General features: G+C 41.9%; 1 protein-coding gene across 1 annotated transcript; it reads left to right on the top strand.

Moving 5' to 3' along the window:
- The first annotated feature begins 9,811 nt into the window (after positions 1–9,811).
- On the top strand, positions 9,812–107,306 carry tspan4a (tetraspanin 4a). Its single transcript, XM_076078718.1, has 7 exons — positions 9,812–10,135; positions 60,552–60,743; positions 70,873–70,947; positions 92,659–92,760; positions 96,651–96,782; positions 105,659–105,742; positions 107,072–107,306. Exons 1-7 carry the CDS (start codon positions 9,812–9,814, stop codon positions 107,138–107,140), a joined length of 978 nt encoding a protein of 325 aa, XP_075934833.1. The 3' UTR covers positions 107,141–107,306.
- Positions 107,307–116,620: the final 9,314 nt, after the last annotated feature.

The raw sequence follows: 116,620 nt of genomic DNA, 5'->3' as shown, positions 1-116,620 counted from the left end.
TGAAGCCGATGCTGAAGTGCTTTAAACTTGCATTCTTTCTAATGGCCAGCAGGGGGCTGCACGTTTTCTTTTTGTTTCAGCTGTTTCTCTTTGTTGATGCAGTCGGTGTTTCTTTCATTTCGTCGTGACTTTCCTGACTGCTCTGCTTGACGTATTAAAATCTTGTTAAAAAGTTTTATTTCGACTGATGCAGAAGCAGTTTGGTCACAGATGATTTGGCCTCTTTGGAGCTATTTTGTGAATCAAGGTGCTGATTACCAAACCTCTCTCGTAGCAGCTCATAAATGCTGCTACTTAGTCCTAATCTTGACTTAATGATGGAGCTAAATCTGTAATAGTGATTATAGGTTAAAAAGTCAAAGCCCGGTTTACAGTGTTTGTCTGCCTCCTGCAGTCTTATTATACTGTATGAAAATCACAAATACTCCACAATGCTGCATGCATATAATGTATTGATATTTATTCAAAAATAATAATAATAATAATAAGTATTGATAATTGTTCTTCTTATTAATATCATCGGTATTATTGTAGTAGTAGTATTGCTGTTATTAAAATAAGAATAAGAATCTTTGAGTTTCTATTTCACAACAGACATGTTGTCAGGCCTTCTTGAAATATACATGGCTTTTATGCTGATGTAAGGTCTTTATTGAGGCTAGATCTGAGCATTGTTACTCCTGTTGTCTCCTTTGGGAACACAAGGAGACGCAAACTTGCGGTAACGACTTTAAGCCCAATTCGTTTTTTCTGTGGAGGCAGCCTGTGCTTTAAAAAAATGTTATAAATAATTAAAGTTAAATTTCCTCTGTTCACCATCCCGAATGATGGGTATTTTACCTTTCGGCTGTCAGCACTAAAACAAATAGAAAAAGATGCTTGTTTATCCTTTCCTACCACAGACTGGATTTAAGAAGTGGACGTAATCACCCGTTGGTTTGTGGACCGTTGGTTTGTGGACCGTTGGTTTGTGGACCGTTGGTTTGTGGACCGTTGGTTTGTGGACCGTTGGTTTGTGGACCGTTGGTTTGTGGACTGCCGTTTGGAAGCCTTGAGTTCGACATTCTGGCCTTCCGCGTGATTATGAATCCCACTCCTCTTTTTGGCCAGACCCGCCCTGCGTAGCTGGTTGAGGCACAGACGACCAGTACATCGGTGAGCGTGGACGCCTGGCCAATCCTAGTGCTTAAATGCTGCACAGGGCGGGTCATGTCAAGAGGAGCAGTGGGATTCATAATAATGAGTTAGTTCAGTTTTTGGCCGTCGCCATCTTGCTTTTTTGCAACCAGAATTGACACGAGAGGGCGGAGCTAAGTACAACCAAAGACAATGTTAGGCAACTAAAATGTTACAATTAACTTTCATTAAGTAAAAACACACTGAAAGGATTAAAGTTGTAAGACGAAAACACGGACAACACCCACCCCGAATAAAGCCATGATAGGAACTTATCAATCACCGTGTAGCCCCGCCCTAAAGCATCCCCTGCTTTATGGTCTGTTTGACTCTAAATGGACCATAATGTACTAAATGAACATCATGCTGTATTGAAGAAGACTTGAAACTAGAGATTGAGACCATAAACTCATGTTTACAATGTTTACTGAGGTAATAAATCAAGAAACACTTTTATTATACTTTCTGTTACATTAGAAAGAATGCAGGTTTAAGGCTTCAAGCCAACAGCAGAACTATTTCTTTGCCTGGATATACACTTCTTCGCGTCTTCATGTTCTTCTTTACACAATAAAGACGCGTAGGTAGAAGTAGAGCCATTCTTTTCTGCCGCCCACATCTCATCTCTTTGCATATGCAGCATATCTCTTTGGCTCTGAGCGAGAGAGTACAGCGTAATTACATTTCAACGTGTCGTTTTACACAACTGCAGACATCATTTGGCTCACACACAAACGCATGCTCGGTGAACAATAGGTCGGCTCGCATGCTTTCACGGTTACTTAATTGTTTTGTGTCCACTCATGTAAAACCCCCTTGTTGAATTGATATATTAATTAAATCTTTTAGTTAACAGCGTTAATTAATACTTAATCGTTACGTACAAAAGGTATTAAGTCACCACATTCAGTCACACTAATGATGACCCAGGTGTGACTCATTCATTTTTCACTCTCAGGATTTGTGGACGTAAGAGCACCAGAGTCTTTAGAAAACCTCTCATTTTACTGCAGCAGGGTCTGACAGTCTGCCCCTCTCAGTCCTGGTGCTGGTTCTCCCGTGCCTCCCTTCCCTCCAGCGGGTCCAGCAAAATGTCCTGGGTCTCCAGCAGCTTGGTGTCAGTGTTGGCTCCCAGAGACGAGAAGCTCTGCTCCTGGAGGAGGAGGAGGAGGAGGAGGAAGAGGAGGAGGAGGAGGAGGAGGAGGCGCTGCTGCTGCTGCCGGGAGCTGAGCTCACCTCCTCCCTCCGGAGCTCCGACTGCAGGTCCAAGGCTGCAGGTGAAGCCGGATCTGGGTCTGTCCACGGTGGACCGGTCTCTACTAGAGGAACTGGGTCTGTCCACGGTGGACCGGTCTCTGCTGGAGGATCTGGGTCTGTCCACGGTGAACCGGTCTCTGCTGGAGGATCTGGGTCTGTCCACGGTGGACCGGTCTCTACTAGAGGAACTGGGTCTGTCCACGGTGGACCGGTCTCTGCTGGAGGATCTGGGTCTGTCCACGGTGAACCGGTCTCTGTTGGAGGATCTGGGTCTGTCCACAGTGGACCGGTCTCTGCTGGAGTCTGAGCTGAAGGAGTTTCTGGTGAACCTGCATGATGTCATCTGGTTTCACCAGAATCCGACCCGGTGGCTCCGATGACGACCATCTTCTCTCTGACGGTCTCTCTACTGATGAAGATCATATAAAGGGATCGGTATTCAATTTAAACAATTAAAAATTCCACAAAGTAACTTTTAAGTAAAAGTACCAGCCCGCTCTCATCATTGGCATATTAATATCAGGACAATTTGTACGTCACTTTGCGTGCAATAAGACCCCACGTAGTGTGTTCTGACTGCAATGTAAATGCGACTGCAAGAAGATGCTACGACGACTGAGAAAAGAGAGGACACTTACGTATATTGCGAGGGAGTGGAGGTGGATGCGTCAAACTAATTCAACACTCGGAGTCCAGCCTTCATGTCCCAAAGTGCGTGCTGTGCTTGTGCGGTCAATACATTGCAATGCCAACAATTCTCAGCATTATCTTTCTGTGACACCGAATCAAAACCGCAGTTTGGATTTGTTGTGAAGAATGCGAATCCTTCAGGTAAACACAGTCGAGGTCACACAGTAGTTTTGGTCCTGAATACATCACATTCAGGTTTCAAAGTTGATTCGTTGTCATTGCACAACAGAGTTGCGCAACAAAATGTATTTTTTAAATCACATTTTGCCACACAAGAAAATACACACAAGACAAACAAAAGTATATTATACGGTGAAGGATGAATTCAGGAGTCTCACAGCCCGAGGACACATTCACTTTTCTGTTCCGTTGTCACTGTGCATCGACATTATATCTACATATTTAGAGGTTTTATAATATGTGACATACAAAAAGATTGTTACTAAAACCCTTTGCTTTATAATCCCATTGTGTTTTGAAGATACTGACAGCCTCACGACAGATATAATATGCGGTTATTCCAAAACAATTATATTTTATAATATATTTTATCATATTACCTTTTCCACTAGAATGCTTTTACATAATTAATTTAGTATTTGATCTTGTGTTTTCCTTCGTTATTAATTCTGCAGTGCTGGTTTCTGTCTTTACCAAAGACTTTGTTGGTGTCTGTATTCATCTATTTTTGATTTATTGTGCATAAATCTCACTTTTGTCAGCGAGGCGACTCTTAAATTCCTCACGAGTCAGCGCGGTTGAGTAAAACATATCTATTTCCCATCAGAGCTGTTGATATTCATCTTCATGGCTCTGATTTGTCAGTGATCGTTGGCGTCATGCTGTTGTGAAAATGTGCTTTCCGTCGGCTTATGTGCCTCACACACAGCTGTGTTTTTGGAAAGCAACATCTTGACGGCAACTCTGAATGGCAAATTATTGAACATTAGTCATGATGTGATATTCCGGTCTGCAGATTATTAATGACCAGAAAATGGCAGGAACTGTCGCGCAAAACTTACAGTAAAACAACTCTTTCAGGTGGTTTGGGTTTTAAGATGCAATTTATTATCATTTTCAGCAGGAGATAGGGAGATTGGTTGTGTATGTTTGATGGTTAATCTTGTTTTGGACGATGTGTTTGGCTATCAGCTAACAGCTAACGGAACTACCAGTGCACAAGCAGCTACGTTGCCGCTGCTAACAGCTAACGGAACTACACGCACAGCTGACTGCGACCAAAGACATCGTTATTCTGTACGTTTTTATTGGTCATCAACTTTCCGTTTACATCTTCGGAAAAAAAGACTTGAAGTTGGTTGTATAGAAGTCTATGAGAAAATGACTCTACTTCTCTCTTGATTTATTACCTCAGTAAACATTGTAAACATGAGTTTATGGTCTCAATCTCTAGTTTCAAGTCTTCTTCAATACAGCATGATGTTCATTTAGTACATTATGCTCCATTTAGACCATAAAGCAGGTGTTTACAAGGAACGATTTAACAGCACTTCAGCAATGTCAAAACTGTCAAATACTATTACTGAGCTTGTTTATATGATATTTAGTCAATTCTGATCAATAGAGGAAACCATAAAGAGCATCTTTTGATGGACGGGACAAACGACACTGAATGAAAACACTATCGACACTTCCAGTTAACGTGAATTCTTAAACAGAGCCGGCCGAAAAAGGGCAAAAACCCTCACCCAGAGCGAGTCCTTGGTGAGGGAAAAGTTAGAAGAACTGGCAGCTAGTAAATAGCAAAGTCGTCCTATTCCTTCCTTTATATTCATGTCATAAATATAGAAAAGTCAATTAGATTATCTGCGTGAGAAATAACGAAAACAAATTTGGTTATAATAATCATCCACTTAGAGATCAATCTGACCCGTAGAGTCCACCATGTGGTTTCATCCGTTACATCAATATCACCATGAGAAACATAATTTGAGACATTTCGAAAACAAAAAGATTGAAATGTGATCAAGAAAAAAGAAATTATAATCAAGATGTAACGTAGAGATAAGAAGTTTCTGCCTTCTGCATCCCTGTAAACATCATGAATGCACATAAGCGACCCTTCTTTGCACGGTGAGGCTGTAACCGTTGATTTACAGCCTCCTAATAATGTCCAAGGAGAAAATCACTGGTTGCCTTGAAACAGTAAAGTCTGAACATTTTAACTTTCCCAGAATAGCTTCATGTTAAAAGCGTGAGCTGCAATGATTGCAGTTGCATAAGCTGAAATTCTACCAGGCAAACAGCTCTAAATAATTTGCCAGTCTTGTGGAAAGCCTTTCTCGTACGCTCGCACTGCCGCTCAGTGCACACTGCCGTTGTCCTTGTAGCCTGTTTTGTCATTTAGTGGAGATATTCATAGGAGACTCATATTGCAGCTTTAAACAAGGGGAAAGCCAGCCAGACTCCTGTTTATGACTGCATGGAGACCAGAGTGCAGCGCAGCGCACTTTGTGTATCTGACTGAGCACGTCAGTCCATCTACATCCCTTCTTCTTTACAGCCCAGTGATTCATAAAGTACTTTAATATGAGCCCTATAAAACCTTTGTTCTTAACAAGAGGATTTCTTTCATCATGTTGTGTATCATGTTTCCTTGCTGCAGCAACCCCCCCCCCCCCCCTCTTTTTCTCCTTCTGTGTATTTGTAGAGGCTGAGGACATCAAAGCTGCCGCCACCCTCGGGGCGCCACTGTACGCTTACTTTGTTTGTGTGTGCGTGTGTGTGTGTGAATCGGCGGTGGAGATGTGTTGTGTGTGGCGGTGGATGTGTCAGGTTTGGGGCTTACATAAATGATTAGCAGGAAGGTGTTTTGCTTCATGTTAATGACATTTAATGAGTCTCCTGCTTCATTCATCGTCCCAGACTGTATATTTCATGAAAATGATGGCAGATTGTGCCGATTTCTGCATATAATGTACATATAAGTGGAATGAACCACATGCTGTACACATATGTTTGTATTGTGATTCAACAATATGCATTATGTATGAAGAAGCATGCTCAGTATCAAAGAAAAAATATATTTGTAGAGGAAACAGCTGTTCCTTGTAAAACCTTTATTGGTTAAACTACAGCTACAGACACTTCTCTGGAACGTGGATCAGCTGTAATGTGTCTACAGGTGCATCCACATGTGTTTTTATGCACTTTTTCAATTTGCATATGAAAACAGCTGGGTGGAAACGTGGAAAATAAAGAGAAAAGGGAAAAAAAAGCGTTAACACTCGGCTGAGGAGGAAAAGTTGATGTCTGTGGAGCGATGAAGAGACTGTAACCTTCCACAATTTAATACATGAAACAAACTTAAATATCATATTCATAACACACTTTACTAAATGGCACCTAACTGGAGAATTAGCACCACCAACTTATCAACTGAGCCTGACATCTGTATAATGCGTGTGGATGGAAACACACGTTAATTAGCATTTTCTATTGCCGATATTATAGCTGATTCGGTTGAGATCTGTGCTTCATTTGAGTGGAAACCTAGTTAACGTGAACCATGCTGTTTGCTAGTATAAAGTGGTGTCATAGGCAAAATGAAATTAACAAAATATATATATTTGCCCATTTTGCTTGTTGACCTCATGGACTGTATTGGACGTAGTCATCGTGACATCACCCATTGGTTTGTGGACTGCCGTTTTAAAGCCTTGAGTTCGGCATTTTGGCCGTCGCCATCTTGGTTTTTGGCAACTAGAAGTGACACAAGAAGGTGGAGCTACAACCGAACGCTGAATAAGTCATTTGCAGCTGACCAATATGTTATAATGAAACTTTCATGAAGTGAAAACACACTGTGAAAGGGTTAAAGTTGTAAGACGAAAACATGGTCAACTCCAAGGTCGGAAAACTCTGTGGTAGCGACCTGTCAATCACTGTAGCCCCGCCCTAAAGCATCCCCTGCTTTATGGTCTGTTTGACTCTAAATGGACCATAATGTACTAAATGAACATCATGCTGTAATGAAGACGACTTGAAACTCGAGATTGAGACCATAAACTCATGTTTACAATGTTTACTGAGGTAATAAATCAAGAGAGAAGTAGAGTAATTTTCTCATAGACTTCTATACAACCAGAGGAGTCGCCCCCTGGTGGACAGTAGAGAGAATGCAGGTTTTAAGACACTTCAGCATTGGCTTCACTTTTCAGAACTGGGAGGATGAAGCTGATTTTAAGCTCAACCATAATGTTTTTTCCTAAATGTCCCATGTGGTTTTGTCATATAAACAAACCTAAGCAGATGTTTTTCTTTGAGTTCCTGTTAATCACATTTACTACTCCGTAGTGGAGCGTCATAGTCTGACACGCTGGACTACAAAGTGTGTTAGAGAGTGACTGGACGGGGTCCTGACCAAGCGTCAGTCAGGATGTGATGTGGTCATGCATGCTCTTTCCAACCAATGTCAGTCAGTCACATTCACTCTCTTTGGCTGCCGCCTCTGCAGTCTGACAAAAACACATGCAGCCGACAGAACAGAAATCCATTAAATACTTGAACAAAGTCAGAACCTTTGCAGCCTTGAAACGTCCCTCTGGACTCATAGAGCCAGCTGACCCCATGGTGACCACCAGGTTTGCGGAGAGCGGGCAGGTATATCCGTGTGAATGTCGGCAACAGTGTGTCCCAGTATGTTTCGAAACAGCGGCACACTTTCTGGGGGTCGAGTTGTTTGTAGGGTGAATATCTGTAGGAAGTGTGGCATCGTGAATGCAGCATGACCCAAGTCCAGGTCCAGAGGGAGAGTGGAACATGACTGTAGCCAAGCAAGCGTGTGCAGAGAACAGCCTGGGGTGTGCACACAAGAACAACCTCTGCATGTGGAATCAGTTCCAGGCAGAGAGGAGGAGGAGGAGGAGGAGGAGGAGGAGGAAGCACCAGTGCAGCAGGATTCTGGTATTTTAACCACACACCAGGTTTCGTGTGGTGCATGTACATAGTGTACGTGCATGTGTGTGTGCAATCTGGTAGATGGTGGGATGCGATTGCAGTGTGCACGAGGGGGGACGGGAGCCGTGAGACACTGATTGGCTGTTCTCCCTCGTAAAGGTGTGGCCAGAATATGAATAACTGCTCCTGCCTTTTTCGCGCTGCCAGGTTTTGGGGGACAGTTACCGAGGAGGGATGGGGTGTTTGAGATTGTGCGCGCGGAGAGGAGCGCATCGGCGGTTGTGAGGAAAAGAAAAGGGGGAGGTGGGGGGAGTGTTGGGAACACAGAGAGAAAAAGAGAGAGAGAGAACAGGAGCTTGTGGAAGAGAAAGAGGGGAGGGAGCTCCAGGCAGCGACGCCGGACTACCGCTCAAACACTGCAGTCTTTCTTAGCTTCTCAGAGGGAGCTGACTCGCACGTTCTTCTCGCGCCGCGTTTGGCCATGACCCCGGTGGACACCTTGATCTCCTTGCCCACTTCAGAGAAGAGGAGGCGAAAATAGCCGTAGCGGAGGAAAGAAGAGGGGACGCCGCACACTTTTGCCTCGCTGATGAGGAGGGTCTGGAAATTAATTAACCGCCGTCAGCGCAGAGGGCGAGCGAGGAGTGAGGCGCAGGAGGAGAATAAGAGGGAGTGGGAGAGGGAGGCGAATCGCTGGATGTGTGAAGAGCAGGTTGTGGAGGGAGAGGCAGAGTAACCTCGAGACACTTTTCAGAGACAAAAAAAGGGACAAGTTGGGGCAGATGCAAAAGCAGCCAAGGGGGGGTCGGGGGGGATTTGGGCAAGGCAGGAATTAAAGAAGCCAAAGTATGGTCCGCTCGCACGCGCTATTTATCGCTTCATCTCTCTTTACGACCTTCTCCATACATTCATAACACCATCATTCCCTCTCATTTTTTCCTATTTTATTTGCACGTCAGCAAAAAGCACACATCGGCAGCGTCAACACACGTGCCCCGAAACACTCTTTTCATTCTCACTGGATGTGTCACTGAGTAGCAGAAGTTGATTGGCCCGGATCAGGGGTTACTATTACCTCCGATCCGGAGAGAGAGAGAGAGAGAGAGAGAGAGAGAGAGAGAGAGAGAGAGAGAGAGAGAGAGAGAGAGAGAGAGCACCTGCTCAGGAATCTCTCATGAGACCAGGCAGGAACGTTTTCTGGATCATCTTTGTTTCGCGCCACCGCAAAGCAGCTTGGAGGTGGGGGGTGGGGGGGGGGGGGGGGGGGAGGTCGAGTCGAGAGCCCCTCCGGTTCGTTTACCCGATTGAACCGTTGCGAGATGAAACGGCAAACCAGAGTTTTATCTCTCGGAGCGTCGACACCTGCGTTTGAGTGATTACGGAGAGGTGGTGTGCCGATGTGTGTGTGTTGGGATTGTGTCCTAAACACACGGAATTACACAAAGTGTTGCAGCAGGATTATGCAAAGCCCCCCGCTGAATATAGTGGACCTGTAGGATTAAAGAGAGGAAGTGAATGGCAGCACGTTATCTTCCAGATTAAGTCAGATCAAGTGTGATCATACCTTTGGGGGGTGGGGGGGGGGATTCAATTAGCCTTTCCAGGGGTTGATAGGGGTTGTAACTATTGTTTGAGGCAAACTGGAGAAAACAACACCAAAAACATCCATCAGCACTCAGTGGAATAACTTCTGGTCCCTCGTTGAGGACTTTGCTCGGACCCTGAAGCGCACACAGTGACTCTTTAAAAGGCTCGTCCGGCTCCCACAATGAGACGCTCGAGCACAGACGAGACTCCGTACCGGCGCAGTCCGTCTCTGGACAGCAAATCCGAGTCGCCGCCGTTCACCTCCGGGTTTCACCGCTTCAGCGGGGAGTTCGAGTACAAGCGGCCGCCATTCGCGTTCGGCTTCCACACGACGAAAGGGCCGCAGGCGTCCAAGGGGCGCTACGCCCAGCAGGGGAAGAAGTATGTGGTGTTTTACCTGGACCTCTCCTTCATATTCCTCCTAGAACTGCGGCGCTGCAGGATGGCCCAGGGTTGCATGATGGCCCTGCGATACGGAATGGTCTTCTTCAACCTCCTTTTCTGGGTGAGTCTTGAATCTTGTATTTGTTCTGAGTGTGTGCAAGCTTTTTTGGGGGGGTCGGGTGGGGGAGGGTGTTTGTTTAGCTTTCTTGACTTTTGCATGTTTGCTCATATTTAAAAAAAATCTTTTTTAGGGGGAGCTATGTATGAGCAACCAGAGTGATGTGAGAGGAGTGAGGATCGAGCAGGGAGGGAGTATAGAGAGAAAAAGACATGTCATGCATTTAGAGTGACTAAGGACTCATCTTAGTGGGTGACTAAGGACTTGTGTGACTTTTGACTCACGTGACTAGCGAGTATCTCAAGACTCACCTGAATAGCGAGTGACTAATGACTCACCTGACTAGCGATTAACTAAAGACTCACCTGACTAGCGATTAACTAAAGACTCATCTGACTAGCGATTAACTAAAGACTCACCTGACTAGCGAGTGACCAACGATTAGCTAAAGACTCACCTGACTAGCGAGTGACTAGCGAGTCACCTGACTCGCGATTAACTAAAGACTCACCTGACTAGCGAGTGACCAACGATTAACTAAAGACTCACCTGACTAGCGAGTGACTAGCGAGTCACCTGACTAGCGATTAACTAAAGACTCACCTGACTAGCGAGTGACCAACGAGTCACCTGACTAGCGATTAACTAAAGACTCACCTGACTAGCGAGTGACCAACGATTAACTAAAGACTCACCTGACTAGCGAGTGACCAACGAGTCACCTGACTAGCGATTAACTAAAGACTCACCTGACTAGCGAGTGACCAACGATTAACTAAAGACTCACATGACTAGCGAGTGACTAGCGAGTCACCTGACTAGCGATTAACTAAAGACTCACCTGACTAGCGAGTGACCAACGAGTCACCTGACTAGCGATTAACTAAAGACTCACCTGACTAGCGAGTGACCAACGATTAACTAAAGACTCACATGACTAGCGAGTGACTAGCGAGTCACCTGACTAGCGATTAACTAAAGACTCACCTGACTAGCGAGTGACCAACGAGTCACCTGACTAGCGATTAACTAAAGACTCACCGAACTAGCGAGTGACTAACGAGTTACCTGACAAGCGATTAACTAAAGACTCACCTGACTAGCGAGTGACTAACGAGTTACCTGACAAGCGATTAACTAAAGACTCCCCTGACGAGCGAGTTACTAACGACTCAAATGACTAATGACTCGCATTACTAACGAGTCACCTGACTAGCGAGTGACTAACGACTCACCTGACTTGCGAGTGAATAACGACTCACGTGACTAACGACTCACATGGCTGACGAGTCACGTAAGTAACTAAAGACTTTTGAATGTTTACTCATATTTTTTTAAAATCTTGTCGAGCTCTGGTATGTGCAACCAGAGTGATGTGAGAGGAGTGAGGATTGAGCGGGGGGGGGGGGGGGGGGGAGAAAAAGACGGGTCATGCATTTAGATCATGTGTAACAAAGCCCACTGTGTGGGTGAGTCGAGCTTTTTCTGTTCCCTATACAGTACTTCCAAGCGTGGGTGTACACTGCTTTGTTTTGTTTTCTGTCTTGAGCTTCCCATATTTGGAGCTTGCGTAGATTCGTTAATCACAACGCTGGGATTCTTCTTCACCTACCTCTGCTTCACCCCTCCTCCTCCTCCTCCTCCTCCTCCCCCCTTCCTCCCCACACGGCAGCTCTTTCTCAGCCCATCAACGCTGTCAATCCGCTCTATCTGGATGATCGTATCTGTTTGCCGAGGGGACGATTCCGCCGCGGTGTCTTGTCTTTCTCTGTCAATCTCACTCCAGTAGCTCCCACAACAGATCACTTTCATTTCCACTGTGAAGCCCTGTCATGGTCCACAGCTTCAGCTTCACATTTAAAGATCTCGATCTTGGCTTCATATGTGTGTGGTTTTTTTCTTTTCCTGTTGCCACAGACTCTCTTTTGTGCGCAATCTTGTTGCAACTTTGTCACAGAGTTTTGAGGGGATGCCGGGCCCCCCTGTGGTTTACCTTGCTGGGATTACTTTGATTTGTCATACTTCTGTTCTTATTGGTAATGGAATGAGATGAGGCCTTGAACGCTGAAATGCAATCTAGCTGCCGAGATGCAATCTCCCTCGGGGGAACGAGTGACCTCTTCAACTCTTCATCTTCTCTCAGCTATAAAACACTGTCAAAGAGGGGCCACAGTGTTTGTTATGGGCACACTCCCTGTGTGTGTGTGTGTGTGTGTGTGTGTGTGTGTGTGGTGCCTCTTGGGATATATAACGACCGCATGACCACGCCGAGCTTCTCCTGAGAAGCCAAGCGTTTTATGATGCTCCAGGTAAAAACAGAGGAGCTCTTATATAATAAAAGTCTTCGTAGCAGCTGATGGCGAATGTTAGACCTCAGCGTCGCCACCTTTTCAAGAGAAATTTACAAGCTTCTACACGTTGAGTGGTTCGTCCAGACCCAGTTTTTCGCACATCTCATTTAAAATTTAGACTTTCATAGATATTGAATGTGACCTCAATATTGCGTAGACAGTAAAGTGGTTGGGATCTCTGGTCAGACAGTCAAAGCAGATTATATGGTTTTACATTTGGGACGAGAGTTGAAAGTGCTAAAGTTACAATGAATGGCGATGAAAATGACTCGCATGTTTCGTGTATAGCACACCGTTCTTATTAAACCTTCTTGACAACATGAACACACACACGGCAAAAAATTCTCACTCCCAATTAATCAAATACCAATGCTTGGTCAGTGGTTATGCACTTTAAACTGTTACGCTAAAGGGACACTTCTAGCGTCAGCTTTGGACTAACGACTCACATCACTAGCGTGTGATTAACAATTAACAAGTGACTAGCAAATGACTAATGACTCGGGACAGACCCACGTGACTAGCGGTTGATTAACGACTCCTGATTGACCAACGACTCAGGTGATTAGCGAGTGACTAACGACTCACCTGACTAACAACTCACGATACTAGAGAGTGACTAATGACTCCCGTGTAAAGACACTACCGATTCACAAGACAAAATGTACACAATAACTTTTAGTTTCAGTCCTGTGTTGACCAACTGTCGGTATTTGGCGCCTCTCGAGTCTTTAAAACGCTTCACACTTCATGAACATTTACACGTTCACACACTGATGGCAGAGGCTGCCTTACAAGGTGCTAACAGGCACCACCTTAGAGGGTAACTAACGACTCGTGTGACTAATGACTCACGAGTCACGTGACTAGTGTGTGACTTACGAGTCTCGTGACCAGGCAGCATCAGCAGGGTCAATATCTTGCCCAAGGACAGTCATGCGGACTAGAAGAGCCGGGGATCGAATCGGCGATCTTCCGATTAGTGGACGACCCTCCTGACACGACACAAATAGGTTTCATTTTTCATCTCATCAACGCCTCTCGTCGCTAAAGATTATTTATATGAGTGGGATTTCCACCTCCGCCAGCTCAACTGACAGTAAGTTCTCACATAGATTCTCAGAAGGGATCTCATCTAACATAAAGCTACAGTCCTTAGAGACATGCCATCACATTTGTACAAAATAAACTTGTGATAATGTCACATAGACTCATGTAAATAGCAACTTTCGCACCAAGCAGCGACATAAACTGTTTTTTAAATTTTTTATTTGAAAGAGTCGGGAAGTGAGTGGCTGGAGTTCATCCCGACAGTCTTGCTGTTTGACTTTGACAGAAACAGATCTTGAGAACTTATATATTTTTTTATGTATCGTCATTGCTGATTTCCCCGCAATCAGAAAGTACAGTGGGGTCGATGCAGCTTCGTCTGTTGAAACACCATCAAAGTGAAACTAAGAGCTCAGTGAAAGGAAATAACAAGTTCCATTTTGAAGACGAGGAACATCAATAGAGGATTTTGTTGCTAAATGGACAGCGATAATTCTTCTTTATGATCCGTTGATTCCGTATTAATGTTGCAGATCATGTGACGGTGCTAGTTTTGATCCGGACTTAACACATATGACGTCCACTTCTAGGAGGGTGAAAGCACTCGACTGTTTTACATCATTGCTGGTTTAACAAATTAAAAACATTTAAAACATCATCCTGGGGAGTTGTGATTACCATTTTTGAATATTTTCTAACATTTAATAGCCTAAATGATTCATTGAAAACATAACAAACCAATTAACCAATAATGAAACAACTACTTAGTTGCAGCCCTAATGGAGAGCTGCAGGAATGAGTCCTAAAACCAGGAAATACATTTTCAGATTTGCACTTTTGGTTCCTTTGTCTGGAAGTCAAAGTGTTTTTGTAATGTGTTTTTGGTTAGATGTCTGAAATAAGGGGCTAAATGAGACAACAAAACTTTTAAATGCCGAGTAGTCCGCCTTCACAGCCTCGTTGTGTTTATATGTGACCGTGGTGTTCGTATAACGTTAGCTTTTTACTTTTAAGATTAAGTATCATAAACATTTGTTTGCCACAAAGCTTATTTTCTGCAATAATCCAAAATCCAAAGGAAAAATGCCATCTGCTTTTTACTGAGGTAACCAGTGTGATGCTAACTTCCTGTTGGCCTTGGAAAAATTCATAAAATCCCTGCAGCACTCTACAGTATTAATGTAAAATCCAAGATGGCGCATTGCTTCTTCCTTACTCATGGACCGGAGCGCTGCTCAGCACCATTGTGCTCATTGCTGCCCCAAGTGGCCAAAAGCTATATCGCAACAATAACAATGAACGTATACGTTTTGTAGGTAAAACTGCCTGAATTGTCACTCAAATTCACCATGCCTCTTCTGGGTTTGTATTGTAGAAATACATTTTACATTTATGAGCGTTAAATGCCGGAATCTATTGCAAAGTGATGTGTGCAGCACTGTGATTGTCCAGTTTTTGACACGAGACCAAGAAGTTCCAGAGGCAGTAACAAAAAAACAATTGAGAATTGGGAGGTTGTAGTGTGTGCAGCGACAGCTTGAGCTGAAATGACAAAAAATAAAGTCCAACGATAAAGACAGCACAGTAGGCCTGACAGATAACAATAAGAAATACACCAGAGCATCAAGCGCTTCACACAGAAGACATCGATCATCACCATTTTAACCACTGAGTAAGATATCAACCACAGCAGACCTGCAGCATCAACAACAAAAATAATCAGGAGCAGAATCAGTGGAGTAAATGTACATGAATTCATCATGTTGCAGAAATGACAAACTGCACACAAACACAGAAAACCTTTAAGTGCTAATATCCGTGTTGATTTATAGAAACCTCGACTGCGTCAACGCCGTTCATTTCACACTCTTTAGTTTGCAACATGACCACATGCTGCGTGAGGAGACAGTGTGCGGCATGTGACGGACAGAAGAACATCAGTTTGCACATATGTAGCACAGCTTGTCTCGAATATATAACACCGGCTGAAAACGTGGCTCTGAAAAGTTTGAGCTGAGCTCTGGCCAGCTTGAATTCACAGCACCAACAATGGGTTGCAGCGATAACCCGGGGTCAAGGCAAATAAAATGTTTTTATGTTCCTCAAACCCTCTCCTGCAGCCTGATCTACTTCTCTGCTGTCCATCCTTGTTCTCAGTACGTTACAAACAGCCGCATTTTCACCAGAATTCACAGCCTCCATTGCTTCTTTATTGCATCACAAATATATTTGCTTAAATCAGATCGCAAGCAATGTCATATTTGCCCAAAGTGGAACAAAGGATCATGTTTTCAGGTCAGGGGGGGGCGGGGTATTTTAGTGTTTAAAGCAGACCCCCTCGCTCTATAATCCTTCCAGTTTGGCATCACGCTGCTGAGCAGCAGGAGGTGGAGGAGAACCAAGCTGAGGTAGAGGAGGTGCTTTTTGTTATTGTTGCTTCTAAAATAAGACCCGAGCAGGATGTGAACCTTCTGCTGGTGAGATTTTTTAATTAAACAGCTGTTGCATTTTTTGAGTTGGTGTTGATGGTGGATCCTCGAAAGTTGTTGTTGAAAGTTATGCTAGTTTTGACACTGTTTTGTGTCCATTTGTCAGCAAGGAACAGGAAGTGTAAATACCATTTAATACCATCAAACCAGTAGGCAAAGCATAATTAACAGTATAATATTAATAAGTAGTGCTGTCCTCGACCAAAGACATTTTTAGTTGGCTAACACTCATTTAAAGGGACAGTGTGTAGGATTCAGGGTGATTTATTAGCAGAAATGGAATATAATATGAATTAAGTATGTTTTCTTTAGTGCATAACGACCTGAAACTAAGTTCAGTTTCTGTTAGCTAAGAATGAGCCGTTTGTATTTACATGTGTGTACATCTACATGGTGTCTGCAGTGTTACACCGCCATGTTTCTACAGAGGCCCAGAACCAGACAGACACTGTCTCCGTAGTTCTCCGACACCCTCGGAATGGGAGGAGTGAGCGGAGGTATTTAGTTTGATGCAATCTGCAACCTCACCACTAGATGTCACTTGATCCTACACACTTCTCATTTAATTAACAGATCCACAAAACTGAGTTTCTCCACAAAGAATGACACAAAAGCATCACTTTAAATCTTGTGTTTCTTGGATAAATACCGACGCTTTGTCACCGATGCACAAGGCTCCGTTAGCGTCTGTAGGAGACGCACCGGGCTTTACAACAGTGTAAACCCATCCACGTCATTATTACATGCTCAGAGAAAATGCTCCGGGCTTGTGATGACGAAATATAAAGACTGAAAAAACCCACCCGTGGTCGGGTCAAACAAACACAGGACATTCACCCAGGAGACCAGTGTTTGTGTCCCAAAGTGTTGTTGTGTTGTTTTGAAGTTACGTTACTGATGTTTGTGACGTGTTCTCCGTACTTATGTTTCGTTGTTTACGTTTTACTTGATTAACGTACTTATTTTAAGCCCAACCTTGATGTTTTTCCTAAACCTAACTAAGTGGTTTTGTTGCCTAAACCTAAGCAAGTGTTTTGTTTAAATTCGTGTTAACTGCGACCGCAGTGGAGCGTCGTAGTTTGAAACTTATTAATTGAAGAAACTAATAAATGGAATTAGGAAAGAAATTGAACTCAGTACAAACAAAATGGATCTTTCACAGTGCAAGTGTATGCCATTAAAAATGGCAAAAATGAATGAAGTCTACATATAGTTGTTGTCAATCAGGAGGCTCTTCTGTTCTTTTCTATTTGTTCCATGTTTGCTGATGCAGAAGGTCTTTTGTTTCCACTCAGACAGTGATTCCATGATAGAATCTCTTGCTCACTGTATACAAAGCATCAAATAACAGACTCATTTCAGCTGCAGCTGGGTGGAAGTAGTTGCTTCACTGCACAACGAAATACCATTTGGCAAATGTCTGGAAACGTCTAAATTACTTTTTTATTCCAAAAATAAACAAATGTACTGTACATTTCTGTAGCGCGAGGAGAACAACACAGTTTTGGTTAAATTAAACTGCGTAGAAAAAGTGGATGAAGTCGTCCTTTCAGCTCGTGACACCAGCAGCCAGAAGTGTCGGGATGTTCTGGGTCAAACTGGAGACTCGTGTCGGTGTCGCCGACTAATTTGCTCTCCAGAGCAACAGCAAGAGGTCGAGGAGTCAAACTGTGACGGGGAAGTGAGAACGGTCGTTATGATTGAGGTCAGAGCTTTGGGTCTGCAGCGGCTGAGGGATGATGGGAACAAGTGGCAGATGACAGCGAGAGCTTCGGGCTGGTTTCTTTGTTTTGTTTGGATCCAAATTAAATCTTTAAAACTACTTTCCTTAACTTTAAAACACTCCTCAAATTTACATGTTTTATGTTTGATTAAACAGTTAATTTTTTATTTATCGTTCATTTCTATTGTTTAATTATTTAAATGTTATTGTCTGAAACACTTTGAAGTTCATTGTTACTTTGTATTTCTCTCTTTTTTTTGTATTTTTTGTTTAAATGAGCGGATTGGTTTAAACCCAGTTCCACTGATTTTATGTCTTCGAGCATCTAAGCTTTGTTTCCTGCTGCAGACACTTATCACCTCTTTTTACAATAAATAGGCTCCTCGTGCAACGTTCACAGCTCAGACGACGCTTCTGGTGCTAATAAGGGAAGAGAAGATTGGGAGAAAACACAAATCAAGTGCTAATTATGCACCGGAGTTTGTCTAAGTAAGTAAAAAAAGAAACTGCAGTGTGTTAGTGCTGCAAAACAAATTGATCAAAATCTATTATTTCCCATTTTCTTGTTCGATTTTCGCACATTTCTAAACCATCAAAATAGCCCACAGTATATTGTACATTTATATGCAGTACATTAGTTATATCATACATGTTTTTCAGAACTTATTCGTTCCGATTACATGATTGCATGACATTAAAAGGTGCATCTAGCAGATCGTCATGGAAACAAGTCTATTTCGAGGCCCTGCGTGAAAAGAAATCACAATGTCCTTCCAAGTTTGTTGTGTGTGTGTGTGTGTGTGTGTGTGTGTGTGTGTGTGTCATTGTGTGTTTGCTCACATACTACACGTCTAATAGACTCAAAGTGGAATACAATGACTCTTCAGTCACTCTCGTGTTAATTCCCATCGCTGTAAGTGTGTGAAGCCAGCTCAGCACTCTGACCTCGTACATTAACGTCTGTGTGGCTGAGAGCAGCTCGAGTATCGCACCAGACAAAGCCTCAAAATAAAAAATAAAAAATAAAAAATAATTAAAATTAGAAAAACGAAAACAGAGCGAAATGGACTTCATGCGCTCCAGGACAAATGCTGATGATCCCCCTAAATGGAGCAGCAATGACTCCACCGTAAAATTGCAACAGTGGGCAACTAAAAAAAAAAATGCGACGATGCACAACACTAATCGTCTATGGCGGAAAAAAACACTGCAGAGCTGCAAAGAAGCGCCTCGCGGCTACAAACCAAAATAAGACTAATTTACAGCCACTTTGTAATTAATCTTGTTAGCACAAACGTGGCTTTTCCACACCGCCAGGAAGGGGAGCAGGAGGAGGAGGAGGAGGAGGAGGAGGAGGGTGAGGCAGCGGGTGAGATGTGGGACAGGAAGAGATGGGATGAGCGGGAGGAAGAGACTCGAGACGTGTCCTCTGAACTTGTGTTTACTTGTCATCGTAATGTAGGTCAGAGCCCGACGGAGAGGGATCCGTGGATTGCCAGAGCTGTGAACGGGTTGCATCTGTCTGCACCGATTTAGCCGGATCAATAGAAATCGTCTTTCTGCTGATTTGAGATCTGTCGGCCCCGCCCCTGCCCGGTCTACACACAGTCCATTGATTGGCAGCAGGACGGGGTGGGGGGGGGTATTGCTCCATGTAATGGTTCTGCAGTTTGCTTTTGCTGACTTTGTTTGTGTGACACTCCTGCCTGTGGGCTTTGTGCACACACACGTTTGATTGCGGGGGAAACATTTGGAAATGAGGAGAGGAGGAGAAGGAAAACACCGGGGATGTCTTTACATCATTACTGTGTTTAGAGATGATGACATGTTTTTGCATCTTAAACACCAGCAGCAGTTTTTTTATCAGATGCTGGGATACGTAGTTTGTGCTGATTAAATTAGAATATTCACAATTAAATATGTTCCAGGTTTATTCCCTGAAAATAAAAGGCCTTTAAAGAAAGCTCCCCAGGGTCTTTTATTGGCTCAGGAGGAAGAGGCTTTTGGTCGCGGCCTCAGTGAGGCGGCTCTGACTTTATCACCGCTGCCAGTTTAATACTCAAACCCCTTTGATTCCAGCTCTCATACACACCAGATTTCGGCATTGCCATAACACTGACCTACTTGAAGCCTTCTTTAGCTTCTTAAAATCCAATTATTCGTCATGTTTCCATGGTTATGAAAGTGAAGTCATATGAATTTGTCAGGATGAAGTCATGGCTTCATTTGTTCCCAGCAGTGATATTTATAAGTTTTATTTTCTTCAGATATGGAGGGATTAGGGCTAATGCGTTTTTAGACTGAGTCCTCCATCATGATTAATCAGACGTTTGTCCTTTGACCTCGGTAACAGCAGCAGAAAATACTTTAACTGAATTACTTTCAAGAGAAAACGTGGGCCTGACGTTGTGCCTTCCTTCTACAGCTCATTAAAATACATAAATTCACCTAAAAATCAATGAAAGATTTCAATGAAATTTCAAATAAAAGTGCTTTTCTATTCCTGTTTTAATGCAGCCAAGATACACGCGGCTAAGCATGTTTTCATTCTATGAAGTTGTTTAAAATATTGATGTCAAGGCCCCTTGATAGCAGGAAGTATGTCAGTAGCTGGAGTCCATTCAGTGAATGAACCTGATTCAAAGCTGATCTCAGGTCTGTTTTGGCAGCCCCCCCCCCAACGTTGCGACGTTACTTTGAATTGTTTGCCAACTCTTTCATTCAAGAGCCGAACAATGTTGCAGCAGTGAGGCTACTGGCAACATGACTCACGTCACAGTCCATTTCTAATTGTCCTCTTCAAAAGAGTATTTTTAAAATCTACTTATATGTGTTAATATGATTCCAGCAGCCACTCCTGCAGCTTCCATGTCTGCAATGACAGAACGGAGATATCGCTGATTGTTTAGGGCAACACTAAATAAGATAAACAAGAACTGGGCTGACTTCAACACATTTAGCCTTGAAGACGAGCAATCTGGCAACTGATTATTAAGCTAATTAGCATTTAGCACGGTGGATTAAGCAAATTAAATATGTGTTCATCAGTGAGCGGATTTCGTCGCCTTAAGATGGAGACAGGCTAACCGGGAGTGTAAACTGTACAGCACACTCGTGTTTACAACTAGTCTGTAGAACCATACTCGCATCATGTGCTCCATAACAATAAACATGTTTGTGTTTACTCACTGAGTCGCCCATCTGAGAGGACTCTTTGTCAGCTACACTGTACTCGTGAAGAAGAGCTTCTCTCCAGCACTCCCAGATTAGCTCGAGGGGGGCTGAATAAAGTACTGAGTGAGAGATGTGCTCACTATTTCCTCGGTTTTCTCACTGCAGTGAGGCTGGCCTCGTCTTCCCATGGCAACAAAGGACGTCTCTTAAAAACAGGTGAAAATATATTTTGTGATGCTGCAAGAGGAAAGAAAGCCGATGCAATGTACCCATTACTAGAGAACATATACTTGCTTGTTGTACCTCCTGAAGATCGAGTAATCACAGTTGACAGATTCTACATGACGATTGTAAAATATTCATGAAGGGCAGTTGACGGTTGGATGTGTCAAAGCGATGTGCAGCACAGTGGAAAAACCAGCATGCAGCCGCACCGCTGTGACGGCTCCTTCATCTACCAGGAGGAACTTCTTCATACCTCTAAGATCTTTGTTCTAAGAACCTCTGCGTTTTATTGTGTCTGCATCTCAAGAACTAGGCACGATTGAAGTTAGAACGCCATTTTAAGGACTTTTTAAAGTTCCTATTTCAGAGCAGGTGCTCGTTCCACCACAAGAGGAACGGTTGACGGAGCAGACAGACATTGAGCATCACACGTGACTTCTGTTGCACTTCTGTCCATCCTGGGAGAGGGATCCCTCCTCTGTTGCTCTCCTACAGGTCTCTCCCTCTTTTCTCCCCGTTAAAGGGTATTTTGGGGGAGTTCTTCCTGTTCCGATGTGAGGGTGCAGCGGAGTCCCAAGTGGAATGCATAAACAGCCAAGTGGCACTGATCAGAGCCGACCGAATCCTGCTGCGGAGACGCTAACGGGGGCCGAGCGGGAACAAAACTTCTTGTTCTGCGATGCAAACAGAAACAAAGTCATTGCTAGTTATCGATAGCTCTCAGGGCATGCTGGGACAATAACAAGGCAAAAGATACTCTCTTGTTTGAAGAACAATCAAAAAGAAAGCCCCGTTTACTGTTTGGCTGGTGTGTGATTGTTTCTAAGGAGGTGCTGAATTCTCTGTTAGATGTTTTCAGGAGGGGCACCGAGGGGTCCGGGTCGAATCTTCAGTAACGAGTCATTTATGTTTGAGAACAAGCAGCGGTGTAAAAGTAATGTCAGTCCGAGGAGAGACAGAATTTCTTTCTCTCAAATGAGCTTGTTGTCAAATACACATGAGCACACTAGGCATGTTTGGATTCACCGCTAACCGCGGCTACATAACGTACAAAAGAATCGTAGAAGCTACGATATCTACGGCGTCAGATTCCTGCGTTGTCGACCCGCGAAGAGTCGTGTTGTTTGTGCGTGTCACGCAACACGGGTTTGTTTTGTGTGTTGAGAGGAAGCGATGAGAAGTAGAGCTGCAAAAATGTCAGAGGGAAGAGACGGTGCAGCCTTTTAAAAATAAAATAAAAACTTAAATATGCGGGAGCATTTTGGATATAAGCAAAATGACCAGGGAGTTGTTGTAGAAGATGGAAAGTGACTGCTAAGGGGAGTCCGACACTTCGAATTTGTCCCAGATGATCATCCACCCTTTTAATCACCCCCCCCCCCCCCCACCCCGAGTCACAGGAATAAAAACGTAACTAGCTAATGTACTAAAGTCGGTCGGAAGTCGCCGTCGTCTCTGTCCCTGCAGCCTACATTCTCTTCTGTGTAGCTTATTCAGACACAACCATTATTAATACGCTTACACTATAAAAACTAACTGGATATAGTTGATACTTAGACATTTTCTGAATAATAAGCGTGAAACTGTGATATAAAAATCTCATATTAGGACATTCCCTAGAGCCCACATATACATGCAATTACAATTATAATACAATATGCAACCTGCATGTTGAAAATTACATTAACAAGAGAAAGAATAAATAACATCAATAATAAAGGCTGTTTGACTTGGACGAATGGCTTTTCCGCGTAGAGTGACAGTTTTTCTGTCTGTCTGTCAGTAGAGTAGTACTAGAGTAGTACTAGAGTAGTACTAGTAGTAGTAGAGTACACAATGTTAAATAGCGTGTCGGGTCTGAATGTACTAGTTTACCTAAGAGGCGGCTCATAGGCCAGGACTTTGGAAAATAGTCTTCCATCCTGGTTTGAAAGGGGAAATGGGACGAAAAGAGCCCACTTCTTCTGTTTCACTGTGGGGGGAGGACACCACCAATATAAAACATCTTTTAACTGTTGTATTCGTCATGAGTACTTTTACACACGCGGCAAAAAAGCGCCAATTGTTTTTCCAGAACGCGGTTGATTCTTCTGAGTTTTTGCACCTCGAATGAATGCATCTTCTGGAACAGACATATTCTAAACATACACGATTACAACAAGAGTCTCTGCAGTCCGAACCAAGAAGGCAAACTTTATCCAGTCCAGATCCACTCCTTCCATTCTTTCACAGTGTACATGTGTTGGGCTTTTATTGTGAAAGGTAACCGCTAACCAGAGGAACTCAAATTCACTCAGAGCATTTCCCAATCGTCTTCCTTCTAGACGCTTCAAATGAAATAACTCATCTTCTGTGAATAGAAGGAGATTCAACCTGTTTATTTGTGGTGTAAATGTGATGTGAAATATTTTGCATTTATATGGCATCAGTTTTGAGACACTAACCCACCCTGGTGAATGAGTTATGTGTTGCCGAGTAAAAAAGGGTATTCTGCACCAGTCGGGTTTGCGATCCTCCAGATGTCAGACGTATTAGTGTTATTGATGAAAGTGTTAAGGAAGGCACTGGAGCTGCTTTTATCTCTTCTACCAGAGACATCGTTTCCTTCTGATTTGTGGTTGTGATGTTCCCACGCAGTTGGAAGTCTCTCACTCTATTCTATTGTTATTCTCCTTCCTCCCCGTGCTCTCTATTACCTCTGTGGAGCAGCTGTGCTCTGCTCTCTATACTGTTATGAAATATTTCGGGTTGGAGGTTGTTGTACTGAGTGTAAGATTAGAAAAGGAAAGTCAAACTTTCATAAAGTATATTTCACGCATGAGGAAAAACACAATGTGCTTCACATAAAAACATTTAAAATGCATCAGAATTGTCAGACGTCAGGAAGAATAAAGGAGGGGAAAGACGCTGGGAGGCTTAAAAAGAATAAAATGTTTTTTTTTCCCCTTTTCAATTTCCCAGTAAGTCGCTTCAAAACCCACACGGTGCAGCGTATATATTCTGTATCCGCCTGATCCACGACTTCATTGAAGACGTATCAAACGTGCATTAAGTGAAATATTGAATGGCGGGATGTCATTGTTCTTTGTTTACAGCTGCATTATTCCATCAAATGGAAAAACATGTGAATATATTTGGCATACTTTTATTCACGTTTCCCATAAAATCCGCTTGATGTTTGATATACAGTTGGAAACGGTACAATAAGATGTTTTATTGTCCCCATAGGGAAATTTGTCTTGGACTGAAATACTGCTCACATAATGATGACACATGACATATTGTGTCATCATTATAGCTGCCTCCATAGTAGTAAATAATAATACAAAAATAGACAAACAAACGACAAACTTTCTTAGAGTTTGTCCAAAGCTCCACTGAGTAAAGTTACTCTTCTGGTGGATTGACTGATCCCAGACGGGAATTGGTTTGCAGTACTGGCATCAAATGTGACATACAGTACACAATAAACACAACCATACCACTAACAAATAGTAAGCACATGCACATTACCACACACATAATTAAACACAATAATATATAATGTTGATTGACAATGACTATGCTTCATTAGTTAAAGAATACCCCGCTGGTTTGTTTATTCAATCAAACCAGCTGGTGAAGTTTCGGGAGAGATGGTGGTCTATGTTTACTGACTGAGAAAGCTGAAAGTGACTTGAAGCATAAAAAAACAAACTGTTTGCTCAAACATTTAACCAACAATACAACCTTTCCCAACCTTAAAGGAGCAATACACGGCATTCAGAGCGTTAACATAGCAGCAAACAGCTATTATCTATGCGTCCGTGAGAGTTCCCCACTAGCTCGCTAATGGCCGCCGCTCTGCACTGCTCACATTCGGCGGCGGTTACAGCCGATAACGCCGTCCCGGCCAACAGCGCTATTGGGGAAGGGTAGTGCCACCCTCCGGTTCCCCCTTCAGGTAAACACTACCTGCATGTTTAACGTAGTTTGCACCGTGAGCTACAGGCGACGCCATGTTGGGAGCCATTGAGAGCCAATCGAAACACTCCTGAGCTCATATTACTCACCTTTATCAAAAGTAGCTTTGTTGCCTAAAACAAACACAACTCTGGATCAAGGATGCAAACTCCAGTCTCTGGTGTCCTGCACTTTCCAACAACTTCTGTCTGAGATTTGGTTGAAGCAGCAGAGGCAAAGACATGCTGAGTTATGGGCCTTGTTCAGACTGCACCAATCTGTTTTTTGGCATATTCAGATTGTTTTGAGAAAGACAGCAAAATAAACAACATGAAATCTGCAAATCAGATTTCAAAGTGTGGAAGTGTTGAGCAGAATCAGAGCGCTATGAAGGACAAACATGGAGGACAACAACAGTCCGACAACGGATGGTGAAATATATTGTCTGCTGGCACTTTGACTTCCACTTTCTGCTGCTTCCCTCCAACATCACCGGCTGGTCTCATCCAGCATTCCTAGCTATATACGAAAAAGAATGCACCGTAATTCGTAGATATCCCCACGAAAACCATGTAATCATGGAGGAGGAAGTATCGACACCCACACAGGACGGGAGGAGAGGTGGACGGGTCCAACAAACAGAGATCTTTCAGGCAGAAGACCGCTGTTTGCTCCCTGTGTGAAACGAGAAGTCAACGTCGGTTTATTTGTCTTAAATCTGTTTTAAAGATCTCAGCTTTGCCTTCAGTCTGAACGTGGCTTTTATCCTGAATGAGGTCAATGTGTTCCAACCAGTAGCATCATTTCTTCAAAACTGTCTCCAACTAGTAAATCCTTCATCACTAAAGCGCCACACCTCCACAGGCTTTCTGTCACATATCTCTAGTCTCCAAGCCCAAAAATAACCCCTCGTGACTTTCCTCAGACTTGACTAAACACCTCCAGGAGCCTCAAATGATGAAAGATATCACAGATGAGTCGAGTAAACCGACCCTTGTGAGTAAAATCCAAATTTAAATCCACATTTCCAGCATATGAGAACAATCGACAGTTCTGAATCCGAACAAATGCTGTTTTCTAACCTAAAAGTCACCTTTATCGTAGTAAATAGAGCCGGACAGCGAAGTGTCATATGTGTGCAGAGGTGTTGTGATTTCAATGAGTCAGTGTCGGTAAACTCCCTCCTCATACAGTAAGTTTGGCAGTGACACAGCACGCGCCCCCACATCTGTTTTTTATTTTTAACACGCTTCATCTAACTGCACTTTACTTCCCATCACTCACTTAATGGGGTCCTGTAATCTGGCATGTCACGGCTCACCACACCAGTTTCTCCCGTCAGGACGGCTTCATGAAGCGTGTCTCACCTCCGTCAGGATCGGGCATCGGTTTAATTAGATCACGCCGACAACGCTCACTTTTTAATTACGCCCCAACACCTGCTTGCCTCAAAATCGCAGTCAGACTGCAGAGAACTGGACATGCATTTCCATTTTCATGCTTTTTTCTTTTTCTCCTTGTCAAACTCAGGGGCACAGCGAGCTGACCGGACGTGGCCGCTTATTTTATCGTTTCAAAATAACTATAAAAAGTGCTTTTCACGGTGAGTTAACTTGTGATATTGTAACAAACTCTTGCTACCCCTGTGGGTCCTGGGAGCACAAGTACGCCATCACACGGTCAATTAGTGTTTCTCAACCACTCTTTATTTAGTTATTCAGTTTTATTCACACAGGCTGGACTGGATCGTGCGCTCTGCTGCCTTCCTCCGAGCGCACGCCGTGTGGGTTCTCCCCAGGTCTGCCGACTTCTCTGCCCACGGCCAGTCTGTGTCTCTTGCCTCGCCTTTTTTCCGCCTCCGTCACCACTAGTGTTTTCATGTCAGAGAGAGAGAGAGAGAGACACACAATTTAGATGGGTTTCAGCTGCGCCCAATTAAGCCTCTCCCGGCACCGTTCCCTGAACCACTCCCCCACTCTGTCCCCTCTGCAGCTGAGCCCGAACAAGCCCCGCCGCCGCAGATATATTTTCTTCCGATGAAGTAGCTGACACTTGAAACAATACCATGTTGTTCCCTTTTGTTTAAGCCACACACTCTTACCTTTAACACAGTACAGTGAATAGTATTATATTCTCCGCCTTTCCTTCACAAGTCACTGAGAGTGTTTGTGTGCAGTTCATGCCAGATTTATGTCAGCAAGCTATCAAACAAGTTCAGATATTGCGCTTGATGAGACTCAACGTTTTAGATGCAACATGCAGAAAGCAACTCCTCTGACTCCATCCACGCCTGCTCTCCTCCGCGACCTCCATTCACACACGTATTTGCATTCTCTCCCATGACTCCTCTGTGCAACGCACACTCACACACACACACACACACTCACACACACACATATTAACAAGAGTGAGCGGATGCAAAGAGGAGGCCCGTCTCTTTCAGCAGGCTATAAAAATAGAGGCTTTTATAAACACTAAAACAAATATTACAAGAAAATCCCATCTTCTTATCGACAGGGTAAACGGAGAAGGGCGGGAGATTTCTGCTGCAGAGCTGCTTAGAATAAGGATGCTGCTGGGCAGAGGGAGAGCGAGAGACGGAGAGAGAAAGAGAGAGAGAGAGAGAGGGGGCTATGGAGGGGAGAGGGCGGGGGGTTGGGAGAAAGACGATAGAGAGTATCTGTATTAAAGTGAAGCCAAAAAGACGCAAAATGAGTCTGGACAATGAGCAACCAGATGGAGGTTGGGGGAAGAGAAAAAAAAACAGCATTGTGAGATGGAGAGAAGTAGAAGAACAGTGACGACCACGGAGAGCTGGAGACGGAGAGAGAGACAGATGGAGAGAAGGGGGGGGGGGGGGTTGTCTTCACTGCCCTTGTTCGTGTAATCGCGGTTCGGTTGTAGCAGTGTGAGGGGGAGAAAAAAAACTGTCCGCAGTGTGGTGCAGCAGAGAGTCCAAACAGCATGGATGTACAAACCGGAGGATGCACCTTGGGACCTGTGCTGAATGCAGGTGGAGTGGTGCAGAGCCAGCAGAGCTGATGGAGCAGGAGGAGGAGGAGGTGGAGGCGATAGGGGCGGGGGGTGAGGATGAGTGAGGGATCAGGGGGAGAGATGTGGAGGTTGCAGGAACAGGTGGGGAAACAGCAGGTGGGGAAGGGGTGAGGAGAAAAAAACGAAAGAAAAACAGACTGCACCATAAAGCACCTTGGTGACGCGTCAATGAGCCAGACGTGCTTCTTCAGGGAACACGAGCTGAAAAAATACATGAAATTATAAATTATTATTAGTGATGTTTCAGTTGATTCTCTGATGACTGGATTTCTCGACCTTTATCTCAAAAGAGAGAGCTGAGTTGGTACAGTAAAGGGTTGTATGGCTTCATTTGTGTTGGGTTCTAACCCCCAAACAGGGACCCGCTCGTTTGTGCGTCTCATCCAGCATTCGTAGGTATACGTACGAAGATTTGTGCCCTGTAACTCGTAGACATCCTACAAAATGATGTTGTATGTCACCGTAAGTATAAAGACTGCAAAAGACCACACAGGACGAGTGGACGGGTCCAACGAACAGCGATCTGTCAGCCAGGAGGCCGTTGTTTGTTCCCCGTGTGAAACGAGACGTCAATGTTGATTTATTTGTCACGTAACTTTAACCCAAACGACGATCTTTTACTTAACCGTACGAAGTACGAGTTGTTTCCTGTCAGAAGACATATTTTGAAAATACCGTATGAATATAACGAGGGGAAATTGAGACGTGTTGCTGGACTTTCGTAGGAAAACGCATAAGGTCTCGTACGAACCGCTGTATGTGGACACGTTGACACGATGTTCGCGCTTATGCTAAATTTAGGATGGGGTTCAATTATTTCAGTGCTAAGCACCTTTCAAACAAATCAAATGAAATTCAAAGTGCTTTACAAATGATTAACAGGACGAAAATGCAGAGAAGATGAAGAGACTAATGCACACCATAGACGGCTTGTTCTGTTTTGTCTCCTGGAATCCACCCAAGCAGCTTTTCTGAAAACTGTGTCCCTAGTAAACACAAAACATGAGGATTGCATTGGTGTAATATTCATTTTTCAGATACCTTTTAAAACAAAACAAGGTTTTTGTCTGTATGCACAAGCGCAGGCCTCAGGCTAAATGTGACACAATCTCTGCCAGCTATTTAATTTTTAAACACACAGTACAAATCCCTTTGCTGTCTTGTGTCTTTAGATACCTTTAAAGACTGTGACATAAAAATGACTTCCCCTCCTGAGCTGTTTCCGATGGCGGTCAGCGGCGTTTTCCCCGCTGACGGAGGTCAAATCAGCGTGGTGCGTCGTTAACGTTTTTATCAGGCAATGGTGAGGACAGAACAGGATAAACGTCTATGTAAGCGCTGAAAATAATTATTTCAATTGTGGGGGAAAGCAGGACAGTTTTGCAGTGAATGCGGAAAACTTGGACATTTAAGTGTTTTACAGATATTTGTCGGGACTCGAGACGCCCAGCTTCAAACCGGGACCAAACAATGATTGCTGTAATTTTGTGGTTCCAGAAGGAGCTGTGTAAAGTCTGATAAATGTAGGACTTGATAAAATAAGGACTTGTTGTGCAAAGACATTAACTCAGAGGCTGCACTATAAAGATTCAACCAGTCGAACACCAGCTTGAATAAACGTTTCTCCTTTTAACAAAGAGACAAAAAGACATATCTCATCCCTCTGACCTCTTTCTCCCTAATCATTTAAAAGATAAACTTAAAAATGTGTCATTTCATCAAAAGCTGCTCAATATTGTAGTCACGTGTTTTTTGCCATCTGTCTCTTCACATCGTGATGGAAACAAGCCAAAGGATTCAGCTCGACCTTGTTGCACCTGACACATACTGATGCCGACTTCCTTTTCAAGTGTCCTCCGAAGGAATCTCAGTTATCGTCATCGTTCCCACGCACTCTTGACTTGGCCCGGCACAAAAAAAACAGGCAGAGGGCCGTAGAAAACATGAACACGAGATGGAGAAATAGAAAACATGAACACGAGATGGAGAAATAGAAAACATGAACACGAGATGGAGAAATAGAAAACATGAACACGAGATGGAGAAATAGAAAACATGAACACGAGATGGAGAAATAGAAAACATGAACACGAGATGGAGAAATAGAAAACATGAACACGAGATGGAGAAATAGAAAACATGAACACGAGATGGAGAAATAGAAAACTGCCCCGAACTGCTTTGTAGCGACCGCGGTGAAATCCTCAGCGGAGTCGTGCACTGATCGAGGGCCATTCCCTCCATGAAGGACATCCGTTCATATTAAAACCCTCTGTTGCCTTTTATTGAGACAAGTCTTCGGGGCAGGCGTGGCGTGGACACACACAATGGGGCGTGCAGCGATACCGCAGGGCGCAGCAGCCTTTTTAGACAGCTTTGTTAACTGTTGACAAGATAAACACGGAGCCCGAACTCAAAATGTCCTCATGAAATATGCATCTTTCCGAAGGGACGCGGGGCATGTTTATCTAAAGAGGGCTGTGTGCTGCCAGCGCTGAGACATGAGAAGCCACCAGTGGCCTTATTTTCTCATTTTCTAAAATACGAGCAGAGGCTATGATGTGCCTATGAAGCTAAATGTTGTTCGGAGCTGGTTGTGCGCTTCAGCAGTTTCATCCCGATACGTCCCGTGCTTCGTCACTTCTCTGTGCATTTCCTGCAGATGCTTTGAAGTAACGGACCACGGAGGGCGTTTTTATGACTCTTGGTTCAGAGTGAAGTCCTGACGAAACCACACGGAAACGTTTCGATTGTTTTTGAAGGAGAAATCAAAGATCTTTCACTGTTACGTTCTGTTCGGGGTCCTGAATCTGTGAGCTCATGCAGGGCTCCACGGTAAGGGTTGCCAGGTTGCCATTAGCAACTATTTGGAGGAATTGGCAAACAGTTCTTATCTTTTGTGTAGTCAGGGCTGCAGCGATTAGTCAGCGTAATAATCGATGACGTAGGCGCTGAACATATTTTCAATCAATGCAAGTTTATTTAAAAAATGTGTTGTCCTTGAAGCTGCTAAATACAATCATAAAGCCATGAGGCTGTTTGCCTGCTAGCTGTGCTAACTGCTAACTGCTAAGTGTTTGAGGGGAAAGCGACCGATTTCCATGCAGCAGTGCACGGAGCTCCCGCTACATTTTTTATTCATTTGCGTACTTCAGTAACGGCACTTCCGTAGTTATTTTTAACCAAAATTACGATCTTTTCCTAAACCTGACGGAGTAGTTTCCTGTGAGGAGGGAAGTTTATTTTGAAAAGACTGCGTGCATTAACACGTGATGGTGGACTTTCGTAGGATAACGCACAAAAAATAATAACTAGCTATTTGTCCGATATCATACAAACCGTTGTATGCAAATACATTTTATTTGGCTGCAACATACAAACCTGACTTTATTTTATCAGCTTCATTATTGAGTTTTCCTAAATTCATGATAATTTTTTAGTAACACGATGTTGAACTGATGAAATGTTCCTCAAACAAAAACAAAATGTCACATTATTTCTGTCTCAGAGAAAGATGATTAAATACGATGGATTTTCATGTGTTTGTGATTCATTTTTTACGCATCACTGCACCTCTCAAATCCAAGAAATTGTTTAAATGGATTTCTGTTAATGGAGTTGAGCCTCTCTAATCTCACTGACCTCCAACATAATGACCATCGATGTAGAATTTACGCCTGGCCCGTGTAACATATGAAATATGAAATGTTTCCTTGTTTGGTGATTTATGGTCATTTCTGTATTTTGTCTCTTTTATTAAAAAAAAAAAAAAGTGATCATCGTCTAACTAAAGCAGTTAAATACATGTAGTGGCGTAAAACGCAAAGTTTTATCCTAATTTAGTGAAGAGGAAGTATAAAGTAGCATAAATGATATATACTTAAGTAAAAACAAGTATCTCAAAATTGTGCAGTACTTGAATAAATGTAATCCAGAAAAAGTAAAACAAATCATAAATATTCTCCAAATGAAACATTGAATTGAAAACAAACACAAACCAGTGCATTAGCTGCTATACCATCTGTCATGTTGATTAGGCTCCCATATGGCTAACTGATCAACACAGCAGCCGGAAATCACCAGCTTTAATTATAGATCTGTTTCTTCCCCACCGTATGCCTGGGAACCCAATTAAGACGGTGGTGCACACCCGTCACTCCGATGCTCCGATACGTGCTGCTGCTCGATCTCTCACTGACCTGTAATTAGAAGGTGCTGTCCTCTGAACAAGATTTATAATTTGAGTCACTGCACCTGCTAATTGATGCAATTCTTGTTGCGATTGTTAATCTAGTTAAAGTCTGGTTCAATTGTATGTGCCAACAATTAATAACATATTGTTTTCTCTAGAGATGGAGGTAGAAAATAGATTTTTTGTTTTTACTGAATCTTATATATATATATATATATATATATATATAAATCTCATTTTCAAACTCTCCAGCTGACTTCGCTTTCAAGTGATAAAATACCTAACGTACGATAAATACGCTAGGCTTTCCAGGTCCAGGTTTGTCCAGTATTGTCCCGGTTTCAAGTTTGGTGTCCCGACAAATACCATTAAACCACTCAAATGGCCAGTTGTCACCACAATTAAAATGATGATAATAGTTTGACACTTGTTTGCTACTCACATATGTGTTTATCATGCTCTGTCCCACCCAGCAGGTATAAAAACAATCACCACCCGGCAACGATAATGCTGCATTGTGCACACGCTGCAACGACTGATTGTTAACTGAGTAGTTATTTTAATCCAAAACATGATCTATGCCGAAACCCAACCGTTTTTTGGGAAATAAGTTTTCTTGTCGAGAGTCAGAGGAGAAGATCAGTTCCTCTCTTATATCTGTCTGCTGAATATATAAATGAAACTACAGCAAGTTGATGGTTAGCTTAGCTTAGCATAAAGACTGGAAAGAAGGGGGCACACAGCTAGCCTGGCCTGCCAGCATGTATATAACACGTTATATCTCATTCACAGTCTGGATGACTAGTTGTGGTTTTACAGGCGGTTATAGGTTAATAATGTATTGCTCCTAGCCAAGTAATATCCCGCTACATAACCCCCCGTAAAACAGCAAATTATCAGTTTCAGGCTTTGTCTTTTATACTAATTAATTAATTGAGATTTAACACGTCGATGAGCTTTAGACGTTCTGGAAGGTGGATTTTAAGTCAGGCTAGCTGTTTCTCCCCGTTGCTAGTTATGCTAAGCTAAGCTATGACATATGACGATGTATCAGTCTAACTCTTAATGATAGCAGTTTCAGATTGGAAAATATCTAGTTTTATTTTCCGATTTGAAATTGTTTTTGAAAGGCTCTGATAAATGATGAGAACCTGGCCCCTGCTGATTGGGCCGTCACACATGAGAAAAGAAAACGTATATGTCATTCAGTCACAAGCAACATATTTTGACATTTAATTTAAATTAAAATGACTAGTCGTGAGGTCAGGACCTTAAAAACGAATTGAAACGTCAGGCAATCTTAACGGCACACTGATCACTGCTCTGTTTCTGTACATGTATGTAGGATATATAGCGATATCTATGCAGATATAGAGAGATGTGTAGAGATATTTAGAGATTAATAGGCCTACATTCAGTCAGAAGGTGAGCATTTCTGCAGTATTGATCACAAAAGCAGTCTGAAGGCCTTTACACACCGGTGAGGTGACAAACAAACAATACAAAAATACTTGCCTGTGAATATTTCACATCTTAACTATTCATACCACCTGCAATTTCTCTGGCTTTTAGGGGGAATGAATAACAGTGACCGTCTGTATAAAATTAAAATGAATTGGCAACGACTATGTTTGGCAAGTAAATAAAGGAAACATGTGAAACTAAATATTAAAAATTCAGAACAGAATAGATCTGCAAAATGCTTCTCCAGTCTGAAATCGTCTCTGTTCAGAACTCTGCGGTTTAATTCCTCGACGCGTCTCAAAGTCAAACTACAGCAGGTTGCAAAGTGAGGTGTTGGAAGCAAGAAAAAGTAATATGAGTATTGATCGGCATCACTGCAAACCCCCCCGCAGCGGTGCTATAAAACTGTGAAAATCTCACTTTGAGCAACTTTTAATAGCAACAAAAAAAAAACTGCCCGACACTTGAGACATCACACGCAACATGTAGAGAATTTAGGGATGTATTTGCAGCTGTGGAACTCACACGAGACTAAAGAGGTTTAATCTGGGTAATTACTTACTGAGGTAGACGGAGTGATTGGGCAGCTAGGAGGGGGCTCTTTAATTAGGCAATAAGGCCCACCACTGCTTTACAGATTGATTGGCCCCTTGACATTCATGTAGCTGCGCTGATGACGCCGAGAATAGCTCAGATAAATATGTTTTATCACACCTAAGACTGGGTTTTGTAATTAATCAGAGCCCAAAAGTATTACTTTTCTCTTCTCGTGTTGTCCGTTTTCAGCTGTTGTTGGCTCGAATACTTCCCTCTAGATCCACAAGCTGCACGCAGGTCTTTATCCATCTTTATCCATCTCAGGTCTTTATCCATCTCAGGTCTCTATCCATCTCACGTCTTTATCCATCTCAGGTCTCTATCCATCTCAGGTCTTTATCCATCTCAGGTCTCTATCCATCTCAGGTCTTTATCCATCTCAGGTCTCTATCCATCTCAGGTCTCTATCCATCTCAGGTCTTTATCCATCTCAGGTCTTTATCCATCTCAGGTCTCTATCCATCTCAGGTCTTTAGCCATCTCAGGTCTTTATCCATCTCAGGTCTCTATCCATCTCAGGTCTCTATCCATCTCAGGTCTCTATCCATCTCACGTCTTTATCCATCTCAGGTCTCTATCCATCTCAGGTCTCTATCCATCTCACGTCTTTATCCATCTCAGGTCTTTATCCATCTCAGGTCTCTATCCATCTCAGGTCTCTATCCATCTCAGGTCTCTATCCATCTCAGGTCTCTATCCATCTCAGGTCTTTATCCATCTCAGGTCTTTATCCATCTCACGTCTTTATCCATCTCAGGTCTCTATCCATCTCAGGTCTCTATCCATCTCACGTCTTTATCCATCTCAGGTCTTTATCCATCTCAGGTCTCTATCCATCTCAGGTCTCTATCCATCTCAGGTCTCTATCCATCTCACGTCTTTATCCATCTCAGGTCTTTATCCATCTCAGGTCTTTATCCATCTCAGGTCTCTATCCATCTCACGTCTTTATCCATCTCAGGTCTTTATCCATCTCAGGTCTCTATCCATCTCAGGTCTCTATCCATCTCAGGTCTTTATCCATCTCACGTCTTTATCCATCTCAGGTCTTTATCCATCTCAGGTCTCTATCCATCTCAGGTCTCTATCCATCTCACGTCTTTATCCATCTCAGGTCTTTATCCATCTCAGGTCTCTATCCATCTCACGTCTTTATCCATCTCACGTCTTTATCCATCTCAGGTCTTTATCCATCTCAGGTCTCTATCCATCTCAGGTCTCTATCCATCTCAGGTCTCTATCCATCTCAGGTCTTTATCCATCTCAGGTCTTTATCCATCTCAGGTCTCTATCCATCTCAGGTCTCTATCCATCTCAGGTCTCTATCCATCTCAGGTCTTTATCCATCTCAGGTCTTTCGTGGGATATTTGGAGCGCATTATTTCATATACGATCGCTGGATGGAGACCAGCCTGAACAAACACCTGATTGATTTCATAAAACAAAACACTATTGAAACTGAACATTGTGTCAGGAACTGGGCTGAGTTCCCTTTTCCTCTCACCAGTTTTACTGCTGCATTCAAAGCCTTTTGAATCTGTAAAGTACAACACAACCCCCCGACCCCCCCCCCCGACCCGGTGTTTTCTGGTCCTCCCCATTCTATTTGATGCCTTTTGAAATATTCAGTGCTAACCCTTCCATCCTATTACCTGCGTATCCAACTGGATGTGCAGAAGGCTCCCTGCTACGCAGCTGCTGTGTGGGTGTGTGTGCGAGCTGGGGAAAAAAGAAGAAGCTCAGAAACCTCCTTTTATACGATTAATCCTCTTCTTAACACAGCCCTCAATGTCTGCTCTCGGGGGCAGCATCGGGCTGTTTAAGTCTGCTCGGGTCTAAGCCCCCTCTCACCCCGGGCGGATTTGCCATATTGAGGAGACTGTGGTGATTTGATATGGTGACTGCAGGAGGAAGATGAGGGAGGTGAGGCTGAGATGAAAGGGGAGGTGGATAGCGAGAGGGCAGATAGGGTAAAGGATGACAAGGCGAGGACGCAAAGGGAAAGCAAAGAAAATGGGATAAGGAGAGAAAAAAGATGTGTGAGGGAGAAGAGATAATGATGGGAAGAGAGGGGGGGAGGAAGAGAGGGGGAGGTGGTACAGAACGGGGGGGGGGGGGGGGCTTTGGGGACTGAGGTGTTAATGATGGGAGCGGGGGAGGAGGAGGAGAGAGGAGAGAGTAGAGGTAAGGGTGTGAAAGAAGGGAAAGAGCAGCACAATTAAGAGACAAGGAAGTAAAATGTCAGAGGAGTCGTCCGGGAGACAGAGAGAGAAGTGAAGGAGTGTTATGAGGTTTATAGATGGCCTCGCTCAGCTGAGGCGTGAACACAAACTCACACGCACTCTCACACGCACACACACACACACACACACACACACACACACACACACACACGACGGTGAGAATAGGGCTGTTGAAAAAAATCATTACTGAAACTAAAGATGGTCGTCATTAAAGATATATGTTATTTTGATGATTGAATGATTATTTGTTTAGTCTACAAAATGTCAGGAGATAAATTAGAAATACTCTAAAAGTCAAAGACTAAAAGTCAAAGATCTTCAATTCATGGTAGAACATGACAAACGTGGATCCTTTTAGACATTTGTGCGAAATTGTCATAATTAGCATATGAATTCTTGAGTTATGGCCCAAAACGTGTTTTTGTGAAGTCACAGTGACCTTTGACCACCAAAATCGAACCAGTTCATCCTTTAATCCCGGTGGACGTTTGTGCCACAATTGAAGAAATTCTCTCCAGTTTTTCATGAGAGTTCACGAGACTGGAACAGACGTGAGATCACCAAAATCCAAGCAGCTCATCCTTGAGTCCATGCGGGATTTCTGTGCCAAGTTTAAAGACATTCGCTCACAACGATCCAGAGATTTCACGAGAATGGGACGGACGGACATGTAAATAAAAACCAGGCGGCAACCTTCTGGTTCAGCTCAGAGCTGGAGGGGCACAGATCAGGTTCCGGTGTTAACCATTAATTACGTCCGCTACGGTTTCAAAATATATTGACACTGTTTTTACACTTAACAATATCAATGACTCAATGACTGCAGAATCTCACCAAGTCTCAACACAAGCTTCCCCACATTTCCGGTCATGGAGAAAACAAACCAATCAAACTGTGGAAAGCTAGAGGTACCACGGTAACAGATCAGACTGTTCTAGACGTGGTGATGAAACATACACCCACTGGCCTCTAAAAACAGATCCTCCCGTTGCATATACTAAACTTTTGATGCTTTGTCTCTGTATCTGTTTTTGTGCAATACACACAAATTGTGTATTTCTTTTATAAAGTGTAGGTTATTCAAAGACAAACCACTGCACCTTTGTTTGTTTCCGTTTTGGTTAAAAACGGTACAGTTTTGTGTTTTTGCAGAACGAATGACAAACAGATCGAGTTCTCTGACAAGACTTGGACTCTCATGCGTAAAAGGTCAGGCGCCACCCCCCCTGCCCCCCTGACCCCCTGACCTCCACACAGATCTACATCACGACCCGCAGGATCATCCGGTACGACCGCAGGTCCTCGGAAACAGGCCGCGAGATTCACGAGGGGCCGCCCGCTCTCTGATTGGCCGAGCCCACCGGTCTATTTTGTTACCACTCTTACGCTTTGTTGACCCACGCTGATCAGTTCCATCTCGCTGCCCCCCCCTCCCCTTCCATCCTACATCTCATGCCTCCTCGTCGGTAACGCTGCCTGCCACTGCATTTTGGCACGCAGTTCTCACGGGACTGTTTGTTACTCCCCCTTCTCCCTCTCTGCCCTCCTTACTCCCCACCTCTCTATTTCCATTAATAATTTGTAATGCCACTCTGGCTCTGCAGGGCGGCTCTCATTGGTCTCTATTTCTCTCTCCTGCAGTTCTGATTTGTTATGCCGCTGCCATTCCCTCGTTCACGTCTCATTGGTCACTGTCCGCCGAGCTTTCTATTACCCTCTCTCGCCTTCCTCCCTCGTTACCCCCTCCCCGCCCCCCTCGTTGTTTGATCTCATACTTTCGCTGTCAGAGATTTGTTTTTTTCCCCTACTGCCGAGGTGTTTTTCATCTGCGACGCCTTTATCAGCAGAGAACAGGAAGGCTGCGTCGTGTGAGGCCACCAGCTTCAGTTTTGTCCATATTTCCGTTCGGGGCTGGAATTATTTAGTCAGTGTTGCGCGCGCGCACACACACACACACACACACACACACACACACACACACACACACACACACACACACACACACACACACACACACACACACACACACACACACACAGTGCAGGTATTGCCTTTTCCATCTGTCATTAGTATCACCTGAATGCACCAGAAGGCTGCCTGGGAACATGGGGCCATTATCGGGGAACAGAGAAGGCATATGCTCTGTGAAATACGGCACCGCTGTTTTTTCCTTGTTAGATGTGACGACTTTATGGAAATACCACATCATGACAAAATCATCTCGACTTTGAAGTCACACTGACGAATCACTTCCCGCTGAATGTTAACTAGCAGGAGGTGTCGACTTTAAAAGATCGTATCTTTAATAAGTGAGTTTAAAAAAGTTCTTAACTAAAAAACTGTTCAATCGTCATTCGTCAACCTCTCATGTGCTCACAGATATTCGACGGGACGGAGCCTCAGCTTTAGAGAAGAGAAGACCTCTTTGACCGTCCTGACCCGAAAAACAACAACAGCACCATTTGGTTGTTCAACACTTGAACAAATGATCTCCCGAAGTCGTGAGATTAACGACGTCCTTCAGTGGCAAAGGCAGAAACAGCGTGACATTGTTTTGTTGTTGCAAAAAAAAAAAAAAATCTTTCTTTCTGGTCTCGAGGAAAAGTGGCACCGCGAAATAGATTTGTGCGTCTTGAGAAAGAGATGGTGGTGGGAGTGAATACTTGAAGGGGAAAGAGACGTTTATCCGACATTGGAGCATTAATCAGGCGGCAACCTCCGGTTCTACAGAGTGCAGCCGTGGAACACATCTTTACCTCTGTCTGTCAGTCTAGCTGTTAAACACGGGGGTGGATTTGTGCTGCAGCGATGCGTCCGTCCCACGGGAGTCATTACGGCTGCTGATTGCTCTGCTCTGTCGTATAAAAGGGGGAGGTATACGAGGGCTTTTTATAGCAGCAGGTGCACCTTAAAGTGCAAACACCGCTCCCTCCCGATGTCCACAGACTCCACAGACGTTAGCTCCAATTGTTAACAGTTAAATTCTCTTCTCTTCGTGGGCATGCTCGATCAAGATCTAAACGTCAGTGAATGTTCCTCGTCATTTTTTCTATATTTATTTTTTGTTCCTGCAGGACGTTTTGTGACAAATGTTGCACATGAAGAACATAAAGGCATGCGGACACATATATGTTTTCATGAGAGCCTCTTCCTTAATATATCTAAAAATATCTTCTCTGAATACTTCTTCATCTCAAAAACACATTTATAACAGAGGGATCTGCTGAAGAGGTTAACCCTGTGGTGTCTAAGACCTTTTTAGAAAATTAGCTGTTCAATAAGTTTAACTTTTCATTAAATTAGTCTATTGGACGCATATATGAGGCCCTCTCCATTATAAGGTGTTGGATTTGTTTGCGTCAAACAGTATGAAGGTTTATCATCAAATGTCTGCAGCTGAAGCACTTCAGTCTCATTAAATCAGTCATACAGGTCTATCCAACTCCTATGTGTCGTTAACAACCGCTAATGCTAATAATAGCTAACGTGGCTGCAGCAGACCGTAACGTTTTCTGACATGTTGTACTTTGGTTTGACGTGATTCCCAGCAGCATCAATTGCACCTAAAGTGCATCTTACAGGTGATACATGTACTACTAGAAGTGCAAAAAAAAACATCTTATAATAGCCCGTTAGCGAAGGAGATCTTTTCTGCTAATTAGATCTCTATTCTTTTCGTTTGTGCGGCTGGTGCTGTACCTTCGTTATTATGCACCTGTCCTGAGGGAGCTTAGTGTACTTATGTGCATATAACAAACTGACTCGAGCGCACACAGAACCTGTCCTCAAATGAGGCCACATTAAGACCAGACAACACTTGAGGGGACCGGGGAGTAATTTACTTTAATATCATTCCTCTGTAATGAATTCAAAAATGGCTGCTCCGAAATTGAGGAAGTTTTCAAAAAATAAGAGCCTTGATGATTTGAAACTGAATCACCAATTTAGGCTGTGAGAAAGCAATCTCTGCAGGTCAAATGACACGACTTCGCTCCCTTATTTTGAAGTTATTTACTCAAACTAAAAAATGTGATAAGAAACAAAGTGTTCCTACACAGCTGGTAGTTTGTTGTTAAGGATGTGCACATGTACAACGCGTGATTTACGGGGCGGTTTTAGCACCTGTCGTTAGGGAAATAAGCAGAATCATATTAGCCGTGTGTGAGAGCCGGTCCCTCCACTCTGACTTTGCCCTGGGACTTGATGACTGCTGTCACTGCGTCTGACAAACCGGGCGCCGCTGCAACAAATCAGTCTCCTCCCAATCCCAGTCGATATAATGAGACCAGACCTGCAGGCAGCTGGAGGTCTGTGTGTGGTGTTTATGTTTGTGTGTGTGTTGCTGGTTGCGCAGAGGGATGGAGGAGGAGAGAATGCTCAAGAGATTAGAGATTTATTGATTACCCTTTTCAGAGTCTCTTCCTCCCCCTCCCCCTTCCTCTCCCCGTCTTCCCCGGGTCTTCTCCGCTCTCAACCAGTTTATTTATAGAGGGTTTTGTTGAGGGCAGTGTTTTCAATGTGCTGCAGACTTTCAGTGACCCGTTGTCTTCCAGAGTGCACCAAACATCGGTGTAATGGAGGGAGAGCGTGAAGGCAACAAGCTCTATAGTGTCATGTATACCACTCCTCCTCCTCCTCTTTTAGTCTTTAGCAATGCGCCATCATGTCTCGTGCTGCTGCACTTTGAACAGAGTTCAGATGTAAATGCAGGATGCACCCTGCCTTCACAGTTCTGATGGGCATGAAACAAAAGAGAAAAGTGCACATATAGATTGTGTTTGATGATGACTGTTTAGAATATGAACGAACGCAGAGACGGACACAGGGAGAGGTATTGGAATTCATTAATATGTCCATTATTATTTGGATTAATCGATTCGTAATTGGATGAAAAAAACAGGTTATGTCTTGTGGAGAAAATGTAAAATGATATTTACTAATTTTCTCATTTTAATTATTCTTAACGGTCCGTTTTATTTATTTTACCTGTATATTTGAGCACATTCTGTCTTCTAATTGTCATTGTAAATGTGTTACCTTTTTAAAAAAGTGCTCTATAATCATCATTATTGTTATTATTGTATTTGATCAGGTATTGGTCAGTTTACAGTTTCAGTTGAGAAGATTTAAAGGATTAACTGGAACTCCGCGTAGCGTTGCCTTATAGACCGTTTCAACGGAATTGCGTTGCTAGGCAACAGTTTGTTACTTCCTGTCAGCTGATGGTCTTCACTTACACATGTCAACGTTTATAACTGTGTAATAGTCCATTACTGCAGTGTCTCTGCGACCTGATTCGATCTTATTGGCGTCTGCTAAAGCTTCTACAGGTTAAACTTAAAAAACAAACGTAAAGGACGGACACGCCTTCCGTAGGGTTTTTCTTTTTCAGTTCGTGACGGAGTGGGAAGATGACGGCGGGAGGCTTTACAACACTGGGGAGGCTACACGCCAATATTTCTCTGCTTCCGCTTGTGTGAGAGCTGCTGGAGTGAGATGTTATCATAGAACATCAAAACACCAGAGGGGGCCTATATGTCTTTTATCACACTGCAGCCTCCTAGATCGGAAGATATTAAGTATCCGAGTGCAGATGTATTTTTTTGCAATTCTGTGTCGAGCACGGATAGATAATTTAGCGAAGATGCTGTGCGCCCCAGCAGAGCAGCCGAGGTTAAAAAAAAAAAATCGAGGTAGTTACTAGAAAATGGCGGCGTGACTTCACAGTGAGATGCAGATTCATTCCTCTCTGCCCATCACTGACGTGTTGCTGTGGGTTCTGGATGGGCAACAGACACCTGCAGTGTTCTGGAATTTACCGAGCTTCCCTCCTGTGTGGATTCAGTAATGAGTGTCTTAACGTAGTTTCAGGGTTGAGATTTCATTTGGATGATGAGCACAATGTAATCACACACACACACACACACACACACACACACACACACACACACACACACACACACACACGCACCACCTTGGGAATAAGCTACCAGCAGCACAGTTTGACCCGCTGGGTTAAATACATTTTGATTTACATACTGGGGAGAAATTGAAGTGGATTTCTTTTCAGGAGGCTCATAAATCAGAGGCCCAGTAGTAGCTCTTGTAAATTCTGATGTAATTTAATTTTTTTACTTTTGTCACACTCTTCCGAGGTGTCGATGGGAGCCACATCTAAGTAGCTGACGGAGTGTAAAATGCGCTAAATGGAAAGAGAAAAGTGGGAGCTGGGAAGAGGGACGCGAGGGACTTTAAATCCGATTGCTCCACGACACCAAGATCACAAGACCTTTGCTGCACAAGTTACCAATTCTACTAAGTTTACATGCACACTCATATTCCACTATGTATGCTCATGTAAACATCATATTTCGTTTGGATATTCTGAATTGTCTCTTATTCCGAATGGGACATTTGCAGATTAAGACGTGTGTGATGTGCCGATAATATTCAGGTTTTAGGAGCATTCTTTGGACGTATACAGCTCAGAATATGCGTCTCAACAGGGTTTTAAGGCGCTTTGCGACACACGTCCTCTCTCCTGTTTACGACCCTGTTAAACACAAACCAAAAGAGACAATAGTCTGCAAAGCTAAAGAAGAGCTGCAGGCCCACAAGAAAAGCCCACATTTCTGGTCAGACGGAGAAACACTTACTTTATTAATACGCTTATTTAAACATTATGAAGGACTTGGATATCAACAGGTTTTAGGATATGCACAAATAACTCAACAACGACCTTTCAGTGAAGGTAGTTGGAGGAATGAAAGAGGGAGACGAGCCCACCACTGTAGGAAAACTTTTTAAAAAACAAAGCGTATTTGGACGTAAAGAGGCAACATGGCACAAGCGGTTCCCGACGTTTCACCTTTCCATATTTAGATTTTTGTGATAAAGGACATGTTGGGGAATCGACCCGTCAAACACAGCCGAGGATGGCGTCGACGTGGGAATCACTAGCTCGGTGATGAGGATGCAGCACGGGGTCGTTAATCGGAATATGCACGGCTGCATGTAAGCGAGAATATTAAGTGGAATATTCGTTTTCATGAGCCATGTAAGCAGCTTATTAGGAATATTGTCTTTTTAGGAATAAGGGGCAAAGACCGTAAAGGTAGTCAATGTACCTCCCTGCTCTTCTGACCCAACATTTAACTCCGTCAGTCCGCTGACCATCTGGTCAAGACTCCTTTCCTCCTCCTAAGTGGAGAACAACTGATTTCCAGGCTGAGCGGAGGCTGTCAGGCTTTAATGGTGAAAAGTAGGTCAGCGTGCGAGTGCCAAGCTGCGCCCTTCACCGCAGGTAGAGCGGCTAATACCGAGCATCGAGCACTAACTCCGAGGTAACTCTGTCTGTCTGAGAGCTCGTCAGGCTTCATGAGATGCTGACGTCTCAGTCGGGCAGATGCTAAGATGCCAGAGGCAGGTTTTAGAAATCCCACTCCAACACTACACTGGAGTGTGTGTATATGTGTGAGTGTGTGTGTGTGTGTGTGTGTGTGTGTGTGTGTGTGTGTGTGTGTTGGAAGGAAGCCAGATTCAGAAGAGAATAGCTGCAAAACATTTCCAGCATCCAGTTGTGGAACACTGTTTGTACTTGGGTACGATTTAGAAGTACTTTATTTAAGTATATCTCATAGAAGGAAAAGAGGAGAAGAAGAGACCTTCACGTTCAAATCAGCGGGCTGACTTCAGTACAAACTAAACAGACTCACAGCAAGGTGTGAACCAGCACCAACTCTGCCAATGAAAGAAGATAGAGATCTGATTTGTGTGTTGGATGAAGCATTGAGGGGCGGAGATGGATTAGTCAGACCAGCATCCTGTCAGAGGAATGTTCAGATATTCAGCACACACCCACATCAGGTAGAACCCACAGTGACAGTGCAGCATTTAGGAGCAGATACCACCCTTAAAACATGATGCGTCCTAAAGCCTTTTTAGTTTTTTGGCGTCTAACAAAGAACTGTGCCTTTGACTATTCGTCATGTTTCAGATGAAAAACGAAATAACACTCAAAACGTAGACGTGTGGATTGTTTTTGAACTGGCGCTGTGTGATAATGAGTGTTAGAGTATGAATGAATGGGAACGCAGGGACAGACACAGGGACAGACACAGGGACAGACACAGGGACAGACACAGGGACAGACACAGGGACAGGTACTGGTGGAGGTTCGGCTGTTTGGATGAAGCTTAGTGCTGCAACATCAGTATTAATAACCCAGTGATGTCACACAGAAGTACTTTTACTTTGATACTTTAAGTACGTTTTGCTTATAACAGTTCTGTATTTTTACTTAAGTAGGATTTTGAATGCAATCTAGTTTTACATGAATGTATTCACGCCTTCATTTAAGTAAAATGACATTAATTCTTCTTCAACCAATACATGTATGTACATGTTAACACATTTCTTTATTCACACTCACTCTGCTGTTTGCTTGAAGTCAGTGAATACAACCACTCTATTCAGTAAATACTTTCTATTGACGAGCTGCACAAACAAAGACTGAGATATTAGTCTTAACGCTCGGCTTTGTAGTTTCCCGCCTTCTTCTTTGTGTGAAGGAAATAAATCAGGGAGCTTTTGTTAAGTGGGGTTATTGTTCAGGTGTCAGATCGAGCGGTGTTTTCTAAAGAGTCGGCAGACTGCAGCACTGTTTGAGTTAACGAGCCCTCTCTGACTTACCCTCAGCGCTTGTTGATACGGTCGCTGCATCTCATTTTGGTTTCTACTCAAATGAATATCTTCACAGTTTAAATCCTCATTTCTTCAACTTCTGTTTGGTCAAGAAAGAAATCCAAGACTCAGCTGAATGACTGAAACATACTGCTCGTTGATGAAATACTGAAATCTTTGGTGACACTTTTTCATACTTGTGCCAATATGAGAACCGAGTTTGATGCTGGTAGCAATATTACCCTCTTTTTGACCCGACCCGGAGAAATATTGGTTCGAACACTTTTTATTTAACCAAAGAAACCAACTGTGCCTGAATTTAATAAGAACATTCACTTAACTGGCACCCACCCTCCAGTTCCCTCTCAGGTAAACACGGGTAGTTCTGTCAGCACTGTTGCCGTCGTTTGCGCTGTTTGCACCTCAGCCGTGACGTCGCCATGTTGAGAGGCAACATGAATGCTACCACTCTCATTGATAGCATCTTTAAATCAACTATCTGATCCAACAAAAAGTAAACAAATCTGAGCTCACACTTGATGCTCTCTGTTAGTACTTGACAGGTTTTCTGACAGTTTTTGATACTCAGTGTTGTAGTTATTTTGCTTTTTATATCACAAAAAGTCTCTGAACTATTTCTTCATTACTAAATAAGCAGCAATCAGAGTTAAAGTTTGGATTTATTTATGTATTACTTAGTACGAGGTTAGCGGTCAAACGGAGGCCGTGCGGCTGTGGCTCGGCAAATAGAGCGTGTCATCCTTTAACCACGAGGTTGTAGGTTTTAATCCCTGGTTGCTGCTGTCCGCATGTCAAAGTGTCCTTGAGTAAGAGTCTGAACCTGAAGTTGCTCGCTGAGCGCTCTTCAGCAGCTCAATGCTCCTAAATGTTCAGGATGTGTTAAATGCAGAAATCAAGTTTCATGTACCGCAATATGAGGAACGTAATAACGTTTTTGAAACTCAGCTAATCAGGATTGTGCGTCACCACAATTACATTTTGCTTCAAATATTGCTAAACTTCGATTGTTGCGTGGAAGGAAGTGACGTCACAACAACTGAACCCAGTTTCAAACCAGTGAGAAAAGCAACAACAACAACATGCAGAAATCTTTTAGGTGAAATTAACCAAAACTGCCCAAACTTTAACAAATAAATGTGTCTTTATGTAGCATCTAGTCACTTATAGTAAGATGCCGATTGAAAGAATAGGCATCAGGGTCCTTTAAGGTTCGAACAACTGTCAAACAACTGCACAATCATGAAATATTTAATATTCAGAGAAGTAACAGAAAGACCGATGAAGTGAGGCAGTGAGCCTTGTTTACTCCTCTGAAAGATCAAGACTTCAAGAAGGAAAAATAAAGATCACAGTTTGACAGTTGTAAAAGAGCAGTGGGCAAAGATTCACCCCAGATACTTGTTCAATTAATTATTAAAGCACATAAAAACCAGCGATACTTAATGCCTTTTCTTCTGCTAATAGAAAATGAACAGGCTTTTGTTCTTGTACGGCACTTTGTAGGACTTTCGGCCCCGTCAGCTCTATTGTTATCTTTGCTGAAATTCCATTACACACACACACACGCGCACACACACACGCGCACACACACACACACACACACACACACACACACACACACACACTGGGAACTACCCAACCACTGTTTAAAAAAATGCACTTCATAAATACAGCAGGGACTGTAAAACATCATTTCACAGTGTCCCTCTGTACAACGAATCATGAAGAAATTGATTTTCACGGAGACTTTTGCTGAAACTCTAACGCATTATGAAGAACGGTTTTATTGTTTTGGAGCTCTTCTACATGCTTGTAATTCATGCTGTTCATTTGTCGTTAAATAATTAATTCACGGCAACTTTACTGAACTCCTTTATCGTATATATATATATATATATATTACATAATACTTTCTGTTTTAAACCCACTTAACAGGGAGCTTATTGCATCGGTATGATATTAGTGCAGAGGCTGTTTGATTGTATAACACTGTATCGTCCTGGCTTTTTATTTCATTTTATCACACCAACTCTGCAAATGAAAGAAGATCAGAGTTGTGTGTTGGATGAAGCATTGAGGGGCTGAAATGGATTAGTCAAACCAGCACACTGTCAGAGGGATATTCAGATATTCAGCACACGCCCACATCAGGTACAACCCACAGTAAGTGCGGCATTTAAGACAGCTCCAGATGCCACCCTTAAAACACGATGCATCTTAAATTTGTGCCTTTATCTCATGGGGGATCAAACATAGATGTGTCCTGCCAACAGACTCCTTCACATAATATCATAGTTCATAGTTACTGGCAACAGAAATCAGAGTGGTGAAAGCTTTTGAGCAGTTCTCTGAGACGGTGCGACAAGGCCACCAGAAGAACAACTCGCAGTAAATCAGTGTATCGCTGCACAGCTGTAGTTAAAGTGTGTCCGGATGCACCCATAAACACATCCAGCAGTGATGTGATGGTGAAGGGACCACCCCTTGGAGAACAGTACATCACTGCAGCAGGGAGAGAAGTACACTACAGGAGGTCAGCAAGGGCAGCAAAAACAGGGCCGTGAGCTTCCTTTCAATCTGACAAAAACAACCTCCTTAAAGGTGGTCTGTATGACACTCAGAGCATTAATATAGCCGCAAACAACTATTAGCTATGTAAAGATATAGAGGATTAACGTCTACCTGAGCAGAGAATGAAGTCGCCCTTCCTCTGTGCAACGAATCCTCAAAGGTTCATATCATATCTCATGAAAAAGTTGCTCCTCATTTTTTGTGCGTTTTCCTACGAAAGCCCAGCATCACATGTCACTTTCCGCTCGTTACATGCGTACAGTCTTTTCAAAGTAAACTTCCGTCTTCACAGGAAACTCAGTTAGGGTTAGGCAGCAACACTACTTCGACAGGTTCAGGAAAAGATCGTTGTTTGGGTTAAAATAACAACCAAAGAGCTGTTAATCAATGTTGAGGTCTCGTTTGTAGGACCCGTCCACCTCCTCCCCTCCCGCCCGCCCTGTGTGCGCTTTGGCGGTCTTTATATTTCCTCGTCCGTGATTACGTGGACAACATTCAAAATCATTTATTTGGATATCTACGAATTAGAATTGGGAAAACAAAACGGGGGCGACTAGGGGAGGAAGACAAACCTCCTATAGGAGATATTAAAGTATCTCTAATCTTTCCCGACATGAATTGCCAAATTCTGGCAAAGCAATTTCATGTCAAAGAAGATCAAATAAGGGATTTGTGGGATGAGATTTGTGCGTCCCTTAAATTGCTTGACAAATCTCTTCATATGATTAGTTGATACATTTTTAATACCTTAAAACACATACTCCAAAGCCTTTGAATTGCAAATTGTTTGGAGAGTGACAAGATTATGGATGAGTTGTAACAGGTTTATGTAAATCTCACCAAACACCAAAGAGTTTTTTAAAATGCAGAATTAAGTTTGAGTGTCTGAGGTTTACAAAGCAACTTCAACTTCTTCCTTGATGTTTGTCAAATGTTCATACTTCCATGTCATATTCAGCAGATTTAAAACAGCAGATTTTTTGCCTTTCACATCACTGATGGAAACATAATAGTGTACCTCCAGATCAAAGAGGCATGAATGCATTTCTCTGGGCCATTATTGACTCTTTGATTTCGGGCTCAGTCATGTGAGACCATTTTCGTCACATGATGCATTATTCCAACAGAAGGAGGTTTTTGTTATTTCTCCTCTCTTCTGACTACTTGTAAAAAACTACTTTGTCAAAATGAACAGATGTGGGGAAAATTGGGCGTAGCATTAGCCGTAAATTAATTCAAATAAAAAATGGATAGGGGGTGTAGTTTTGAATTAGTTGAAATGAATTAATTTGTCTTTTCAAATGGGCTGCTGGTGTGAAACTTGATTGGTGTTAATTACCTCCCATAGATTTAGGAAGCAAGTCATGCACTGACAAAATATGCAAGGTTTTCAATTACCAATTTCATTTTGATAACATATGTTCAGCCACATTTGCTTAAAGATGTTAGTTTGTCTTGATTTAATTAGCAGCATATTTTGATGGTGGCATTTATCTAATGTGCTTCTAGCTGCATGGGTTTGTGCTGAAGAGTCTCTCCGCACTTAAAGTCTGAATAAAACCAGAGAATAATGAGCTGGAGGGAAGTTTGCTGTTTCCGCTCTCCATAGCAACAAGTGGTAGGATGTCGAGCGTCTTCAAATTCCCGAAAGCAGCAAACAGCCGAAAGGTTTCCTGTTGACACAATGGCTCACTAACAAAAAACAAAAATTTGCAAAATGCATGATTTGGGCTCATTAAGTTTGGAATAAAAGGATTGAACGTTGTGAGCTCTCATAGGGCTCAGAGTTTATCACACAGTGCTCAATGTTATATGTAATAAAAGGGTTCAAATGTTGTACAATACAAAACTTTTTCAGAATATTAGCATCATTGGCAAAATTCCATAATAACCTTTTTGCACATTTTGTAATTCAAGTGGTAAACCAGGGTGGGTGGTTTTCAGCAAAAGACAAGAAAAACACCAGAATTTGAAAATACAACCCGTATCCTGCAGCTCTCTCCTCTTTGTCCAAAGCCCGTCCCAACCAGACGAGCCCACCCATGTGCACAAGCTTCATATAATAGCCTGCACGAGTACTAGTCATTCATAACATGATCCATCCATCCATTATCTTTAGCTTATCCGGTGCGGGTCGCGGGGGCAGCGGGCTAAGGAGGGTATTTCAGACATCCCTCTCCCCTGCAGCTCTTCCTTGGGATCTCAGAGCGCCCTGAAAACCTCTAAAGAGAGGCGTCAATGAAGCATCCTGATCAGCTGGCCCCTTTTGACGCGAAGGAGCAGCTTCTAACCCTATCTCTAAGGCTGAGCCCAGACAAGACTCATTTCAGCCGCTTGTATCCGCAATCTCATTCTTCCGGTCACTACCTGAAGCTGGTGAACAAAACCCTAAGATACTTCGAGAACTCCTTCTCTTGGGGCAGTGACTCACTCCCAACCCGAAGGGTTGCAATCCACCATTTTGCTGCAGAGAACCATGGCCTCAGACTTGGAGGTACTGACTCTCATCCCGACCGCTTCACACTCTGCTGCAGTGTGTGCTGAAGGTCCCGTTCTGAAGGAGCCAACAGCATCACATCATCTGCAAAGAGCAGAGACGTAATTCAGGGGTCCCCTAATTGGACACTCTTCTCCCTCCGGCTGCGCCTTGAAATCCTGTCCATGAAACCGGATCGCTGACCAGGGACAACCCTGACGGAGCCCAACACCCATCCACCTTCTTACAGTCACCTATGCGAACACTCGTCATTCATTTTTAAACACCATCCTTCCTACAGCACCTTGGATGTGCATGTGAATCTGCATTTGTAGAACAGCCAATAGGAACACTCCTTTATCTGAAATGAGCCGAGATTGGCCAGAGGCTCCCGTCATGGGCTAGATTTTCTGAAACCTAAAAAAAAAGAGCCAAGAGCAGGTGCAGCAGTATAGTGTTCTCTCAGACCACTTGAATTACAATATGCTGAAAGGTCATTATGATGCCAAAAAGATACCTACCACAGATTTACGGGCTCTGAAGCAGCTCTCACAGAGCAACATTTTAAACTCCTCCATGGGGGTGACCATGACAATCACGGATGGTATTTGCCTTGCTGAGCAAATGCCTTTCAAAGATGTCTGCCAGCTGAGCCTGCAGCTCGAGTTATGCTTCCATCACAAGCACCTTGAAAAATCTCTCAAATCTGTTTTTATTGAACATTGTCACGTTACAAATGTCAGTAAGGTCAATAAAAGATACCCAGACATCAGTTTCTGTCCACAAGGTTTATTAACCATGGCGCTATATGCATGGACGCCAATGGCAAGCCAGTGACAGCAGTGTCCAGAGTCATTATGTTTTCGACTATCCACCCGTACTTCTGTAGTGAACGCAATATCTCAGGAATGCCGGAAGGTAATATATTCATATTTGGCACAAACATCCACCTAGACTCAATGATGAATTGGTTTGATTTTCTGTGGCCTCATGTCTGTCCCATTCTTGTGATACCGTGGGAAGATCTTGAGCAAATTTCATAACAATTTACTTGCTCTTGAGATTGAATTGATAAGAGTCTGTTGGTCAAATGTCACTGTCTCCTCAATGAACAAACATTTGGCCACAGCTCAATAATTAAAATGCCACTGATGACAATTTTCCACAAATGTCTACTAGGATAAAATGATGAAGTGACAGACATGGATGTAAATGGATGTCGGCAGTCGGCCTGAGACATATAATAAGATCACGTCTATCCTCTACTTCCAACAGCAGCCTAAGAATCCTGCTGACTATGGCATCTGTATATAAAACACGACTTCACAAAGGAGGGAGTGCACGGCACTGAGGAGAGCCGGTGCATAGGAAGAGTATCATAGATGATGTACGATTTACTCTCAAACACTTCAACCTGTTAGCAAGATACATCTGCTGTCCAGCCAGCTAAGGTTATATTTCACTTGAGTTCAAAGCTTTTCAGCAAACAAATGTGGTTGGATTGCGCTTAAGGCTGATCAAAACAACAACAAATAAATCAATAAGCAGAGCCGTGCATCTGCTTTTACACCATCCACATTACTGGTGTCTTCATTACTAATCATGTGAAGGCCTATAGGCTCTTCCTGCTGCAGCAGACATAGAAATAAAGTTTTAAAAAGTTCTTTCTTTTCTTCTTACCGTCAGTCAGTAAGACTATCCTTCACGCTTACTCTCTTTCCTTTGACTCCCTCTCTGTGTGATCCTGGTTCCACCTCAATCATCAGCCGACTGGAGGCGTTCACTCTTTCAGTTACCGACCAGATTTTGTCACAAATCGATGTGAAATTGTCACAATTTTCAGGTTCGATGCAACCGTCCTCCACACCCTTCACCTCCAATCTTCATCACAACCAGTCATCACAGCTGGCCTTCCAGTAGTGCTGCTGCGCAACATCTATTCACTCTATTCAATGTAAAGGCATCCACATAACTATGATACACTCTCAACAAGTGACGTAGTATAAAATGCGAGTGGGACTTGTTACGGTGGGCTGGGGGTGGACACACATTGTACAGGAGACCGGTGCCCCAAAGTGGTGTTGTTGTTTTTACGCTGGTGACGTTTTTCTGTACTTATATTACGTTGTTTACTTATGTAATTTACTGAGTTGACGTAGTTATTTTAACCAAGCCCAACCATGATGTTTTTATTAAACCTAACCGCGGTCGTTTGGCGTATTAATGACACGCGGACATGTGGTGCTATTTATTCGCCTTCCCATGCGTTCGGTTGGATAATCCACCGATTTTTCTACTGAAATATTTTATTCTGAAGGTACATAGTGGAGAAAGATCTGTGCCATAGGGACACACTTTTCCATGGTGCTGCAGTTTTTAGAAATGTTTTTCATTGCTGTGAGAACCACAAATTATATTCCATCTGCCTCCATTGACTTTGGATGACAGCACAAGTCTCAATGGCAGAAATCCCAAAACCTCAAACTACATTCAAAATGATTTGCATGGTTGGATACCAGAATAGAGAGTGTGTGTGTGTGTGTGTGTGTGTGTGTGTGTGTGTGTGTGTGTGTGTGTGTGTGTGTGTGTGTGTGTGTGTGTGTGTGTGTAATTTAGCTGAGATGACTCTATAGATGATATCATCTGATTAGGATTAAATATTATTTGTTGACAGTAAGCTTGCAAACTCAATCCAGGTAATGTGTCATGACAATCAGGGACATAGCCAGGATTTTAGAAACACTGAGGTCAAGTTCCCTCAATGCCCCCAAAAATACTTCACCTCAGTAAACTGCTCATTTATTATTCTTTCCTGCATTGTTTTTTTTTTCGTACACGAAGGTCTAAATTCTGCTTCAAAGTCCTCTCCACACTTCCAGGAATAATAATCTGGGAAACAGTTGAATTATTTATTTAGAGTTTTAAACATATTAAGGATATAAAAACGGTGGAATGAACCGAAGAAATATGGACCATGTGTTTGGTTTGTTTAACTATATAATGTAACAATGCTTAGGTTGCTAAAACCACCAACACACAGGAAATGACCTCACTGTCCTCAATGATGACTTTGATCTTTCCTAAATCATAACCAAGCAGTTCCTAAATTGAACCCGACTTCAATGAAGGGGGCAGATCAGAAAGTGTTTGCATGAGTCTATTTGAAACATTCAGCCTTTGAGAATGTGTGGTTTCTAGCAGGAGATATTCAGAGCTCGCTTTGGACGCTGTGATATGTCCTGATGGTGGAGGTTTTAAAAATAAAAAAAGAATCAATCAGTTTGCTTCAGCCACAATCTGCAGCCACATGGAAGAGAGTTTGCAGTTGGCAGCCCAGTCTTGTTCTCAAAAGTTGCTCAGTTCTGACACGTGTACCTTACCCTACCGGCCCACCAACAGTGGCTGGAGGAGGAAATCAAACATACAGCAATTAAAGAGCCAGATGTGTTTTTTTATTAGAAGCTAGAGTAGATCAAGCCTGAGCTGAAAGGAGACAGTAAAAAACGACAGCGTCGGTTATTTCAGTAAATTAGGGCTGAAATTGTTAGTCGACACTCAAACGATTTTGTCGATTAATCGTTTTAATTGACAGATCTGTAAAACTGAGTTCCTTCACAAAGAATCACACAAAAGCATTTTAAATCTCGTGTTCACCAGAGATTACAGCGACCAGACGTCACTCAATAATACCTGAACTAACATACAAACATAAGCAATGCAAGTTTAAATTTGAATTCATCACTGATTTGTCTGTATGTCAATCAATCAATCAATCAATGTGTTATTGTCAGGCTGTTGCTGTGACGCTTGTGGCTCTTCCTGACAGAAGCAGTCAGTACGCTAACGGTTAGCTGTCATGTGGAAGAGAAAGTCTTTTCTAAAGAGCTCGAGGGGTCTCACAACTCCCTTCATAAAGTACTCAGCAATGAAAATACTGCGTTCTGCACACACTGCAAGGGAACATTTTTGGAGGCTCATGGTGGAAATGCCAAAATAAAAGATCATATTAAGCGATAGCAATATACAATAGCAGGCCTATATGTGCATAACCGCACACTTAAGGGTCCTGGTTCGGGGGTTTGAAAATACACTACCAGAGATTTGAGAATAAGTTTGTTGGAGATGAATCATTCAGCATTAAAACACATAAAGAAGCGTGACAAAGCCCTGTAGGAATTGTGACTGTTGTCCATTAGGATTAAAGAAGTGAACAGTGTGAGGTTGTTGAGCAGCTAAAGTCTGCAGCTGGAGGAGGACCGCAGTGTTGGATGGGTCAACAAAATGTTGGATTTTGACTCAGTAGAGCCGGCAGTCAGTGTGTTTTAACCAGGAAGTTGTTTCAACCTAAAACATGATATTTTTCCAACCCTAACAAAGTCATTTTTGCACCTGAACTGAAACTTAATCTCTTGCTTGAATGGGATGTTCTGATAAGGAACGGTGCATTTTCAATAAAGGACTTTGGCTTTACAATACATACGTTCATGAGATCACCTTAATCACCTGATTAATGTTGTACTGTTTCTTTTTTCTCTTAGTGTTGGAATTATAAAGAGGAAGAAAAGCACAATGGTCATTAGTAGATATTATTATCTTGATATATCTATATCTTTAAGCCCTTATCTTTACAGGCAGCTGTGGCTCAGGAGAAAGAGCGGCTTTAATCACAAGGTTGGCGGATACCGATAAGAGTACTGATCTGATACCAGTGTTTAATTAATAAGCCGTATGTCTCACTGTGTGGAAGGGACTGTTGTTAACCCCAATGTAAGTCTCTTTGGGCCCAATGGCATCACGTGACGGCACGAGCCTTTGCAGATGACACGTGAGCTCAGAGTCCGCACAAAGGCGTTTGATGTTTGTTGCATTATTCTACCAACCGACAAACGACAAACAATATGTACTGTGAAGAAGCAAGAAGACAACGAGTTTAACCGATAGAACGCCATAAACCAACCGACTCAATGCTCAGGAGGGATTGTATTTTTCTGTAAACTCATATTCATGGATAACTTTATTGCCTTCATACACACCCTGTAAATTAAGAAGTCAAGTATTAAATGCATTAAAAAGAAACAAAGGTTGAATATCCTGTAAACTATATGATTTGGCTGCAAAATATTTACTCAAATGTAGATTTTTAAGACCTCCTGTTTCTTAAGCTTTAAAAAAACGTCCTTTGTATATTCCCCATGTGTAAATAGTGCTTTTATCAGTGAACTATATGCGACGGTCACATGTGAAAAGCTACACTACAGCGGCCATAAACTATGCTTAACCCAGCTACAGACCCTTGAAGCCCCCCCCCCCCCCCCCCCCGCTGCTGCACAGAGCGCCATCGCTTGTTTATGCAAAGTGTATTAATACACGTGTCCCGTGTCCATTATGCACCACAACCTGCCCGTCCCGAGGTTCTGAGCAATACTAATATTAAAAAACAACAACTTTAAACCTCATCACCAGGCTACAGCCATGAGAGGGGACCAGATCTCAATCTTTTGGGGGCAAACTGAATACATGATTCACACATCAAAGTTACACATTAGGAATAATACATGAAGCTTGGGAATTCAAACTTACTTTTCTCGCTGTGGTACCCATGAACTAATCCTTGGCCCCGAGAGCTTCACGTTTTTATTCATGTATGAAGAATAATTCAGATTAGGAGCGTAATCATACTAACACTATTACACTATATCAATATGTATTCCTGACCCATGCTCTAGACGGGGCGCTCATGACTGCAGCGAGATCAGAGCATTGGTAGTCGCGTACTTCATTAAAACATCCACCTGTGTTGCACATCGCGAGCCCAGGAGTCGAGTACATCTATGGCACATGTATATTTAATAGGGGAAGCGTTCAGATAGGCTTCCTTTCATAGCCACATCAAAATCATAGCAATGTGGGTATTTCTGCGCCAACTTTTTGTGATGTTTCTGATGCAATAAAAGGCAGTTTAGTTGTCAGGTATTTATTGAAGACAACTATGGTCTCTGACTTGGGCCTCGTTTTAATCAGCAGCCAGAGGCTCTGCTTCAAACTCACAGACCTGCTGTGAGAAGAGGAGGTGGTCCAGATGGCGGTATCAATTTAAACTCTGCAAATCTGTGGGACTGTAAAGATTTAAACTGCTGTTTTTTTTTTTTTTAAACCAGCTGTGATCGTAGTGAAAGTGAAACTCCCCGTAAAAAGCTGCTACATTGAAGGAACTTCGATACAAACAAGACCACTTTTTGGAAACCGTGATGATTAGAAGTTGCTCGAATTTAGTCCTGAGCGTAGAAATAGAATAGGAAGAGAACGGCCATGTGACGGCTGGTTGCCTGGAAAATAATCCTTGAAACAGTCCCGCTGTCAGTCATTTTGATTCTTGACAATAACAAGATATAAAATGTTAGTTAGTGAGATTTAGAGGTGCTGGTTGGCGGATTTCGTTACCTTTTGTTACGACAGAGTCAGACTAGCTATCTTTATGCTAAGCTAAGCTAACTTTGTTCTGGGTGTAGCTCAAAGAAATAGAATAGGAGTTGAGCGGAAAATGAACAGTTTCCCGTCGTCTATTGACTAGTAAAAGAAAATGCTGAGTGTTGTTAGTTTTTATGGCGACAACACACGTCAGTGGTGTTGTCGCAGCTCCCCAGAAAGAGAGCGGACGAAGCTCTGGAGACGGATGGTTGGCTAGTTAGCTAGTAAGCTTGTCCTTCTCTGGAGTGGAGGGACTGCGAGACCCAGCGCTGCTGCTACTGTATATAGCACTAAAGTCGATCAGTAATGGTCACCGCGACAGCCCCACAATCATCTCTTCCCAATATTGTCCTGTCTGAATAAAGTGTTAAGTAACCACAGCACAGTATGTCTAATTTGTAGACCAGCTGCTCTAACACAACAAAACATAACAAATGATCTTCATCGGCCGATATTGATCTGAAATGAGCGGCAAATGGTATCGGCGGCAAAAAAGCGTGATCGGGAATAAAAGTTATATTTGCTCTCTTTTTCATTTTGTGCTGATCCGATCCACGACTTAAATCGGTGATACAATCTGAACCGTGAGGTTTATGATCCGTTTTATTCAATAGATGGATGAAGCCAGCAATGGATTGATAGCAGTGTTATATCAATTCGATGTATACGGATATACACGTACACAATTACAGTAGATCGGTACAGTAAAAGAAAATGTTTCTGGCTGCTTCTTGTAGATTTGAAGGAGGCACATCTGTAGATATTGGTCATGTTGTTATATCCTCCCCTCCAATGAGCTCAAGAATCCGACCTCAAAATGTTCACCAGCATCAATTCCCAGCGTTCCCTTTCCTTGATCCCTCGCCCTTCTCACTGCGTCTTCATTACAGAGCACACTCCGGAGCGTAATAAGGGCGCATTGTGACCCAAAGACGCTTCATCTGCACGACGCTGAAACCTCCCGGCCGAGCTAGACAGTGAACAGAAACCTGCCTCAGTGAACGGAGCCGCACCGCATGAGAGCTTTTTTTGAAATTTTCACCTTGCCCTACTTCCAGAGCTCATTAAATGAGATCTCGTGTTCAGGCTGGAAATAGAAAGAAAAGTTGGAGGGGAGAAACAATAAGTGTGTATTTAGCCATGTAAATCGTATTGCCTCTGGGAGATCTGGCAAGTGGCCGTAGTGTGAGTGTGTGTACGACGGATGCGTCTGATAATCCTTTCATATATTTGTCACAGTTTTTCAGTATCATTCCGTGGCTCTGAAGGAAAACCTGCTGTGATTCTTTTGGAAATTCAAAAAAAGGAAAAACAGGATCTTTGGACTCCGAAGAGAGCAGCTGGATTCTTCAAACATTGCTCTGAAATATTAAACACCTAACCTCTTTAGTGAAGGTGTTAATTAGCCTAATATCACGACTCAGTGTGATTAATGGAAACATTTTCTTTGAAATGTTCAATGATGTTAATTAACATAATGAGGATAAATCCATGCAGTTGATCTTTCGCAACTTGTGTCATTTGTCCATTTATACCGTGTGAACCAAACCATAGGTGTAAAGGTGGTATTTTGGTAAATACCAAGCAGCAAACTCCGGATCTGAAAAGTGTCTTAAACCTGCATTCTCTCTAATGTCCACCAGGGGGCGACTCCTCTGGTTGTATAGAAGTCTATGAGAAAATGACTCTACTTCTCTCTTGATTTATTACCTCAGTAAACATTGTAAACATGAGTTTATGGTCTCAATCTCTAGTTTCAAGTCTTCTTCAATACAGCATGATGTTCATTTCGTACATTATGGTCCATTTAGAGTCAAACAGACCATAAAGTAGAGTAAGACGGCCAAACTGCGGCACTCAAGGCTTCAAAACTGTAGTCCACAAACCAATCGATTTAGCTGTTGTGTAGCCAACACTGTCTCCTAGAAACTACGTTTGTATACCAGCAAATTTTAAACTTGCTCTCTTCGAGACATTTTTTATTATCTCAAAATATCCATGACTTCCGCATTATTAACGTTTTTATGGTTAAATTTAGGCACTCGGTCATGGTTAGCTAAAGATAATGTTCCTGGTTTGATACAGATAAAGGTTTGCAGTGACATTAATCACAAAACACAAAGTGATTATCAACATTTCACCAAAACCACAATCTTTCCCTAACCTCAACCAAAGTGCTTTTGTTGCCTGGACCTAAAGAGGAATAAGTTAATAATGCCCAAAACGTGGCCAAGTACTGTAGCTGGGGTGGCAATTTTGTTACTGATGCAAATACCATTTCAAGTTTATAAAGTTAAAAATATGGAGTTTGTCTCATATCAGTTTTACTGGCGCCAGAAATCTCTCTCTAGTGTTGTGGTTGAATCTTTCTGGGTGCTTTCACACCTCACTTGTTTGGTTCAGCTCAAACTCTGCTGTTTGCCTTGTGGTGTGAAAGCTAATCTTAATCTTAAGCATGTTTGAATGAATATGCTTATTGAGTGAAGTCTAAAGAAAGCAATGTTCAAAAGAGATCTGTTAGAACAACCTATATAATTATGCAAGATCATTTGCTAAAAAAAAGCCAACGTGTTAGCACACGAGACCAGAGAGTTCCCCTCATACATGGAAAAGATAAAAGAGAAATTCCTCATTAAAAAGGCGAGTGAGAAAGAAGCGACCACACAGTAGCCATTCCCCCTATGATATTACAGTAAGAGATGCCCTGCTTTCTAACCACTCATCATTATTCATCATATATCAGGTCCAGTTGCAACCAGGACTAATCGTGCTCATGAACCAGAGCAGCCACATGAATACATTTGGTGCACCAATGTGCTACATGCTTCAAGTCACCGCTGTCTCATTTTGGGTTCTTAAAGCGCTGATGATGCACGATGACCGTCACCAAAACCGTCCAATAAAGGAGTTTCCTGCCAGTCCACATGACTCGCTAACTTTTAAACTGAACTGACTTACAGAAAGTCGCTGAGTTGAGGTTTTGTACTAACGACTAAAACGAGCAGTAGAGTAGCAAAGGTAGGAGCCAGAGCAGATGAGCTAGCCTGACTCCAGAGACAAAATCTGCCCACCAGCACCTCTGAAGCTCAACAAATAACATTTTATTTCTCGTTATTGTCGAAAAGGTAATTCGAGTAAATGATAGCGGGACTGTTTCCTGGCAGGGATTAGTTGCCAGGCTATTGTTTGACGTCAAGAAATTATAAATAACAAAACAACACAATTTGTCATTCTTGCGCTTCTTTTTGTTCGGCTGAAGCGAAGGAGGTACGACATGTTAATTAGTGAGCTGTAGAAGTGCTCGTGGGCAGATCTTGTTTTTTGTTGCAAAGAGCCAGGCGAGCCGTTTCCCCATGTTTCCAGTCTTTATGCAAAGCTAAGCTACTTGGCAGCTGGTTCTAGACTTAAATTCAAGCCAATGAGCATATTCTGCCAAATCTAGAGCTACTCCTTTAAACCGGGTTGTTCGGAGGCTCACATTGTTTTGAGCTGCTACCTCTGTTCATCCAATTGTTGCTGCTTGTCTTAAGTTCTTTTGTTTTTCTCCTCCTCAAACTTTCTTGTAAAAAAAAAGCGAAAGCCACAACAATTCTGCAGATATTGTTATGCCCCACCGTGTTTGACCGTGTTTCTGTTTACGATGAGTTTGATTGTGTTGTTGCCTCACTGACCCCTTTTCTCTGTGTTTCCTCTGCAGTTGGGAGGATGTGGCATACTGGGAGTGGGAGTCTGGCTCTCAGTGACCCAGGGAAACTTTGCCACCCTATCATCATCCCTTCCCTCCCTGTCGGCGGCCAACTTGCTCATCGCAGTGGGGACCATAATCATGGTGATTGGCTGTTTGGGCTGTGTGGGGGCCGTCAAAGAGAGCCGTCCCCTGCTGCTGACGGTAAGTTATTAACCAGAAAGCTTTTCTGATGCTGTCGCTGACTTTAGACACAAGGCTGTGTTGATGTGATGATGCCACGTTCTCATATTACATTTAGTTGTTGTTTGCAGGGCAAATATCATCACTAACATTTCATAAAGTAAATAAGCTTTGAGTTTCTGTCCCCCTCTATCACTAATTTACATACGCTGGTGATTCAGCCTGTATTTACTGTGAACAGCTGCTGTCAGAGCGAGCTTCACTGTGGAAAAGTCTTTCATTATACATTTGATGTTTGTATTTTCTTTTCATGTCACTTTCTACTTCTACTCCACTATAATGGGAAGTGTTGTACTTTTTACTGCAGTACATTTATCTTACAGCTCGTACAGCCTGAATAATTAGTTGTCTAGCTCATAAGTTGACAGAAAATTAATTGGCAACTATTTTGATAATTGTTTAAATAATTTTTTGTGCAAAAATTTTTTTTATCGTTTCCAGCCTCTCAAATGTGAGGATTTACCTATTTTTCTTTAAATTATTTGAATCCATTTATGTATAATTGTGAGGTGTCTATCGAGTACTGAATACTTCCTCCACCACTGCTTTACACACTGGTGTGTTATGTTTATACATTGAACTGGGACATTGAGACTTCTGACTCTCAACAGCCACAGAGCTAGCTGCCAAGCTGTCTGAAAATGATGTGATGTGACGCCAAGTCGTTGAACTATCTGGAGGAAGACACTCTGTCCTTTCAAACAAACACCTTTGAACAAGCTTAAATAGAACAGACACAGGAAGAGTTTCCCTCTGTGGTTAATTGGCAAACCAACAGAATTAACATTATTTAGCTGCAGCTGTTTCAATCCATATACACTAATGGTGTAAAATATTCCCCTTCAGCTTGTTAAAACAGTGTTGTATATGTAATTAATGGTGTAAAGGCTGCACCAGCACAGGCTACGAATCATTAAAGATGGCACACAACACAAGAGGTTACTTGACTGCAAAAAATTGATGGAAATTCAAGCTTAATTTAAAGCCCTGTCCATGTTGCCTTTGGTGTTAACGCACCATACATTTAAGCAATACACCCTCCGTAACATAAACAACGTGTTCATGTTCACACAACAGTGGCTCTCCCAAAATATTTATACAGCACTACTTTACAAAATGATATTTGATATTATATTGCTGCACTATAGTATACATGATGTTATACTATTACATTTCACCTTGTACTCTATCCATATGTGGTACTGTTTTATTACATCATATACGTTATTATATCAATATAAGGGTTTCCATATGTATGCAGACAAACACTAGTGATTAGTGACTTGTGGACTCTGCTCTTATTAATCACACCACTGTCGCTTTAGTCTTGTAATTTTGTCTGTATTATTCTTGCATAGTTTCTATTTTTTACTTTTATTCTACTTTAGTTCTCTTATCTGCATTTATGTATGTCCCGGCTGCTGAATCAATAAGTCCTTATCTGATCTCGTCTCATCTTTAAAACACCTTTCCCAGTCATGTGAAGTGAATGGCACTGCTGACATGCTACACATTCTGTATCAGTGGCCACATCTGACTGTTTTCATTCATTATGCTACATTTCTGACATTTCCTGTGTGTTATAATTTAGAGACTGTTTCCCTAATTTAATTAAACATAGTGAGAAAAAAACAGAAAACACACGAATGATGACAAGATAATACAAATACAATCACGATTATGTAACAAGGAAAAATGATTTAATCTTTCTATTAAACAATGAAAATGATATTGTGAATATGGAGCCGTGGCTTCACTGAGAGGAAACTCACAGCACTTGATGGGCCATATGGGGGTCTAGCCTGGTCTTCAAGGGCACTGGCCACTGACACGCCTGCTCTTATTTTATCCAGTTTAATGTCTAGATATATATATTTTTATTGCTTCACTAATCTCAGTAGAACAGCCTCTGCTTCTTTGTTTGGGGTTTAACAGCTGTTGAAGTCATGTTGAAGTACAGACAGCACTGATGTTTACTGAAGGGGTGTCTGACATGAAATTGCCAACGGAGAATGTAGCTTTCGCTCTCTCTTGCTCACTCTCTCTCTATATATATAATATATAATATACAGTATATACACACACACACACACACCTCTATCTTTACATATCTCTCTCCATATCTCTCTATTTAAATATCTACACATCTATCTCTACATATCTCTATATCTCTTTATTTTAGGTCTATATATATATATATATCTCTATATATATATATCTCTATATCTCCTCTCGATGGGGATATCGATGTATATATAGATATAGATACACTCCCTAATATGCAAATCGAGTCAACAGGAAGAGCTTGACATGAAATATTGTCCCGCTCTAATTTACACACATTTTGCTCTGATTTCAAACAGCGCATCCCTGATGAAGTGTGAATCCCGGATGCTTATAAGTTTGGTAATTATTTTGATAAACAAGCTCATGTAATCAAGCACCGACGCTGCACAGCATTTATCAGAAAGAAGAATTCCGTGTGGGGAAAAAAATATAAATTATCATTGGAAATAACGGCACAGCCGGGTGAGCAATTATGAGCTCTGTGGGAATGAGTCTCAGTGTCGATCGTTAGCATGATCCATGGAATTTTCCCCACAGTGACCAGACCGATTCCTGCACTGTGTCAATGCAATGAGTGTGCTTTGATGAGTGAGAGAGCAGCCCGTTCTTCATGGAGATTAGAAAAGACTCTTCTCTTCAAATGTCAGGGCTAATTAGCATGCTGATGGCCGTGAGATATTTGAGGACTTAATGTTGCGATTCGTGCTGGAAAAAAGTATTACTTCTTTTAGTGAATCTTGTGATTTGTAGCCACAAACATCAGTGCTAATGCTTTTGCAATTCTATTATCTGCATTTTCAAAGACATGTTAGACTTTAAATGAATGAAAAATGTCCTGTTCCTTCTGTAAGCTTCAGTCTTGATTTAGTAATGCAGCAGTTTTTGGACAAAGTTACTGAGAGAAATGTTGGTTTGCAATATTAATGTGGAAACGAGCTCGTAAAAGGCCCTGAAGACCCATTTTCCGCTTCATACTATGAGAGATGAAAACACTATTTTCTGCCAAGTTACAACAATAGAATTGCAAAACGATGTTTTAGACGGAAAAGCATAATTCATTTTCTGCAAAGACAATATCAGGTGAGCTTTTCAAAGCCTCGGATAGACAATGAAGTGACAATGAAAGAACATCTTGTCCTTTCATTTTAAAGTCAACAATAAGATTTTAAGTTTAAGTTTAAGTTAACAATAAGAGCCTTTTTGACGACACTGGATTTCTCCAAAGTTCAATTTCAACCAGGGTTTTGGGTGATTAAAGTCATGTTTCACACCAGTGAGTTCAGACAGTCAATAGTAGTGCAAGTCAAAGGGTACATGGGGGGTGTAGTGGGTCTGTGACCGAATCTGCCCACAAATTAGTCAGAGAGGTGAGGTAACTGTGCTGGAAATGGAAGCTCCCTCTTACGTGGGTCTCAGATATAGAACCTGTAAAAAACGATTCGATCCGCCATATGAAGAGAACGCGGCTATCGCCCCGAGGGCTACTCTCCATAGACGCTCAAGGCTGGAAAGATCCCATGAAGGTATTGATTTTGGAGGGTGCTGATGGACTGTGGGCCTGACATGACTGCCTCACCAGCCACCACACAAAGAGCCTCTGAAGCTTTCACACTGCGTGGAAATCACAGCATGGAAGAACACAAAGGAATCAATCCCTGTGCCTGGACTTTGATTATAGTTCTCATCCCAAGGCCCTGCTGAGACATCAATCTCTGCTAAACAGGGATATCAGCACTGCTGGCCGAACAAGTCACAACATAAATAAGAGTTGCATACAAGGGCGGCGTCTGCAGTGCATCAATTTTCATAATGCGTGCAGTGTGCATTTAGTCTTCAGTGGCCAATAAAAGGTGCTGTTCTTCAGACACATTAACGTCTACTTAAACGTGGAGTAAATATCACAATTCACGAGTGACTAATTGCAACGCTGCTTCCGGTGCTATGAACCTGTAAACACAAGCTGCAAACATGGAAGCGGTTGAAGAAAAGCCCAAACGAGAAGCTCTAGTCTGGTCCTCGAGAGTCGGTGTCCTGCAGGTTGTTGTTCCCCCCTGAAGGCTTCAGTTAGATACAGACCAGCTGTGGCTCATTACCTCTCACAGTACAAAAACTGTAATGGAACAAAAAGCTGCAGGACACCGGTCCAACACGACAGGAATTTAGAGGTCTTAAAGGACCACTTTACTGAGTTTTATATCGCTGGTGATAGACTGACATGATAATACACACCATTACACGTGTCAGTGCTATCTGTTTCCCACAGGCTCGCTCTGCGAGAGCAGTAGCAGGCTTTCCCGGTCTCACTTTTTTTGTGTTATCTGGTGTTGAGAAATAGAAAAGGTCTCGAGGCCAAAAAATGAATCTTCGCAATTGCTCTGTCTGAGACGACATGATCTGGGTGAAAGATTTGAGGGTTGAAAGCAGCCTTCTAACAAGATGCAGAGAGTGATGTGTGATAGTTTAACTCATACAATACAGTGCACAGTGGTGGGAAGTACATTTATGCACGTACTGTACTTAAGTACTTATTGTACTGCAATGCTTTAGGCCCGACTTAAGAGACAGCTGATTCTGTCTTGCAACACGGGTTCACTGTGGGGTGCCCCAAGGCTCAGTGCTGGGTCCAGTTCTTTTTTCCTTTTATATGTTCCCCTCTTGGCCACTTTATACGCACAGTTTCCATTTCCAGACAATGAAATAACCCAAATTAATAGTTCACACATAAAAGTCTTGGTTTTCTTTCATATTCAATAACTCAGATTAGGAGAAATTGTGTAATTTGCGGTTAAAACCTCACCTTAGATTTAAATCGATGGTTCAATCCTGCTTTTATCATCTCAGAAACATTTCATAGATTAAACCAATTATTTCTCCCAAGAACCTGGAGACTGTTATCCACACCATCGTAACTAGTGGATTCGATTACTGTTACTCCTTGTTCTCTGGCATCAGCAGAGAATCCCTCTCCCGCCTCCATTATTCAGTACATACAAAGCCCAAAGACGTCTTGTCCCAAAATATCTATCAGATCTGGTGTTTCCCGATGTCCCTACGATCATTGATAAATATTTAACCAGTGGTTCCCAGTCTTACCAGCTCGTGACCTTTTATATAAAAGCAACGTCTCATTGAGACATTTCAGATGTTTATGAGTTGTTCGCAGTTTTACCAAAGACACATTTCTCCTTCATACATTTCAATAGTTTCATTTAATTGACTGTAAAGAGGTTAAATTAACCATTTACTTCACAAATTCGGGAAAAGTCTCAAATAATAAATACATTTTTGTTGCAAAACTTTGTGTTTTCTTTTGTCTTCTCCCTTTAATCGTCTCATGACCCCTCAGATTTAACTTGTGACACTTTGGAGGGGGCCCGACCCTTCATTGGGCACCACTGGACTAAAATACTGTATATTTACTGCAAAACAAGTATGTTTCCAACTTTAATTACACGTTGCTGATACGACTACTTCTGTTTCTTAAGTAGAGTTGTGAATGAAGGACCTTTACTTGTAATGAAGTAGTTTTATTGGCTCTTGAGTACTTCTCCCACCACAGACAGTACATAGCTTTACAGTCCAAAAACAGCTGAATCTCATTTTACAAAAGCTATACAGCTTTCTGATCCATAGAAACCCTGTTTATAGGCCTATTTTGTTTCCTTCTACTCTGATCTGCTATAAATCTTTCCTATAGTTATGCTGCTGGAAGCCACTGCTGCGAACACAGAAACGTATTTCAGTTTGAATAATGACAATTCCGGGAAAACATATCGAGCCCGTTCGGGCCCTTTTTGTAATGAGATCCGAGTCTTTGTTTGAAATAATTTATCACCGCGAGACGCCGAGCACAAAACAAACACAGCTTCTTTGGATTTTAGCTGAGATGCACTGGAGCCATGTGTGTTTACACAAACATTACTTTAACTACCACGACTAAAACAGATGTAAATGTATTTCCACTGCCTGGTGCATCTCTGTCACATAAACAAGAGTCATTAGTCTCGTTAGGCAACAGCCTTTTAAGGTAATTTGGAACAAATTATGCTATATTTGTTTGTTTATCATCTCAATTAAATCATTTTTTTCCCGCAAAGACATTAAATTGTTTTCAACAAACTGTTTAGATTCTTGTTAATGATTAACATGAAGTTACGTCTAAATGAATTATGTATCACGAAGTGAGCACAATTCCACTTGACTTAATTAGCACACTTTTATTGTTATTTTATCAGCCTGTCTTCACAGTTCACAAATGGGTTTTCATCATTTACAGCTAATTTCTGCAACCTTTTTGATAATAGCAGCCCATTCAATGCAGCATTCTGAAAGCCCTCAAGCTAATTCAATAGTTTCCTTTTAGTATATTATAAAAGGCAAAATGCAGTCTGCTGCCATCAAATGATCCCATTGAGTGTGCCTATTGTCTGAGTTAAATTTGTTATTAGCAGATTAATGGGGAAATATTCAGAGAGCCACAGGGGATGAGTCTGTTTGTTCTCCAAGTGCTGGAGAGGATCCGTTTCTCTCTCTTAACGATGTCCCTTTGCTCTCTGGTGTGATTCCACGGGCTCGAACAAACACACCAAGAGCCAAGTAGAGAAATCTGCCTTTGAGAGGCAGAGAGAGAAACGGTAAAAGGGTGAGGAAGCAATGAATGTGAATTCTTTCTGTTGGATTTCTTTGTTTTCTCTTTTGTTAGAAAAAGGTGCAAGTTTAGATTTTCAGGACTCCCAAACGATGTGCTCTTAAATCTTTAACGATTTTCAACAACAAGCAGACAAAGACAACATCTTGCAGCATTTTTACAGATAGCAAAAAGGAAAGTAATTATCATCATATGTAATTCGACAAGTGGCTGTAAACATGGCTCTAAATAAAGGCTGATGGCCTGGTGCCATTCTTTATAATTGCTGTCGACATCTGAATTCTTCAGTTATTCAAATAGTTCTAGTGTTGTGTGCACGGACAGTTTTTCCCCTTTATCTTCCTCTGCCTGAGCCAGAAAAACTACAACATCAAAAACAAAACAACAGTCAACGTGTGCCCGTGTGAAGCGAGAAGTCAACGTTAAGTTACTAGTTACTTAACTTCTGTAGTTATTTTAACCCAAACCACTATCATTTCCTGAACCTAACTAAGTAGTTTTGTTGCCTAACCCTAACTTAGTTTTCTGTGAAGACGGAAGTATATTTTGAAACGACTGTGTGCATGTAACAAGCAGAAATTCACACGTGTTGCTGGACTTTCGTAGGAAAATGCACGAAAAATGAGAAGTACGAACCGTTGTATGAGGAAACGTTGAAGTATTTCAAGATCATTTACTAAACCTAACCAATCGTTTTGTTGCCTTCAACAAAGTCTTTCCAGATCTTTTTTCTAAACCCAACTAAAGTTCTGTGAAAACTGAATCTAAATGTCTTCCAGAGTAGCTGCATAGTCGACCCTTCACTCTATGAGACAGTGAAGAGGAAAACAGCAGGTCAAGAAATATCACAACAAAAGGAAAAATGATTCAGATTCAAACTTGGCGTTTGCCATTTTTTGGCTCTTTTTCAAAAAAATGTTGTTGCAGATCAAAAAAATGCAAATATTCCGCCCGTCTCGGGTAGCACCTTCAAAATGTCAAATATTCACCAACTAGGAAATACTGCAGAGCTTCTTCACTTGACTGAATTGTATTTTGAAAATACTCATCTCGTTGAAGCATTTCATCTGTCCTAAAGAGGCAGAATTGTCTCAAATCCACAGAGGAGCATATTTATTCAATTTAGATAAACCCCCCCCCCCCCAAATTGGAGTTACCAGGAATTTCACACCTCACAGAGCACAACATTCACAATGAAGCCTGACAGAACAATGGAAATGGAAAAGGAGCCTGAGTGAATCAAACACGCCGTGGGCGATGTGCTGTCACCTCGTCGCTCCCTCACCTTCCACCGTTGCCATGTTTAGTCATTCATTCATGCAGGTGCTGCCAGGAAAAGACCTCGCGGGGCAACTGACAGCCTCGCTTGATTCCAGTGAACCAACAACCCTCACACCCGCTGTCAAGCTGCAGCACACGGAGGACATGTAGCCATGATGTCTTTGGAAAAGAACATCTCTCCTTTTAAAATCGGTTTTGAAACCTCTGAGATGGTCGCATGCTTTCTGTGGCTGCACAGCCAGAAAAACAAGGCTGGGAGTCTGCAGCCTGCTTCTGCACATCTCTGCTTTTCTTTTGTCAGGAGTCATAACACGATAACTTAACGTGATATGAGACTGGATATCGTCTTTGTTTTGGATATCGTAATGAGTCAAAAGTGTTGTCTTTTCCTGGTTTTAAGGGCTACGTTGCAGTAGAGTGATGTCATTTTCTGAACATACCAGACTGTTCTAGCTGTTTTATTTGTTTTTTTTACACTTAATCATTATATCCACATTACTGATCATCTATCAAAAATCACTTTGTGTAAATATCTTTGGACCGCATCAATATCAAGATATTTGGTCAAAAATAGATTTTCTCCATATCGCCTGCAGCTCTACTGAGACTCATCACATCTTTAAGTGTTCAGAGTAAACTAGAGATAACTGTTTGTACCTCCATCAATACACTGCAAACATGAAGTGCTAACAGCTAATGTGGAAAACGTCCGTCATGTTGCAGTTTACATCCGTGTCTGTCTAAAATGTCATCATTTCAACATTTTATCCTGTTAGACATTTGTGTGAAATTGTCATAACTAGCATATGAATTCTTGAGTTATGGCCAAAATTGGGTTTTGTGAGGTCATAATATCCTTTGACCACTAAAATCGAATCAGCTCACCCTTGAGTCAGGTAGACGTTTGTGCACATTGTGAAGAAATTCTAGAACAGTCTGGTGAGTTCAGGAAATGACATCATTTTACTGTAATACAGCCTTTAAAACCAGGAAAAGACAGAACCTTTGACATACTAGGATATCTAAAATCTAAGACTTTATTTACACTCATATTACGATATTGATGTAATCGCCCCACCCTATTCTCATGGAAGCTCTGGAGTTTTTTAACGATTTCCCAAAAAATGAACAGATGGACAATTTGAAATAAGATCCCTGGAAAGGGCGTGTGTGTTGGGGATTGGTAAATTACATCATTCTACTACAATGAAGTTTTTAAAAACCAAGAAAACACTCACTTATTCCATATTAGATCATACGATATCTTGTCTCATATCACGTTATTGATGTATTGCCTGTAGCCCTCCTACCAACATCTTAAGGCTCAGAAGGTCCCGTCTTATATTCCATGATTATGGGCTGGTGGTTGCAGTTGGGACCACTGAAGTAGTGGTAGATGTAACCTCTGTTCATCGAGGATATCTGTAATAGATTTCATGGCCATCCAGTCAGAGCTGAGATACTTCAGCCTGGACCAACCTGTTCTACATTCTGTGGATTTATTGGTCCGCAGACGCATCAGTTGATAAACTAGTGCCATTTCATCAAGATGTCTTTTATTTATTTTGTTATTATGACGCTCTGGAATATTACACCATTGTCTCAAATGACCCCCCGTGTGGTAGACGTCCCCCCCAGCAGAGTGGTTGATGATTGAGCTCGTAACGGTTTTAAGCACTCACACGGGCCCACAGGAAGAAGATGAATCACCCATCAAGCAGGAGGGGCGGGAGGCGACTGGTGAGGAATAAAATGAGGCTCCTTTAACAAATCCAAAAAAGTGGATAGAGGAAAACTGTATATCTCCTCTCCTCCTCTTCTTCCTCTTCCCCTCTCTGCTCTCTTGACCTGCCACTTAGAAATATCGATGCTCCTCGATCATCCTTACTTCGCCAACTCCTTCTCCTTGACACTCTTTGGCCATCTTATTACTTTTCCCTTTTATTCCCACACACACACTGCTGTCTGCTGCCTTCTATTCAATGTAGACTTCTTCCATTCTTCACAGACAGATGCTCATTATCTCCCTTGTTGTCGTTTCCTCACTGATAAATGGTGTGTTCAATAATTCTCTTCCCTTTGTGTCTCTCGCAGTTCTTCATCCTCCTCCTGCTCATCTTCTTCCTGGAGATTCTGTCCATCATGCTTTTCTTCATCTACCAAGACGAGGTAAGACTCCTAAATTGCTTCTCAGCGTGTTGTATCCTGTGAGAGGAGCCCTCCATAATGCAGGTTGAGGATGATTCAGAGAGAATCATGGCATGTAAACTGATAGCATTGAAGTTCATGCGAGCAGTGTTGTTTGTTCAGATAAGAACATGTCAGCTGACACTCTGCATCAATTAGAAAAACTCTTTATTTCACTTTAGGAACTCCACAAATACAGTAAGAAAATACATAATTCACATCTGGCTGGGAGCTAAAATCTCCTATCCCGATATACTTTAGGTTATTTCATATCTCGACAACAATATCACGTCCATGAAATAACCGTAAGGCCCTTTTTTGTATACTCTCAATTAAACACTTGACAAATGCAAAGTATTTTCTCCTTTAATTTAAAACTTAAGTGCTAAATGAACACAAGTTTCAAGTAAAATTATAGCGCAAAATAATAATATATATATATATATATATATACTGTATATATATATATATTTCCATATATATTTGTTAATCACATTGTAAAGTGTGATGTAAAAACAAAACGGCAATTTTTAAAGTATAATCCTACAAAATACTTCTGACAAATCTGAGTCAGAATGTGCTTATTATCAATATAGACAACATCATTGTGTATCACGATATCCTGATGATTATATCGCGATGCAATTCCATTAAAATGAGTTGTGTCCTGGTTCATTTACTTTATCATATGTTTAGCTGTGTGAACCCAAAATAAGTAGATTTCTCTGTGATTTAATTGACTATTCACGAATAAAAAGGATACCATCACAAAATAATGCCGATGCATACAAAGATGTTATTCATGCTTTATTAGGTCTGTCTGCCCGACGACAAGCAAACAACTCTTAATGCTGGTGTTCTGAATGGAGTTTGGATTGATTTGTTTCTGGGCTTTGCACACATTGTTCCTGCTATCAGCACTGCTATCAGAATTACGTCTTCTCGGCGTAAATATGGTCACAAAGTTATTGCTTATGTCTGGTTAGACAGTCTGGTTTATACCCGTACATCTCTACACAGTTCCGTCAGGTCCCTGTAGAACTTCTCCCACAGACGGCTTTTCTTCCTCCATGTCAGGACGTCAGTAATGAGAGGAGGAGACTCTCGACACCGATAGGCTTTCGCTACACAGCGTTACGCAAATTCCTTGCTCGAGTTGAAATATTTCATAATTCAAATTAGATTCCATTCCCATCTTTGCATGAAAAGTCAGCTTTGTGTTTGGTGTGAACACAGCACAAAAGCCAGGGGCAGTAACAATGCATCAGTGCTGGTGTCTGTGAGGGTTGTGAGCGATGGTTTAATAAAAACTCCTGAGATTTTTCTTTTTTTTGCTGAAATGGTTCATGCTCACACATCCTTCCCTCGTTAATAAATCCCCATTTATCTCAGCTCATGCATTCAGGATGATTTCCCCTGTAAATAAACAAGTCAGGCAAGAGACAAGAAGCAGAGGAGCGATCCCCCTCCTCGTATGAATCTGTAATCCCGTCACATTTTCAGCTGAGGTTTAATAATGCATTGAAAGGGCATGCTGAATTACATCTATCGCGGTCTTAATTAATGCTCCTATCCTCAAATTAACTAACGGCTTTTATCCTTTGCGTCCTTTACCCCAGCAATTAAACCTCCAGAAAATGATTGCAATTAAAATGAATACCCAACTGTATGCGTCAGGTGCTGTATGTCTTTGTTGACAACCTAAAAACTCACTAAATAAAGGAATACTAGTGTGATTAGTTTGGGCACTGGAGGGAATTACATTCCCAGAAGAAGTCTGGGTTGACGCAGCGAAGTGCCTCTAAAAAAAACGGCGTCAAGGCCCTTGAAGATTACGCGTTTGTTATCTTTTAATGCAGAACTGTTGTTGCCACAGTCAGAGGGTTGAGTCTGAACTTATGCAATTATAGAATGAAAAGTCAATTGCATGTATTGTTGCGTTTTAATCAAATTGTTGGTTAAATTAAATTACAGGCACCAGTACAAGCAGGAACAGCAGCAGGAGCAGTGAACAAATGACAGCTACATACTATGTCATGGTTGACGCTCATATTTTAGAAATGAATATTACACAGCATTTAGGGCGGCAACAATTTTCATAACAATTTCCCTAAATGAAAAGCCCAAAACACAAACATATTAAAAGTTTAAAAAAATATGAAATGGAGCAAAACGGAAAAGCCTCACATCCGAGAAGCTGCAGCCTGAGAATATTTGAGCAGTTTTGCTTGACAAACGACTTTGATTATCAAAATTGTTCCTCATCTCATCGATTGAGAACATGGACTCGAGTATCCTGCAATAAGATGAAATGATAAAAATTGACAAACAAAACCTGCAGGTGCTGTAATTTAATTTAGTGCACATTATATTGGACGCCTTCTAGGAGCACTTAATGCCACAGTGGATCGGAAACATAGATCTCCACCATAAATCATTGGCAATTTCAATCGACTTGCGTTATATTATTCATGTGTTGGTACAGAGAACTCTATCCCCGAAGACTCAGGCCAACCCCGACTCTAATGCCTTTGCACATTTAGATATCCCCCCACTTTTTATTTGGTCTTTTTTTCTCTTTGTTATTCTCACTATACAACTGCCGAATGTGTTGCATTTCCATCTCCGTTCATCCGTGGCGGTGGAAGGCGGTGAGCATTTCCTGACTGGCACGTTCTTCTGGGCTTTCAGCCAATCAGCACTGCTCTGCTCAGCTCTTTAATGAATGTTGTCTTTTTGTCCCGCCTCTCTCTTAGCATCTGTGTTTCCCTGATGTTCAGCGAGCCCCATTATTCAGCCTCTGAATAATTCAGTTTTGTCCACCCAGGAGTCGATTAGCGGCACAACGCAGTGAAATGTTAGTGATGGTGTCGATGTTCTGCAGAGCTGGTGCACCGAGGGAGAGTGCTCGCGGTGAATAATGGGTGGCCATTAACCAGTACTGCCATTGATATTTTATTGAAACAGCAGGTGACTGGTATCATCTGTATATTGTTCAATGTGATCACTGCTGGAGAATTTAACAAAACTTTTACAGTACGATACATCAAAGCACATTTAACAACATGGGTCACAAGAAGGGACTTACACTAACTAAACTTGAACTATCGCAGTGGTATTATGTCACTAATGAAGTAAGTGTGCATGGCTCCTAGACCCAGTTTATTGTCTGTGTTGAATAAAACAGTCCACTTTGTTAAAGCAGTGTGCAGGATTTAGGTTTCTATTGGCATGAATTGATATTCATAACACGGTTTTAATAGCGTATAATCGCCTGAAACTAAGACCTGTTGTGTTTTCGTTACCGTAGAATAAGGCCTTTATATCTACATAGGGAACGGGTCTTCTTCAAGGAGTCCGCCATGTTTCTACAGGAGACCACACCGGACAAACCGATCACTGGCTCGAGAGAGAGAGAGAGAGAGACATTTGCATTCTACGTCGCCACCAAAGTTCTCCAACACGCTTGGAAAAAGGAGGAGTGAGCGGAGGGGGATTCAGTTGGTTGCAATCTGCAACATAACCATTAGATGGCACTAAATCCTACACACTGCTCCTTTAAAGCTAGCAATAATAACTCTACTACTACTCATAGGGGTGTTACACCACCTGGTTTAGATCACCGCCATGGGTGATCGGTCAGGAGACAGGAAACAAGAGGCAAGCCCTTCATCTCATTTTTAATTATCCTTTCTAATTACTTTTTGTGTGCTATATTAGAACATGTTCAGCTGTTTGAATAATACAGACTTTGTTGTCATTATTCATAAGAGAACTGTTTCTGAATCCCATCCAAACAAACCGATTTATAGACGGATATTACTCTACCAAAGTCTAAATCGCAAACTCTTTACTTTTAGGACATATTGCAGCTGTCCTTTCAAAGTATGTAGTGTTACATGCAGTATGCATTCTATTGGAACATACTATATCAAAACATTGAACCCTCTTGCTCATATATCTGCTGCTCAACTGCTGATTGTGGGTCAGAATACCAAGAAAAGGGTGCTGGCTTGCATACGGCAACATGTGACCGGATGCAGTTGGACATCCTGGTATTTTTGGCATACTGCGCATTGGGACAAACTAAAACATTTCTGTCATAGTAAATAGTAAGTAGTATGGGTATTGGAACGCACACTAAGTCACGCTACTCTCCTCCACGTTGTACCTCATTAAAGAATACAGGATTTGTCTCTCATGTGATGTTAGATTACGTTTTGGGCGTGAAACCACGTCTTACTGGAGCCAGTCTCCAGAAGAATTTAACTGAGAAGAGTGAAAAGAAATTGACGAATCTTTTGATGGTAATGAGAATGTATTCCAGTAACGATGCATTCACCTCATGAATCCCGGCGCCTCGCTCCCTCCTGCATGAAAGTACATCATCTTCTTTTAGTAGTATCGCTATCGGGGATTCAGGTGCTGGCGTTATTTGGTCTCATATCCCCACTCCACTGCAAACCAAACATTTAAAACGTCTTTAAAAACAGGATTCAAACCGTATTGTAGTGGTCTCTTAGTTCTGTTATTGAAGTAGTTCAAACATAATTAAAACAGGGTGTTGAGGGAAACGTGGGGTCATTTATCATCAGCGGGGAATATACTTTGAATACGGCCTACTTAAACTAAACATTTAATACTTCTGTCCATGCACACAAGTATGTTTGGACTGAGTTTTAAGAGATCCTCGTGTGCGTTGCTTTGATTTCTATCCCATGTGTTTGTATTTTATGGTTCATCTCTGATTATCAGGACCTGCTGCTTTTTCCCCTCCACCGTCACCATGGTAACAGTCCGGCAGCCTTCCAGATGCCATGACTTAACGGGAGTGCAGCAGTAGGTGCATGTTGATGAACTCCGTCCCAGGCTGGTCACGCTCAGCAGTCCAGTTTATTACACCTGCTTTAGACCCGATAAAAAAGCGCCGCAACGCAGCTGGAAACTACTTCAAACAGCTCACAGATCTTCCTAACACCTTCTTAACGCCTGAAACGGTCACCGTTTGTTTCACTCTGTCGACTCCTAAGGGTGATGAAAAGGATGATGACACAGGTCCTACGAGGTTAACTTCAGTGGTGCCACAGCCGTGTTTCAAAATGTCAACAGTGAATGAAAATGAGCCTGACTCAGCGGCGCGATATTGAAAATTGATGTATGGGTGCTTTATGCCACGTCCGTGTGGGTTTACAACCTTGTCAGCTTGGCTTTATTATCACCTCAAGGGAAAAATCACTCTGCCAGACAAACATAAACAGAGCAATAACAGCAGCAGACCACCAGCCATCCTTTGATATGAGGGAATTAAACAATCTTTATTGTATAACAATTATCATTTGTATTATTATAATTTAAATTAGTAGCAGTAGAAGTAGAAGTAAGAGTACTTTGTGTATATATATATACAAAAAAAGTTTAGCTGCTTCTTTGTTAGTAGAATAGTCAGTTAAAAGTAATGTTTTAATCCGTAAAGCCCAAACCGTTTGTTATGAATCCATCAAGGAAGTTCTGGTTCTGGAAAGTGAAGCCAAAGCTTCATGTGTTGAAGCTGCATTCTCTCTAGTGTCCACCAGGGGGCGACTCCTCTGGTTGTATAGAAGTCTATGAGAAAATGACTCTACTTCTCTCTTGATTTATTACCTCAGTAAACATTGTAAACATGAGTTTATGGTCTCAATCTCGAGTTTCAAGTCGTCTTCATTACAGCATGATGTTCATTTAGTACATTATGGTCCATTTAGAGTCAAACAGACCATAAAGCAGGGGATGCTTTAGAGCGGGGCTTACTGTGATTGACAGGTTGCTGCCATGGGTTTGTCGGGTCTGAGTTTTCAGTGTTTTCGTCAACTTTAACTCTTTCACAGTGTGTTTTTGGCCGCCTAAAAAATGTTTTATTCAGCTTTCAATTGTACTTAGCGCCGCCAAACAAGATGACGACGGCCAAAAAACTCGAGGCTTCAAAACTGATATCCACAAACCAATGGGTGACGTCACATTGACTACTTCCACTTCTTTTATACAGTCTATGTACAGTCACCCAAAATAACCGAATCTTCCAATTAATACCAATACAAATACATTCATAGCTAACGTTAGATAGCAGAACAGCAGCATTTAGCGAGTTTAACGAACACAAGCCCGCAATCAGATCTTCAACACAGCAGCCTCACAAATACACAAACAGCACAAACAGCTACGCTACTTCTTACCTTGTGGAAGTGAAGCATTAACCTCTGGATCAACTATCCTCAGTGGAGAAGGGCCGCTAACAGAACATAAAGGAAACTTTTATAAACGACATACATTAGCCTTTTGTGCCTGCAAACTATAGTTGCATTGAAATTAAACATGAAGCTTAACAAGTTAGCAAGCTACATCAACTTATTTACATAAATATAGAACGTAATACATTTATTATATACATTTTATGGTGTTAGTCAGACTTGGACGAATTTCAAAACTTACCAGAAACTCAAGCTGTTCAGGTCCTTCAGTTACTCTCGTCCTCTTCTTCTCTCGCTTCATAACTATCATACAGCTTCAGGATAGATGCAGATGTTTCACCCAAACTGAAACGTTAACCGTCCACAGGTGCTCCTCTCCAGGAGCATCACAGTCCAGCAAATGTTTGAGCATTCAGGCCCCGCAGGTGTTTTCACTCACAGCTAATTAGACCGCTGCTCAGGTTGAGTTTGGGCGGAGCTTTGCACAGATTTATGAGATATCACCAAACTTTATGTACTTATTAGAAATATAAAGGTGCAAGATGCTCTATATACTATTGTATATTAGTTTACAATAAGTTATTAAATAGGATGAATGTATTAAAAATAAAATCTATACATTTTTCAGGTAATGTTTCTACTTCTGTTCTCTCAAAAGCATGTTGTAAAGGAGTATTTCTACATTCTGTATTATTATCATTTCTGAAGTAAAGGACCTTAAACACTGAGTGTATAAAGTAATCTTTGTGATAGCACTGATGGTAGTCGACTATTAGATTAATTTACTCATCAAACGGCCTGCAGGGATGTTAAAAGGTCTCGGAGTGAACGGTGGAATGAAACCAGATAATCGAAAACGCTGCCTCTCAATAGGCACAAGACAAGTGATGGAAATTATTGGCCTTTCTTGCTCGAGCTACCCCTGAGGTGTTATGCAACTATATGGATAGGACTTGGAGTCTGTTATATAAATGATTCAAACTCAGATCGATAACTGAAAGGCTGTGTGCACTGATTTAGAAGGCGTACCGGAGGCCTTTACATTGCTACAGATGTATACAAACAGTGCCCTCGTTGTGCTGTGTAAATCATCGTAGTAGGTTCACCCATCCACTGTTGAGGGAAACCAAATATCAAAATGTGCTCATGGGTGCTGAGACGTAGACGGTTCAAACTGCATCAATCGAGCAGATATATCTGGTTTGACACCGACAGTGATGCGCCGCAGACTCCTGCGTCTGCTGGGATCGCCGAGTTCAAACGCTGATTGCAACAAAGGCCCCGAAGCGAAAAAGAGTTTCATTTTGACATTGATGGGTTCAAATTAAAAGACAAAGTTCTGCCCGTCGGCTGCTCTTAAACCTCCTTGCGTCATTATGTGATATTCAGCGTACTTATACACGCTTTTTCTGTCATTTCAGCTTTTTGTTGCGCTGACTTCACTTCAACTCGCTTCATCTGCTGAATGTGTCAGAGGACAGGTGTGAGAGGTTTTCCATTGAGTGAGGATGTTATATGAGCGAGAGTTCACAGTCAAGCCCTTTGACCTTTACCTAAGAAGAAAACATTATGTCTGTGTTGTGTTATAATCTATTCCGTATTTGAGTTTAAGTGGACTGCATTCAAACTGCACTTTCTACTTTACAGGACAAATCACTTTACAATTTGCCTCTCAATCACGCTCACATACACTGATGCAGCTGGGGTTCAGTGTGTTGCTCAAGGACACTTCGACAATGCAGAGATGGGGGATGAACCGCCAGCCTCGTGATATGGTGTATACTTAAATGACATGTAAAGAAACTGAAAAATGCCATCAAATGGTCACATTTACAACCTTGTTTAGTTATTGTTTGATAAGATTTTAAATCGTAATTTTGCACAAAAACATAATGATGATTGTTTGTGGTTTGAAACTTTTTTGGCTTCCGTGAAATACTTTTTTAGTTTATATTCTAGTGCCATGTCAGGTGTTTAATTTGGGAAAAGATCATTAAAATGTCTTCTCCGTTATGGATTCTGTGACATGAAAACCGTGTTCATGTGGTTTCAAATCTCTCCCGTCACTCTCAGCTGTCTCGGGAACAAATGAGCATAAAGAAGCCAGAGGTTTCACTCAGAGTGTACTTACAGTGTGGCCGGGATCGTTTGGGTTCGCACCCCTTCATGGCGTTAGCTATCGGGTCGATGGCAGCGGTAGGTATAACCTCTGCAGCTCGGCGGTCGGCGGCTCAGCGAGGTGCCTGGGGGCCGGCTGTGCAGGTGATTTCCTATCTGCTTGTGTGCGTTGGGACAAGTCAAGGTGAGGCAACGCTGCTGTAAAAATGAAGTCATGAAGAGCGACGGTCAGGTCGGATCCCCAGAAGACCTCGCGCACTAAACCAAAAGGGTACTGGAGCCGTTAAAAGAGAATCATGGCCACTACACGAGGCCCTGTATTTCCTTCTGATGGCGCCATTCGTAAAACTTAAAAAAGCAACAAAAAAAAGCCTGCTATTAAAAATCTATAAACACTTTATTTTAACCACTTCTATTAAGCTTTTCTTCTCAGTATATAAACCATTAATCACAGGTCTAGACACACTATAATGTAGCTGTGAGCAGAGATTTTCAAGTGATCACATATTTGCTATAACTCCTCTTGAAGCATCTTTGTTTGATAGAAACCGATGCGTCTCAATATTTTAAACTAAATATGACATATTTATGAATTATATCTATTAAAGGTGTGAAAATAGATATTCAAAATGGCAAATATAGCAGCAAACAACTGAATGAAGTCTGTGTGTTTTGTTGTATGAGCTTGTTTTGCTGACATAGGCGTTCTGGCCATGCGTGCGTGCACCACTTAAATACCTTTTATTTTTTAGCACACTTAAAACTTCCTGATATCTATAATATAGTGCGTTAAACAATTCATGAAGTGTTTATATATTATTTATGAATTCTCAATAGGATAGTTAAAGTAAAGTGTTGCTTTGTCTTAAGTGATCTTTCATGCATATCTGAACAAAGACTTTGTTCTGCTGCATTAATCACCTCGTTTCATTCTGTCAGGTGTGTTTGAAACTAAAATCCAGTGTTTCCAGTGAGCAGGTGTCTCATTGACGTGCATCGTTTCTCCCGGGGGGAAACCACCAGGGTCTGTTTCCTCTGTCACTCTCACATCACTGGATTCTCTTCTTGGCGCCGTTCCACGGCTGGGAAATTGTGAAATAACTTGAGAAGGAGAAGGAAATGGAAAGGTATCCACTTGTGAACCTAACTACTTGAAAATGCAGGCTAAGTGCGGCCGCTCATGTGGTAAAGCACGTTCACAAGCATCATACATCGAAAACTGCAGACGTGCGACAAGACCCCTCTGGAATCACATTTCATCCCGATAGCTCCACTTCTTCCACATCATTACCGCTCCAGCGCTGGCCGTCAAAATAGTTAAGCTCGTCAAGGTATCAACATGCAGCGCCCCTGTCTGAATGCATCTCAAGCCTGAGAAATTTTCATTTCACGTCGACTTGGAGAAACGCAATTAGATAAACACCCCTGGCTAATCACGTTGCTGAAATACACCCACGTCAGGGCGATGTTAATATAAGAGACAAATTGAGATCGTCGGTAAACAGACAAGACGGATTTGTTTGTCTTGGAACATGTGAGACAAGGGAGTGTGCAGTTTGGGAGCTGCAGATAATGTTGAGGAATTGCAAAGACGGAGATTATGAATAAATTAAATCCCAATTTGGGTCATTACTATTTTACTGTCACATCATAATGCGCTTCATTTCATTTGATGTACTTATTCAGGTTTTGTTCTTCTTTTCTCTCATATTATTACCAGCCGGGTACTTTTAACGCAGCCACTTGTGTCTCGTTTATATTTCACTCCCAGTATGCACAGAATGTTGAAGTGTTACCCACAAATCCAATCGTTCACCTCTCAGTGGAAGCCAACACATCCCTACTGAGAGCCTGACAATCGGTGGACACCCCGGTGTTTCTCTTTGCTCCTCCTGCTTCAGAGTATTTGGTCTCTTTTAAGACGTCAGTTTGTTCTTGGTTTGTGTGATTTCCATACAAGTAGCTTTGGGAATAAATATTTTTTACGAACAACAAAGTGTGGTTCCTCAGCTGAAAGCAGTCACGTGTTGCACCTTTGTGTTTCCTTTCTGGTGCATGAATCTGGGTTAAAGGGACATAACTGAAAACCAAAAAGAGGTCCTTGCAGAGGATAAAAACTCTCTAATAGCGCCTTCAAATATTAACCTCAGGTGACATTTGCTATGTTGCAAGATCTTCACTGGTTGTTTAGGATAATAGGCAGAGCAAGGCGCTAATACTGGAGGCAGAGGGTTCTTGAGGTTTAAATGTCCTGGAATGAGTTCACCATTTGGTTTGAGTTTAAAAAACACGGAAATTGTTAAATTTGGTTACCGTGATGAATCTTTCCTCATCCATTTTTGCCAGATGTAAATGAGCTTTGGCAAATCTGTGCAGCTTATTCCCTCCCATTTAATTCCAAAAGTCACAAAACAATTATCTTTCAAGACTTCTTTAATTATGTTTTAAAAAGAAACCCATCGCTGTGGACCATACGATGACAATCATGTCCAAACTACAAGGGAGTTCTGTTCAGGTTCCCATTAGCACATAACCTTTAGAGTTCAGCTTAAAAACAAGGTCGTGTGTTCAGTATTGTTTCTGTACATTTGGAGGCTTTATTCTGGGGGACAATAGATGAGTAAACGCTAATGTAGTTTCATTTGATTAACATACAGGTTCTTTTTAGGGAAAACAATTAAAAGGTTACTAATTGGCTGATCCCTGCCACCCGAACCATTACCTAAACCATTACGTTGTGCAGGAAGATCAAATATATTTACCAGTTACATTCATAACTTCTTAATAATAGCTTATTGTTCTAGCTGTGGGAAACGGTCATTCTTGAATCCTGGCTGCGGTTTGCCTCCGTTTGTTTCTCCTCAAACTGAATAATTCAGCTGATACTTAAATACGGGTTCCAAACAGGTTCTTTTCAAGGGCTGAGGTTCTGCTCGGAACCATTTGCTTCTGAAGAACCCTTTTGGGAAGAAAGAGTACTTCAAGGATTCTTGAAAGCACAGGTATGAAAAGGGAATGCCCACAGTCCAGCCCACGCACCCCAAGGGTTCTCGGCAGTACTCCCTCGGTTAGTTGAAAATCTTTGCAACACAAGAGGGTTCTTGTGAGATCCCCCCTGAGTGGATTCTAGATGAAACCCTTGGAATATAATAGGGTTCTAGGTAGAACCACCTGGGTGGGTTCTAGGTGATACCCTTGGAAGGTAAAAAAAAACAACAACAACCAGGTGGGTTCTTGTTAGCACCCTTAGAAGGTGTAAAGGTTCTGGATAGAACCTCTAAAGAGGGTTCTGTTTGGGACTACTACACCACAGAAGCCTTCTTTGTAAAATCTCTTAGAGGGGGTTTTGGGTGAAACCTTTCACAGTTGGTTCTAGGTATAATCCTTTATGTTGGGTTCTAAGTTTAACCCTCTGAAATGGTTCCAGGTAGCATCTTTATAAAAGGTTCTACTTTTAACCAAAAAGGGTTCTCCTACAAAGGACAAGCCGAAGAACCCCATATGGTCCTAATTAGCACCTTTATTTCTCAGAGTAGGTTGTTTTATACCAGAGTCACAAACGGTTTAATGTGTGAAATATGTCTGCACATACAAAGACTTTGACTTGGTGATTGGTGGCATGACAATAAACACAATGGTTTAAGACGTAATTAAAAATACAAATATGAACGTTTTTCAACTCAATCACAACTATTCAACGCACCATGCATCGTCCTTATCGCCCACCTCAAAGCTGTGCGGTACTTTGCTGCGACAGCGTTTCACAAATCCTTCCCTCCACTCTGACATCCACCTGTAGGCTCTGAGTCTGCGTTCCCTCAGGAGGGAAGTGATTATCTTACTATCAGAACTTCCAACTCCCTGTTTGATGGTTCCTTGTGAGGAGCTAAAGTACGAAGACTAGACAGCAAATATCTACGCTGTGCGTGATCTATTTTAACGTAATAATCCATCCCAGGAGAGTTGGAAAAGCTTCTGATAAAACCTCAGAAACACTTTGATGTAAAACAGTTCAGTACAGACTGACGGCATCAGATGGCAGCTTTCAGAAAGACGCACCTGTTGTTGTCAATAGCTGCAGGCAAAAGAGCTGTTTAAGAGCATTTCGAGTTACGCATCCAAACAGTTTCATACTTCACTTTTTGAGCGTCTGCTTAAAAGAACAGGCCATGAGCAGGATCTCTGTGTTGGAGGTTTCTGTTGATAATAAGCCCTGACCTAGTGTTATTGTCTGAAATCCTTCAGCGTACTTCTACCTTAATGAAGGCTGCTCGAGTCATTCCTTAAATTCTAACAGTGCGCTACTTTCCACCCTGTTAGTCTCATTGATTGTCTACGCACGCGGTTTGCCAAGTGTTAATCAGGAACTGATTAGAAGGAGAGGATGGAAACTGTAATTGATTTGCCCGCGCTGTTTTTTTAAATTGATTTGCCCCAGCCAAGGACCAAGATTAGTCACTTAAAGGAGAGTGCCGCACAATTTAAATTATTCACATGTGTCATTGCTGTGCCCCGGGACAGAATTACATTTCAGAGACAGAAGCCTTGACTTGGTTGGCCCATCCATTATCTGAGCAGCACTGCCAGACTTTCACATCCCACTCCGCAAAAACTTAAGGGTTAGTTCTCGAGTTTTCCAGCTTCCGAGAAGTTCACAGTTATTGACCGATCACGTCCCGAGGCACAGGAATAAGGTATGTAGATTATTCAGTAGGGTGGCACTCTCCTATAACTCCTTCTCGAAATGCAGAGCAAGACTTGGGAAGATTTAAGGTCGAAGTCGGAGGGAAATAAAGCACATGCAGGTCAGACCAGAGTAAAGTATGTCTGCAGTCAAAATGCCCTCGAAAATCCTCGACTCGGTGCAAATTGAGTGCGGGGAATGTAATCTGGGCTCCCTCGCAAGGATGAAATGGAAACCGGCCGTTGCCAATAAGAGTGCACCCCAACAGGTGAGGAAGGCAGAACCCCAGCGGGACGTTTAGGTGCATTCAGAAAGTACAAAGACATCTGGGGGAGCAAATTGCATATATATGAAAACCAATGAAACATGACTTTTTAAATCCGAGCTTGATTTCTGGAAGGATTCTGGGAGGGAGGGCAAAGCCCCAAGCGCCGCTGTGATGAATTCCACAACTTGAAGGCAGCAATTTATGTTATGAATCAACAATATTGAAATCCACACTGTCTATTTTTAAGATCAGTAATGTCATTGTAGGAGATGAAGTAGGGAATGTTTTATGCAGTTTGGTGTCTACGGGAAATCTGTGGGGGAATATGATGACAGATCCTTCACTGTGTCGTCTTCCTCCTGCTTTATGGCACACAGGTAATGGAGACCCACTCTTTGAAGGGAGCAGGTCAATTGAGCCATTTTTCCTCTCATTATTTCCTCTCCTCCGACATCTTTTTCAAACGTAATGTCCCTTCTCCTGACGGAAAGCTCCATTTCTCTGCTTACTATACTGTACGTGTTATCCAGAGTGCAGGAGTCTACTTCATCAGCGTATTAGCTTTGACGGTATTTGTATTGCACCTTTAACACAAATGTAACACAACACAAAATGCTTCACAGAGTGCACGTGTCTTTGTGATTGATGCAGGATAATCACCGCTTCACCCGGCTTTGTCTTAAATAACATGCTGGGAGTCTCAAATAGGCTCAAACTGGTAGAATAGATCACGTAAATCTGTGCAGAGAACTCTTTATTTTTAGCTTTCGGTCTAAAGGAGCTTCATCAGAGCACACATGGTTCAGCTGGAATGGCAGGTGTACAAACAAACAAATCACATCCAAAATCCTCATTGAGGCCCATCAGCTGAAGTGTATCTAAAGCTCCCCTTGGCACATCTTTCTTTCTATATCTCCCCCTCTTGGCAATTTAATACGTTCAATACGCTGGAATCGAAGAGAGGAGACAGGGCGGGAAAATTCATTGACATGACGAGCAACTGGAGAGTTAGCATCGTTGCGCCTGACGGAGCTCTTGTGCTCACTAATCCTTTGTTTCAGCATGTGTGTCGTGTTACCTATTTATATTTTGTCACATGGGCATTTTAATAAATAGATTACATTTGTCTTTGTAATTGAAAATAAAATGACAGAAGAAAAAAAAACACAGATATTGAGTAAATAAATGCTAGCATGAATATCAATGTATGGCCAGACTTAAGAGATCTAATACAACAAATAATTAAAAGGGTAAATAAATAAATTTAAAGGTCTGATTGAAAAGGTAAAATACATCAAATTATAAATAATGCTCAATTAAAATCCAGACTAATAGATAAATGCACAATAAATATGCAGAAATAAAGCTCAATTAAAAGCAAGACCAAAAAGGTATCATGCAATAAATAATAAGATAAATAAAGCTCAAATAACAGTGAGACTAAAACGTTAACGTATAATAATTAGAAAGATGAATAATAAATAACGCTCAATTAAAGCCAAGCTAAGTCTTGAGTTTCCTTTTAAAACGACCAACATTCTGTGCTGCCCTCGGGTCCTCAGGTCTGCTCCAGAGACGTGGACCGTAGTGATAAAAGGATGCCTCACCACAGCTTTCTGTTGACTTTGGGAATAATTAAAATAATGAAATAAAAATCTTTCCCCTGTTGACGTTTCTCCTGCGCCCACTCTTCCCCACCTCTCATCTGCCTTTTTGAATCCACATGTCTCTCCTCTCCTCTCCATATGCGTCTCTTATCTCTCCCTGTATCCCCGCCATGTAAATAATTGATGGCCCATCTTTGACTCGCCTGGTGTAGTTAAAGGGCGACTGAAGTCCCGAGGACAACATCAATACTGAGCTGAGAGTACAGCCGTGGCTCCGGCTCTGTCTGCCTTGTCGCACTTTCCTAGGAGTCACTCTTTACAAACGACCTACTTAGATTTGAATAAAAAGTATTTTCTCCTCCCTTTTCCTTTTTTCTTTCTTTGAACAACTTCAGAGGACTTTATCCGGTCCACTCCAATGGGAGATAAGAGCTCCCTGTGCTAGATTCTTACATCAGATAGCTCCCATGTCGCCCCGTGACAGAGCGATGATGTCATGCGGCAGCTTACAGCGCCAGTCTGTGCAGAAACCACATCAACGGTTCTCTATTGTTGCATGAAATTACAATCTGTGTCATTTGTCTTGTTGTTCAGAATTCTCTTTCATCTCCATCTCTTTGAGGCACCCCCCCATTTTTCTTTTTTCTTTTTATGTTTACAGCCTCTTATGCAACATCTTCTTTTCTGTGATTGGACGAGAGTGATGCCGACCTAAGCGGATGTGCAATAAGTGAAATAATGAGTGTCAAAAACCCGCAAATGAGTCAGCATTGTTGCACTTCCGGTCCCTCGTTCCCTCTTTATGTTTAAATGCCTGAAATAAGGTCGGTGGTAAACACAAGCTTAACAGATTTTAATATTTTGTTCTGAGATAAAATACGTCAGTAAATACCCCTCTCGTTTTCACAGCCTCGTTGTTTATCGTCCCGCGGTGTAGTCCGTTTACAGCCTAACGTTAGTTTTTAACTGTATTCATGCTTCTAAAATTATAAAAGGTGTTCATTTGTGAAGATTATCTTTCTGAACAAAACGTGTTAGTATCATAAACGTGCGTTTGCCAAAGAGATTATTTTCTGAAAAAATCCAAAGGGAAAATACCAAAACATGTCAGCCCTGCAGGACTCTATTAAAAAACGTTAACTGCATGTTTACTGAGGCCATAGAGGAGCGTCACAGTTTGACACACTGGGCCACGTAGGGTGTTATAGAAAGAGACAAAAGAGACTTTGGGACACGGACACCGGTCTCCTGGTTGAAAGTCCTGTGTTGTTTGACCCATTCACCTCCCCTCCCACCGTCTCTTTTACTGATCGTACGCCGTCACTGGCTCTAAGCGTTTCATATTCACATGGAGGCGTTTCATTTGTTTGTCCACCACGACAAAGGATCCTACTTGACTTTCCACTGGCACTGTTTCTGGGCACATTACCATGAGGTGCCACCACCACCACATAATGCGGCGTTAACAGGTCAAGGTCTTTTCACCTATTTCTGAGATCAGGTTGCTGCTGTATGTGTAGGCAACTGCTTGCTGGCATCTCTAACCAAAACAATGATATAATGCAATAACGTGTGGGTTTGAGAGCTACCTGACAAGTTCTTCTGCCCCCTGGTGGCCAAGAAAACAACGAATACAGCTTTAAAGTTGTCGTGCTTTTGTAGTAATTAAAATATGACAGTAGCTTCTAAAGATGCGACGAACAGTCCGTTTGTTGAGGTCTTTTACTTCATACTTGAGGTCTTTCTGATTCTGGACAGGGTAAATTCACGTCTGTTGGGGTTAAATGTTAAACAACCAAAAAGTTTGACATTTGCTTTTTTTAGGAGCACGAGTACGTCTGTTAGCTTGACCAATGAGAGTGAATGCAGGAAGCATAAAGTCCCCTTGAAACGGCAGCTTTTAGTCACGACAGTTTGAAGGACATTAAAAACAAATGTGAGGAAAGTACCTCGTCATTTTTGGGCTAAAAGTTTCTTTGATGGTTTGTGTCGTTTCCCATGGCGACAGCTACAGACCAAGAATTGACAAGTGTTCAAAAGTTCACGTCGTGTTTTTGTTTTCCAAATAGCATCGTATCAAATTGAAAAGTAGGCTGACACAGCAGGGAGCGGTTGTTTTTTTCAATGTCCATCTCGAGCTGTCAGACTGCTTCTCTGTTCTTTAGTTACTTTCATGAAGAAGATTGTTTTTTTTAAAGAAAAAGAAAGTCTCATGTTGGCATTCAGGGATTTGATATTTTGATATACAGTCACCACACCCACACAAAATTATGCCTGGCAGTTTTATTGAGCAACATTTCACAGTGTTTGTTGTTGTTTTCCGAAAATATGAAACTGTCAACAAGGTTTGTTGCATTAAACATATTCAACCGTTAAATCGCATTCATGGGAAGAAAAAACGCTGAAAAAGAAGCAGACTGTTTTCAGATGAAACAAGGAGGGACAGATTGGCGTCACATCTTCATGTGTTTGTCTCCGAGTCCTCAATATGTCCTTTCAGAATAACTTTGCGTCTGTTTCAGCTCATTCTTTTTGTTTGCTACTTTATGAGCTTTCTGTTTTACACAGTCGTGGCAGAAGAATTCAGTTCATTCACATCAGTAAGTAGCAATACCATGATATAAAAGCACTCTGTTACAAGTGTTACCAGGTGATACTTTATTCACAAGACACATAATGATGTGGAGCCAGGGACAGCCATACCAAATAGACATGTTTTATTAACAATGCATGAACATAAAATGCGATATCTAAACTGTTCTGCAACACTCAAATGTACCTGCTCACAACAAGCTAAGGTGACTCAAACCACACAAGAAATAAACACATGCCAGATCTACCTCTCAGTCCTCCCCTTTAATAACGACCACATGGACTCGTTAAAGGCAGAATAAAATCTATCGGGTTTAAGGAACACAAGTTGGCTCCTCTAGTTGTGACTTTGATTAAAACTAATGGAAACAGAGCACATTAATATACAAAAGGAACTTTCCAAGAAACAATATAAAAAATAAATAGTACACCTGCCTGGAACAGAATGCCCTCGACATGTGGTGACAATCTGTAATAATGAATAACCTTGTTAATATTGTTTTAAAATGACTGAAGATATGTTAAAACATCTGATCAGCTAAAGCACATCTTGTTCTTGTTCCTTACCTTTTTAGACCCGTATATCAAACAGGTATAATCATTTTTTAACAATTAAATAAATATTTGTGGTTCTACAATTTCTCAACTGTCTATAACCTTCCCTTAAAAAGTCCTGCATTACTTCAGTGAAAGTACAAAAGTATCAGAGTAAATATAATATATATAAATTCTATAAATTCTATAAATGGCTACCTGCAAGTAGACTGAACCGCTTAACTTGAGTGTTTGACGTCGCTCTGTTTCATTTTCCTTTGTGTGATCTCCTCCATCACAACATTTGAATGCACCAATTTATGGATGTTAAGGAACACAATCATATGAAAATATAATAGAGTATAATGCAGTGAGTGAGGCTTTCAGACATTCTGTATTGCTTTCAAATATTTATCTCTGCTGTGTCGACACACGTGAAGGCTTGACTGCCTTTAACCTCTTTAAATGTGCTTGTGGCAGCTGTTCACTTCAATGATGCATCCATTCATTCTAGTTCATTTAAATCCTTGGATTTTAAGAGCTCATATATATTTCAGCACGATTTCGGCTCATATTCAAAACTCTGCACGTTCAAAGTAAATCCCACATTTCTGTGTTGAAGTCAAGAATACGGGAATATTTTTGATGGGATAAATGTGCGACTCGCTGGATGACAAAGATTAGAGAAGCGGCCACAAGTCTGTTCTCTCCTTTCTGCAACAGGAAATTAAGATATCAGCACATTAGCACGTCTGAATCAATGTTAATGATTGATTAACTGGCGATAGCGATGTCCTATTCTACGCTGTGACAAGAGCGTGGAGATGAAGCTGGTAAGGTTTGCTCATTTAGCAGCTGGCCAGTTAGCCAACTTACGTTAGCTTGCTAATTCCACCATATTTTCATGCTAACGTTTCACTGGTTAAAGAAAATGAGCAGAACAGCTGGCTGGTGGTCAGCGTCAGCTCTGGGTCTGATGCTCCCCGCCACTAGGAGACTACAGCCCGGGAGGAGAGCAGACGGACGGTCTCTCCGGAGACGGAGGCGCTGAGGTTTAGCGCTGAATGTACTCAAGTTGCTACAGCCGAGACCGTCCATCTCCCAAGCTGCTGTCCGCTCTCCTCCTGGCTAAGCAGTCTCCCAGAGGCATGGGGTGAGGCAGAGGGGCCGCGGGATGTAAGTATTGTCTCATTTGTGAGCTGATAAACAGATCTTGATTATCATTAATTCATCACCGACTACGTTTACATCCATCAAACATTCCAGTTTTTGCCCCTTATTCAGGAAATATATACTGTACATCTAATAAGCTGTTTTCATGGCTAATGAAAATGATTATTCCACTAATATTCCCGTTTACATGCAGCCGGGCATATTCAGAATAACGTAAAAACGTCCTCATCACCGGAGACAGTGAATCCCACGCCGATGCCGTTCTCGGCTGTTTGACGAGTCCAGTTTACTCGTTGTCTGGCAGAATGAAGGCCATATTTGTTGTTTGAGTGTTTGAAGGCAGAGTTTCAACAAGGTCTTTGGTGTTTGCACAACCTCACGGGGTAAAAGGCTGCCGTGTAGGAGAGAGCAAGGTCAGTGGAGATCAATGCAATTGATGTCTGGTGGGATTGACCATCTAAATGTGTAAACAAGGCCGAGCAGCTTCTGCGTGTCTGGAGTTTGTGTTTGCTCTTTGTATAAATCGCCCAAACTCTCTGATTGTACTGTTGATTGTAAATGAATGTATGTATTTTAGATTTGGTGACTGCAAAGCTTCGGTGCATTTAAGCATGTTTGTCTCTGTGACTGTGTTGACACCTACAGTTTGTTTTCTATGATGAGAAATAAAGCAGATCTTTGTTAGATGTGTTACCTTGTTTGTTTAGGATCACACTGCTGAACCAAAGCTGCTAAATTATTAAACCCCGCATGGATCTGATGCAGCTTGTTTATTGAACACCGGCTCGGTTACCTGCCGTCCTGAAGCGATGTTGGTTCAGTTGAAGGAAGACGGATTGAGTCCGTTTAAAGGAATACTTTGTACACAAAATGACCGTTTGTATATCAGTTTCTCACCTGGTGTCACCTTGAATTCTTGAGGAAAACTTTTGTTTTTCTGTCATGCCTTGACGGTGAATGGAGAATCAAAAACTGGAGAAAGAAAAATTGAAGTAAACGAGGTTAACAACAGCAAAAAATATCAAAACTTTACTATCTATAACAATTCTGCATGAACAGTCTCATGTCCTAAGTGTTTTAAACATTTAGGTTTTAGTGGAGATGCATGTGCTGCAGCAGGGTCTGACAGTCTGCCCCTCTCAGTCCTGGTTCTGGTTCTGGTTCTCCCGTGCCTCCCTTCCCTCCAGCGGGTCCAGCAATACGTCCTGGGTCTCCAGCAGCATGGTGTCGGTGTTGACTCCCAGAGAGGAGAAGCTCTGCTCCTGGAGGAGGAGGAGGAGGAGACGCTGCTGAGCTCTCCTCCTCCCTCTGACTGCAGGTCCAAGGCTGCAGGTGAAGCCGGATCTGGGTCTGTCCACGGTGGACCGGTCTCTGCTGGAGGATCTGGGTCTGTTCACGGTGGACCGGTCTCTGCTGGAGGATCTGGGTCTGTCCACGGTGGTCCGGTCTCTGCTGGAGGATCTGGGTCTGTCCACGGTGGACCGGTCTCTGCTGGAGGATCTGGGTCTGTCCACGGTGGACCAGTCTCTGCTGGAGGATCTGGGTCTGTCCACGGTGGACCGGTCTCTACTGGAGTCTGAGCTGAAGGAGTTTCTGGTGAACCTGCATGATGTCATCTGGTTTCACCAGAATCCGACCCGGTGGCTCCGATGACGAGCATTAAGAATAACTCTGTAGAAACAGACCATCTTCTCTCTGATGGTCTCTCTACTGATGGAGGTCACATAGAGGATCAGGACTAAACTGAGACTGGTTCAGGACCAGATAAAAGTTCCTCACGGTAACTTTAAGTAGGATTTTGTATGATCTTGTATGACTCTGTGGTGTTTCTACTTTAACAAAAGTAAAATATGCGAGTACTTCTTCACCACCGGTGGAGAAACTGAAGGCAATCAGGTCTCAAAGCGTCTGTTTTCTTTAATGATGGTTAACATCCCCTCCAGTCTGAATTTCATGTAATGCCTCTAGGACAATACAACACATTTGATAAACAGAAATATACATAAAGGATCCTTGTGAAATCAATAGAAATATTCCCATGCTGGGTGATTTCAATTAGTCGTGAACCTTTGGACACGTATCGCCGTGTTGTATTTCTAATGTGTCTTTTTATGGAGTTGTTTTGTTCTCTGTTTATGTTCTTTATTGGTGAGACAAAGACAAATGTCCTGCCCTGATGGGGAGAAAAATATCAATTTTTATTCATTTCTATTCTATGCAATTAACTGTGTGAACCAGTGGTCTAACAAATCAGTGGTTCCCCATGTAAACGTGTCTGCTGTCAGATAACGATAAAACTGATATGAAAAACCATGACTTGTTGGTTCACTTCTCACAGATTGTACTGCAGTTTTCTTCGAGGAGAACTGAGAATCTATGTGGTTATTTGTTGGCGTTTAAATTCAAATAGCATTTATTCTTACCTGATAAATTTGTTGATAAAACCTGAGATTTGTTATTGATGGACGCCATGTTTGTTTCCTGCTGTCTCAGATCGATCACTACGCCCAGAGGGATCTGAAGAAGGGCCTCCAGCTGTTCGGCACAGAGGGCAACGTGGGCCTGACCAACGCCTGGATGATCGTACAAACTGATGTAAGATGCGTGAGCGCTTTAAGTCCCTTTTCATCCTCTCCGGCACAGTTTACTGAGGTAATGATGCTTTAAAATACATTCTGTCGTGAGCATTGCAGCAGAGTCAGAAATTAAAGTCTGGGTAAAGTAAAATCTGAGATTTGTTTCTAAACACATTATAAGTGTTAGAAATAATGCTGTCGACACGTGAATAGACTGGTCGTACTGAAATGTTGAGTTTTTTCTTAATTTTTGTGTCTAGGATTTTATCATCCTCATCATAACCCCTAACTCTATATAACAAATGAAGCTCATAGCATCAGTGGTTCTGACAACACTAACGTATCCAGTTCGTATGATATCTTACGAAAAGTTACTCCTCATTTTTTGTGTGTTTTCATACGAAATCCAGCAACACGTGTCAGTTTCCCCTCCTTACATGAATACATTCTTTCCAAAATAAACTTCCGTTTTCACAGCAAACAACTCAGTTAGGTTTAGGCAACAAAACTACTCAGTTAAGTTTAGGCAACAAAACTACTCAGTTAAGTTTAGGCAACAAAACTACTCAGTTAGGTTTAGGCAACAAAACTACTCAGTTAGGTTTAGGCAACAAAACTACTCAGTTAGGTTTAGGCAACAAAACTACTCAGTTAGGTTTAGGCAACAAAACTACTCAGTTAAGTTTAGGCAACAAAACTACTCAGTTAGGTTTAGGCAACAAAACTACTCAGTTAAGTTTAGGCAACAAAACTACTCAGTTAAGTTTAGGCAACAAAACTACTCAGTTAAGTTTAGGCAACAAAACTACTCAGTTAGGTTTAGGCAACAAAACTACTTAAGTTAGGTTTAGGCAACAAAACTACTTAAGTTAGGTTTAGGCAACAAAACTACTCAGTTAGGTTTAGGCAACAAAACTACTCAGTCAGGTTTAGGCAACAAAACTACTCAGTTAGGTTTAGGCAACAAAACTGCTTAAGTTAGGTTTAGGCAACAAAACTACTTAAGTTAGGTTTAGGCAACAAAACTACTTAAGTTAGGTTTAGGCAACAAAACTACTCAGTTAGGTTTAGGCAACAAAACTACTCAGGTTTAGGCAACAAAACTACTCAGTTAGGTTTAGGCAACAAAACTACTTAAGTTAGGTTTAGGCAACAAAACTACTCAGTTAGGTTTAGGCAACAAAACTACTCAGTTAGGTTTAGGCAACAAAACTACTTAAGTTAGGTTTAGGCAACAAAACTACTCAGTTAGGTTTAGGCAACAAAACTACTTAAGTTAGGTTTAGGCAACAAAACTACTTAAGTTAGGTTTAGGCAACAAAACTACTCAGTTAGGTTTAGGCAACAAAACTACTTAGTTAGGTTTAGGCAACAAAACTACTTAGTTAGGTTTAGGCAACAAAACTACTTAGTTAGGTTTAGGGAAGGATCGTTGTTTGGGTTAAAATAACTACAGAAGTGCCGTTACTGAAGTACGCAAGTTACGTGACAAAATAAATCAAAACAGGAACAGACAGCGGTCTCCTGGCTGAAAGATGGTGTTTGTTGGACATTTGTTGAATTTTGGCGGCCATGTTTTCAGGTTAGAGCAACCACACAGCCTGCGTGAGCAGCACTGCTCAGGTGCGCAGTCGGCTGCATTTCGCTATCTGTAGAAATAAAAGCCCTCGAGCATCTCTCTGTAGAATCCCTTCATTTGTGAACACAAGGCTTTTATTCTGAGATATTTGCAGGTAAAGGCCGTGACCTTCACAGAGTACCGGCTTTTAATGATGGGCTGTAATTATTATTTAATAAGCACACGCTTATTAATTCTGGCCATTATGAAAGACAAACTATGTAGAAAGAAGCCCACGGTTGGCCGTGGTTTCACATTTTTCATGATTTAGAAACCTAAATTTATATACTTTATATTATATACTGTATATATTTTTTTAATCATTCAAATTTAGTTCGATGGTTTATGTCACATTTTTCTGTGATGTGACAAACTCATATTTCTTTTTGCTTTAGCTTCAATGCCATCTAGCAAGTCAAGTCACGCAAAATATATCTCGTAACAAGCTGAAGTACATGACGTTTTGACTGCATTATTCACTGAGGCACTGCTTACATTTGCTATTGGCAATGTTTCACCATTAGTACCACTGTGCTCACATTAAATTAAAAGGGAGTAGTCAACTGTTGAAGGGCCGTTTGGTTTTATATTCCTCCATTTTATGTAAAATTGTAATAAAACTCTGCAATCCTTCCTGTCGTTACTGGGATCTGGACATTTAGAAGCCGGCTGGGAAATAAGAAATAAAAATACCAGCAATCTGAAAAATAGCATCAGTAAAAATGTGTGAAAATGTCTCAACCGAGTGTAACAAATGCTCAAAGCTTTACAGTTTAAACGCTGTGGTAAAATGCTGTCAGATAGATTAATGGAAACATCACAGACTCTCAGAGGTATAATCTTTGTTTCCAGCCGCCTCTTTGATGTGGCTCTCTTCCATTGTATTATTTATTTATATTTTCTTAAATTCCCCTCCAAATAATTCACAACGTAATGCGAGAAACAGAGATATGGAATTTAGGATTGCAGAGGACGGATGGTGCCGCGGTTGAACGCCTTTGGGGAGACATCAAGTGATAGATGGGAGACTTCAGGGCGCTTTGGACCTTTCCCCACATCACAGATCCAGTGTTGTGGCTTGTAGTTCTGTTCCGTTAGTGCAGTAAACGCTGAATGTTTGGCCCCGGTGCACGCGCGTGTCTGCGAGGCAAACTGTGCAAGGGTGTGTGCTGGTAAAAAGGCATAATTGGTGACAGAGAAATGTATTGCTATGCAAAATAATATATGCAAATGTGTGCGATGTGTGGGTGGTAATGTGCAGAGGGTTTCTTTCTCCTGCGTACAGGATGATAGCATGAAGGAGAATCTGCCTGAACGAGCCATCGCTTGGAGAATATATCTCTGCAAGCGTGAATGTGCACTTTTTTTTCTCCTTGTCAAATCCGGCTCTGCTGCGTATGGGGCGCCATAAAAGTCTGGCCGAGGTGAAGTCCATTAAAAGGCAGCTCTCATTCTGTCACTGTTCGCCCCCCCGAGCCTCCCTCATACATGCTGAGTCACTGAATAGATAATACAGCAGATGTCCCCGGAGCAAAGTTCACCCTGAATATTATTAATGGCTGCTCTTGGAATAGAAGAGAATCTACATACAAGAGCAGAAGTAGTAAAAACACCCGGCGCAATAAATCAGAAAAAGGGGGCAGCACGGCACGCCGGGCGTTAACTTTTCAAGGTGAAAACATTTGAATGTTATGTGCAGTTTTAAGCCTTTGATTTCTTCTCAAACTTTATGCTTCAGATGGGTTTCGAAATCTGCCGTACTTCATGATAAATTGCAAACTTGATCCATTGTTTAAGCGGGCGAGCGAGTTTCAAATGAACACACAATCTCGGATTCTGTGCACGGAGCGGCTCGGGCGGCATTATTCCCGTGTGGAAATAAAGTCCACTGAATGAACAAAACATCAGGGGCGCTTTATCTTTTTCACCAAGTACGCTGATGAATTGAATCGTGGTGGAGGCCATGATCCCTTATCAAAAATCCATACCAATCACAAAGGGGGGGAGATGTAGATAAAAAAGAAGCCGGCGAGTTGGAAAATGATTTCAGGGCTTTGAGACAAATGAGATGTGGATTGTACGAAAAGGGCCTCAATATCAGACAGATCAACAGTTTTCTATACGCACGGCACATATGAATTATTTTGCCCAGTAAATCTTGTTCTTGGCAAGTAAATAACTTTAGTTTCCATCAGCGGAGGATGTTTATTTGATATCACGCATTAGGATTTTGAGTGTCGGGACAATAAAAAGGCCAGACTCTCTTAACTTATTGTCTCTCTCTGGTGCAGTTTCGATGCTGTGGAGTAACCAACCACACAGACTGGTTCGAAGTGTACAATGCCTCCCGCGTGCCGGACTCCTGCTGCCTGGAGTACAGCGACAACTGTGGCCTGGACAACCCAGGGACGTGGTGGACAGCGGTAAGTCCTGGCATTAAAATCAAAGTAAACCTCCAAAAGGTGCTACTAATAACTAACCTTTTAATCTTTTCCAGTTGTACAGGATTATAAATTTGAATGTTGCCTAAACTGAATGAAGCTTAAATCCCTTTCCCAGGGATTGTCGAATCATATCTCAGCAACCACAGCAGGCCTGTGGAGCGGTGTGCATGTGGAGAGAAAGTCAGTATTTAAAGTTTGTCAAGAGTTTGATCATCACTTTTAACACAGGCTGCAACTTCTGCTTCTGAAAAGTGAAGCCAATGCTTCATGTGTTAAAGCTGCATTCTCTCTAATGTCCACCAGGGGGCGACTCCTCTGGTTGTATAGAAGTCTATGAGAAAATGACTCTACTTCTCTCTTGATTTATTACCTCAGTAAACATTGTAAACATGAGTTTATGGTCTCAATCTCTAGTTTCAAGTCTTCTTCAATACAGCATGATGTTCATTTAGTACATTATGGTCCATTTAGAGTCAAAAGAAAGGAAAGCTTGTTCCAAAACGAGAGGGAATCTGGAGCACTTAAACCTTAACCGCGATCAGAGGTTGTAATTAAAAAGGCCAGTTTTGAATGTTGTATTTATAAAACCACAACCGACAAATTTAAGCTGATTATTTGTACTGGTGAGCGTCTACCTGACCTGTGTGAGGGAGTCAAGGTCCAATATCATCTCAGGTACAGATTAAAAATAAACTAAAAGTGAGGTTGCCTGAGTGTTGGTCACATTTCATTTAAATGCAAATTTGTAAGTTCGAAAGTTAATTCCTCATTAAATCCCAAATCATTCCGGGACCATGATTAATTTGATTTAACATGTCTGCCTTTCTTTCCGTACAAAGAGGAATTTTTTTTTAATTCAAATAATCAGTTATCTGTTGAAAAACAACTTGACTCACAAGTTGTCCAATTAAGAAAAGTCAACCTTAACTGTGCAACAAGCAAACAGCAGGACGCAGTGAGAGATTTGTATTCTTGATGACAGATATTGAATTAATTACTTCTGTCCAGACGGACTTGACTGCTGGTGCTACTAATGTTTGTCGGATGCATAATCAGTGTTTTTAATTATTATCAGCTGCACTGTGCACAGAGTTGTTGTTTACTTTTCAGATTGTGATAAAAGTTGCAGAAAGCAACCATTCGTCAAATTGTAAAGTCATGAAAAACTTTACAACGACAAAACAAACTGAGGTTTAGAGGTCTGCACCTCTTAAAGCATCTTCACATCTGTTAGACCATTCATAGGCCACACACACTTTGCATCCTGACCAGGTTAAACCAATAATTGATGCTTCTTTGCTGCTGCCAAACCACACGGGAGGGCACTTGAGTTTAAATTCATTAGTGTCATGTGGAAAATATGCCGAGAAGGGTTTGCATTTCATGAGCTCGACTGTAAATGCTGCTGAAAAACAGGCTGGGCAGCTACACCATTTTAGTCTCAGGTGTCTCTATAGTAGGAAAGTATGCAACTAGATGAATCTGCACATGCAACATCATTTAGCAAGATTGGAAGTTGTTGCACGGGAGGTGATTGAGTGCATTGAGGTAATATGTCGGGACAGCTGGTATTGATGACACATTCATTCAGAACTTAAATGACTCCGCCTACTTGTGACCTGGCAAACGCTACTGCACGGAGGTCTTTCACTATATCATTTCTGAACTGAAGCAAACTGCGTCTCACATGAAACCAAGCACCTGTTCTCTCGACACTCTTCCCATAAACTTGTCATTAACGTAATTAGTCCCAGCGGTTGTTCAGTCGTTAAGTGAAGCTATAGAGCTAGAAATTTGGCAGCTGGCAGTTTTTTTAATCAGTCCTGAACAACCAAAGACTGATATTCAGAAGCTCTTTCTTCCCACAGTGCTAGATAAATCATGTTTTTACTGAACTGCTGCCGGCTCTCTTGCTTCAGGACACCGTCTTTGAATATTTCAGTCTGGTTTCAGAGACCTTGCTGCATTGGACAGAATCAGCCATCTTGACTAATGATCTCCTCTTGGCAGCTGATGCATCAAATCGTGACCTTCCTCTAGCTTCTATCTCATCCTTTGACACAGCAGACCTCACTATTCTTATGCAGGAACATGTGGTAGGTGTCCTGGCGCAGCCTTTGACTGTTATTTATCAGATAGAACCACAGCTTCTCAGTCTGATCTGGAAATTCATTCTCACCCGAAATGCCTTCACAAAAATGAATTCAGTCATCAATATGTTTTTTGAAACTGTTCTTATCATGAATACTTTCACACAGAAGGAAGGCAAACTTTAATATTCCTTTCAACCATGACAAAGGCAGCGCAAACCAGATCTACACCTTTCGCAATGAAAGCACTGGGCATAAAATATTGGCGGGCAATTGTTTCATTTATTCTTCACGTCCACCGTTTCCTATGGCATCCCTCAGGGTTCAATTTTAGGTCCTCTGCTCTTCGCCGTTTATGGTCCCACTAGGCCTCCTGTCTTAAGAACATCACATCTTGGATGCAAATTCCGTTTAGCTTATCATATTTGGAATCTTCAGTCAGTTCCAGAGTGTGTTGATATTTTAGCCATGTGATTCAAAACTTGCTTGCTATTTGCTGTTTAAAGATGTAGAGGAGTAAATTCAGCCTTATTCTGGGGCTCATTCACATGAACGGAGGAAGGAAAATAATTCTAGATACTGGGAAGCTAATTTTAACACAAAAAAAAGAAGAAGAAAGAGTTCCAGACGTCTCTTTCCCAATGGATGTCTTTGAGAAAAGTCTTTGTCTTTTTGGGCCCAACGCCATCACGTGATGGACGTCGGAAATTTCAATCCCACCAATTGGCGACTACGTAATATTTTCTTCAGAGACAGGCGCTCTTCCTGGGGGCTTGGCCGTGATCCTTGGGGCGACAAAGGCTCACGCACAATGCATGCTGGTACATGTAGGCCCTGTACAGCTCCGCGAGCAGGAGAACTCATCTGTCTCAGTCAACATAGCTCACACTGAGGAATTTATCGGTTCAACGGACTACATTTGCCATCGACACCAATTGGAAATCCTCAGCAAGAAACTTTCTTGTTTGAATCTAAATTCTCATGTGACTTATTCAGTCCACTAAAAATAAAATGCAAAAACAGCAGGCCTGCACAACAGCTGTTTTCCAGCTCTGCCAACTGCAAAAGCTGATTAATTCGCTATTATTTAGAGGATCAGCATGAGATAAAAAATAAAAAAAAGTCACAGTAAGACTTGACAAGGCAATTAAAGTGGAAAATAACTTTTGAAGTCATCACATTGTCTTCATTAACACACTGAGGTCACTTAATCAAGAGGAGTGAGTCTACTTCTTTCATCCAGCAGTGCTACAGCAGTCTCTGTACACCATAATGAGTGAAGAGGATGAACAGTAGTGACAATGATTTCAGCGTAGCTTCAGATGTTACTGAGTCGATGCAACAAAATAGTAAATAAAACGGTCAGTTTGTAATGCTCCGGATTAACTGTGTCACACATCTCTTTTAAAAACGTCACACCTTGTTAGATGATTTCAATTACATCTTTAAAAACAGATTTCAAATTGAACATATCCACCATCAACTTGGGCAACAACAGTCTCACCACAAGGTCCATTTACTAGCTGTTCTGGGACTTTCTACCACATCACATGATCTTCATCAGCAGATGGAAGTGTCCACTTGTCATGGAACTGAAAATATTCTCATTTCAATTGTTTTCTGAACACTTCAACAACATTTTTTTGAGATGTCCACAAAGTACTTAAAGCGGTACGACACCTAGACTTCATATATAAATGGACAAGTCGTCTCCACTTCCTTCCACTGTAGAGAAGTGAAGTGAAAATATCCCAAATACGGGAGCTGCCGTTGACGTTATTTGGAGCCAGAGTCTGCAGAGTAGTGATCACGGGGTGGAGCCGCGGTATCGAGGTCCCACCCAAACATCCGTATGATCGCGAGCAGAGCACGGCCGCAGCTTGTTTGTGAAAGAGAATCACAGCTATGAATTGTGACATCACGCCCTCTTTCATTACCATGAAATAACTTATTTAAACCAAACGTATAAAAGGAGTGGACGTATTGACCGTGAAGTCACGTATTGGTTTCTGGACTGATACTTGAAGCCTAGAGTTCGGCATTTTGGCCGTCGCCATCTTGGTTTTTTTGCAACCAAAATTGACAAGAGGTTTGAGCTAAGTACAATCGAAAGATGAATCCAACATTTTTAGGCGAGCAAAAATGTTTTTTATTGGGAGATGGTCTGTCTGCTCCCAAGTCTACACCTGTGAGCATAAATGAACATCATGCTGTATTGAAGAAGACTTGAAACTAGAGATTGAGACCATAAATTCATGTTTACAATGTTTACTGAGGTAATAAATCAAGAGAGAAGTAGAGTCATTTTCTCATAGACTTCTATACAACCAGAGGAGTCGCAAAAACCTGCTGATTGAAGCTCCACAACAGCTACTAAATGAACCTTGTGGTGAGATTTTCATCATAGAGTTGAACTTAATGGTTACAAAACTAAGGACGACAGCTTTGTATATTTATGTAGGTTAAACATTTTGAAATATTGTCAATCTGAGACCCTGTTTCAAACTAAAACTCATTCTTCAGTTTAGTAAATGAAGTAAATCTTAAGTAAACCTCAGTTTCTACTTGCAAAGGGCAGATTTTAAACATTATGGTCATAGGTGTGGACTTGGGAGCAGACCTTCATCTCCGAATGAAAACCCCAATTGTTTGCAGCTCGATTCAATTCGTCCACTCAGCAGTGGAAAGGCCAAGCTGCAGCTGTTTTCAATTTTTAGAAATGAACGGTGTAACCTTTTAAAATATTTTTCCATTACTTGTCCTTAAACCAGGTTTGCATAAACCATTTAAAGATTTTTCAAAACACTTATACATATTTACATCCTTCAGGCGACAGGTTGTTGGCCTTCAGGTAAGTCTTTGTATTCCAGCGGCCCTTCAAGTGTGAAAGCCCAACTGATCCACGTAGTTTTGTGTTTTGATTGTTCGCCCTGCAGAAGAAATCAATTAGTGTAGTTCAGACTGAACTACAGTTCACTGTCAATAATACCTGCAGACCTCTTTTCATATTTCTGTGGTGCATATAGTATCTTAGTAACAGAAGTTTCAAACCTTTCTTCTCAGTTTGAAATCAAATCGTACTCCAGAGATTTTCTTTAGCTCCAAAAGAAGTCAGTGAGGCCATTCAAGGATATGCACATTTCTGTGTTGTTGAACTGTCTCAAGGCAAATATAAGAGTGCTTCTTTTGACTGATAGAAATCTCATGAAGACCTTATACAACTTGTTCAGAGAGTTTGAATAAAGGCTGATCCTTGGCGTCGGCTTTAGATTGCTTGAAGTTCTTGTCATCGGCAGCCGAGTGATCGTGAACTCAAGAACTGTGTAAAAGATGTTTTCTCCTCACGCTCTCATTGATAGCAAACACATGCCGACACACAAGGACACACTCACAACAAACCACGAGCACACACTCCGTTTGAAAGCATGCAAATGTTTCAAGGTTTCCTCCGTACGTAGGGTTGTGGAAACATTGAGAAAGTAATTAAATGAAAAATGACTGCATTGATGCCTAAAACATTTATTGACAACTGCTCTTTGTTTCCAACCAAAAAGTCAAATTTGGATCCGTTCAAAGAGCATCTTAATGAAGGTGCGGGTGCAGGTTCCAGATTGACAGGTTAACGGTTCAGGTGCATGCCAGCCCGGCACGAAGCAACATTACCAAACTGGCAAAGAGCAGGTGGGCATCGGCCGGTATGAATACTGTGTGGAGACTAATTGGGGAATGAGGAACAGGTGAGGAGGTGGATGAGAGAGGCAAGTGATTGGAACAGGTGAATAGTCTGAGGCTGCATGCTGAACGGATGAATAATGTTGGGAAAGAAATGCACGGGCCTGGAGGAAATGAGAAGCGGCTGGAAACATGTAATAATGAAAACAGCTGAGGCAGACATTGAGACATTCCTAATGCACTTCTAATGTAAGTCAAGAGGGACAACATCCATTCCTCATTCTGTGTAAAAATACATTCTACACTTTGACTGAAGATAATGTGGAGCTTCAGCAGACTAGAACCATGTCTCCTACAAACTTACATTCCCATACAACTAAACTGCATCCTCAACTAGACAGGTGCACTCAGTAGAGTGCAGATCTCTACCAGGTGTGTCTGCAACGACCACCGCTGTATCGTGTGAATGAATACGACCCACATCTGGCCAACGCCACCGGCAAGACACCAATTGGCTGTAAGGTGTCGTAGAAAAACCCACTCAAGCAGTGATATGTGCAGACACTCAAAGTCGTCTTAAAAGTCTTTTCATGCAATCTGGCCAAAAACAAAATTCAGCTCACCAAGCTGTCTGCCCTCGTGCAGCAGCGATGTACTCGCCAGTGTGTGAACTGGTAGTTCTGTTGGCTGGTAGCCAAACACACCATCCAAAACAATGAATGTGCAAACTGTTTTGTGTCTTTGGCCGCAGAGTAGTGGCTGCGCGTCGGCTATGCACTCAGCTGTGTTATTAGTAGCGATCGCAAACCAGCCGCGGGCCAGTTGAGAGTAGTGAGCGAGGAGCCAGCTGGCAGTCAATGGCAGTATTATAAACGGGTAATAAAAGGTGTTTTTGAGAAAATGTGAGTCACCACAATCACAGGACGTCCTTGAGCATGCAGCCATAATTGTCCACCAAAATATTGTGCAGTTTGCTGCAGCAGAATGAGAGATTAGCCGTGGACGGACAAAAGGTGAACACTCACTCACTCACTCACGGACACATGCACACACATCTGTGACCGATTATGCTCCTGGTGAAGATAACAACGTTTCACGGTAGTTTTAAAAAGTATTGAACAACATTTTAAATTGAAACAAAGCAAATAAGAAAGAAAACTACCTGGTGAGGGTTATTAAAAAACAAATCTTGGTTTGGTTTAAAAATGCGTTTGTTACGTTATTTAAGGTCGTCTGTAAATTAATACAAGTGAGCGTTGACTGTTTGTTTCACATGGGGCACAAACAGCCGTCTCCTGCAGTCACATAATTACGTTTCCCCTGAGACGTAATTCACACTGTTGTTGTACGGCAACCTAATTTTAAAGAGACAGTGCTGCAGACTTAATGTTTGTTGTACAAAATTCCCTTCTCGTGGTTCAGCAGCTCAACACAGAAACAGGATCCAGGTAAACATAAAGACGGGATTCTGAACCAACAGGGTTGAACCTTTAAAAGATAGCCACATGTGAACCTTTCCTTTAAGTTACCCTTTAACCACAACCTTGATCTCTCTCTAACTCTTACCAAGTAGGTGTCTGAACCTCATCATTATAAAACACCCATTAGGGATGTTGTGAAAGGCAACGACGCACAACCTTGTTTTTCCAGCATGGAAGCTCATTCTTGACCTTTTGTAACAGCCAGTGTCAGAAAATTATTTAAGCCCAATTAAAACACCTGCTGAGGTTTTCTGAGCTCTGAGTCGAGCCTCCTACACAGAGCAGAACATGTCATCAGTGAGGAGGAGGAGGAGGAGGAAGATACAGACATCTCTGGTCCAGGTGTTCCAGTGCAGGCCAAGGAGGACATCCCACGAGGAGTCCACACAAACCATTTCAACACCTTGAGTCGCAGTGCTGGGACTGGCATAGCAGGTTCAGGTTCACTTATCGGATTTATTTTCCACCCGCAGTGGACGTCCAACAATAAAAAATATGAATTTATGTATTTTCAGGTGCAGGCTCTTTGGCCCAGGAGGGTTGCAGTTGGACAGCAGGGGTTTCATAAATAACACTGAAGCCGAACCAAAAACGTTGGCCGACTGCATAGCTTTCCATATCGATCCACAGAATTACGTCACCTCATGCTAAAGGAAAACATATTTCCTTTGCTTCCCTCGACGTTTTGGGCAGCGGTGAAATGTAGATTGTGTTTGGCTCCCCTGGCTCTGACTCAACTTCTTGATGTAAGGAGATGAAGAAAGAAAATAGCACAATCAGGAAGGCACGTCTGCAGACATTACTAATTAAATTAGAGCAGCGGTGGAGACTGTTAGCTTTTCCCTTTACTGCAGTATGTCTTTTTCTTCAATGTGACATAATCAAACACACAGTTTGGCACACACATATATAAAGAATAGGAGGTGGAAGAACCACGTGCCACCTGGCAAATGCCACTCCCATCACTTGTAATGTCACCTGTCAACTGTTCTTAGAAAGCCGCTTTCTTTGCTGAGAGGATTCATCTCCTTTTCATTACTCGGGCACATCGCTGACCCAGAAGGGCATCGCTCTGTTTCCTCTATCAATAATTATTACCCTTTTTCTTTTCTTTCTGCCTTTTCGGTGGGCCCTTTATGGCTCGGGGACATTTTTTGAGAAGAGATTTTAAAATGTGCTCTAGGTGCTGAAAATAACAAAAACAAACATTTGTGGGACGCAGTTGGAGGAGTTTTCGTCATGTCGCCTTCAAAATACATTCAAGCAATGCCAGACATGAAAGATTCAGCCCGTTCTCTTGTCTAAATGATACCTGCGGGGTACGTGCCGCTCCCGCATCCACATTACTCCTGTTTGTACAGCTGCGGGGAGAAAAGTACAGCGGGGAACCGGCTTACGTTTTGGAAAGTTTTCCCAAAGAATAATAATAGGTCAAAGAAGGAGAGAGGAGATGAGGATGTTGTCACAGGAGGACCTTTTAGCCGAAGAGCGTTTTCCCATCACAGTAACAGGAGGAGAAGTTGCTGTAAATCCTGCAAATATTACTCGACATCTAAATGGTGAGTTTACATTTGTGGGCTAATGTTTGCTCACTCTGTCTGTGTCTCCACAGCCGTGCTACGAGCGAGTGAAGGACTGGCTTAATGAGAACCTGGTGGCACTTTGGATCTTTGCTCTATGCACAGCACTTACTCAGGTAATTACAGCTTTTAAGTTGTGTGACTTCTTCTTTTTCCTTTTCTCCAGCAGTCATTAACTCCCAGTATTTGATATCTGCAGCCTCAGACGGAGGCTCTGACTTTGTGATAAATAAACCTAATACTTCCAGCGTCCTTTCCATTAAGACGGACAGCAGGAGCCCGTATAAGCCTCTTGTGTTGCCACTGTACAACCACATAGGAGGGTTCTCCGTAGAAAGTATTTTATCTCCGTTCCAGGCAAGTGGGTACGTGATACGCTTACACAAGTGGTGAAGGGGAAATACGCTGCTCTTGAAAACATCAATCACGCGAGGCTTCTGTGATGCTGCAGGCTCGTTTTAGTCGGGGCCCGCTTTTTTACAAAAGGCGACTGTACATGCAGTAAAATGAGAACCAGAAAGGAGATGTAATCACTGCCAGATTGATCTCCAATGATGTCTGCCAGCTGACTGAGAATTATACAATTCATGTATGAGTCAATGCTCAGCTGAGGGACACAAATGAAAGCGTGTTCGTGTATCTTTAGAAAGAAGAAATGGCACATTCTTCCTTTTACAAATGAAAAGTTGAATGATTATTTAGTTCAATACATTAAGGGTTTAGCTGATGCAGCCTTACTTGGCCTGGTATGACCAGGAGCCTATTACGATGGCTAATGTTAGCAAACTTAACAAGTCTGTTTTGACTTCTCTGCTACACTTCACCTCAGCAGTAATCATTCTTTTGTAATTATGGCGTGTGGCCACAGTGGACCCTGTTTTCTGTACAGTTGCCTCTTCTTAACTCTCAACATGAGCCGGCGGCTTGCAGCTAACGGTGCTAACAGTGCTAACAGTGCTAACAGCGCTAACAGTGCTGACAACGACAACAGCGCTGACAGAGTTAACAGTGTTTACCTGAGGGGTCACCGGCGCTATCAGCTGGAACCGCCGTGTATGAGAGCAGTGCAGAGTGCGGCCGGCCCGACTGTGTGAACAAAGCAAAGAGAAACTCAGATTACAACAACACACACTCACTATCTCCACACAGCAGATAGTCGTTTGCTGCTATATTAATGCTCTGAATAGTGTATAGATAACCTTGCACACTCATATCTAACTGGCCTCACTACGACTACGTCCACTTCTTATATACAGTCTACGCTGTGGATTTATTACCCAAGAAACAAACTTCATGAGATTTGGACTTGGCTCGTATTTACATTATGATACAGAGAATGAGCCAAACAGACGGAAGAGTTCCTCTCTATTTCACTGTGACTCTGCACATCTGAGCCCGTTCATGTTGGATTCTAATGGCTGGTTTTGTTTCTTGCATTGGTGCAGATCCTGGGCCTGGTCTTCTCCATGACGATGTTCTGTCAGGCAGTGAAAGTAGAGACTTTCTACGCCTAGCGATCGACCTCTCTGGCCTTCAGCACACTTGGATTGTTTCTCATCAGAGAGGGACGGATATAGACCCTCCTCCTCCTCCTCCTCCTCCTCCCGACAGACTCTTCTTTCCTTGTCCTCTCTGTGACATTCCCTCTCGGTTGTCGCCACTTCACAGTTTTTCTGCTAACTATCAACAAGCACAGTGTCGGTGTAATACCTGAGTTGGTTCCTTATGGTTTTGCTCTGTGTCAAAAAAAAAGCTAGTTTCTGTGATACATTTTATGAAGCAGTATTATGAACATGTATAAGAAAAAAAAAAAATAAATGTAACACCTTTTTTTAATATGTGTTTTGTTCTAAATTATTTTATGGTTTGTGTGTGTTGTCAAAATGAGAGCTACAGTTGGGGACCATGTGAAGTGCTGCATGTCTCCTGCGATGGTGTGTATTAAATGTTTTGGCTCGAATAAACGTCGTCATCTTGTCATTCCTCAACAGGAAGCGCTGACGGGTTTTCATGTGCGATCCTGCTGTATTCATCTTAAAAACGCTTGATGACAAACAGGAGGGAATTCGCCAGGAACCGGCATGTTAAATTGTTTATGCATTCCCGAGACACGCTGGAGTCATTCAAATATTTTGTAGCACCTAAGTGATCGAGGCACTAATTAAATATATAGAATGAAATGCACCGCTTTGGGACTTGATGCACTGTGGAACATGTGGTTTTTTTACTGGGTGGATTTATATGGAACATGATAATTACACGATCTTCAATAAAAAAAAAAAGAGAGTCTGTCAGAGGAATTTAAAATGAACAAGTAGCAGAATCCTCCAGACTGGCCTGTGGCGACTTCCCTCTGAGCACCAATCAGAGCTCCAATGACGAAGATTCATCTGCAGGCTGTGAAGCCTCCTCGGGCTCTTTTGTGATTTGAGTTCCCTCTTCTCTCTGTTTCCTACCTTGAGCTGTTAAATGTAATTCAGCCCTGTAGCATCACCGACTGAATGATGGTCTAACTCTCCAATTGATGGTTCACAACAGCTTCATTTGAAATGAAGTAGCTCCAAAGAGTATTATGTGAACCAAACACAGTCTTACGCCACTTTTGAAATTGTCACCAAATTTTCGGGACGACATTACGTCAAAGACGTTAGTTAGGTTCAGGCAACAAAACTTAGTTAGGTTTTGGGGAAACATCAATATCAGGTGTCAAACACTGGTCTCACGGTTGCGGTTGGTCCTGGGTTTGTTGGACCTATCAACCTCCCCTCCTGTCCACCATAAGATGACTAAAGAAACAACGAACAAACATGAAAACAATACATATGCAAATATACTGGAACATGCTGACGGTCATTTACACAGCCTATACACCAGACACACACTGATTAAATCGCCACATGGTGCTGGAACTATTTTTGCATTTTTTCCTCCCTTTGCTTCTTTTTTTCTGCCTTCAAACCATCTGGACCTGAGAGACCAAACGTCCCAGAGCAACTACATATGTGGAAATGTTTCAAATGTCCCCCTGAAGTCAGCCAAATGAATTGCACACATCAGCCAATAGGTGGAGCCGTGTCAGGACATAAAGCATTTTTTTTCTGCTATTTTAAATAAAAGTATCTTTTCCTCATAGTTCCCCTCATGTGCTGTGTTTAACATAATGTGTGTTGTTCCAAAAGAAACACAGAACACAGTGTAATGGCTCAGAAACACAACATGCTTGAACCCAAAAGCACGACACAGAAACAGGCAGAGGAATGTGAAAGTTCTCATTTACTGAAGTCCAAAAACAGGCAATGGTCAAAACCAAGTAATCGGCCGAAACAGACAAACGTAACCGGACGAACCATCAATCAATCCATCTCAGAAACGAAGGCTGGAGTGATGGGGTGGATGCAAACTAGACAATCTGTCAGGGCGTGAGTGGAGACGGGCCGGTGTAAACACTGCTGTGCCGATTAGGGAAATGGGAAGCAGATGGGCGGGAAAAGGTCAGGTGATGGAAACAGCGCGGGGATGGGTTGCTGCAGTTGGCTGGGTCCAGACCTCAGAATCCGCACCACACCACCGAGTTCAAGTCAACGGATACGTCTAGCATTATGACATCAAACAGCAGTTTCTCGAATTAAAAAGAAATCGGGCGGACTAACGATTAACTGCTCAGTGCTGGAACCAAGGAGTAACAAGAACAACAATGGAGACCCCCTACAGACGCTGAAGCTGTTCTAAATCTATTGAAAGGTCCTATATCGCTCTGCTTTGATGTCTGGAAACATTTATTATCGACTTCTGTCGTACTGCTACGAGATGCCGGGTTGAGACTCACAGCTTTTTTTCCCGTGGTGTCTTTGTTGGCGTAACACGGTCCCTCTTCTCTACTTCTCGCCAGCCTTCCTCATTTGTGTCTCTTTACAATACATTGTGCATCTTTAACCTTAATTCCCTAATTTGTAGATATCCCACAAAATTATTTTGTATGTTTTTCACGTAATCATGAACGAGGAAGGGAGGTGGACGGGTCCAACAAACGGAGATCTTTCACCCAGGAGACCGCCGTTAGCGCCCCGTGTGAAACGTCGATTCATTTGTCACGTAACTTGTTATTTTAACCCGAACAACAATCTTTTCCTAAACCTAACCAATTAGTTTTGCTGCCTGAACCTAACTGTTTCCTGTGAAGACGGAAGTCTATTTTTCAAAAGACTGTCTGCATTCAACGAGCGGAAACTGACACGTGTTGCTGGACTTTTGTTGGAAAACGCAGGAAAAATGAGGAGTAACTTTTTGCAAGATTTCATAGGAACCGTTAACCCGACGTGCACACGCTCTAACCCGACGTGCACACGCTCTAACCCGACGTGCACACGCTCAGACTCTAACCCGACACACAGACCTCGGCTTTGCCTCTTCTCGTTTCCGTCATGGTATGCAGAAAGAGGAGAGACGATGTCCTGCTTTAATCCGGGTTCTCACGAACGACAATGGATCAAATGTGTCCAAATGGGGTCCGGTTAGGTAAACAGTAAAACACACAAACAAACTCGCTTCGTCGCATCATTTACTGCAGAAAATCTTTTAGTAATGAATACTGCTGGACATTGACTAAGCTTTAGAAAGACATTTAAGTGACACATTATTTTAGAGACCCCCTGTTGAGGCTGTTCAGGGTAATCATGTATTTCACTCCCTGCTTAAATCCTCACCGATGTCTATATGTGAGAATTACCCCGACATCTCTGAGTCGTTCCCTCAATGGCAGCTCTTTTGCGTTTGGGCTTTTGAATAATATGAAACGACTGCCTTTATGAACAAAATAATATTACATATGCGACATGTCTTCTCAACATCGCCCACATCGTAGGCTTGTTCTGTTCTGTTTGTTTTCTCTTCTAACTCGCTCCACTTTTAAAACACTGGCACAAAGTATGTGGTCATGGCAACACATCACATTTATGTTGGATTCAGGCGGAAATGATGGTCTCTAGTGATTGGTTGGTAAAAATGTAACCCCCCCCCCCATGGAAATGGATTAGAGTGGATGCAGTGAGTAAACAGAATGAATGTTGGGAGCCGGCTGGAGTTGTGACACACAGTTGTGTAAAAACTGGAAGTGAAGCGTACAGAAGTCAACACACACTTTGCAACTTGTACAAACAAGGCTTCAGCACTGAGTCTTCAAACTGAGCTGACATCCCAGGTGAAAAATAAATATGCTAAGTATATTTAATTTTAGCATACTTGAGTATACTTGAAGCCCTACTAATCATAAGTATACTTAAAGAGTGCTATTTTGGAACAACTTATTTTGTACTTAATATATTTTAGTTGTGATTAAATAGTAGTTATGCACAATTTGAAGTGTATTTAGTATATTTTTGTGTGCTAAATTGGAACAACTTAATGTATACTTAGTACAATTTAAGTATATGACTGTGTATGTACTAATATACATGCTGATAGCTAACTTAAATTATACTTTTTGTGTGTTTTAAGTATATTTGAAATATATTATGAGTGTTTTGCAAATACAATATTAATATATTGATATTGTGGTAATAGTATACCAAAAGTTATACTTTTGGCTTATTCCAATTACTAAGAAAGCACACTTTCTTATTACTATGCTATATTACTTTGTACACTACATACTATTATACATTACAATATTACAAATGTATTACCAGTATCCTAAATGCTGAATGAACTTCCCAGATAGTAATCAAAAACACTTTATTGAATTTCAAATATATTTTATTAAAATATATATATAATATATTTATAACAACAATTTAAAACACACTTTGAAACAATTGCAATATAGTGCATTTTTGAGAAATAAAAGAAAATATATTGAACAGAGAGCAAAACAATTTTAAGTTTACATGGTACAAACAAAACAGAATGTTTCAGAATAAAACACAGAACCATCCAAAAATTGCACCGCTTCAGACTCTCGCTCTCTAAATTGAAATTGAAACATGTTCATTTCCTTTTGTTGAACTGCTCATTGTTGCATTTCCTTCTGATGGCTGCTCGCACGTCCGAGGCTCTCGTCTGTGGAAATTCTTCTATAACAGCATCTGTTAAGAGACGAGAAATGATGTCACACAGCATATTCATACAACATTTTCTTCTATTTTGACTACACAGGAAATCCTGTTGAACCAATATTATTTTTTGAACAGTAAATCAGGATTAATATTGAGGAACTATATCAATATGATATGCCAATATTCCTACCAGTGCAGGTCAAACGTATATTTCATCACTGGTGGTGTGTTTACCACGAACATGTGATCCTGCTGCTTTATAAATCGCAGAAGCTTTAAATTGTCTACATACGACTCAAGACAATTACCTGTTATGGCCTGCACTTTGGCAACGTCCAGTTGTCTTTTCGGTGTTCCCTCTTTCCCAGACTTCCCAGTCAGGGCGGAGAGTGCAATGACATCCTTCGTGAAAACCAGGGCAGCCAGCTCCTGGCAAAAAAGGGTCATGCGGGAACGATTAAGTCGCAGGAAGGCCCTCTTCGAAACCGTGACTGTGCTGCCAGCCAAGGCGTGCTGTATATGAGAGAATCAATGGAACACATTAATATACAGTTGGAAGATCTCTACCTATTAGGAATTAATAGACGTTATTCACATAATTATACAATGTGCTTCATTATTTAAAACGGTGCTAGTAGTCTGTACATCCCTCTATGGAGCGGTACCACCAGTGGTGTGGAGGTTCCCACTCTCTACTAATTCACATGACTGATGTGTGACACATGTAACCTAGTAAATCCCATCACTTTATTTCTGACACATTTGAACTTGAACAGCAGACGATGCTGGGGAAGACAAAAGGAACGTGGTGTCATTTTTCACAGAGCCTCCATTCAGTAGAGTAACATCAAGTATATATTAAAGACAAGCGTTATTGACCCATTTGGCCACAAGAGGGAGTATACCTTTAAGTGAGTTAGTTTAATAAAAACGAGTAGCCATACTATTACAATTCGTCATTTTTTACTAAACCAATTACAACTACCAACAGTCATACCTTCAAGGACCTTAATGTATTGTCACATATTGTCAAATAACGAAAAATAAAGGCTAAACTGCCGCAGCACTGTTTGGGAGAGGTGCTGCCACAAACAGTGGAAAACTGCCGCGACAAGTGCTTGCAACAGGAAGTGCCTCTACGAGTTGCCGCTGCTACGATTTGAGCCAGCTCCTACTGCATACAAGAGAGCGCCGAAGGTTTAGCTAGCTACCAGAGTATTTGAGCTAGCATATCAGCATGTAGGGTACACATATAAAGTTAAAGCAAAAATATAAATTGAATTATCACGTCACAAAAACGACTCGTACAAATCAATATTCACTCACCCGCACAGCTTTTTTTAGGCTCCAAGATTTCGGTCTCACACATTTTCTTTTCATGCCTGCACTCCTGCTTTTTTTATAAATATATGTGTGTGTATGTGTGTGTGTGTGTGTGTGTGTGTCTTTGCACTTTTGTTTTCATTCACTTCAGCGGTTGTTATTAAGAAATAAGTCAAGTTCATGTGCGCAGCCCTTGAATGCAGTTAGGGTCTCAAAAGGCTTCACTGTGCCCGCATTATGAAACAATAAATTAAAACGATCAATGAAAATGACAATCCACAATCTTCAGTGACAGCAAGAAAATCTCATTACACAAAATGGAACCAGGGTTAGGTTTGAAAAGTGAAGTTACATGTTGGCCTAGATGAAGGTGTTAAGAGAAAAAGCTAGTCAGAGTCAGAATGAGGCATGGGTTTCTGAGTAGAACCACTGAGCGGAGGCAAGATATGCAAAAAACAGCTGCAAGGAAATGCAAAACAACCTCAAAGAGATGCAAGATGACCTCAAAGAAAAGTCAAAACTACCACAATCTGTCAACAAAGAGACACAAAAAGACACAAATGCACACAAAACCACCACAAAGAGACAACATGACATTTTTGTGACATTTTGTTTGTCATTTTGCACGCCTTTCAGGGTGTCCTGCTCTTAAACTGCTGGGATCGGGATCGGGGGCCTTCATCTTCTTCGCTCAGGGGCCCATTACCTTGTAATCTATCCACAGTCAGAGTTGAACTCCCCGGATGGAAAGAAATGTGATATATCAAGAGTGACAATACTATTAACCTGCAATCAGTTCATCAACATGCAAAAGACTGCAAACCTCTCACAGGTATGCGCTCAGATTCAAACACTGGCAAAAGAAGCTCCATTCAGTCCATTAGTGTGGAAATGGGGTTGCTGAAACACGGCCAACCCTCTCCAAAAACCCCAGACTTCCACTCTGGCCTCTTGATCTCACCTCACCGCTCCAACAGATCTCGGTTTCCTCTCCCCTGATGCATTATTCATCCCCATGTTCATGGGCTTTCTCCCCATCTTGTGCTTGATCAATAAAACATACCTGTGTGTTTGCTCCCTCACCTCCCCATTCTCTCTCGTCTTGTTCCTGAAGCCAGCAGCGAGCCCACAGTGAGCTGATGAAGCAGCACGGATGGATGGCCTTTTCAAACGGGGAGAAAATGAATACATTTCAGGCCGTGAGCTGTGTCTCTAATTAGGGAAGTGAAAGGAGATCCCTGTATTACTCACTCTTTGAGTTTTCCTCAGAACATCCATTAAAGAGGTTTTCTCAAAAAATGCTTAAAATAGATATTTCTTCTCTTTTTCGTGTGTTAGGCTCCAAAAAGGAAGCAAAACCCAGAATATTTTCATTTTAAGGATACTGGGCTCAATCAAAGTCCTGTTAAAAAATATATTTTTTTATTGTATTAAAACAAGAGTAGAACCACATTTTCATAGTGAAGTTCACCAAAATGAAACTCCATTTAAAAGCCTGCAATCATTCTGGACCCTTTTACAGCAGATGTCATGATTACATCACCGAGTTAGCTGGAGGGCAAAACAAAGAAAACACTGGAGGCAAACACGACTCCCCTCAGAGATGAGGGCTCAAGCTACACAATTAAAATGTCATCCTCCTGTGAGTAGGTGCCAGACACAAACACGTAACAGAACCGACCCGGAGGCCGTGTATTGAGCACACTGGCTTTACTTACTGGGACACTTGATGGAACCGAGCCATCGTTAACGGAATTCCTGCCACCTGTGCGTTTTCCTGCTGCTGTGAAGACGATTGATTGAATGCACCTGTTAGAAATGTCAGTCGCTGAGGCCACGTGTGTATTGTCCACGTGTGTATTGTCCACGTGTGTATTGTCCACGTGTGTATTGTCCACGTGTGTATTGTCCACATGGTGTGTCTTTCTCTGAAACATTGCACTGATTTAGGCTGCAGGCGACTCGCTCATGAAGACGACTTTAGTGCCTCGCTCATAATGGACTGGCTTCTTTGACAGAGGGTCCGGGGTCAGCCCGGTATGAGGGTCTAGGGTCAGCCCGGTATGAGGGTCTGGGGTCAGCCCGGTATGAGGATCTAGGGTCAGACCGGTATGAGGGTCTGGGGTCAGCCCGGTATGAGGAGGGAGGACCTGCAGTGTGGATCAGCTCCCTCACGAGGTCTGGAGGCGGCCCGAGGCAATGACACAAAAAGATACGAAAACTGAATATAAGGGGACACAAAAGTGGACTGAACACCAAATGAATTCATTTATTTATTTGTATTATTATTCATAATAATAATAGTAATCATATTTTTGTTATTGTTTTATTTAATTATTTACTTTTGTCTTTTCCTTACCATTGATATAATTATTAATGATGGTGGCAACATTAATGACAATAATATTTATAGCTATCAAATTGAATTATCAACGTTATTATAAACAATTTATTTGAGCATTTATTTTCTCCTCCTCCTCCTCCTCCTCCTCCTCCTCCTACATACCTGTACAGATCTACGGTTACAAATATTCACATACAGCAGGAAGTTATGACACTAACAGACTTTCATACACTCGCACAAACACTCCCACTAATAAAAACAACTACAATTGGTACCATATTTAAATCATTACATACATTTGATGTATATTTTACACCTTTGTCTGTATACATTTGTCACCAGTTTGCTCAATAAAAGCATAAATACATAAATAAAGGAAACTATGAATATTCCCAAACGTAAAACAGAAACCACGGCTCACCGAGACAAGTGCACAACTCTTTACAACTTTAGATTACTTTTAGAGATTGTTTACCGTAACCAGCTACCTAATAAAAACAACATATTGACATCAATTTACATGCAGAAAAGGTTTTACTAGTATATATTATTTTAGTTAAATGCATGCAAATCTACTCTATGTTGCCTTTTACTCCATGGTTCACTATTTCCAATGTCAAAGGTGGATTAGTCCCGAGTTTACAAGAAGGATCTCTTTGAGTCACATTATACTTTGCAGCATAAACTCTCTGATAAAGATGTATTAATAGATATGAATATATTTAAAGAAGCTTGCAGATCTTCATGGGGATTCTCTGTGTTTCAGCGTGAAGTTTTACTCTCAATAAACAGCGTGTGCCTGCTGCTCGGTTTGACTTTGTGAAACTGTGTGAAGCTAAAAGCTCACACATGGCTGCCTCTCCCACGTGTGGCCATCCATCAAACTCTGGCCGGGTTTGTTTAAATATCCACCAATCAGCCGACACAACGGATTACAGCGCAATTTGTCAGCAGCAGAAAAGAACTGCTGCCCGGATGAATTTACACATTTTCCAGGAGTGAGAGGTAAAAAACACAGATGACAAACTACTGACCGGCTCAATCCTCCTCCGATTGCTTTTTTCCACGACGCGACGCTTTGTGTAACCTTTGATTTACAACCATTAGTTCTCTTCTCATGCTAAAGTGTGATGCCGGCATTGATGCCGAGCTCAGCGGGGCATGACGGCAGCCTGGCAACGAGCGAATAGACGCTTCTCCTTTGGCGAAAGCTCGAGGTGTCAGTGGAGCTTCTCTTAATTGGGTTTCCATGAGGCCAAATTATTTCAATGGATTTG

The sequence above is a fragment of the Anarhichas minor genome, unplaced genomic scaffold (genome assembly GCF_050575085.1).
Source record: "Anarhichas minor isolate MPS153535 unplaced genomic scaffold, ASM5057508v1 ptg000067l, whole genome shotgun sequence".
Lineage (NCBI taxonomy): Eukaryota > Metazoa > Chordata > Actinopteri > Perciformes > Anarhichadidae > Anarhichas > Anarhichas minor.
The sequence above is the reverse complement of the archived record's forward strand: the minus strand, read 5'-3'. Positions and strand labels throughout refer to the sequence as shown.

Bases quoted from the DNA above. Each gene is read 5' to 3' on its own strand.
- tspan4a (XM_076078718.1), top strand. From the start codon at position 9,812: ATGAGACGCTCGAGCACAGACGAGACTCCGTACCGGCGCAGTCCGTCT. The intron at 10,136-60,551 runs GTGAGTCTTGAA...TTTCCTCTGCAG, and splicing joins TCTTCAACCTCCTTTTCTGG to TTGGGAGGATGTGGCATACT. The intron at 70,948-92,658 runs GTAAGACTCCTA...CTGCTGTCTCAG, and splicing joins TCTTCATCTACCAAGACGAG to ATCGATCACTACGCCCAGAG.